Source organism: Aplidium turbinatum, chromosome 13, assembly GCF_918807975.1.
Source record: "Aplidium turbinatum chromosome 13, kaAplTurb1.1, whole genome shotgun sequence".
Taxonomy (NCBI): Eukaryota; Metazoa; Chordata; class Ascidiacea; order Aplousobranchia; family Polyclinidae; genus Aplidium; species Aplidium turbinatum.
In genome coordinates this window covers 17675713-17791672 of record NC_137484.1, presented here as the reverse complement: position 1 = coordinate 17791672, position 115960 = coordinate 17675713, and the positions used below count along the sequence as shown (strand labels likewise).

Sequence of the window (115960 nt, the reverse complement as noted above, 5' to 3'; positions counted from 1 at the left end):
TTCTTCGCGACGAAGTTCAGCTGGTTGAATGCCTGCAAGGACAGGGAGATTGTCCGATTCGCCACAGAAATTAGTGTAGCTTATCATATCAAAAAAGCAATGCATTTAACTGAAGTTGCTAGAACTGCAGTCAGGTGTGGAGCTGACACAAGCATTCAAATGTGATCCTCTACTTTTAAGGTGAAGTTCCACATGGAAAGTGTATCCTAACTTGATAGTTAATGTACTGAAAAATGCCTCTGTACTCTGTAGGTTATTTGGTTCAACGTAACTTATGTGTGTAAAGCATTTTTTAGTGAAACGGTTGGAATTAAAATCAAGTAGGCTACTATCATAACCGAATATCCTTTAAGACCACCCCTCGTTTTGGGAAACTTATCAAGTTAAAATCAACTTTTACATTAAATTGTTTAGTTTGTTGTTTTACTGTAGCCTACTTGTGTACTTTTATGACTTGTTTTCTTTTATTGCGGCCCTACACAAAATTTAGGGTTTGCATTGGGCCCCCGTGCTTAAATAGGTTTAAAACAACTGTTTTGAACTTACGAAACTCAGTCACATGCTTAGCAAAACGTTGTTGAAGAGCAATGATCTACAGTCAGTGTTGGGCGCGATAACTCATTTTTCAGTTAAGCGATAACGATAATCGATAAACGAAAAATGCCTAAAGCGATAACGATAAACGATAAATTATCGCCGATAATGTCCGATAACGATAATTTTTTTTTCTTGATTAGCGCTGCCCCACCCCATGCAGCACGAACTGTTTTCATCAACATGACGAAAAATCGAACATAATGTACTGTAAAGGGACAAAACTTTTTGTAAGTTATGCATGAATAGAATCGCAACAGCGGCAGTAGGTATCGAATCTTCAACCTCTTGATCCAGAATCAAACCACTGAGGTAACCGCCGTGCTTATAATTATACCTTCAGATACCAGTTGGATGCTTTTATCGATTGAGTTACACTGCCGCTTACGTGCAGTAGGCAAAATAATTAAATCAAATGAAAATACCATAAAAAATTCCAAACTTTGTATTTTGCTTTCTGCTTAAAGGGCTGTTTACAGCAAAGTCAGCAATAATTGAAAAAATTCCAATAAACGCAAAATGCTTAAAAATTTATCAGTAATCTTAAGCGTTATTGGTAGTAAAAATGTGCATACTGTGAAATCCATCAAGCTTGTCAAATTAGTCGTGTTTGTTCAAGAACAATAACATAATTATCGTAATTTACTGATAATTTCAGATAAATTTTTCTGTTTTCTTTGTGAACACCATCATTAAAGCAATGGCAGAACACTGTATTATTAGTGGGAATAAAAATATTTGATTGAGGGTTGGCTATGTCGCATAGGTAAATCGTCGTCGTATCCAGGCTTACGCCCGGTGGTTGAAGATTTAGATCAGTGATTCTTAACCTATGGGTAATTACCCACATGTGGGTAATTTCAGGATAGCAGGTGGGTAATCAGCTGAACCAGAATATTTAGAATTATAGATGTAACAAACAATGTCACAGCTGTAAGTGGTAAAGTTGCTTTATTACTTATGCTTTTTTTTGATGTTTTGAGTCCGTTCAAAACAACCAAACAAGCACAGGGATATTTTATCATTTTTAGAATTGTTTCGTTATAGTGATTTATTTTTCGCATCATTTCTGTTGCCGGTTTTATGTATTTCATTTTTGTGACATAAAAAATAGTAAGATTTTTCTTGTATAATCAGTTCATTTACAGTTGTTTTATGAGCAAGCTTGACGGCTGCGTAGCTGTTAGCTATATAAACTACTTCAAACAACTGCTAAGTGTACACTGTGCATTTAGAGTTAGTGTTGAGACGAGCGAGCTGCATACTTTTGAAGATGAAAGCTTTGGAAAATTCTGGGGAATGATGGGGAAAGCATATCCAAAAGTTGTGCAAAACCACTAACATTGTTGACTATGTTCCCTTCCACTTATCTCTGTGAATCAGCATTTTCAAGTGTTGTTGCTTTGAAGTCAAAATTACGAAACAAGCTGTTAGATCTGAAGTCAGATTTGCTTTGTGCAGTACCATATCCAAAATCGCACCCAATATTGCATCGATTGTACACAAAAAAAGCGCAAATGTCTCACTGAAACTATTGATGCCGTTCTTTACATTAAATGTTGTTTTTGTTGAATAACGCTGTTTTGTATTTTTAATATGGTAGAATAGATAAAATTAGATTTTGGGTAATGGGACTTTGATCTGGACAGAAATGGGTAATAAGGGAAAAAAGGTTAAGAACCCCTGATTTAGATTAAGTAGATGGGAAGGCAAGGAAGCCAATCTTCATGTCCACCTTCAGGCATGCCTTTAAATGTCCTGCCCTTTCGATTGCCGTTCCAGCGCTCTCACCACTCGGCTATGCAGCATAGGTAAATGAGAAAGGTTATACTGTATTTAGTATAATTTTACCACGCAACTCGATGCGCCTATTGTCATGCAAAAACTACTACAAGATGCAAAAAGTGTGATGTCGGTCTGCATGTCAAATGCTTCAAGCAATATCATATTCTGCAATGGTAGCCACTTTAACAAGTCGAAATTCTGCCACTGAAATTGACTACAATGCAACCGCCAACCAATCAGAACGTGTTATAAGAGGCTACCGTCCAATTGTGATCCTTCTAGCACTCATCCAGAGAGTTAATGCTTGTTTTGAACTTTATTTGGTAATTACAGAAGAAAAAGAGCAATAGCAGTGGTGAGAATCGAACATGCGTCAATGAAATGACTACTTTCTAGCCCTAACCCCTAAGCCAACCAGCTGACAAAAAATCCATCACCTAATTTGCTTTCTATGATCTTCTTTTCGCCATTTTTACGTCACTTAAACCGTAGCTTATGATTGGTTGGCGGTTGCATTCTAGTCAATTTCAGTGGCAGAATTTCGACTTGTTAAAGTGTCTACCTTCTGCAATGACTTGTTTCAGTGATGGTGGCGCGAAAGACCATGTGTCCGATGTAAAAGCGGCCTCGTATTGCGACACTTTCATAAACCACTTGCCAATTTCTTTCGCTTCGCTTCAAAGGAATCTGTACGCCTGTGCGCTTACATTTTAATTGTAAAATTCACTCGCGATTGCCGATTGCAGCAAAACAACAAGAGAATTGTTGCATGCATTTCATTGCAACTCTAAAAATTATTGTGTTATCAGGGCCGTCGCTGCAGGGGGCGTGCCCCTCCCATGACAACGACCTGTGCACACACACTTCAGGCACTGAGAAAGAACTGGTTTTAATTTTAGTTTCATGAACTAGGTGGCTAGTAAAAATATTACTTTTCATGTTCTTTCCACTTGTGTGTTGATCCGAAATAAAATTTATCGGCGATTAATTATCGGCGATAATCAAATATTGCCTTTGGCGATAACGATAAACGATAACTGAAAAAATAATTAAGCGATAAAAATTTATCGCCGATAATGCCCATCACTGTCTACAGTGGATTTTTCCTTTTTATGTTTAAAAAAGCTTCCCCAGTTGATCATTCAAGCTGGAGGTCCACTTTCTGCGTTTCATTTCAGAATCATTGAGAAAGCGAAGTTGAAGAGAATCGATATGGTACCTAATTTATCGGCTTAATATATTTGCAGCCTACAGTATCGCATGCAGGTGAAGTTTATTTCGACCCTTTGCGTAATTCATAAAAACAAAACACAAGCAAAATAAAGTATTTAACAAAGAACATTGTAAGGAAACGACTCGACGAAAACACGTTTCTCTTAGCAATATCTACGCTAATCCGACCAACCGCGTTTCTCCAAATTATGTTGGTTGACCATGGCTGTTCGATCGATGTCATAAAGGGGAAAATACACGAGTTGTTTAAACCCAGCCATCAAATTAGTACCATTTTGCGTTTATTCAACGTTTGTAGATGTGGAATCAATGAGAAAAAGGATTGATTTGCTGGCTGGGAAAATCATGACGCCACTTTCCTCACACCTTCCCATATCTAAACACACAGCTTGTAATTCATTTATGATGCTGCAGTGCATATTCAGTTAGAATCCACAGTAACCAACAAAAACAAAAGTATGTCGAAGACAGGCGTTTGTGATAACATAACTAGAACATTTGAAATTTTCAAGCGATGTAAATTTTCTAACTAGCCTACTTTATTTCAAAATATAGAGATGACAGGTCAGAGAATAAACGTCAAATTCTTTTAACAAAATGAGCTTATTCAATAAGCTCGAAAAAAGTAGGTTAGATGTAAAGACATTGATTGCACACTACCATGTCATTATATACTATGACTAATGCAGAATTTTACGTATCGGACAAGTTCTGTCGTTCGGCAAATTGAATTTGTATAGCTTTTGAAAGCGCATCCAAAAACCTCCCCAGTGATACGCTATGAGAAGTGTGTAAAAAACGAGCATGAGCAAGAAACGGTAACTTTCGTAAAGTTCTACCGCTGAGTCCCACACTTTCCTTTGCAATTTGCCACAACCACTGACTGGGGTTGTTTTTTCCGCATATTTCAGTAGAGTGACGAAAAACTGTAGGATCCCTGAGAAGTGGGTCCTTAGGCGCAATAATGCCGACTCTTTGTAATTCTTCTAAGCATGATCTAAAAATGGTGTAAATGGCCTCAGGAGCAGGTAAGCCAACATAAAACTTGATGTCTGCACGATCAACGAAAGCCAAGTCTATTTTTCCAGTGACATTTGACGTTGCAAGGATTAAAACATTTTTATATTTTTTTAACTGATCTATCTGCGTCAGCAACGCATTCACAACTCTAATCGCATCCGACGGCTCAGTCCCACTGGCAACTGCAGATCGAGCTGCAGTCAGACTTTCAACTTCATCTATAAGTAGACAGACCAAGTGGTGTTCATCTTCGACGAGTTCTTCCACCTGCATTGATAAGATGCATTAAAAAATTTGACAACGTTTTGTAACCGAACTAAGATGAGGCTGTGCTGCTAAAGCAATGTATGTAAAGTTATACGGAAATATGGAAAAGACAACAAGTGAAGCTCAAATTCACATGAAATAACATATAAGCAATTCATCATGTTACTTGTCTAAAAGTTTCACTAGCGGTGGTGTATTATACATTAAATTAACTTATAAGTACAGCATATGATATTTATAATAAATGCATTCCATAGCTAAGTCAACAAAAGACGACCAAAGAACTAATCATCAGCAGATGAACTCGTTTATAATTAGTCATATACCTTTCTAAACATTTTCATCACTAGTTTTCCACTTTCTGAGAACCACTTTGAAAATAAACTGTGACTGTTAACTTCTAATAAAGACGTCGAATAAAACCTGTCAGACAATCGGATTGACAACTTATGAGCCAATGCATGACAGAGAGAAGTTTTTCCAGTTCCGGGCGGACCGTGTAGCAAGATCACTCTGTTCCAGCAAATAATGTTTTCATTAATTCCTTTATCTGAAAACAGCAAGCCAGTTTTTGCGTAACTCAATAAATTCTCTTTAATTTCAGAATCATATATTAATGTTTCCCATATGTTGTCAGTATGCTCTGAAGGAAGGAGAAGATGGCTTGCAGCTGGTAAACTTTCCTGCTCATCATCGAGCATTTCGTCTTCGGGAGGCCCAGAATGCAGATGGAAGACATGACAACACAATTGCTCTTGCTTGATTTGCATTTGCTGCTGAAAGGACAAAGATCTTTCTTTACTGTCCCAGAGATGCAGGTGTTGAACATGCTCAGCAAGAAATGAATTGCTCTGCAGTGACTGGTTTAATGATGACTGAATATCGTACTGAAGAAGGAACTGTTGAACAGAGTGGACTAAATCGGGTTGTGCCACAGTGCTTGATGATTTTTGACATATTTCAACTACAATTTGATCACCCTCCTTAATGTCATCTAAGAAAGACATGCCTTAAAAAAATGATCTACAAATACACAACCGTTTAAATTTAGTTCAAGATCAAATCAACAAACAATTAATTAAATTCTCTCAGTTTTATAGCGATATTTTTTTTTGATATCACTACTGCAACTTCTACCTCACCAGTTGGTTGTGCAAATTGTGATCAACTTTAGCAGCAAAATTGTTGGAACACCTGGTCACTCTAATCAAAAAGAGCCTAAAATGAAGATACAGCACTAAAGTCATGTTCAGCAAACGTTTCGAAAAGACTGTATTCATTTTGAGTACTATTGAATGACAGCAATCTCAGGTGACACTAGTTTTAAATAAACTGCAGTTGATGGTCACACAAGCCAATCCACAAGCTTAATACGGCGACAAACTACAGTAACATGATAAAAGGTGAACAGTGAACACTGAACAGCCTCATTCAATTTTCTACATAATAAGTCAAGGTTTGCATTATTTCAACTTGAAATTTAGCATTGTCAATCATCATGAACCATTGTGATAACAAAACTGAAATAACAGAAAGTTGCAACTAAAAAAACACCGAAAAGGGTAACCAGTTAATATCTTCAGAAATTTGCAAAAATGAGTTATTTTACAAAAACAACATTAAACTATTACAGTCCCTTAACAAGATAGGTATGTTACATCATAACAGTTCAACAATCAAATAAATTACAATTTTGGTAAAAAGGTGATTTTCTTGAACCATAAACAAACAAACCTTAGCAACCACACGGCATTTAAGGGGACACTCCTGATGGAAATAATTTTTTGTCATCTTTTTTGTTATATTTTTTCGAAATAATTTTATTTTTTGTATTTAAATAACAGTAATTTCATCAGGATTCTAAGTATGGTAAAATTTTGAATCTATTCAATGTCTATGTGTGTCAAAACTTACACTTGATTAATGTGAGTAATGTAGCTTGTCTTTTAATGGGTGTTTTTCAAATGCTGTTTTCTTCAAAATTCATTTTTTGATTTTCCCAAATACAGTACCGGTATGCCTACTCATTTATTTCTTGTCAAAATAGCATGAAATTTTGCAGGCATAATCAATGTATCCTATGCTGGAGAAGTGATCCATGAGAGGAGTTTTGCTATTTCTCTGTAGTTTCACTTAAAATTGAAAAACAATTGCAAATATATCAAGTTTTTGTCGTACATAAATCAAAATTTATTTATTCCACATTATACACCTGTGGAAGAAAATCTCTCATTGTTATACGGGTGGAAGGCGACAATGCCAGCTCAAAACGTTAGGAATGATATAAGTTCTCTTTTAGACTTATTAAATTGTTTACCGGTGGGAAAAATAAAAAAATAAATGGAAAAACTTTTGCATTTTTTTTTCACAAAAACGTTTTTCATCTATTTAAGTGCCATATTTTGATTGCAATTTTCACATTCTTTCCAAAGATATATAATATGTAGAGTTAAGGACATTTTTCGACTAATTTATTAAGGGTGTTGCTGAAATTGATCAGGAGTGTCCCTTTAACATAATAATACAATAAAATGAAGATAAACTACAGTATAAATTACAAATGCTTTCGACCATGCACATGTTAGCCCTTAGGTATCAAACCAAATGACTTATCTTATATCATAGCCTACATAAATTTAGAATACGGTACATATCTGATCTGCATACTGTGAATCACAAAAAGAGATGCACAAGAATGAACCATTATACTTTCTGTTTTGCAGGTTCATTCTTGTGCATTTCAAATAAATATAACAATACAAATGTCAATCCTTGGTACTGGTAGAGTGGTAACGTAGGCTATCAATATGGTAGCCTACAAGCTTAAAACTTGAACAGTGGTATTTGACCTGTAGCAGCCAAATTTACTGAAAAACAATGAAACTGCTTAGCTAAGCTGTTGATGAACTTTCATGGCTATAAAGATTTCCTTTTACTTAAACCTAATTGATGGATTGAATCTTTCATCTGGGACTGATAAGGCTTCTTTGAGAGCTTAATCAAGAAACTTTTGCATACTTGCAGAGATTAAAATCAAAGTAATAACAAACTTCTTTGTGAAACACTGAGAAGGGAGTATAATGAAAAAATTGTACATGAATATGATGAAAACCAAAATTTCATCTACAAATCGTCTTAAGTCAAAAATCAAAATACAAGATTTTGTGATTTTTATGTTTCCCTCCAAATGATTTTTCTAGTGTTGCCAGATTACGTGATGTTCTCCAACCTAATGCTTTCCTTTGGGTAATCTCAGTTTCGATGTCGTTTCCTGGTGTTACTATTTTCCTAGAACTAGATATTTGTGTTGATCAATCTCCTTTATTTTTTTTATCTATCAATATACCCGTATACCAGGTCCTGAAGCAATTGCTGAGATTTGGAAGCATTATTACAACTCCTTGCTCAATTCCAGGAAAAACAACACTGAAAACAAATTTATTAACTCGTGTATTTCTTCTAGAAATCAGTATTAGGCTATAATCTTTCAATATTTGGTTGCAACTTGCAACGTAGATACAATTAGTATTTTTTGTCACTAAAGTTACTTTTTCTGGTTGGACCAATTAACAAAAGAAATGTAGAACCAAAATTTCATGCTAGTGGGGTTAATGTTTAAGAAGTTATAAAGTTACTAAAAGTAACTTTTTGTGTTTTTAGGTTACTTTTCATTTGTTAGGTCACTTTATTTTGCATATTTTTTTGGCTGATTTCCCTATTTATTTATCTTTTATTGCTACTGGAGAGATGATTTCACATTCTATGTAATGCCAAGATTTTCAATATATCTTCTCCTATGGGTTATGGTGGCCTACCGTACGGATTTTAGGTTTGCACGAGGCCATGCTTGTTCTTATCCCGTGTAGGGGAGACTGGGGTTAGTTGGAAAGCGGGGTTAGTTGAAAAATCAGCATTTTTGCAACTCCCGAAAACTTTTTAAAATATTTACTGCCACCATGTGATGTAGTTTGTCAAAACACACAATCCATGTTAGTTTCGATTTGCTGAGTCCAGGTATGCCTGCTTGAGCGAACATTTTTTATTTTTTTAGCTATGAAGTAAAATTTTTGGCTCTTTGGGAAACATCTTATGCGTCCATGGCGTTAAAGATAGACACACGTTTTTTGGTGTGTGTTAGCTGTAGTTGTTCCACAATACTGAGAAATAAATAAATTTTGGTCAAATGAACCATGCTGGAATATTTTAGGAAAATTGTTAGTCATGTCCTGATGGGGCTAGTTGGAAAATTGTAGATGGGGTTAGTTGGAAAATGTTTTGAATACTTTTGAATTTTTAAATTGTGCTTTTGAAAGTAGTATAAGCTCTAATATACTTGTTTTTAGCACATTGTAAGGTTTTAGTTTGAACTTTGAATAACTTGGAAAGTACAAAGGACATAGAGTAAATAAATTAAAAAAATTATTTTTTTTCAATGGCGCCCTTGAAAAAGGCTCATGGCCTACTAGAGTCCATGGTCTCCAGGATGAGAAACCCTGGTTTAAAGTAATTGGTTGTTGAATTTATTGCTTTTTTACTTGAAAGAAAGTAATTTATTTGCTTACAACGACATGTAAATGTTAACCTCATGACGTTTTCCAACTAACCCCATGATGTTTTCCAACTAACCCCAGACATGGGGTTAGTTGGAAAATCAATTGTATGTTTGTTTATTTTAAATTTCCATTGAAAGCTGAATTGACTCAATACTTATTTTTGGTTGTAAGATACAGGACACCATAGGTGATAATTTAAGCCGCTTCAAGTTGTCAGGTTATGCACCAGTTGTTTTAAATTTCACTTTAAAAGAAAAACTTTCCAACTAACCCCAGTCTCCCCTATTTCCGAAAACTAGTACGGTAAAGGAATTTTTTCTATGAAACAAATTGTGTTAACTATATTTAACCACTTGTTTTCCCTGCAACAGTTAAAGTGTTTGATTGACAGAAACTTCCTGCCATAGAATGTAAAACATTACATACCGGTGCAGGGCCTCTGAGAGAAATTTTCACTAGGGGTACGAAGAATCATTCCTGGCCCCCCTCTCACTCCGGGCCCCCTTTGTCTTGGACAAAACACGTGATGTTTGCTTAGGCGTATTGCTCACCATACAACATTTTACTGCAGAATTGGACATCTGTGCGCAATAATAGTATCAGGCTGCAATAAAACTATTATTGAGTGTTTTGTGTTGAGCATATCATGTGGTCTGTCTCTCGCCAATTTGTGCATCTTGCATTGAATTCGTGTGTCAGTTGTCGATGGTGCTGTTGAGAGGTGTCGCTTGTACAGCTTTAATGTAAAATTTTCAAATTCATTTATTTATTTCTCTTAGATGTAGGCTAGCCTATAGCCTATAATTTTTGATGAGGATACTATGTCGTGTCGAAAACGTTATATTTAGTAGTTTTTTCTTGTTTTTGTTGTGTGTTTAACAAAAAATGTTAAATCCGTTAACGTTACTGAGTGTTATATGCATCTGGTGGCTGGTATAGCCTAACAAGTCAAGCTCTCTACCAAGGCTCAAACATAACATCTTGTTAAAACATAATCAAATTATTCATCTGACCAATAACCTTTCTTCATTAACTTTTGCATTCGCCACATGCCTAGCAGAGGTGAACAAAGTCACTTTTTTTACTCCGGCTCCTCTCCTGCTCCGAAAGTATTGACTCCGGCTCTTGCTCCAACTCCGAAATTCATTTTGGGGTAAAATAAGCGTGAAACCACCTTTTTCAAATAATTTTTAAAAAAACACAAAAAAGCCCAAACACACCCGGGCTTTTAAAAAAAATCCCGGGTTTTTTTCAACCCTGCTTTTGCTATACTATGCCTCCCCCCCCCCCCCCCGGACAGGAGAATAGGCTAACCAACTTTTATGATATTTAGAGTGTTTTTAACAGAACATTTCTGCACGTAAAGCATTAAATCACCACGTTGGCCTTCTAATTTGCCCACAATGCATTCAATTACCTTTCCGGGCCCTTCTGCTACATTACGGGCTCATTACGGGCTACATTAAGGATTAAAGAATAACAACTTTTATGCTTGAATTTAGTCGTTTAGGATAATTTTAACCAAACAATTTGCGCGTAAACTATAAAATCACAACTTCGGGCCCCTCAACAATCACAGACCTGGGCCCTCAAGAGTACGCCGTACCCTCCGTACCCCCTTCTCATAGGCCTTGCCGGTATGTGTAATTCTATTTTGAGCACAAATTGAATCTAATTTAGATGCTTTTTTTATGTTGAATTGCTGCTATTTCTTTCGCTTTCTTGTTTTCGTTGAATAAAGTTACTTTTTGGTTACTTTTTCGAGTAAATAGACAGTGTGAACGTTGAGGTCGGAAATGCAAATAGTGAACACAGGGCATGTAGTGTCTTGAAAGTGATGATAAACTTTGCCATGCTCTGGTCGATTTTCAGAGCGTTTTTACGCGCATTCTAAGTAAACCACGAGTGATCTATAGCATCTTGGCCGCAAACTAAGAAATATTAAAAAGATGATTGAGCGAGCAAAGCAAGCGAAAAAACTTTTGCATTAATGTAGAAAAATTGTACGTAAACTAACCTGTCCAAGTGCACCCCTAAATCTGCTACTGCTTATATTAGGTTATACATTACTGTATAATGTAATCGAAAGCTAATAAAGTAAATCATACAAGGTGTATATAACAATTATACGAATAAACGACAGTGGCTTTAATTGATATTTACAAAACCCGATTTGAAACTATGTTGTAGCTATAGTAGTTACTAGTTTAGTTAGCCTGGTCTCATCGACGAAATTGTTGTAGCGTAGAAAATAGTTATATGATCTACTGCCTTAAAATTTCGTTGCGTTAGAATTAGAATCCAAATTATATTCTAAATCCTACATAGTGAAAGCACAAAATGCAGTTAACCAAACGCAGATTTCAAACTTTTCACAAATGATACCCATTAAACTTTATTGCCTTTTTCCTACACAATGCACCGTTTACTATCAAGCATAGTGAGATTTCGCGTCACAACCTATCGTATTTGCATAACTAGGCTTATGTTCACTGGCTCAAAATATTGCTGCCGAGGTAATCTCTCTATAATCTTTCGCTTTTTACTTTTTTAGCCAATTTTTCAAGAAATGTGAGGACTTTAGTAACTGTAAAACTGCTGATTGTTATATAAACAACATGCCGTAATCTTCATTTCATTACAATATGTTTTAGAATGTATTGGAAGAAAAGTCATGCCATTTCAATCAAGTCATATAATCCAATATAGTTTGACACAATCTGTGAATGATTTGCCTGTGGGTCGAATATGTCCACCCAATAAACATCGTCAACAAAATCTTTGTCAACTGAAGAAACACAAAACCATCATTTTTGGATATGGCCTATAAGACTTTGCCAAAAACCAACTTTTATTCGTTATTAGGCTACAGATTAATATTTCATATTGAAAATTTTATAATTTTTTACACTTTTTTGTAAACCAGTGTTATCCTACAATATATTTAGCCAAAAATAACAAACAAATTTATAAAAAATAAACATAACAACAACGTTGAAGAACTTAAATTGCAAAAAAGATTGATCAAGTTTCTGAAATTTAAATGATAGACCTAGTGCACACGGTTCAATTGCAATTAAAATTTGATTTGTGGTTAGAAATGGTGTAGGCTCAAGTGCTTGTAATATCAAATTTATGAAATAAACGTCCTGGTTGTTTCTTATATCTTGCACCAAAAAAATAACCTCAATTTCATAAATCATCGCTACAAAATACCGCAGCAGATCCCTATTGCACTATTAATTTAGCCCTCGACACTGTTCATTGAATTTTGTGAGCGACTTTAAGCTCAGGGCAGTGCCGGTCTTAGGGTATTTCAGGCCCTGTGCGAAATATGCTTTGCGGGCCCCAATGACAACGATCCAATTCAGTAGCATAGCTAGGTATTTTGAAATAGGAGGGTGTGGTTTGACCGTCGGCAGACGAAGCCTGACGGCGTGATCGACCCAACGGCAGGGGGTCTGGGGGACCTCCCCCAGAAAAATTTGAAAAATTACTTTGAATTTGGGGTATTCTGAGAGCATGTTCAAAATTTGGGTATGATTATTACTGTAAAATGGTGCTGTTCGGTGGCATAGCAAAAGGATAAGATCATGCATTCTTTGGCATTTTTTGGAAATAAAGTTATGTTGAGTCTAAATGCAACCTATTTCGTCCCCTGAAAAACTTGTACCCCGATTTCGTACCCTGAAGTTGGAGTAACAAAATCAAATTTCGACCTATTTCGTCCCCTGAAAAGATCGAGAGAAATTTAAAATGTTTGCGCCAACTCCGATCAGCAACTTCGGCTATGTTGTTTTTTTTTCTTGATCTTTCAGGGTACGAAATGTTCAGGGGACGAAATAGGTTGCACCCGTTGAGTCTCTATGTTTTCTTGTTGCTAATTCTTTTGTTGAATTCACGTGTTGAATTTTTCCATTGGAAATGACAACATTACTGAATTTTCTAAGTAAATTGCGGGCCCCCTAATTTGCGAGCCCTGTGCGATCGCACGGTTTGCACACCCCAAAGACCGGCACTGCTCAGGGCCACCTTTATCAATAACTAAAAACAAAAGCTAAACTCAAGATAGCACATTACTGAGCACTTTTGGTGAAATACAATTCTTGAAGCCGACAGGTATGATGAACTTATTTTCAAGAAAATTGCCCATGGAATGTTGAAGTTGAAACAAAAAGACCAATTATTTCAACACGATCACAATGAAATTGGGCAAAGTTATTCCAAAAATGGTTTAGCCGACTTTTTTTTCCATGTTGTCCGAGATTTTTCCAAATTGGCCAAAATTATTTTAAAAATGGTTTAGCCGACTTCTTTTTTTCTCCAAGTGGCCAAGGGAAAATCTCGAAGTAGGCCTAAACATTTCGCCATGACGCTTGTTACAGCGTCAGAAAGCTTTTTCTCCATTGTCTTACCACAAATTTTAATTTCATTCTGTTTGTGATGAAAAGTCGTAAGCATTTATCAATTGCTCGTCATCAGTTTGGCAGAGGTTAGATTTGTAACAGCAGTTGTAATATCTGTGGCACTTCAAACGCTTTCTCCCACCATCCACCCACTGAATGTATCCTGATAAAACGGTGCATACAAGTATGAGTACAACTACTGCTATTATGATTGTAAGAGGACCAATGTTCCAGTTATACAGCAATGGTTCATCAACTTCGGTATTTTCAGTAAAAACTTGTAGCTCTGCTGACAGTTCTACTTGAACTGGAGCTATTATCCCATCATTTGTGAGATTTCCAATGTTCTTCGTTGTTTCGTTGTACATGGAGGTCCCAGCTTGACTAACGTAAATCAGTGTCATAAGGGACGTAGTAGTTTATATGATCAATAGCTTTTCTATGGAACTGACAGAGTTGTTGGCATACAGCAATTGCACTTCGTCAACTGATAAAATATTTCAACACTGTTTGACAGCAAGTAGCGTTTTTACACTATATACGCACTAAGTAGCCTACTGTAAAACCTGAGAAGAAAAAATGATAGATATATCTCGAATTCATTGGCAAAGTAGCCAAACTAAAATTGCAACACTTCCATTCTGTAAATTTTCGAACTTTTTGGATTCGCAGCACCCTTGTTATATAAAGACAATCTAAGTAAGTGATACGTGTCACCTGTAGAGGAACCCATCGAAAATTTGAAACAATTAAATATTCTTTTGAGCAACCTACAACAGTGTTTCCTTAGATTTTATTTAATTAAAAAAAAAATTGACTAGGCCTATCTATCAGCAAAGACAGAACTGCTGACAATTTTGTCAAGTAAAGTCATATCACATATGACGCATTTACAATACAATATTACGATTTTGTCATTAAAGTTTTGTCAGTCCGAGAATAAAGATTCAAAACCTAACAAAACCAAACCCCTTCGATACACATGTTGGGTTCCATTTTTGATCCTTGCATTAACTTAATCACGCAATCTGTACACTTTTCAATAGATGCGAAGTCACTTACCACAATGAAACAATTTGTGCCTAACTCTGAACTGTCCTGATTGACAACTACCAGTAGCAGAGCCAAAGATTATATAACTTGACCACAAAACAGCTCACAAAGTTATGTAAAGCGCTTACTAATACGCTACAATATTAGTCAAGCGCGGTATCTCGATCTTTAAAAATAAGCCATTGACCTTCTCGAAACTTCTGTCATTGTGCAGGTAGTATCAAAAATTTGACTAGCTACTCAACGAAATCTAAAGATCGGAATGCTGATTTTTGTTATTTATGTAAAAGACAACTTGTAAAAGAGGAGGCTAATATTATTTCAGTTGTCTTCTTTCAACATTCTCTTGTGGTTAACTTAAACACAGTGCAGCATGATACTGGATTAGATAGTAAGAGTTTCTAGTTTGCCTGTGGGTATGAATAACCTTGTAATCTTTGTGAAAGCTGTCGGTAAGGCACACCATGTTGTAATCACCAGTTTAGCGGAAGTTTGATGCTATTTTTCTGACTTTAACGTAGTCTTTCGTTAAGCCTGCCATGCTTGTTTGCACACACTTTAAAACACAGCTTTCTGCTTCCAAAAGTCATTGTGACGTTTGACGTAATTTCCAATGATGACGATGTGCGTGCGTCACCTTTTCGAGCGGACAAAGCTTTGACATCCTGTAAATAGAACTGAAAACGTTAAAACAACTCAGCTTTTGATGAATTAGATTGGAACAAGTGTGAAATAAAAAGAATGCATGGATGAAAAGTTTGTAAAATTTTTGAAGTAGAACTCGGTTGTATGGAAATTGCTTCACAAAACACAAGAGTTCCAACATAATGGTACGCCATTTTAAGGTGACCAACAAACCAACTAGAACTTGCTTAATTGAGCATTGAGTCAGTCAATGTTGTCCTTTTACCAAGAAAAAAAGACACAGTGATTGCGTTCCTGTTTACTTATAATCTAAACTTTTAAAGACGACGACTGAGATTTGGACGATACGTCTTCAGATAAGGAAAACTGTTCTGTCTACCGGAAACGATGTTTTCCCAGGAAGCAAAATCTGTCACTTTTACATTGATTCAACGTTCATACGTTGAATCAATGTAAAAATGACGGATTTTCCGTCTTATTCAAATTTTGATCTATCGTTCTTCTCTTGCCTTCTCCAGCAATATTTGACAAATAAACGGATTGATTTACAATACATCATAATCTCGTCCGTCTTCGCTATGCATTAGTTTCTTTTCACAATAGGCTACCTCCAACGGCCAATTGATGTAACGGCAATGAGTGACACCAGTTGATAAATCTCAAACTAAAATTTTCTATGACTGAGCTCAACCTGAACTCAATGTAATTTAGCAACATCAGTCTGCTTTGAATAATTTGATGCTTCGTCGTAGGGCTTTTCAAAAGAACATTTCGGTTAAAATGAAACCAAATTTTTAACAATTACTTTGATTAGAAAGAAAATCAAGACAGAGAATTTGTGCTGGTCATTCGTCAGCTGAACTACAGTAATTCGCAAATCTTTTGCTTGGTATTCATAATGAAACGATATGGCCTTTCTTTCGAAATCAAATGAGATCAAGACAAAAAATTTTGCATTAAATGAAACGAAATATTTTCAACAGCCGCAGTTCCTCAGAAAGTGCAAATCATAAACCAGTGTTTCTGGAGAGTTTGATTACGACTCGATCGTAATGATTACTTCAACATTTGTTTTATTTGTAAATCTATTAAATGTGCAAATGAAAGTTTATATTAAAATAAAAACGCTTGCTAAGATTTGCTGGTAAATGCTATGACTGAATTTTTTTTATTAGTCTAATTCAAGAGTCTTCTTTTAGGGCATAGTGGACGAAAGGACAATCCCCTTCAACATTGATAAACACCTAGTAATCATTGGTCACAGCGGTAAACCATAATTCTTCGTGGGAAAATTGTAACATAAAGTTCCCGAATCCGTTCGTCTGTACGTAATGACCGAAAAATAAACACACCTTCGAAACGTCTATTCAAAGTGTATTTCTGTAAAATTAGCCCGAGGCTATCGAAATGGAGATGCAATGCCTACACCTCAAAACTGTCACTACGATACAGATTACTTGGATAAAAGACGGAGAGTTTGTCCAGCTAGCAAGCACCAAATAAACCAGTTAAATGTGCGACCGACTTCCAACAAACAACTTCAAGAATGAATCAGAAAAATTTGTGATAACTCAAAGGCACGAGAGCAGTTCGTGACGCAATATTTCATGTCCAAACAGGTCTCAAACTGAAACAGGTTTAAACCGGTCTGACACGAGTCTTACGGACGATGGTGCAATTTTGGCTCATGTTTTAGGAATTTCCATGACGTAATATTCAGTAGACCCGAACGGTTTCTACATGACGTTTGACCAGGCGAACAACCGTCTGTAACATAGCGGCCCCTAGTTATGACAGTCTGACATGGCATAACTAAAAAAGAATTGACGACAATTGTGAGCCAATGAATAAAAACACATGATACACAAATTGTTTGAATCACTCACGTTTAAGTTAATACGCAAATACAAAGGGCATGCAAAGAATGAACAGCAATAAGAATAAACACGACGATACATGAAATTGGTACCATAGGTAGTAGGTACACGCAAAAAATGACGCTATCTACAATGGTTGCGATAATAACCGACTGTTCTGGGCTCAGACAAGTGTCGGCCACCGCAGACAAAACCAGGCTCAAACCCTAACACTTAGGTGTTCTTTACGAGGGCGAGGCACGAAATATCCCTCAACACGTAGTCTACTTTCACTTTCCCCGTACTCTCATCATAGTTGCAGACAGCAACTTTAGCTCTACGAACCACAGGCTTCCCTTTCCTAATTTGTGGAACTACCTCATGCACCCTCCCAAGTTGATACTTCCCACGTTTACCAATGTCCTGGAGAGAACCTACCACTACAAGTTGACCAGGCTCCAAATTCTCGGCCATTTTTAGCCATTTTTTCCGGCCCTGAAGACCTGGCAAGTAAAAATCGATCCATTTACTCCAAAACTGATGAGAAAGTGACAAATTGAACCGATAATCCCTTCTTAATTGGTCACGATCATGTGGTTGCCCAACAGCACAGTATGGGTCTAAGTATGGGGTCAAAAGTGAGGCAGGGGTGATGACAGTAAAATCCCTAGGGTCGTCACTCAAAGGTACCAAAAGGCGTTCGTTCACGATCCAAACGGCACTGCTGGTGTACGTAAGCAGTTCAATAAAATTGGGTTTACGTACTGAAGAGTCCAAAATGTGAAAAAAGTATTTAATCACATCGGCCATGAAACCAAACCTTTCAAGCCGAAATCTAGCCAAGAGATCTGCCAGAGAGTTTAACAAATCAGGACACGAAAACATTACATCATTAACACAAGTTCCTCGAAATTCAGACTTGCCATCGTAAACAATGCGCTTTTTTAATTGTGACGTAACAAAGTATGGTAAATACCATTCAAATCCCTTGACATTTCCTGCTTCACCAGTACGCTCAATATAGCCATTTGATTTAAGATTTTTCATGGTGTCAGTAAGGAAATCACGAAGTTCAGGTTGTTTTAAAGCTTTCTTCCTTAAAGCAGCAACTCTATCTGACGCCAACACAAAATTGTTAGGTAGATCAATATCTTCCTTCAACGGAACAGGTATCTCAAATCGACCATCTTTCAACTCAATATTCGGTTCAACAAGTTCTCTAGCCAACTTATCATTGCGAGACAATTCACAGGTTTCATTTTGCAACGTCAAATCCTGAATGACTTTATTCAGGTCTGCTATTTCCATATCACGAGACTCAATTTTACGCTGAAAGCCAGAGATGACATCCGACTCTGAAGACGTCTGCACTCTGCACACTTTAGCAACGCTTTCCTCTAAGGGTGACTTACCACCACAAGCCAACCAACCGAGAGGAGTGAGTAAAGCATGCGGTTCACTACGATTTTCACCAACACGTTCTTCTTTTGCCCACATCAAATAAGCGTTGTCGTTGCCAATCAGTACATCTACAGTACTACAATCATTCAAATGAAACATATTCACGTCATGAAAATGACGGAAACCATTTAAATCTTGTTTATGCGGTAAAGTTTTAACATCATCAGCCCAAGCTGGGTTAACCACCGAAGTTATATCACAAAACAGTTCATCTGTCTCTAACGACTGGATGTTGAGTTTGACAAGGTCAGCACAAGTAGCTTTCTGACCAGCCAGGGTATCCATTTTAAACGACGCTTTATCGTACGGTTTAAGATCAAGTTCACACACCAAGTCACTCGAAACAAACGTCAACTGCGAACCAGGATCATGCTGACAATACACCAACTTCGATTTGCCAGTCATTGGATTCAAAACACGAGCAGCAGTAACGCGGTTAAAGGCTGCTTTAACATTTCCAATCTTAACATTACGCACAGGAACTCTGGCACGAGCATCATCTTTCCCAACCGAATCCAGAGAATCACGTGACGTCACATAAAAATCATGCAGAAGAAAATAGTGTTTCCTATCGTTGTTAGGCCCACACTTACGACAGTTATTTGCATGAACGCAATCCCTAACCATATGCTGGCGCAAACAATTCAAGCATTTGCCAGCTTTCACAATGACATCTCTCCGATCTTTAGGTGTCAAGCGCAAAAATTCTTTACAATTAGACAAAAAATGATATTCAACTTGACCACGTGACGAACAACAAATGCATGCCGGTAGGTTTTTACGTCTGGCTTTACCACCGCGCGGTGCGCCAACAACAGTCGAGTACTGCGAACTCCCTGACATCACATCATCATGGGGTTTTACGGACGTCTGCCTAACCGGACATGAAGGCAATTTTCCTTTGCCAAACTTTTTAAATTGCTGCGACTCACCAGAATCGCCCATTAGCATAATGCTAAAATCAGTCGACTTACGCGTTTCCTCCCGTACTACAAATTCAAACAAACTCTGAAAAGTAGGCTCATCAGTGCCACCATACTGATCACCTAAAAAGTCAAGATAACGCTGCTTAGCGTCAAACGGGAGTCGCTTAGCCAAATCCAAAACAAAACGTCCTTCCAATTTGTCACGCTGACCATAAGCTTGCGCGTAAAGCAAACACTGCGATAATTCATCTTTAAACTCTTTCAGATCACTGGAAGAGGTCGAAGTCAATTTGCTACCATAGCGATACTTTCTAATTTCCGGTTCTGCAAAAAGACCTCCACGAACCCCAAAACGCTGGGACAAGCGAGCTAACGACATTTCTATCCTGTCTTCCTCTGACAAGCCAGGGGTGTCAGAAACCAAATTAGCAATCGTTTGCGCAGCTGTCCTAACACAAGCTGCTTGTAACAAAGTCAAACAAGTCCCCTTAAAGGTCGAAGCTGCCATTAAGGCCGTAACACGATTTTTAAAGAAGATAAATGGCATATTATTACCATCGTAACCAATCAAGGCCGCCTTATCGAAAAACGTCCTACTATTTTGGTATTCAAAAAAGCAATCCTGCTGTTGAGAACTCGATTTAGCGGGAGAAGACAAGCTATATCCCTTAAGGGGCTGAGTGGGCTCAGTCACATGCACAGCCCGATCACGATCCTCACACACGTTAAAATCAGGAGACGCGATACGCCTCTCACAACCACCCAAATTACGTGTAGCTGGGCGATCCACAACTAGCGGCGCAGAAAACTTTGAAGGGGGCAAAGCATTACTGCTAATGGCGGCCCCGTGACCTGTACGCTCTGGGGGAGGAGTTCGGTTGTAATTCACAGACCTTGGCTCTACAGCATTTGGAAGACCCTTAGCCGCGGCCCCAAGACCTCCTGAAACAGCTGGAAAACGTGTGGATTGCCCTGGTCCACTCACAGGTTGAACGGGCGTTTGGAAAAGGTTATGTAAATTAAACTGCGATTGATGTTCATTTCTGGAATGCCTAGAAGAGCTCTTCTTAGAGCTACGCCGGGAGCCCGCCTCTGATCGATATTCAGCTAAAACTACCTCTTTTCGTTGTTCAGCCCTCAACTGAGCGTCTTTGAGTGCGAACTCAGCAGCTCTCGCTTCGGCTTTCGCGGCGGCCTCAGCTGCTCTCGCTTCGGCCTCAGCTTGTATCTGGAGCTCCTCCCGTTTTAACTGTAGGTTAATTTGTGTAACTATCCGTGACGAGCTCTCAGACATCCTAGTGCTTACGTTTGAGGCGCTATCCTCAGGATGTATGTCAGCATCCAACCTATCTGAGAACTCACTTTCTTTTTGTTCGAAGTTATGTTTTAAAGAGTTAAATTCGGGATCTACCCTATCACGAAGTTCTGCCAAGATTGCAGAGTTAAAGATTTTAGTCAAAAGAGCATGGAAATGCCGTAATTCCTCTTCTAAAGTAGATAACTTAGATCTAAAAATTAACAGTTCCTGCTTATCACTCAAAGAACCTAGGGCTACAGAAAGTTTCCCAATTTGAGTCAAAATTTCCCGTCTAAGATGCCGGGCCTCTCGAACTGACTTAGCCTCATCGTTAATGGGTCCCTCCCCAGAATGGCCTGCCCGACCGCAAAGAACATCATCAGGCTTAAACTCAGTCGAGTCTACGGCGGTCGAGTCCTTGTCGCCACCGAGTGTAGACATATTAAATGTTGGGGCTAAATTTAACAATTAAAAAAATTAAGTTACACAAACACACAAAATTATTAGGCTACAGTAGTTATAAAAAACTTAACTGCAAAGACCGTAAAAATACAAAAAAGAATTTAAATGCACGATACCGTAGCTGTACGAGTATGAAGTCCTAAAGTCCACAAAACTTGCTTGGATTCTTCCACTTGAATCTACAAGCACAGATGGATTGTCTTTTAATCTTCTTTCTTGCCAATGAATGTCAAAGTTATTTTTCTTCTGTACCAAACTGAGAAGAATTGTCTTTACTTTTCTTTGCTTCTGTAAGAGTGTAGACTACCAACCAACAAATCTTCTTTTATTATTTCTTGTACTTCTAATTAGTTCTTCTGCACTAGCTGACAACAAACACGTCGTTTATTTTTATGCCTTCAAGTGCTTCTTGGCCTACCAGCTAACAAATTCGTTTTTTATTTTTCTTGCTTTAATTTCTTCTTGACCTACCAACTGACAAGAACTCGTCTTTTATTTTTTTTGGTCACAGCGGTAAACCATAATTCTTCGTGGGAAAATTGTAACATAAAGTTCCCGAATCCGTTCGTCTGTACGTAATGACCGAAAAATAAACACACCTTCGAAACGTCTATTCAAAGTGTATTTCTGTAAAATTAGCCCGAGGCTATCGAAATGGAGATGCAATGCCTACACCTCAAAACTGTCACTACGATACAGATTACTTGGATAAAAGACGGAGAGTTTGTCCAGCTAGCAAGCACCAAATAAACCAGTTAAATGTGCGACCGACTTCCAACAAACAACTTCAAGAATGAATCAGAAAAATTTGTGATAACTCAAAGGCACGAGAGCAGTTCGTGACGCAATATTTCATGTCCAAACAGGTCTCAAACTGAAACAGGTTTAAACCGGTCTGACACGAGTCTTACGGACGATGGTGCAATTTTGGCTCATGTTTTAGGAATTTCCATGACGTAATATTCAGTAGACCCGAACGGTTTCTACATGACGTTTGACCAGGCGAACAACCGTCTGTAACAATCATTAACAAATTTACTAGTAGGCCTAGCCTATGCAACTGACATATCATTCACTGCTATGCATATTACACAAAGTTTGTCCAATTCAAGATTTTTTTGCAAACGAAATTCCTCGTTTCGTCATTCTGCTACTAAAAACATACTACAACAGACCAACGACACTGAACGTGACTGATTAACATGGCGATATCATGATATATATATACGTGATATACCTGATAGCATTAGCTAGTTAGATAAATTAAACTATGTTTATCGTACATTCCAAGCCATAATGAAAAAAAAAAAACTGAACTAAACGGTAATATGAGGACTATGTTGCATACCCATTACCCAAGGCATGGAAAGTCTTTATCAGCAAAAAACTGCATTTTAACTAGTTCTATTCCATGCGTCGATCTATTTTTCACAATGCGTGCAAGTAGCCGTTCCAGCCAGACAGATCTAGTCCTTTTTACATGTGCGTACGTTAAATCAATGTAAAAAAACTGGTTTTCTTGTTGGGAAACACAACTGATCCTCAACACCTTGCCCATTGACTCCCTTGTTATTTCTGACAAGGTTTCAGACATCACACTATTGCCCACTTGGAATTAGTGTGAGAACAGTCTGACAAACTTCATCACTTTACATTTACGTAACGTCTGACTTCATAAAGATCTCTACTGTAAAGCAAAGTAAATTTTGTGACTCATATTGACACAATTTGATATTTTGTTTATGTGTTTACACAAGGAAATCACACAAGTTTTTGGCAAATTATTCAGATATTTATCAAAACAGAAGATGTGCTGGTACGTGGAAAAACTCTTCGGCGTAATGGTGAACTGTAAAACACACTTAAGGTTTCCAGCAAATCATTGATAACAACTTTATCTTACAGAGCTTGGCTGTATTACAAAAAGAATACACTTTCCCAATTTGTATTAAACGATAAATATTTTTTGGCTAATATAATTCGGCTAGTAGCAAAACTAGTTTTAGGAGGAAAACTACAGCACACTGCATCACTGGAACCTATTGACTTTGTACCAAGCGTAGAGGCTACATTTCTGTCAAATGGGACGACTTCAACACTCTCAACACTCTCTAAATCTCTTAGCGCGACATTGCATGAACTGTGGGTGAAACAGGAAAGGATGCCATTAAAAGCGAGTTGTTATTATTCGTCCAAAGCGGGTTGTGTGACATAATTTATGGACTTTACGAAACCCGTTCTTTAAACTTGTCATGAGGACAGATGTTTCTAAACCTTTCAGTTCTTGCTATTCCAGTTTCGAAACGTAACGCAAAATATGATACATAGCCACAAAGTGAACTTGAAGTTTCAACGTGACTATTCACATGTCGTCGTAGCCTACCTTTAAATCAACGCTGACTTTATGAAAGCTTTGAAATGTTAATACAACTTTTCAACACGACGAAAACATTTAAATACTTAATTACAACAGGCATGAATTGGTCATATTCAAGTCTTTAATATTAAAAATTTCCTGTGTTGTTTTCTGTGCACAACAATATAATGGATTTAATATCAGAAAAATAACTTCAATCTGTCAGGAACTCATAGGTCTCAGCAGGGCCGTCGAGAGAATATTTTGGGCCAGGAACCAATGAGATGCTTGGGCCCCAAATCAAGACCTTTATGTTCCCGGGCACCTTGAAAAGGTTCTGGACCTCTAGAATTATCCCGGATCCAAAAACTACCTCCTGGCCTTCCTGTCAACGCTACTGAATCTTAATTTTGATTGACGAATGGTTGAAATTTAATTCAGATTTGAATCAACAACAAAACAACCTCTCTCCTATACAGGTTCCACATCGTACTGTACGAGCCTTGCGACGTGTACCTCTGCAACAATTTTTCACATTCATTGAAATGTTAACATTGCAATATTCAGGCCTACAGTAGCTTATATATAATTTAAGTGTAGACTCTTTATGAACATTCTCGCGTACGTCAGTATATTTACGGAGTGAAAATACTGGTTGTGGCGACTTAGCTATTTCAAAATATTTGGCATTTTGTATGAACCTGTACTGGTTAAATCCTGGCCGAAAAGCAAACTAAGCGCATAAGTTTTGTGTGTGTGTTATGAACCGTATATCTAGATTGAACGTTTGTACCTATGTAATATCAGCAAACAAAGCGATGCTTTTTTGCATTGATTCAACGTCTACATACGTTGAATCAATGTGAAACAGAGTTGCATTGGTGCCTGGGATCTTGATTGATAGCGCAAAAACGGATGACACTTTCCAGCTGTTACGTTTTCCCAGCCTCACTACGCTGGTTTGTGGCTTCTATGCTTCGCAGTTGAGTTTGTTGTGGACTTGTGGTAGGCAATGGAATCTCAAAAGCAAAAACCCAAAGAAACTTTTTTCAGATTTCTCTTCTCTACCTTATCCCAGCCAGAAAGTCTGTCATTTATAGAAGCACTACTACTGCTACTACAGTATCATAGCCGATGCGGCCTTTGATGAACTAGATGCTTAGTTCGTAAATTCTTCCAATGTTCCCTTTGTCGTGCAGTGTCCTAAAGTGTAATTGCATTAGTAACTAATAGAAGCACTAGTAACTAAAAACATGAGATACCAAATTCTAACTCAACCCATTGCAATCTTCGCTAAAAGCACTTCCTTGTCACTTATGTTTCCTTTAAAAATACAAATGGTCTCCCGTAATCTTTAAAAAGTTAGAAAAAAAACCTTACTCAAAGGCTTGCAAGCTGTGAGTTAAGTATTGGATCTTTCAAATGCAACATTAACGCTTTGCTTTCACTTTATGTTTAGCTTAAGCGACCGGTTTGGATGGGGCTCGAACCTTCGACGCCTCAAAGCCAATCTTTTTACCGAGTGCATACTGCATACTTATTGGTCACTTAGCTAACTTTATAGAAAAGTTTTAGGTGATTTTTGTTTGAAATGTAAACAATTAAATAGAATATTATATCGTTATGTAATTAATTGGTTAATCTAAAGTTAAGCGACAGCATTTAGTCTAATTCTCAAATAAAAATACTAATAACAATATGATTATTGTCCAACGAAATAATAATATTATTACAACAACTTCACAATAAGCTGTAAGTCAATAAAGCCGACGTAACGTGGGAAACCATATACTGTATTATGAAAATATTTATCATTTTTCAATGTTGCATGACATCAGTTCGATGTTCAGCAATTGAAATTATGCAATTGTAAACTTATTTAAGAAAATATCCAGCAGGTAACAATGTTGTATCCAACCATATTGTGACCAGTAAAGTCAAAACATGGATCATTGCTTTTGTTCATCGTTTTAAGTGATGAAAGGTTGTTTAGATCAATAAAGTGATACCCATTTAATTGAAAGGAGCATAGGACTTTAGAGCAGTTAGTGCGTAGCGTAGGTGCTTGCCTAAACACAATTTTTTTAAAGTTTGAAAGTTTAAATGGAAGGATTAAATTAAGTATTTAAATGGCATGGTTTTGGAGTTTGTGAATCTTTATTTTGATTGCATTTTACAGCAGAAAGGAAGTCAATAACAGGCCAAAAACAGATCAAATAATATAGGTCGAAGGTAAAAGTAGTACCATACTTGATTCATGTGTCGGGTATGAGAAGATAAGGTTCTTATTTTACTAATCTTTCGGCACTAAGGAGAGTAGGTGGCCAGGTTCCTTTCTTTCGGCTGCCTTTTCTTCAGCAATTATGCCCACCCAATTTATTACACCCTAGATAAAGGTAAGCTGTGTTTTCAACAACCAGGTTAAGCTAGGAGTCAAACCATGTTTGCATTATTGGAAAGCCAACTCGCTGCACCATCTCGCTTACGTTTTCATAGGCCTATCAAAAGCAATAAAATTGATTGGAAACAATAAAAAAGTGTCTCTAAAACTCACATACAACTTTTTTTTCCTTTAGGTTTTCCGGCTCACTTACGTTGTTGTATAAATACAATAAATTATATAATATTGAGAATAAAGGTTGGTTATTTTCACACAGTAGACAGAATGAAGAAAGAGGCGATTAAAGTTTACTGCAGAGTTAGGCCGGCTATCGGGCTTTCAAAAACTATGGAATATGAAATTGAAAATGAAACTGTCCGGAAAAATCAAAAAAACATAAAAATTTTTGTTCCTGATGAATATAGCTTGCGACACTCGCAAAATCAAAGTTCTTCGTACAGCTTCAGATTCAATGGAATTTTTGATCAAGATATTGAACAGGAAGAAGTTTTCCAAAAAGCGGCTACATCGGTGATAGACAACTGATTGAAGGGATACAATGGAACCATTTTTGCATATGGACAGACTGCAAGTGGTAAAACGTACACACTATCCGGAGAAAAGGACTTCGATGATGCAACAATAAAAACTCCACGGGAAAGCACAAGCCCAAATAGAAAAGCTGAAATATCTACTGAACAGAAAAATTTTGCGATCGTAAACGCATCTGCAGACATTGACCGACACAAATCGAAGCAATTAAAGACAAAAGATAGGCCTATTAATGACGTCGTTGTACCTGCAGCAAACAATGTAGCAACAACAGACCGAGCATTGAATCACATCCACACACCAACATTGCGACCCATCGGCAAGAGTTTAGGAATAATACCTCGGACAATATCTTACTTGGTGTCTTTTTTGTCAAAGTATGAAGCTGAAGCAGAAATGGCAGTTTCATATTATGAGGTATACAAAGAAAACGGCTACGATTTGTTGTTTAATTTGAGACATGAACAAAACTTGGCTAAACCAGATAAATTGCAGCAAATTAAAGCAATGACTGATGCAAATCACAATCTTCACTTGAAAAACTTGTCTCTCCATCGCGTGAGTACAGAAAAAGAAACTTTAGAATTGTTTGAATATGGAAATGCAACTAGACACGTTGCAGAAACCCGTCACAACGTTGCTTCTTCGCGGTCCCATTGTATTTTCACAATCTACTTGACACTAAAGCATCCCGAAACCGAAAAAATATTAACTTCAAAAATTCACCTCGTTGACTTGGCCGGATCCGAAAGAATGAGTAAGTCAAAGGAAACCAGTAAAAGAATCACGAACGAAGGGAAAAGCATAAATTTATCCTTGCATCATTTGCAACAAGTCATCGTTGCACTCAGCAAAAAGAAAAAGACTTCAGAAACCCACAAACACTATCACATTCCTTACAGAAATTCCACCATGACTTTAGTTTTGAGCGACAGTTTAGGAGGCAATTGTTGCACAAGCATGATTGCAACAATTAGTGCCGAAGAGAAAAACTTGGAAGAGTCAATATCAACGTGCAGGTTTGCTCAGAAAGTCGCCGCCGTGGCCAACAAAATTGTTGTAAATGAAATACAAGATTCAGATCTGATTATTTCTCGACTTCAAGAAGAATTAGAACAAATAAAGTGAGGCCTCTTTAAATTTTTTTGTAGCATGATTTTTTCCACGTGGTTTGTAATTTTATCCTTTTATTTCAATTTCGAGCTAAAGTAAACACTGTTTTTTTGATTTTCAGGTTTATAGCACCAACGTTTTGTATCTTGGAGTAAAGTAACTAATCATCAAAAAGCAAATATTAAAAAAGAATAGTCTTATGAAAAGTCTGTGTTTTATTTCAGAAAACAACTCGCGCTTGCTCTCAGCAGCAAAGTTTCGATTTCTGACTCCATCCTAACTGACGTCATGGTCACGAGGTTAGTTCAAATGATGCAAAACTATTTGAAAGACAATGATCCAAATGCTGTGTTGGACGTCGGATCAGATAAAATGGAACTGCAGTACTGCTTCAAAGAGATGAAACAGAGATTGATAAAGCAGACAGAAGCTAATAAAAAGCTTCGAGCTGCCCTGGTTGCAGAACAAAATAAAAAATCGAATATTTGTGTGATTTTGTAGATTTTACATACCGCAACGTCTAGATCAGTGATTTTTAACCTTTTTTTGTATTTTACCCTTTTACCAAACAAGATTACCAGATTTACCTTCAGGATATTCAATGATGATAATAATTATTCAAAAATAAAATTTACAAATTAATCGAGAATAAACAGGAAGCTGCAAAAGTTTACTTTCTAAACAGCAAAAGCGTGTAATGAATCAAGAAGCGGTGTAATCCACCAGGTAGCCTATCAGTGCTTTGAATATTCTTGCTCCTTTTTCTTCAACTGATTTGTGCGAATGAGGCTTCTCTGCATTATTTAGGCAATGTCAAATCTAAAACATGAAACCGACTTAATGTGTAACACTGTAACTTGAGATAGGCTAATTTGCACGTTATTTAGCCTACTATTTTGCCGGACTTTGACCAGGAATATTCAAAGCATTGATACCTGATTGTGGATTACACCGTTGCATTTGAAGAGCTGGTTGACAAAACAACAAGAGCAGCTGTTGCATTAAAATTAAATCCATGTTTTTGCTGTTAAGAAAGTAAACTTCAGTGGAACGGGCTTCAGGACAGCTAAACCTACTGTCATAAAAGATCTCAGGCACAAAACACACAGAAAAATATAATGCATTCATTCATGCGCCTTACAATCGAGTAAATAAGCTTTTACTATGAGGTGAACGGTTATAACTTTAACCCCAAGAACTAAACAAATTACCCTCAGGTTTAAATTTAGCATTTACCCCAGATTAAGAAATGCTGGTGTAGTCCAGGGGTCACCAACTGGCGGCCCGCGGCTGCATGCGGCTCGCCACGCTGTATCGCTGCGGCCCGCGAAAGGTATCAGCGTACAAGTATAACCAAAAATACTTTTCTTGAGGAGTTAAAGAGCACGAAGGCAAAAAATACTTTCCTGGAAGCATATTTTCGCTTTGCATTGCATACGATTCCACCGACCGACCAATCAGATTATAGTGCTAGGTGGGGGTTGCTTAAAGCTATTCCAATGCGATGTCCAGCCACACTGTCCCAGTGGTTGATTAAAATGTCTATTTTCGAATTTCGAAAATGTCTGTGAGCATAGGGTTGCTTATTTTAAGTTTGTAAATGTCCTGTAAACACTAGTGTGCGTTTCATCGTTAGTTTCACGAGCAGTGATCTCTTTATGCAAGTTTTTGTTGGCAAAATAGATCGGTGTGCCAACTCAATTTATAATAAATTGGCAAAAATATTATATATAAATTTAAAGACTTTTTCTGATTGTATTATGAAAATATTTAGCTTAGTTCTGCAGACTGTTTTTTTTTTTTTAAAGAAATAAGGAACGCTTCACGATTTTGCGTGTCATCCTTGCGCAGGGATCATGCAGATCTTCTCTGTATCGTTCCAATTTTAGTATTGCCGAAGCATGTATTGCCGAAGCATGTACTGCCGAAGCAAGTACTGCAAAATGTTGCAACAAATTCTTGCCACGCTGATAAGCATCGCAAGTGACAGTTGTCTATAATAAAAGAAAGACTTTTTATAGACTCTCACAAAAAGGATGAAAAACCAACTCATTGCTTTTTAAGAGGGAAGACTGTTCATGAATTACGATAGAATTACGATTTTTCGGTGATTTCCACAAGCGCTTGTTTCATGGTGCCTGGTTTCTTTCTCCTTGTTATTGGAGCCTATTTTTCTCTGATATGTTTGCCGGTCACTATTGTTGCCTATATTGCGATGTATCAAACATTTCCTTGTTTACTAAAATTGTTAATTGCAAGATATCTTTCGTGAAGCGAAGTGACAACACCACTCTTGCTTGGCGATGAATACTCTAATGAAACCGTTCGCCTCGCTATAAGTGCGCAAAACAAGTGGCCTCGTTTATTATGCATTGTTAAAAAAGTCAAAAGTGTTGTAAAAGGAGCTTGGTCTGGCAGTATAGGGTTGTTCGACTGATTTTGTTGCTGCGGTATTCTAAAATAAATATGAACAACATGTAACGCTGGATACTGGGTACGAAATGCGTTGTTTTCTAACATAGGCTAACTAAGAGTTAACCTACCTAAAATTTTATTAGTGCGGCCCGCCACAGCTCTCCTTAGTGCCAAAGTGGCCCGCATGCAAAAAAGGTTGGTGACCCCTGGTCTAGTCTAGATGAAGAATGCTGTTTTTATGAAGGAAGAAGATTCGGGCGTTTTTAAGTTTTTGATCTCAGAACATTAAACTGTACAGAATGTTGAAATATTGTAACCTTATTTATTGCTGTGGACTTGTGTTCACTTGTGTAGGCCTATACCAGGGGTGTCCAAGCTTTTCAGCAGGCGGGCCAAATTCGATTATGTGGAAGTGCCCGCGCGCCAACAATCTCTGATAATCTTGTTTTGTACAAAGAAAGGTGCATTATATTGTAATTGTGTTATTTATTGTCATTTTTGTACCACAAACCAATATGCAGATTTAATTGGTTGATATGTAAGCTAGGTTAGACCACATGGCCTATCACGGAATATAGCCTATCACTTAGGCCTAAGCTAAATAAGTCATCTGCTTTTCCATTATAAATTACACCCAGAAACTTTGTAAAACACAACTGTGTTAATGTGAAGGATAAAACTGACGTCTTGATTTCAATACACAGGTCAAGTCTGGTTCGGAGTAATATAGTGGTAGACAAGCGTTCAATGCCACGTAGTTGGCCGTCGTTCTGGTTTGATCTAAACTTTAGATTCTAAAGCGATTCTATAGTTCATAACCGAGAATGTCTGCTCATACTATGTTGAACTGAACAAGCTCAACATTTTGTGTGCAAACGTTTGCATTTTTGAAAATTTGTGTGTAGCAATAACTCCTTTTCAACTGCGGCAACATTCCGAAAGCGGACATTTAATTCGACTGTATCATAGCATCACTTATTGCTATGATCTTCAAGACAATGATAGTCGATTTCACAATTATGACGCAATAATGATTCCAACTTTCACCAGGCTTTTCTCCTGTCTGCAAGAAAATGGTTAGAATTTTTTAAATGCAAGTTGAATGGTATGATTTCTGTGGGTCCAAAATAACACATCGTGCAACAACGGGCGCGGTCATATTAAAACGTATCGCGGGCCGGATTTTGGACACCCCTGGCCAATAGTTTTAATATTTTATTGTATTGACTGTGAGCATTAAACGTTAGACCTAAACCAGCGTATTTTTATAGCTTTTGGTACTTTATGATATTAAGTTTGCTTTATTTTGATTTTGTTACTGGCGTAGTCTGTAGCGTTCAGAGGGAGGTTCGTGGGGTACTTTTAGACCCGAGCCCGGGAGAATTTTAGAGGCCCGGAACATTTTCAAGGGGCCCGAAAGCGTATTTTTTTAATATAGTTCATTTTTTAGAAGTGTCTTAATTTAGGGCCCCGAAGATCTCATTGGTCCCAAATTATCTTAACGCTCGCGGCGTAGACAATACAGTAGGCTATAGCAGAATCCTGTTAATACATCCACGGTTAATATAACCAACCGCTTATTACATCTAAACTTTAGATGTAATAAGCGGTGTAAACTTTTTGGAAAGAAATTATTCATTTATTCCTCATCATAAAAACTCTGGTTTATAAATTTTTCACTGTCTAACCTACCAATAGGGCAGTGCCCTAGCAAGGAAAACTGCCCTATATAAGTTATCAAGTGTCTACTGAGTGGCTGCCGTCCCACCAAAGTTGCCAGATTTTGAAGAGCAATATAATAATAAAAAAATACCAAACCAAAATACAACTGATTTTATATTTGAAAAATTCAAATTTGGTGACCTAGGAATTAAACACAAATTGCTCAACATGTGGTACTGTAGCACTACTTTATTTCTTACGCTGTATCCTTATTAACTAAAACGAAGGTAACTGCAGATTTACCTAAGTGGGCCTAGTCTCGTCTTTATTACACGTCTTTTATTACCTAGTCTCGTCTTTATTACATTTAGAACAAAGTAGGCTACCGTCAAAGTCTTTTCCTTTTCTGAAATTTTATTAATTGTCATACGATACGATACCGGTATGGCGATAAATGAATGACACAGGGTAAATTGGCTAAAATTAAAATCCCTTTTCTCTCAAATTGAAAATTTAACATTGTTCAAACAGTTGATACGGTAGGTATAAACATAAGTTAGTTTTTGCATGTACGTTTGTTTTTCAAATCTGTTCGGTGTAAACTTGGTGCGAATTATTTGTGTATTTTCTATGCATGTTGATTTTTTTCAATAAAAGAAATAAACTAACTGAACTAGTGTAGCCTAATATTTTTAGGCTCGGTAGCCTATATATTTTATTAGTAGCCTATCTAGCCTAGGTATGGCTCTTCAGAATTTGTCCACTCTGGGCAGACGATAGCCGCACGGTAGCCACGTATTCCCCACCACGTATGCTGTGAACCGTGAGCAAGTGTGTTGCTTGTTTTAGCCTACATTGCACAACGAAGAGACTGAAGCAGCATTGCTGAATAAATTCTGTATAGCACAATTAGGAATGGTGAAAAACGTTTCTTTTAGTCGTCGTTTTTTTAAACGTTTTATTTATATGTTTTTTTTTTGTTTTTGTTACTATTTCCAATTGTTTCAAAGATATTTTCAAGTAAAAACTGATTTCATTTATCCTAACAAACAACTGCAAAAGAAAGTGTTGAATTATATAGCTACTGAATAACTTCTGTAGTTTTGACTAAAGCAGCGTTTAGACTACATACGTTTTTCTTGCGTAAGTGCTCCGACAAAACGCATTGCTCGATCCATTACACACAAGTGAATGAGACTGTTCACATTACACATGTCCAGTATTTCGTGCAGTCGTACGTAGACAATCGCAAGCGCTCCAGCTGAGTGCAAGCTGAAGCTGACGCAACGGATCCTACCTAGGTAACGTATTTGCTATGTCAGCCTTAGGTAGTTTTAGTTGAAGTTTTGTTGCCGGGGAATTCTATTCACTGGGTGCCGCTGAATGGAAAGCAGTCCTGAATGCGTTGCTCAATCGCACACCTCGAGAATCGAACCAGGGTCGCCTGATCTTGAGCCGGGCGCGTAACCACTGAGCTAACGGGGCGGACATCTTCATCTACTTGTCCTCAGGTTCATTCTTGCAGAATACAGCATCTGGAATCTTCTTGAACAGAGCAATGACAGCCGAGACCTCATCGAAGAACTCATGCTTCATTGCCATTGGCGGATCAATTTGTTTCAATTTTTGGATCAATTTTGCACAATCGTAATAACAAAAATAGGCTGCAGTAGTTTTACTTAGAAGTTTTCACCAATAAAAGCTGTGCGCTGTAAGATTTGTTTCCTGTTATTTTGCCAACAGAAAATTTATTTTTACACTTCAGGTCATAGGCTACTTACTCAGTTACGGTAGCTATCAATATTCACGAAGCGAAAGTTTAATAAGAAGGAAGAAAACACAAAAATATTGCACGAAAAGACTTGATACATGCACCGAAAATACAAACGCTTTAAATGATAAACTTTATGACACAAGAACAGGGGCGCCGGAAGAGGGGGGCAGGAGGGGCAATGATGCCCTTTTAAGGTCATGTAAGCTACTGCACATTTTGCAATACGATATAACAATTTCAGCTATTAGCTTTTAGCCGAATTATAATCTTTCATTTCTGCCTCAAAACTATATTCACGACATAAAATTCTGCATCACAGTGGGTTAGCCTACATCATTATCACCTAGCATGATGCCCTTCTGTGCCATTGCTCTTTGTATAGGCTACCAGACACTTGTATTATTACTCGATGATGAGCTGATGCATAAACATTATCGCTGTATTGCTTAAAACTTAAAAAAAATTGCCCTTTTATCAACAAAAGTGCCCTTTTTTTAATCCTTCCCCCAGTCAAAAACTGTTCCGGCGCCCTTGCACAAGAAAGCTTCGCCAAGCCGCCCAAGCAGCTGCGTTTGAACAACAATTGCTCGTTAGCCTATTGCCTACAGGCGAAAATAATTGCAAACTTGCAATTTGGCAATTTAACAAAGAAAGATACCCTAGTTAGTATAGGTAGCCTACGCTCTTTGTATTTGCGTTGTTTGACGTTTTCATTGTAAAAAAAATTAATCGTTAAGAATCTATACAAACTGATGTTTATACATTATCACCAGATAAAGCTGAATGTCGTTTGGAACTCGGGGCCTACTTTTTGCTGGATGCACGATTTTGCTCTACCACAATTGGAGTACTGTTGACATCGTAGCAGACATGAGAATTTGCAGTGCATTAAATAGATTGATTGACTGTGGGAATCTTTATCCTCTCTGCTCGGACGGAAAAAACTTCTATGAAAGCTCAATCATGACTGTTTGAAATATTTTATCCACTAGATTTCGCTGAATGGAGAGTATTCCTTGAAGTGCGTTGTTCAAGCGCACATCCCCAGAGTCAAGGGCGCGGGAAGTTGGGGTGCTCAAGGGGCTTCAGCCCTCCCTAGAGCTAATTCAGCCCCCCCTGGAATTTTCTAAAATTGCTTCAGCCCCGCCTAGAAAATTCTGAAAATTTAAGGTAGCCTACATAACATATTTTCAGAAAATTATTCGAGCAATAATTGCTACGATAAATCGAGTTCCTGTTACGTGTGGTCGCGCTCATCATTCGCAATAAGAGTTGTCAATCACAGGAAGCTATAATACCTCGCAGTAGCGGTACCAGCCACCCTCCTTACTAGCACGGCGGTCCACCGTTTATTGGACATCATTCTGCAATATCCACTTTGCAGCATAAAACAGCAAGAGATCTGGTTGTTATAACGGAGTGCGGGCCAAACTTAAAGCATTATGCCCTGGATCAATGGCGTACGCAGGATTTTCTCAAGGTGGGGGGGCATTGGCAGTAGCGTAGCCAGGAATTTTGAAAGGGGGGATTTGACGACCGGCGAGCGAAGCCCGACGGCGTATTCTCCTAAGACGACACCCAGCGGCGGGGAGTCTGGGGGGCGTCCCCCAGAAAGTTTTGAAAAATTACTTTAAATTTGGTGCATTTTGAGAGCATTTTCAACAAAAATGTGGGTTTGAATATTCCTGTAAAATGGTGCTGTCAGGTGGCATAGCAAAAGGATAAGACCATGTTTTTTTCGGCATTTTTCGGAAATAAAGCTAAGTCTCTATTTTTTTGTTGTTGCTAATTCCTGGCTGAGATATTTGAATGTTTGGTATTGGCAAAACTCACTCTTTTAACACAGTTTTGTTTAAAATTAGACAAGTTTTTTTAGACTGTAAGCATCATTCCCAAGCATAAGGAAACTGAAAGCATCGTTCTCCATATCGTGATGTCACACAATGTAATTCAATTTATTTTTCATTGCTGGCGCGAACATGAAGAAAACGGCAAAGTAAACTCACGAATTTAGCACCAACAAAAGGGAAAGATGGCAAAACCAAAAGGTTTAAAATATGCACACGCGTGCCAAAGGAGGGGTTGTAACTTCCAAACCCCCCCTGGCTACGCCACTGGCCATTGATATTCCAGACGTCTTCATGATATCCCAGTATGGTTTTAGTTTAGACTTTATCCATTTCTTTCTCACTATAATAGGCTTACAGAACACTATACTACATTGGCATACCTGGGGTGGGGTAAGTGGATTGGGCCATGTATTTCGTATTGGATTAGTCTATACTAGAACAACATTGTTAATTGCTTTGACAGTGCAATCCAAAACATATTAAATGCCTTAATCTACGTCGTTAACTACTAAAACATTTTTAAGGGGAGGGGGGCATGGCCCAATGCCTCCCCCCTGCGTACGCTAGTGCCCTGGATCGTTATACATTCACTGCAGTAATCATGCTCTCGATTTAATTTTACAAGACGTTGTAAAGGAGGTGAGGCTTTTTGCAGATGCTTTAAACTTCGTTCACGGTGTTGCAGTTGTAATTCGTGAATCGATCGTCTAAATCAGCGTTTCTTAAAGCGGGCAAATCGCCCCCCTGGGGGCGATTTCGAGCACCAGGGCGACAAAAAAATCAAAGGGGGCGATCGGGGGGCGAAAATACTCGAAGGGGGCGAATTTATCAAACCACCAATAACAGTCCAACGCGCAAACAACAGTCCAACGCGCAAACCATTCACTGCAAATAGATGAATCCACCTTGACTGACAATGTATTGCTGCTGCTTGGATATGTGCGTTTTGTTCATAATATGAGAACAAGAAGAAATGATTTTTGCCCTCAGTCTTCCTACAGATATTCGGACATCAAGCATCTTTAATGCAGTAAAAAACTTCTACGAAGAGAAGAGGATTCCACTAAAGAATATTTTACAATGCGCAACTGATGGTGCTCCGGCAATGGTTGGAAAGCATCGAGGGTTCATTGCACTGATGAAAAGAGCAATTTCTGGACTTATTGCAATAAATTGTGTAATTCACCGTCAGCATTAGGTTGCCCGTAATCTCAGTCCTGAACGGCATAAATCACTGAATATTGTGATAAAATGCGTCAACAAGATAAAAGCGCATGCTCTCAACGACAGATTATTTCTTTCACTTTGTTGCCAAAATGATGAACAATTTGAACGTCTTTTATTGCATACCGCGGTAAGACGGCTTTCAAAAGGTGCTTGTTTGAGCCGCTTTTATGCCCTTTTTGTTTCAGTTATCGAATTCTTATCAAGCACTGACGCGACATTAGCTGAAGATGTGATAGGCCTACCCTTATTAGAAAATGACATCGCATATTTGGCGGACATTTTCAATGCCATAAAGTCATAAAGGAAGTAAACAAAAAGCTTCAGGCGGAAATGCTAACTCTCATCAAGTGCAAAAGCGTGATTACCCCATTCATTGCAAAGCTATCTTTATTCAAAAAAAATTTGGGTCAAAATGTCTTAACTCAGTTTCCCAATTTGAACGAGAGTGTTATTACAGAAGAACAAAGGCAAAAATACTGCTCACATTTAGACATGCTTCAAAAAGACACGAAACTTCGCTTTGCAGTTCTCGTGGACCTCCATGTTCCAAACTCTACAAACATTTTCTACCTAACCCACAGACATAGAAGTGGAACTTCAAGAGCAGTTCATCGATATGCAAACAGATGATGAGTCAAGAGTGAAATTCATAACTGATCGCTACGATTCGTTTTAGTGCCAGGTTGCTGGCAAATATATGAGCTTCTCTGGAAAGAAGCTAGAATGCGGATTTTATCGTTTTATATATGGCTGAAAAGGGGTTTTCGACTGTGACATTGATGCTTTCAAAGCAGAGAAATCGCTTGCTAGTTCATAAACGGGGTGATCTTGGACTCTATCTTACGAAGATGTCGTCAAAAATTTCAAAACTTTGTAAAAGTCGCCAAGCTCATCTATCTTATTGAACATTATCATGTTGCTGTCAATTTCGTTGATTAAATTCCCAAAACTAAATTTGTATATCACTTTTGACACTCTATTATCAATGTTTATTTTACTGGACAGAATTAGGGGGAGAAATTTTATTTCAACAACAAAAAAGGGGCGATAGACTAAAAAAGTTTGAGAAACACTGGTCTAAATGTAAATCTTTGTTCATGTCGCTTTTTGATTCCGATGAAGTTGCCTGCAATTTGCTGGGTTTGTTTCCTACTCGTTGACGCGTTCGTGCTTCTGCCCTCGCTCATGTTGTTAAGTGCTACCCTACCCTGTTTGGCTGTATTAATGTCTAACCCACATGACAGAAGATAGTGCAATGAAAGGAGACGCACGTGCAAAGATATTCAGTTTGGTAAAATAAGCACGCATGATGTGGCTTTATTTTGCGATTACCTGCAGCAATAAAGTTTTCCAGTTTGCAGAAGCCGTCGCAAAACAGCTCCAAAACAAAAAGATCTCTGCTTCTTAATCTTTGGATCATCACCATTTTCCGCAATCGGATCAAAAATCTTAGAAAAGATTAATCCGTTTCCATGCTTGTGGAAGCAGCGAACGTCTTTACGTCTGCCAATAACCTAAAGGCGCCAAAGATTCCCCAAGTGAGCAAAACTCTAGCAAGATTTCGAAACACAGAGGAATTGAATGGTTTGTCGTCTACGGGAGAAGGAGCGTGGAAACGGCAATACATCGAAGTCCTCGATTTTGTTCAAGCTGAGCTTGATCGAAGATTCGACCAGGTGGATCTGCTTACAGCAGCCAACAGAGAAGGCCCTCCTGAGCTGTGCAAATGGTGAGGAAAGATTTGATACTGAGATCAGTTTACCAGATGCCATCAAAAAAGATCGCCTAAACACGGAACTTACCTTGCTCAGCGATGTTGTAGGCCTAAGTGGAAAAACCGCAAATTCCGTTAAAAAAGTTGCTTGAGCAACGCACGTTAAGAACTGCTCTCCATTCCGCGGCATCTAATGGATGGAATAGTTCCCCGGCAACAAGACTTTAACAATCTGAAACTTCACTCTGTCAATCTCGGTGACCGGGCCTGCGTCAGTGATTCAAAGCCTCTACAAGTATGCGAAACTGCCTGGAATAAGCTCTGCAAGAAGCTTTCCCAGTCCGAGAATAAAGATTCAATCAATCAATCAATCAAAACTAAATCCTCGCAGACTAGATCTTTTCAAAGAAACGTGAAAGTTATGGAGCTCTGCTTTTGCCTCCCGGTTTCAACTGCATCATCAGAACGTTCTTTTTCTGCTCTATGGCGCCTGAAAACGTGGTTGAGAAGCTCAATGACACAAAAAAGACTTAGGCTACTCATCTTGTCGATCTCAAAGAACTCATGACACAGCTCATTGAGAAAAACCTGAACGAAAAGCAATATTAGAAAGCGTGTGAGAACTCATTTCCACAAACTCTCCTTTTCATATCACTTTCTAATTTGTTCGTTTTCCTTTTAATTTCCTGAACAGCTGCTTTTCTGGTTGCCGTTCTTCGTTTCTTAAAACTTACAATGTGTGTGTTTTTGGCGTCTTATTAGCCTACACACAGGAGGGGACCGATAATACCTAGCCTACTACCAGTTTTAAATGTTCCACCACATAAAGGGGTCTGGGGGGCGAAGCTCACAACACTACGGCAGTTTCAGCCACCCCCCCCCCCCCTAGAGAAAAATAGTTCCCGCGCCACTGTCCAGAGTCGAACAATTGCAATTTATTTTTGAAGTTTTTTTTTTGGGAAGCACGATTCACTGCGAGCAGGAGAGCTTGTAATGGATGATGATCGCTTCTTCTTCTTCTTCAGTTGAGAATGCATTCGGCAAAGACTTCAACGGGCGACTGCGGTTGAACAACGGTTCCTTGTTTTATAAGGAAGATTGCCTACTCCATTATTACTTAGCTCCAGAAATTATAAACATGAAGTTTGGCAATAATATAAAAAAAAGACATTCTCTTTGTATTTGCTACCTGGGATGTCTTTGTTATGAATATATATTGTTGAGAATTAAATCAAATATAGTTATTACTATCTGAAGCCTTTACAAATTGTTTCACCTAACGGATCATCAGAAGGTCTGAAAAAACATGCAAACAGTAAAAAATCGATAATTCTGAAAAGATATTAAATATTACAACTGTAATTTAATCTGCCAAAAAAAATCTCTAAACCTGTACTTCCTGAGAAGAATTAATATAAATTAATATAATAAATATAATAATTAATATATGTTGTTGAATTAATATATATTAATATATAATTAATATTAATATAAATTAATATAATAATTAATATATATTGTTGAGAATTAATACAAATTTGTAAAGTTTAATTTAACATTTAAAAGACCAGTAGCGGACGCTGAGCGTAGCAATTCGCTGATTCACAGCTGTTTGATACCTTTTATTTGAGCTGTTAATGTAACAGCAACACGAGCTACAGGTCTAATATAACAGTCGTTTGAGTACCAGGCCCAATGGCAAAATAGATCCAAGCAAGAACGAGAAAGTGAAAATTGGATTTGGCAACCTTGATGTCGAACAACGAAGTCGAAGATGAAAAACGAAGTAGGGTAGGCTAAGGCTACCAACTTATCATAGTGCTTATTGTCATGGATGGCTTCGTATTGAAGTTATTGTGAATAATCAGTGTTGCAGTCTTGCAAACGTATTAACCTGATTGCAAAATCACATGTTTGGCATAAATTTAGCAGAAAATTTGTGTAAACTATGAGTGACTTTGAAACTGGAGGCTATGCTTCCACTAAAACTTTCGCCATTGCCTAAATAATTTGATTGATGATGTCATGAAAACAATCCAAACTGTTTTAGCTGTAATTAGGTTTTGTATGAGTTATTAATTGATAAGCTAAGTGTTATTAATTAATTGAAGTACGGTTAAAGATTGTGAAATCAGCTCTCAATCATCTTTAACAAAGTGAAATTTTGAAAGAACTTATCAGGTTTGCGGACCAATACGTTTTGCAGATCTATTTTTGTATATTGGTTTCATGGTTTGCTTAAGCTGATAGTTTTTAACTGTCTTAATAAGGTGCATTGTTAAGAGAACATTAAGTTTTTAACAGTTTTTTGTAATTTGTAATACAAATTGCCGCAACTCACTCAGAGCTGATCTTGCTTACCTCATCAGCCATTGCTTTCATTCGTCGATTGGCGGATCATCATGTCATTGTTAAGATAATATATGTCACTTAAGTTACATACATAAATTACCTGGATAACTCTTAAGGTGCGCTTACTAATTCAAATAAAACTTGAAACAATGAGAGAAACAGTTTATTTTTCCACAAACTTTAAACACTCAATGAACAAAAATTACAGCGAAAACATAACACACTAAAGCAGCTGCACCTCACACTGAATGAAAGGTGTTCTAAGTTAGGTGCCCATAATGTTCTACATGAGTCATGACTTTCGACAGAGCATGGAAAAGGCATAGAACTCTAAACTTATAAGTCCACAAAGTTTAAAAGTGTTGGCATCAAAATCAGCACCAAGAATTTTCTAACTTTTTTAAAAAAATCTGTTGTCGGCAGTAGGTGCTTTTGTCTAAAGTTGTCGGGACTAGGAATGTAAATTTGGTTATGCGTCAAATCATCAAATCAAGTCAAAAACTTCCATTCAGGCAATAAAACTCCACAAAAATGTCGTGGGCTGTTAGATACAATTGCAGTAAGTTAATCTGAAGCCATATCTGGATTTTTTAAAAATAAAAATGACCGTAACACTGCGCTATTGCTATCGGTGATTTTGATGCTATTGGTTATAAACACTAATGGACCACCTCTTCATGTAAGTAGGTAATGTAATTGTGCCACAGTCATGGGATATTTACATCCAGGGTACTGAAGCTGTGGGAAGCTTAAGTGCTCAACTAAGCTTTGAAATTTCATCAAATTGAGTGAACTCAGACCTGTGCAAAAAACTCTTAAATGGCTGAGTCTCAAGGGCAAAATCATAACACATATGCGATTATGCAATATGCATCTGTGTCTTTCTGCATCAATTCATCTCACCCAACTTCAAACATATTTGTTGTAGTTCATCAGCATTTGCCACTTATTTCCTAATAATATTAGGTTTGAGTGTCACCATTCACATTCTTATCAGAGGCCTAATTTTACATATATAGCATGTTATTACTTATAACACAAGTAAGTTTTTTCAGGCTTTAGGACTCAGCAGTGAGAGAAGAAATATAAAGAAGCACGCTCAGCTTTAAGTTCCTGCTGGAGCTGTTTACCTTTCTAACGTATATACTTATAATATAGCAATGATTGTACATTTAGTGATGGGCACATTGCACTGCTACATCATAACTCAAAATATTGTTATTGTGTGGCAGGCCAGTGCTATATCACAATGAACCTGCTTTACAAATGAAAACAAGCAAAGGTTCTGTCAATCGGAGTTTGAGATCTGCAGTGCTGCCCACTAACATGTTTGTGTTACCCATCAGTTTTACCATCTTCAATAAAACTTATTGTTGCCTTCCTTTTATTAGCCAGATCTAAGTATTGTTAACTGCATGTATTATGCTGTTCAACAAGCAGTGATAACTTCGGGTTTTTATGGGCTAAAGAATGAACATGCAAAGAAATAAACCTACTCAATACTCATGTATTCATGATCAAGATGTATTGTAGCAGTTATGCTTTCAAATCAAGCTTTTACTTCATATAAATTCAAATGTGTAAATACAGATGCGTTGATTTTATACGCACACACTGCATTTTTTTAAGATAATTTCTGGTACTAATTCCGATATCAGTTGTTTAATGCCTTTCCAACTTCAGCTATTGCATCACTGTTTATGTTGTAATGCTAATTGAAACCTGATCCCATTCTGCACCTTATCAAACTTCGCTATATGATATTTTCCAAAACTCAAGTAATTTTCACTTTTATGTGGATATAAGAGACACAATGATAATGTATGGACTTGGTTCCATTGGGTCACAAATTCTGCTTTCATTTGCTTCTTTTTTTTCTATGCACTGCAAGGGATTTCAATTATGTTTTAGCTTTCACTTGTTGCTGGTCATTCTCATAAAATCGAATTATGAAATTTAGTGTGCTACATAAGTCATTTCATACACTGATATATTCTGAACAGTTTTAGTATGCAGTAGGCGTACACAAATTGGTATGAAATTGAGTACCATATTGATAGCTATTTCCCAACTTTCATGGATATGTTATAACTGGACAACTGTATTACATCCCTGTTTGCTATCCAAATTCTTGAAGCCTTTATAAACGTATACATACAACTACAGTACTACACAGTAGTATTACTGAAATGCAGTTGTCATGGTCTAGCTGAGTAAATTTCTCCCATGTACTATTGTACAATTCCCTTTATGATATATACAGTATGTTTGTTCAAAAAAAAATCTCATTCTCTGGAGTGCTATACATCACAAATTCTACTTGCGTCAATAGCAACTTATTGCCTTTAGTTCCATGTATGCTCCTAACACACATCACCCTTCTGTTAACTTTGCGTCAAATCATGTTTTTTTATTATTGACCATTGTTATTGACCACTTCTTGCTGATATACTGGTCATTTCAATACTGTTTTATTTCACGCTGTATAATACCTTAACCATGCTTGTTTGTTTTGATAAAAATATCACTATTTTTCCAACACATTACTCTTGTTAAATGCACAAAACGTGCTTGTCCAGTTCTGCATTCCTGTGGAAGGAAGTAACATTTATTTACTCACTTCCTCGAAGTCCAATTCATTTTCTGACCATCTCCCATCAACCCCACCTGCAATGTGTGGTCTGTTTGGTATCTCAAACTGTGTTTCTATTGTTTTGCTTTATTTTGAAAATGACTTTGTAATGTGTTGTTTGTCACATTTATTCAACAGATGGATCGATTTGGTCGTCCACGATTTAGAGGTGCTTCTGTACCCAAGCCTTACTCTACAAGGCCTTCTCATCCTCAAAACGAATCTGGTCTCCTTGGAGCTGCACCCTCCCATCCATCTGGTGGTGGGCAGTATGGCTCTTATCAAACCACTAATTCCCAAGAATGGCAATCTAACCGTTCTCCTGGATCTCTGTTAGGAGCTCCACCAAATGTTGTATCTGGCTATTCAGGAGGTGGTTCTTCGAGCAGTCGAGGGGCCACTTTCCCAGAGGAAAATGTGCCGATTCCTGCAGAAGTACGCAAGTTAATGCAAACTCTTGGTCTATCTCTAGCTGACGTTCAAAAGTTAAGCAAACTTCCTGAAAATGAACTTTCAGCAAGTAGATTAGCTCAAGTTATTGAAGATCTGAAGCATGGAAAGCAACCTCATAGCGGAGACTCTTCTAATCCAAATCGATCCACTTCTCACGTACGTGCAGGGCGCAGTTCTTTTGACAATGAACAAAGGGGTCTTTTGGGAAGCTATCCCGGGCAGCAAAGCAATAGACCCCAAAATCAGCAGCAATCTTTTTCTGATACTATTAGTCGTCATACACCTACTGGAATCAAAGTTACTGTTAAACCTGTACAACAACAATACAACAGGCGTGAAAGCCCACCTTCAAATTTAGGTTCTGGATTTGGTGCTCTGCGCCAATATGACCGCAGTGACCGAAAGGATGACTATCATGATAGGTTTTCATCAAATGGCGGTGGTAGTGGTTCAGCTGATCGTTATGACCAGCAGAGGAGTGATTCATTTTCCCAAAATAATCGAAGATTTAATAACAGAAACATAAACGAGCGCGAGGTAAGCTTGTCTCTTGCAATTTTTTTGCTGTATATCTTCAGACTATGATAGCTTTACTCGGGTAATATTTAAACTTCCAAAAGAAATACTTCTTTCCTTTTGTATATGCAGTGTCCAACTGCAGAAATGCCAAATTTTTGCCTTTGCTTCTGAGCCAATTTCCTCTATGAAATGCCAAACTAAAAGCCCTTTTCTCTTGAATCTAATTATTGAAAACTCTATCAGTGTTTGTTTCAATGATATGTACTGTATTATGTTTGTCTCCATTTTCTTAGGCCTACTTGCTTTTATCTTGCCAAAGTCGAGTGATGTCTCATTGAGATTGCCTGCCAGATTTTCGGCTGAAGAGTGTGATGGCTGATAATTTTAGAGAAAATTGGTAACCAACTAACCATTATAATTAGATCAAAAATAAACAAAAAAAGTAGAACTATTTTGTGACGTGACATGCGTTCCCTGTGTTTAACTCGTCGTGCATAATTCATATAATTCTTTAACATTGGCCTTCGTTTCAGTCGGAAGCTCGGCCAGATTTCAACAATGAAAGAAGAGCAAATCGCAATAACCAAGACCAACGGGTTTGTTTAATGCAGTATTTTCTTTTATATAAATTAATTGATAAAAAAAATTTGCTAATCGTTTGTGTTGAGCACTTTTCTGCATAAAGGTTGGTCTTCAGTTTATTGGCGAATCAACGTCTTTGTAAAAGAAATGTTAATATTAACTGCAAAACTTTATGAATTGAAACCCCAGTAAAAATCCCACTCAGTAAAAATTATTTTTCCGCGATGCAGACATCCAACGATACGGCTGTTATAACGCATATTAAGTTGCACTTCATGTCTGCTCAGATTCAAAGATGTTTTTAATTCTCCAATATTTTTTAATCATTCATTCAAACGTGCTGAAATTATGATCTATTTTATTTTTTTAATAAGCGGTTACAGTTTTGATGATAAAATTCTTCTGACATATGCTAATCATCTACGAATAACCGCTATTGTCATTTCACGATGCTTATTGTTTAGTGCCAACCATTATGATGTCATCACAAAAGTTTGTTATTATTGAGCATAACATCTCTCTCTTATGCCTCCGATAGAATCCCAACTCTCGCGGATCCTTTGGCAGGCCAGGAGCAACCAGGAATCAGAACAAGCCTGCTTCTTCTTTGCCTTCGCTGATGGACCTGAACCCTAAGCCTATAGGAGGGCTCCTGGGTATGATGCTTTTACAATTGCATGTTGATATTATTGTATTTGCTACGACTGTTTGGTGACTGTTATCACTTAATTAATTCATTCTTTTACCAAATTTAAAACTGGTAAGCTGTTTCTGATGAAATTACCAATAGCTTATGTTATTGATATGTATCTGTATTTCGTTTCAGCCAAGTATTTTTCTGATACTTGTTATGAAAAAACGCCGCTTATCTGCTCCGGGTGTAATGTATTGGGCGGGCATAGTCACTGAAAGAAAGGCGATCGAGAAAAAATAGCAGGCCACCCTACTCTAAGTATCTAAGGCCTGGTATAATGCAAACTTTATCTTCCCATTCCTCGACGTTTAGCGTCATTGTGGAGTGATCTTTACCTTTTTAGATGCATAATTGTAAACCAAAGCATTCATAATGATTTTTACCAACACTTTCCGTCCACATAACCAGTGTTTCCTTTCAGGGAATCCTGTACGGCCAAATGCTCAAGGATTGGAAAGTTTAGTTGCAGCAGTCGGGGGTAGCTCTGCTAGTTCGGCCGCATCACTTCTTACTCCATTAATGCTTGTAATTAATTAGCTCTGTTCTTTTGATTTTTGTTTAATTGATTTGTAAAACTTAATAGCAGATTTAAAAAAGTTACTTGTAAAATCCATCAGCGGTCATGTAGAGATGATAAAACATGCTTTAATTGCCTTTCACCGGTGCTCATTTATATCGCTGCTTGTTTTTTGCACACGAGTTAGTTTGATTGTAATTATCTATTTCATGCCAAACGCATTCAGAATCATCAGTTGCTTTTATTAAGACTTGACATTCATTTTTTTCTCACCAAGCCATCTAGACCATTGAACCACACTATTTTCAAACTTGCAGGCTACCCAGGCGGACCCATCTGTCCTAGAGGCCCAGATTCAAGCGATGAAAGCCATACAGGCGCATGCGATCAAGCTCAAGCAAGGACCTCACCTCGATTATCCAAGTTTGTTGCTTTTTTTGGTACTGTAAGCACAACACTGAATTGTTTTTATAAACGCAAGAATGTCACGTTTTAAAGTAATTTTTATACTACTATTGAATTGTTAAGGACAAATACAGGTAACTTGAATATTTGCTGATAGTAAAAAAAAGTGTTTGTTGAATCTCAGGGGGAAACAGAGAACGAAATCGACCGCCTCGCCGTCGCTCTCCCCCGCCATCTCGCGGTGCAGTCGTTGACAAACAACTTGCAGAGGAAGCGAAAAAAGAGGCGAGTATAATATGGCATGTACTAATTGACATGCTGAATTTAAAGGGCATTGATTGTTAAGTTGTAAGCACTGTATTTTTGAAATAAGAAAGCTTATTTCCAAGTACAGTATCAATTTTGGCAAATTCATACACTTGTTGCATCGCTGGAGGTTGAGCAGTCGAACAATTGAAAACTAGCAACACCATTTCAACACCCGTTGCTACAAGTGTGCGCATATCTTGATCAAAGCAGTAAAACACTTACTTGCTTTCACAACAAGGTTCGCCAATTGCGTGTAAACTTCAATCAAGGGAATACATGTGCAACTGAACGGGAAAGATGTAACTTGTAGTAAGTACGGGCTTCTGCCTGAGCAAAACTTAATTGTGATGCATTTACCTCTAAAAGCAAAAAAAAAATTGGAAAACTAGGCCCGAATGCAGCACAAAGGTAGCCTCGAGTTTCAATAGCTTGTTTGGAAAGCGTCGGTATGCAGTGTATTTGCATTTTTTTGTATTAACTTGTCGTTTTATGTCAATAAATGGTTTCAATACACAACAGGCCGAAGAGATGCGGGCTTCGCGGGGTCGTGTGCTTTATATCAAATACAAATCGCCACGCGTCCTGGAGAGTGACTTGAAGCAACTTGCTTCCGCGTTTGGCAAAGTGACGAACACTCTTCTCATCAAACCGAAGATACCGAACGGTCACTTTCAGGTGGGAGAATCGCTTGTGCAATATCCCCGCTTCAGCTGTTATCATCAACCCTCTGAGAAACTCAATGCTATTTTGCATTGATCCGACGTTTTCAAGTGTTGAATCAATGTAAAATAGCACTGATTTTCTGACTGGGATACGTTACTGACACTGATCTGAGTATTTAGTTCAGTGTGACATCACAGGTTGTCCTTAAAGTGTACAAATAATCGCATGAATGTTTTCGTGGAAGAATTGAAGCAATGAGCTGGTTTTCTGTTTCTGACTTGCAACTTTTTTGGCAGCGGTTTTTATGTGCTGCATGTTTTTAGGCGTGAAAATCTGAAACATTCTTGGATATTCGTTGTTTCCTCCGCATTGCTCAACGTCTTCAGTTGTTCTTTACGTTTTATTCCCACACAATATGCAACGTTTAATGATAGTCAACTCAAAAAGCAATTTTGAACGAAACATTAACCGTTTGATTTTAAATTCTGGCTAGAGCTGGTTTGAACAGGTTTCACGATCTCCACGCTTTCTGTGCAGGTGTTCATGGAACTGGAGCAGTGGGATTGTGCGGCCGCCATGTTGGAACATTACATGGCGAAAGCTCCGAACATCAAAGGCTGTCCCGTGGAAGTACGGCGCTCAAACTACGCCGAGCTTCGTCGTGATGTAAGTGCTGAGAGTTTGACGGAAAACAATCTTTTACCACAAGCACCACGGTACCTGTATCGGCCATTGTTTTGCACGAGACTTGGCCAAGTTTGCCATTTGAGCTTGTGTGATGCTTCGTTCAGAAACACGATGAAGCAGACAGCCAAAAAGGCTAATATGATTTTGAGTGCTAAATACGACTGCTATTTTGACTGCTAAATATGATTTTGACTGCCAGTGAGTGTTCATCAGAAATCTCGATACCAAAGCTGCGTGATGTGCGAGCTTTAACTCCAGATTGTGTAAGGTTCCAAATAATAATGCAAATAACTGAAAACACTTACTGAACCAAAACGACAAACAACATCAACGATTGGCTAAATTTCTAAACAGACTTTCAACTGAATGTTTCAATCGCGGTCTTTTTTAGTTACAGTTTTTATTTAAACTTTGACCCTACCGCAAAGCAATGCAATTGTTATCAAAAACCAGTCTCTGCGTTGGAATAAGTTATTGTAATTTTGAATGACTGGTTTTTAAACAGTACTGAGTGCAACTTTATTCCTGTATTGCAGCAAGTCCGTCCGAATAAGCGGCCGAGGTCAGTGTCTCCCGTCAGAGAGTAAGTTACTATAGAAACTGTGTATCACTTATGTAACACAATCAGGGATGCCCCCCCAAAAGATGGGTTTTTATTGCTATTACAACGTTTTAATGATATTGTATAACAAATTAAAGGACGTTTCATAAATGTTTGGCTGCATTCAGCTGCTATATTTTTAAGCAAACGCTATATTTTCAATCCCTAGGTCATTGTAGTAGGAGATGTAAATATGGTTCTAGTTTACTTGTGATAAGCTGTATTGCGTTGTGTGATAATCCATCGCTTTTTCGATGACTTCTGCCATGATTAAATGTACTTCTGTGCCAATTCCTTTCTGTAAATATGAGGTTTTAGCGACATTTTAGTGTCGTGGTACGTACAGAACCCCGTTGCCATGGTTACCATCTATTGTTACGGCACAAATTGTCGCTGCCGATTTGTAAACTTGACATAACTAGTAGGGCTTTTTCAAATGTTTTATTTTGACACCAACTTCTTTGTTTTGCTTTTGCTTCATTACGAAAGAGTAGCAACTTTTTTAAGTGGTGTATTCGAAACAAATTTGCAATTATTCAAACCGATTGGTGTTGAGCACAACCAGTCAACCATACTTTGAATTTGTTTCGTACAGTCCTATTGGTCAACATTCAAATATAGATGTGGCTATTAAATGAAGCTTTTCTAACGCCTGACTTTAAACCATTTCGCAGAGGATCCGCTCAGGTCTCAAACAAACGCGACAAGAAATCAGAAGACAAGCCGAACTTGTCAATCACAGCGAGCGACTCGGCTAGAAAAGTGGCTAACCCACAGGACATTGAGAACAGCGAAGACAAATCATTGGTATGACCATTACTGTTGACAGGTCCAGGGGGTACGTTTGGACCCGGGCCCTGAATTACTTCAGGGGGCCGGGACTTGAAGAAACCACCTCGTATTCTTTAGATGTAGTGCGGTTTTTTTAGAAGGGTCTTAGTAAGGGGCCCGAGGATTTCGTTGGTACCCGACCCAAATTATTCTCTCAACGACTCTGGGCTTGACTAAACAATTTTTACCATTAATGTCGTGAATGGCTCAAGGTTTGAGATAAAAAGCCCTTAACTTAACCCAGTGACTGTTTTACAGTTAAACGCTATACGCGAGTTTGTTGAGAGGGAAATACAAAACTAACGTCAGGGAAATGCAAAACTAACGTCAGGTCGACTGTTTTCACAAGACTTTGTTAGTTTTGTATTTCCCTCTCAACAAACTCGCGTATAGCGTTTAACTGTAAAACAGTCACTGGGTTAAGTTAAGGGCTTTTTATCTCAAACCTTGAGCCATTAACGACATTAATGGTAAAAATTGCCTTAAAGCGGGACAGGAGATTTAATGTACAACACGTTTTAGCACCAGTGATTAATAAATAGAATCTAATATATCACTGTTACGGACAGATCATAAGAATGTGTATCAATTTTTTTTGTTGCATCTAATTTCATTTTGCTTTTTTTGTCCTAGACTGACGCCCGTGAGATCCTCATTCGGTCACGGGAAGGAAAGAAAGGTCTGCAGGAGAAAGAAGGCAAAGACACTGATCTTCTGTTGGTTGAAGATGAAGCAGAGAAATCACTGGACACCGCTGAAACCGACAAAAACAAAGACGAAATCGGTGCCATTCTTCTTCCAGCTTCCAACTATTTTGAGTCTTATATTAAAAGATTTTCAAAGACGCCACGTAGATTCCACAGACGCGTTTGTACATTTCGTTTTTAAATTATTTCTATTTTAAGTGCAGGTGAATCGCATGCTTCTTCACGTGAGACGGAAAACAATTTCATATTCACCGGAATTTTATTTTGTTTTCTCTTCTTCAGTTGATCCCTTGGACGAAATAGCTGATGAATTGGCTCTTGATGAAGAATTCGATCTGATGCATGGTGTGAACTATGGCAGAGACAAGAAGAAAATTGAAAAAGTCGTTGAGGACACGGAGGTTAAAGAGGAGGAGAGGAAGAATGCCACAGTTGACTTGGAAAGAACAGATCTTGACCTGGATGATGTCAACGTAGATGAAAATCAAGAAGAAGAAAGAACCGCTGGAAAATCAACGGAAGATGTTGAAGCAGAGGAAAAAATGGAAGTGAAAGTTGAACATGAAGCGGAGGAAAACAATAGTCACTTTACAGAAGTTAAAAACGAAGATAATAATATGGAAGTTAAAGGTAAAATTGAGGAAAGTAAAGATCAAATTATGAAAGATGAAAACCAACCTCCAAGTTCTGTGGATGGATCAGTCAGTGATATATTCCTCCAAAGCGATGAAGGCAGTGGAAACAAGCATGCCAGCCTCACGCAGGATGAAGTAAGTCTCTGTGCGATGTAGGGTTGTGATACTTTACTTCAGATTGTACTTAATGTGAACATTACACAACTCAGATGCGGTCCATCTCTACGCAAAGATCATCAATCAACATCAACAGTATCATAGCCGATGCGGCCTTTGATGAATTAGGATGCTCAGTTCGTAAATTTTTCCAGTGTTCCCTTTGTCGCGCAGTGTCCCAAAGTGTTCTTGGTTGGCTGATTGATGTATTGAAATTGGATATAAATGTTGTTCGTTGTCTGCCACGAGCACGTTTCCCGAGAAGGCGGCCGCTTAGACAGAGATTTTCGAAATCTTCTTTTCTGATAATGTGACCGAGAAATTTGAGTTGCCTTTGAGTTATGTTGTTCAATAGTTCCTTATGTTGTTCAATAGTACGCAAAGATATGGAAGCGCTTATTTATGTAACTGCATCTCATTGCATTACTTCACCAATCTCTACAAACGGATTGTTACCATTAACAGACGTCGTCAACACAAGTACATATCATTTTCACAGGCCGCCATCACCGCTTTCAACAGCCTGCACTTCGATATTAGTTATTTGCTTCACAAGTAATTTTTATTACTCTACGTTAAAATTTTAATGTGGAGCGAATATTATGTTAAAACGAAAGTATAAGGTGGTTCTTGGACATTACCTGGACGCTTTAACTTAACGGAACTGATACATACGTTCATTTTCGATATTTACTTGGTAGCGGTTTACTGTTTTAAATTTCCTTTCCACATCTCTGGACACCTCGTATCTGTCATTAGCTCATATCAAATGACGACAAGCAAGACAGTCATGTGAAGTTGTTCAATTGGTGTATTTCCTTTTCAGCTCACATCAACTGATGTCACTTTGTCGCAAGAGTCATCTGATCCAACAGAAGATGAAGAAAACAAAGAACAGAGTAAACCTCTGGAAGAGAAGACAGACGCGGACAACGAGGAAGAGAATGAAGATGAAGTAATGTGCAATTTCTTGTGTTTTCTTCAAGTTTTTCCTCCTACTTGTAGAGCCTTAAATTGATGCTTCCTACTTTTCAAAAATTATATTGTGCTTGTCAAGTCTTCCCTGTTACATTGCTTCCAGATTGCTTATTTATTGATTGGTTGAGAGAATCTTGATCTTCGCATCGAATAAACATTTTTCGAAGCTTAATACAAACGGTTCCGCACACTTATCCAGGCTTTGAATCACTAACGCAGACTCGGTTTTTGATACTGACAGTGTGAAGTTTTCCGCTTGCGGGAAATGTTATTGCCTGTGAATTGTTTCATCCTCTAGGTGCCGCTAAATGGAGATTCTTGTCCTTGTGTTTTTTCAACTGCACCCACCAAGATTCGAATCAAGGTCGCTTGATCTTGCCTTTCAGAACAGAGTGTTTGTCCCTTGAACTACCGAGACACAATTTGTTGATTATTATAATTTCGTGATGCTAATCGCTCTATGCCTCATCTATCGTGGCCAGTTTGCTAACAATAGGAAAATATTTCAGACAGGCCACCCCCTCGACATGAGGATTTATTTATGGCCTGTATAAGTGTGTAATCAAAAATGGTTGATGATGATATATAGATTTCATGACAACTATGTTTCGATTTTTTTGTATATTAGTTCGTTGCTTCATAAACAAAGCGCTTTGCATATGTTTAAATGCACTGATTCATTCTGTCAATTATATTTTATCCTCAGGTCGATGACGTTCAGTCTATTATTGAAGATACTTTGAATGAAGTGATTGCTGCCAAAGATTACCTTGACGCTTTAACTAAAGTCACAAAAGCTGTAAGTGAACTTGTGACAGAGAATTTGTTGGAAACTATTTTTGTTAATGAAACCTTCTGGTAACCTGCTTCTTTTTATTTCAAACGGCCGCAAATGGTTTACAGTTTTTTAATTAAACTTCCCTGGAAAGACAACTGTTGTATCTTGCCTACGGTGCGACTATAATAAGTACAATGGAATACCGTACTGCAAAAGTTGTCAACCTGTTTATCGCGACGCCTTAGTGCGTCGTTTCAATTTTCCAAGGGCGTTGCACAATGATTCCGTTTTCTCGCTAAACTCAATTGAGGTAATAAAATGCTTTGCTACAGATACAGTATTGTTATCCCCTGACACGTGCGTTAGAACTCATTATTACGAGACTGTTTCAGTTGATTATGATCTAACAATCACATCACAATTGTTCCGGCGGGTCAATTGCCCTCTTGATTTGTAATTGTGATGACGTTGAATTTACGTTGTTTCTTTGCTCTCCGTGACGTGCCTGTCTGCAGACCCAGATGTTTCACTCTTCATTATCGCTTCTGGCGGGAGCCGTTGTGTTTGGAAAGACCGTTTACCTTGTGTTAAAATTCAGTATTGGCAAAACAAGCGAGAGATGATGCCAGGACACTTTTACGAGATGTGTAAGCTACTTTGAATTTGAGTTTAACCGTTTTGACGTTGATAAGTGTGTACAAAAAATCAGGTTTTTATCCCCACTTCAGACTCAAATTATAAATCAAAGATTGCAAGTTAGGGTTGTGACAGGAAGAAGGAGGGATTGTAGGCAAGCATTAAGCTCCTACTCTTGTCACCAACAATTCTAGCTCACTTCGTCGCGAGACTAATGAAAGTTGGAGACTCAAATAAATAAAAAAAATTGAAATCCTATTCGCTGGATCATGGGTACGTCGCCAGTCCAGCCGACATTTCCAAAGGCGTCGCAACGAAAACAATTTGAGAACTACCGCCGTTTAACAGTGCTCTTTTATTCTGTGCAGAGAGCAGCTCAAGCTTTAGCAAAAAAGATGAAAGTTTGCCTTGAAACTGCTGTGGCTCTCCTGAACCAATCGAAGTCAACTTGATCAGAAGTGTCGCAACTTTGCCTGGATTCATCGTTTTAGTTGCTCTTGGTGCAGTTTGTAGAATGAAGCCAATCTTGAACAACTTTGATTTTCATTTAATACTGCTTTTATCTTTGTGTGGTCCCAATTTTGATGCGTAAAGTTGGTGGTGGGCTCAAGCCACATAGACAAAAACCACTTTCATTGGTGATGATGTGTTTTTGGATTGGACGTGGAGAGTTGACTGCTTCTGTGTTGTTGAGTAATAAAGGTTGACATGGACAACAACTTTCTTGTACAGATCTTATAAAAATTGTGTGATAAACGAATTTTGTTTTGCTAATGTTTGCAAATTACTGTCACTGAAATAACTGAACTGTTTATCGTTAAATAAGAACTGTACGTTGTTTGCTGCCAGCAATGTCGTTTCTTTCTACACTGATAAAGAAAACAACGTGGAGCACACATGTGAACTTGTTAAGTGGTTATGTACTAAACTGCTTGGTATAGGATTTTAGTTACTTAGTATTATACAACAAAATCGGCTTTGCTTTTCTTCCCACGTTATAACTTACACAGTGTTGTATTGTGTGAAAGTGAGGTTTGCTTGTCAAACTGTTACGTATGCGGAAAGGCAATGTCGAGTTATGCCTAGCATCAAATCACCGTATACATTTTAATAAACTAAGAAGGTTACTTGTAATGTACACGCTTGGTCTTGTCGCTTTCGAGCAAAATCTTTGATGGAAAATAAAATAAAAACTTTACTGCAGTTAAAACCCAGATGTAAGCCTACACTGTATTTGTGTAGATCTAATATCGATCTAATTAGAAGATCTAATAACGTTCTAATATATAGATTTAATTAGAAGCCACCGTATTGCAATACCGCCTTCGCTGGACAGGGCATGTCATACGAATGAACCCAACGAAGATTCCACGAATAATGCTTTATAGTGAACTAGAGACAGGAAAGAGACCCCCCGGAAGACCAAAAATGAGATACAAAAATCAGCTGAAAGTCTCCCTCAACCATGCAAATATATATTGATCTGGATTCACAGGAACTACTTGCTAGTGACAGACCGCTTTGGAGAAAAAAAACTAGGGAAGGCACGGAAATTTTTGAAAAAAACAGGATACAAAAAGCCCAAGAAAAACGAAACACTAGAAAAGAAGAGCTAAAACTACCACGTCCCCCACCCTCCATACAATGTGACTTTTGCCCACATCTTTTCCATCATAGACTGGGCCTCCAAAGCCACATACACCATTCAAATTCATTTTGAAGACGAAACCAATGCTCGGATACGAGCTGGAGCCGACGACGAATATCGACTTCGCGCAATTCTCTGCACACAATTTGCATATTGTGTTGGAAACAATCAAGGTTAAATATTGTCTATTTTGTGGCTTGAGCATTTTAGAATGTGTTTGCTCATTGGTTTCTCCAATCACCGCCCTGGGTTGACTTGTCGAGAATTTCATAAAACCTTTCATCTTTATAATGGAACATGATCCGACTTCTCCCATTGTTTGACGAGCCGCAACAAGGTATACTCGTGAGAAAGTGTTCAAAAAGCCTGTCTCGTCGCTTTCTGCCCCACCCGCAGCGACGTTGGGTTGGGAGGTTGAGAAACTATTTCATATTACTCTGCGTTGTCGAAAGAAAAACTTGAAATATTCGCACCGGTTCCTTGAAAGCTTTTTTCCCTCAGTTTCGTTGAACTCAATATCTCGCGAATTTTCTTTGGCAACAGTATCTTTATAAAATACTACAAGAATAAAACCTATGGTTGATTACATTAGAATAAAAAATTGTCATTTCACCTGGCGTTTATAACTAAATAGCTTATAACACTTTTTCAGTTGTGCTAAAATATTCAATGTTTTTTTTCTGCAATCAGTCGACTCCAATAGACTCGAGAAGACTTGAGCTGTTTTCAACGAAGAATGATCCGAGTAGCAACAACAGCTATTGCACAATCTTTGTGATAAATTTCTACTATTATTCTGATATTTGTTGGTAGTATTTCATTGGTGTAAGCTGTTTACTATTCCACCAACGGCGGTAACTTGAGCGCATGACAATTGAAATTCAGATTTGTCATTGAAGAATCATGAAATTGAATCTTGTGCTGTCATCAAGATCTGATGTCGCCCATACAGTAAGTTACTGCAGTTAGGAGAAACCCTGGAATTTGATCGTCCGCTTCTGGTTTTGATTCTTACAGTACTAAAGCTGAAGAAACTAGCGGAGCTCGTCGAATGGGTAATTGTCGCGAAAGCAGCTATTGTCTTCCACTGAGTAATGTTATTCTAAGACGCGTGATACATTGTTTCAGGAGAGGCCATCTCAATCACGATGTTGTTCGTTTATTTAAGAAACAATGGTTGGCAAGTGATTCCGTTGACATCGATCAATAGGAAATATGCTTCACAAAGAAAAGGGGTCATGTTCGTTTACTTAAAGCACGAGCGACTACACCAGCAGCATTGTGTCCAACAGATCACTTTACCAGATGTTGCGATCACTTTCGAAACGTACGTTTCTGGTGTTTGCCTTAACCTCAGCTTTTGTTAACCTCCTCCGCCCTGGTTACTTCGGCCCGTGGCAGGTGACTATGACATAGGTGTACGAGCCGAGGGTGCAGGGGGTGCAATCGCACCCCCAATCTGTCGAGAATTTGGGCAAAATTTCATATTTGGGCAATGTTTTATACCTATTTACCCTCCTTAGTCTTCAAAAAGAGAATTTTCGAAAGATATAAATAATGCCAACCAACAAAGCTTGAAGTTGATATCTGAATTCTACACCGTGGAACAGGATTTCCTGGTATCGGAATAGCCTATTAACTTTTCACCAACTCACTCGCAACAGAGAAATCAAAACTGCTGTACAATGTACAAAATTCCTAATTAATGGATTAGATAAAAGTATGACCCACTTTGCAAAAGCTGTAAAAATTCTAGCAACAGTTCCTGCAACTTCATGTTCAGCTGAGAGGTCTTTTTCCGGATTACGACGACTGAAGACATATCTGAGATCAACAATGGGCCAAACACGACTGTCAAACTTAGCTTTGTTGCACTTGGAAAGACCAACAAAAAATAAAGTGGATGTCAATCGCATTGTAGATGTATTTGGACAGCGAAGTGGGCGAAACAAATACTTCTTTTAAATTTGTGTATAGGCCTACCACCAGTCTACCACTGCATTTAATCTAGGCCTACTAATCCAGCGTGGTCCAACTACTTTTGACTTACGGGCCACTTTACAAAAACGTGACAACTTGCGGGCCATTTCCAACAAAATGATAGTGAGTGCGTAATCGAAATTGTTAAACAATAGAAAATAGAAGTTTATTACAGATCTCTATCAGTGAGATCAGGCCTGGATTTAGGGGGGGAAGCAGAGGGTGCAGGTGCCCGGGGCCTCCCGACTATTGAAGGGCCCCCCTATGTGGAAACAATGTGATTTTGTGGAGTTTTTTTTCTTTCTGCCTATGAAGTTTCTGCAAAATACTGTGCAGTGCTGGATTAATGCTATACTGTAGACGTAGAGATAGCTTTTCGCGCCGTAAGCGCGAAAAATTTTTTTGCACGCGGGCCCCCGATCTAAAAGTGCCCCGGGCCCCCCATCAGCTAAATCCGGCCCTGAGTGAGATGCCTGTGGTCGAGGTTTCTCTGATACTATCGTTTCTACATCAATTTCAAATTCAATGTTAGTGGTAGCAAGTCGGAGACTATCTTCCAGTGTTTCGTCTATCATTCGATTTCTGTTTTTAGACTTGACTTGCTTCATTTTAGAAAATATACTTTCACACATGTATGTGCTTCCAAACATTGAGTGCATTTTTAATGCAAAATTTTTCAGTTTAGGAAATCTATCCTTGCAGACTAATTTCCAGAAGCACTCTGAGGTTTCATTTTTCCTTGACAACAAGAATTGGTTGCACTCAAGCTCGCAGAGTTCGAGCTGAAGTTTTGGTAGCTGTGTTTCCACATTAACATCCATAGGATTGTTATACAAATGGAGATTAGGTTTTAATCTATCAAAATCTTTAAATCTATTCTCAAATTCACAAGATAAATCCTTAATCTTTGGATGACGCGATGCACACAAATGGATGATGCGATGCGATGCAATGATGCTGTCGCAATTATTGGATAATGCCAAATTTCTGACTGTTGCGCAATAGCCAGTATTAGGGTTCCAATTTAAAAGATACATAACATGAAAACTGTGGAATATCTAAAGGAAACAAAAACGTCCGGAACACTAGGTACATATCAGCCTTCAAGAAGCCCAGTTGTACAGACCAGACCTGATAAGTTGAAACAGTAGGCTATAGGCCCTGCTGTCTACAACTTTGAATTAAATTTTTGACACTTTTTATCCAAATGCTATACTTGTTCTAATTGAAATTACTTTCTGTAACATAAATACAAATTAAATCAATACTGTGAAAGCTCGCGGGCCGCAAAAATTCTATCTGCGGGCCGCATGCGGCTTGCGGACTTGTAGTTGGACCACGCTGTAGTAATCAATACGTTTTAGTTTAGTTTTGCAGTTTTAGAGCCATGTACCGGTAGTATTGCATATTCTACTGGTTCGTTAGTGTAGTGTCAATTACTCCTTTCAATCGTCTTTTGATGAATTTGTTGTTTTGCAAATTTGCATAATGGCATCATACCAGTGGCTTTGTAGAAGTCTTGTCAGTTGATGCCTTACGCTGTTTTTTTCTTGAAGGCTATATTATTGGTTTTTCTTACTTGTGTACTTTTGTTTAGGCGCAGTTGATTATATTTGGGCAAGAATTCTTTCGCACCCCCAAAAAATATGCTTCCCGTACACCTATGGACTATGGCATGAAGTCTCTTACCAAAACAAACTCGGGAGTACAAGAGTTTCATGTTTTCAAAGATTTTTCAAAAAGCAGGAAGGCCTATTTGAAACATGCTCTCATAGTCTGCTTTTTTTTTACAACGTTTTGTATCTGCAGGGTGACGACTGTTCATAATTTGAAAACTCACTACCACCGATAGGCCTACAGATAAATTCCCTTTTTTTTTGTAAGTGTCCACTTAAACTTTCATTTAAATCGTCTCCCTCATTATAGGCTATAAACCATTGTCGTGTAGGCCTATATGAAATGATTGGAGCACCGTACATCGTGATATCGAGGTGTTTTTTGTTTTTTTAACAGGCCATCCAAGCTTACAATCGGTGGTTGAAAATTTATTTTAGTTGGACAAGAAGTAATGAAGACATATGTTGTCACAAATGACATAGTAGCCTAAGTTTGACTCTAAGGTTGAGTTTTTAGAATTACTCGACCTTTACAGAAATTGCAAACTTTCAGAAACTCTTACAGGCTACTTTTCCAGTAGGCTATTGTTTTAAGTTCGATAGCCTGAAAAACGAAAAGCAAAATAAATTTGCTATGAAACTGAAAAGCTCGGAATATCATAACTGATATCACGTTTTATACAGAATGATAAGCGGTTTCAAGCAGTGTGGTCCCACATTCGACATCACCATCCTAAGCCACGTCCGATTTGAAAACAAAACCAGTGCTCGGACAGGGGCTGTAGCCGACGATAAAGATACAGAATAGTAGGCTAAACGGTTTCAAGCAGTGTGGCCAGAGAGCACAAATTGAGAGCACTTGTGCTCGGACATTTTTTATTGCAAACATGTTGAAATTAAAAACAGGAATACAGTGACTGTTTATGCCGAAGGACGTAAACATAGCTAATATGGGCCCAGTGACTACGGTTTTGTACAAATGGACTATCATCCCAGACAGCAACATCCGCCATCTATAGGCCTACATTGATTCAACGTCTGCAGACATTAATGTAAAAATGACGGATTTGGCTGTCTGACATGTTTTGACAGGCAAATAAGATATTGCCCAATTTCACGTTTGGCAATTTTTTGCCATCGTTGCGATGATAAACGAAATGTTTTTAAATTTGTACTGAAAGTATCATAAAAACAAAATTAGAATCTTCTTCCTATCCAGAATAAGAAATAAGTTTAAGCAAACATCACAGCCAATTATTATAATTTTTACTCTTAATTGCTCCAATCGTTTGAAACTACAGCATGTGCTGTGAGAAACCAAGCTCACAAAGGCTATATAAATTTTTTTGGCAGTATCCACAAAGATACAAGTAGCCTACCACCTGACAGTTCACAAACATTTTTATGTAAAAAAAGTGAATGACCGGAATGAATACGAGTGAATAAAATGCTCTACGAGTCTACTTGTATCCTCAAGAGTCAAGAACATAAAAAGAAAACAACGTTTTACTTCTGTCTCCTTTTTTCTCTCGTTGCTTTCGCAACGACAACAATTGAAAGTTTAGTTCTTTCAAGATATGGTCAAGCGTATTGAAAGAAATGGCCACATAGTTTCTAGCTTTACGTCTGACAACGTTGAAATAGTGTATTTGCAGTGTTTTTGTTGGTATACAAGAAAAGATGCATGCTAGTTAGACAAGAAAAACTAAATATGCAAGTTGAAAGCATGAAGCTAAGGTAGATAGCTATGCAAGTATCGTTTATAGGCTACTGCTGTTGTTATAAATACTTAATAAATTAATTAATCTTCAAAAATATGCGCTCACTCTATGTTGTGTAAGTAAAAAAAAGTTAATAAATTGCCTACTCACTTAACTGGACAGACAACAGTCACAACACCACGTAACTATCAGTCAACTGCAAAAAAATATATTAACCCCAGTTTAACAGATGACTTTCATTTTTGTTTAAATGTTATTGGAAATTCAAACCGGCTATGTAGCATTATGAAAATAAATAGCTCATATACTTCTTTATAAAGTTTTTATATCATAAAGTAATTTTTAAATAAAAATATTGTTTCAAATTACTGATAGTCCAAATTTTGAGCCAAATTGAAAATGTGTCTTGCAACTCAGGCCTATAGGAAAAAAAAAATTTGCTTTGAAACGGCTGTGATACTACATTATATCAAATCAAATCGTGGATGGAGCATAGTTTTGGTTACTGAATTTAGAAAGTTAAAATAAATTGGAAGTTTAAAACTTTTTTAAAAGTGTTTTGTTGTCGATTTGGCTTCTATCAAGGAGTAGCTGTTTTCAAAATGGCGTCTTCATTTGAACAGCCAAACGATGGTGAGATTGACATGTACACGATCGAATCGTTAAACGAAAGCCAAAACGACGGCACAGAAAGATCAGCCGTCCGGTCAAATCGACAAAACAATTCCGATGTCATAACTTTGCCTGAAAGTTTGGATTCTCAAAAAAGTTCAAGATCTTTTCATGTTGTCAAAGAGGCTTATGTGCATGAAGCGATGGTAAATAGCGGCAAACAAAATGATGCAACAGACGTGGGACACCAAAATGTGTTCGAGGTTGTTGCTGGTAAAGTCCGAAACTTTTTTAATTTCGGAAGGGGAGGCTGGAGAACTCCTCGAATATCGCCCGAAATGGGATCGAAATTTTTGAATCCAGAAACTACAGATTCGCGCTTATCAAAAAACATGACTGTCGGAAACACGATGATGCTTAAGACCTTCAAAGGTGAAAAGTCGTACGAAATGGACCGGACTTGTAGCTTGCAGTCTTCCCAGCTCAATGACTCTCCTCAGACATTGGAGTACTCTCAGCAGGCTGACTCAAGGGGATTGGATACGAATATCAACTACATTTCTTACGAGGCGGACATTTATTCCGTAAACGCTGCTGGGAATCCAATTCCTATAACCATAGAAGAAAGTAAAGCAGACCCACAATATGACAGCTCATCCGCCGGTAATTATATCTTTTGATATTTTTTATACATTGCTAATCTGTTGGTATTGCTCGTAGTATTTTCCTTTGAATCTTTTGGTGTGGGTTAATGGAAAACGGAAAAAGTGCCTTTGAAATGTTTCTGTGCAAAAATCGCCATGTGTGCTCATTAACAAAAATTAGGCTGCAGCTAATAAAGCAAACTAACCAACAACATAATTTTTAAATAGGAAACAACAAAAAATAAACCAATGATAGAATTAATAATTATTTCTATCATTTTTAGAGGATAGTTTTGAAGAAGTTGGAGGTTTCAACTCGAAAACGCAATTACGGCCTTCAATGAAAAAACGCGGAATAAAGGAAATATTTGTTGCAATGTGGAGAAAGACGTACAAGCCTGACTGTGTGTTTATGTATTACTGGCTCATGTTTATAAGCATCTGTTTCTTATACAATGTTTGGATTATTCCGTTAAGAGCAGCGTTTACAGGTTAGTTTATAATTGTAGGATTTACGATTTATGACTTAAAAGGTCCATAGCATTGTTAGGCTCCTTTTTGGATTTTGTTGTTTAATCAATAAACCATTAAATTTTGAAAGCTATTGCTAATCAAATGAAAGTCTAGTTGTCTTTCAGTTAAAGATTGCATTTAAAAATTAATGCAGTGACGAAACGTGCTGCGAATTTTTGTACTTGGGATCGGACGCAAAAAATGCCTTCTCATTTCTGGTCAAGAAAAATAACATTTTGCGTGAAAGAAAATAAAACTCACTTAAAAGATACACAAGTAGATTTTTGCTTTTTTGGTCAAGTAGCCTAGCCTACAAAATTAATAAATAACCGGTCAAATCATACAAACAAAACTTTTGTTGAAAATTTTGCTGCGGTGCTGACTTTGAAATGGTTGTCTCTTTAAAGGTCATACTAAAATTTAATTACAAGCGAATCTTCCATGGTTAATGTGTTTTTGCAAAACTTACACAGTACAAACTAAGCCTAACTTCTAAAGCATAATTTTGATCTTTGATGAAAGTTTTCAAAAATATGTTCAATTAATGTCTGAAAGTGTGCTTTTCACAGCAAATAAAGTTGAGGTAAAATCATCAGTCTCATTGCCATTATGCCACTCTGAAGTGTTGCTTTTTACAGAGTAGCCTAGCATGCACAAATTTCAGATAAAAATTAAAATTCAGAACTCTTCAGTTTTCTATTGGGTAAAACTTGTAATCTCGAAGATGTGATTTCCAAAATTCATAAACTAACATTTTTGCAGATATTCAAGGAACGTGGCAAAATGTATGGTTTGCCTTCGATGCCATATGTGACTTCTTCTATTTAGTTGACATCTTTATTAAGTTTCGGACTCGTTTTACTAGAGAAGGAATTTCTATAAAGTCAAGGAGGCAATTGAACAGAAAGCACAGGAGAGAATGGACTCTTCTTCTTGATTTTATTTCAATTTTTCCCACCGATCTCTTTTTTATTGAATCCATTAATCCTTTTTACAGACTAAATCGGCTTGCAAAATTTTATAGAGTTGTAAGTAATGTTTGTTTTTTGATTTTAAAGTTGATATGGTTTTGATAAAAATACCTAATTTTTTTAAAAATATTTTCTAAATATAGTTTTTTTGACAATCTTGTTTTGTTTTTTCTAAAGTAAAAACCAAAATACGAGCACTAATCCTGTAGACATAAAAACCATTTATTACACCTGATACCTTAGTTAGTGTGATCTGACATAAGCTATCTCCTTCCACTCAACTATTTTTTTTTATTCATATTTTTTCTATTCAGTATTCTTGCTATCGCATGGTGGAGCTAAAGACGCAATGGCCAAATACCTTGCGAGTGATCAATCTCATGCACGCAATAGTCGTCATCATACATTACAATGCTTGTATTTATTACGCTGCTTGTCTACAGCATGGATACGGTAAGATTTTTTAGTTGTTACAGACGAACAAAATTCATTACATGTAATTCCAAGATATGATAGGACAGGCGTTAAATCAATGTAAAAATCGACTGATTTGCTATCTGGGATGTATCATGCAATAGCAATTAATTCCATAAGTTTTGCAACAAGATTTTTTTGCCAACACAACATGTTTAAATGACTTGTATTACGTGGCAATCTCAATAAAGTTAATTTTTCAAATGGGTATGTTTAAGTTAATGCTTTGTGCGTGTGCAAACATCAATGGTATTATCTTCTGTATGATATTGTGGTGTAGCCTATATTAAAACCAATCTAAAAAAAATGCTTGAATAAAAATCTTTTAAGGAAATGCTTCCTTGTTGTTTTTGAAAACAACGTTATATTTGTGTTGCATTGCTTTAAGGTTCCACATTATCAAGTTGGGCGTTTCCTGACCCTTCCTTGTATCCCGATTATGCCACTCGGACACGGCAATACACCTATTCATTTTATTGGTCTTTGCAAGCACTAATATTGATAGGAGACCGCGCACTGCCGGAAGCCGATTGGCAGTAAGTTAATAGGCTATACAAACAACCACATTAAGATCATCATCATCATTAAGTTCCTTCCTCTCGTCGAGGGTTGGAGGCAATGAGGCGCCAAGTTTCTCAGTTGTGAGATTTTTCTACTGCAGTTTTGTAATTGAGTCCTGACCAGTCTTCAATATCATTAGTCCAAATTCTTGGTGGTCTGTCCCTATTTCGTTTGCCGTTCATTTTTCCTTCTAGTAGCCAAAATATTTCAATTTTCTTGATTTAATTGTTTGTAGAATGTCGATGTTGGTTTGTATTCTAGAGATAGAAATTAAGATCTAAAGTGGCTATTATTGCGAAGTTTTCACCTCAGCACATAGTTCTTAGCGTAAGCTTTTGCGCTATGTTTGTGTGATTAGAATCGCGATCTTTGGTTGTCACTACAGCTACTGCCCTTAACATAAGTTGAAATATTTTTCTTTTACAGATTTGTTTACACGATATATATGAGCATCTTTGGAGTATTTTTAACAGCTTTTATCTTCGGTAAGTAAGTTTGGCATAAAAGGTATTGATAAAAACAATTGACAATGTGTAAAGAACAACCTGCAGCTGAGATTTATAAACATAAAAAATCAAGCAATTTAATTGATTAATGATTTTGTCGTAAAAAATGAGCGTAGTTATAGACCCGCAAAAACGCAACGCAAACCAAACTTAAACTCCGCCGAAGATTTAGACAATTTTAAAACTACAAGTCTAGAAGATCAAGATCAAGATCAAACTACTTGTATAGCCTGGTGTAGACAAATGACGTTCTTCCTAGATGTCGTCACAACGTCGAGTGGTTATTGTATCAGCGAGTATTGTATGTCACTCACTGTAACAATGAGTTTGATGTTAACCGTGAAGACTACAGTGTGCAGCCTACCACACTATATACAGTACACAGTCCACAGTAGGCTATACATGAATTTAGGCAGTCGACTTAGAAAGTAATGAAGTGGAAAGCAGCAGTCGTCCCGACCTCGCAGCTTTTTATATGTAGGCTACGACTCGTATTTATTTTGGAAAGTGCACATTGACAAGGTCTTCATGTGACTTTCTTCAGGTTACGCTGCGATGCTGTTGTTGGGGGACAACTTAAGTAAAATGAAATTTGAAAATTCAATGGAGGCGACAAGGAAATTCATGGAAAGGCGAAAACTTCCGAAAGAACTTCGTCAGCGCGTTGAACATTTCTACGATTACATGTGGAACAAGTAAATAATTGACACATTAAAAATGCACAATGTATGATTTTTAACGTATTTAATATTAAGATAATATGTAGAATAGCCGAAATTTCTTTGTTCACTTAGCCTACTTGTGGCGTTTTCAGATCGGAGTTCAGTCACTTGGATGAAAATAGGATGCTACGTCATCTCCCTCTGTCAATCAAACAAGAAATTGCTTTTCACGGAAACTTTCGAGCTTTGAAGCAGGTAGAGTAGAGTTTCACTTTACCATAAAGATCATATTCTTGTTTTGTCACTCTAAAGGTTTCATGACTTCTGCTTTTTTATTGTAGGCTACATATCGTCTTCTTCGTGATGGTAAAAACTAAAAACAAACTAAAATGTGTTCAAATATAGCAAAAAGATGAAAAAAGTTTATCTTTTGAAACATATGCTTAGCATGTGTTTAGTTTTTACATTTCAAACTCTTTATTTTATGATCAGAGTAACCAGTCGTTTTAATCATTTTGCTCCTAAGTTCAACCCTTTTTCCAACTTTTTGCTTCTTTAACTATATCCATTTGTTCACGTTCAGCTTCCCCAGCTTTCCAAATGTGACTCAAATTTGCTTCGAAGCCTTGTTTACAAGATCAAAAGAAGAACTTACCTTCCGGGACAGGTTGTCTACAGAAGTGGTGATGCTGGGACTGAAATGTACATCGTTGGTGAAGGAGTTCTCCAGATAGTCAGGTAAACAGTCAGTGACTATTTATGATGGCCGAGTTATTACTATCGCATCCACTTTTGAAATACCGTAATTAAATGTAAAATATTGTAGAAAGGGGCGTTCTTCGTGGCATTCAGCACAAGGTGTGTCGCTGTCAATTGTTGCTACAATCGGCTGCCGAAAAGCAAATGTAAACTATGTTAGCACAAAACAAGCATAAACCTAAACAGACTTTGTGAATCTCAGGCATTAGCCAATAGTCTGGCTGGTAGCTTATTTTGAAAATTATTCTTAAAAAACCAACACTTGCTGAATTGTACACAGGGAAAGAGATGGAAACATATCTACAGCAAAAGCGGGTGATGTGTTTGGTGAGATGAACATCTTTAATTTGAGGAAAAATCACAAACGATCCGCTGACGTTGTATCTTGTGGCTATACGGAGCTCTTTGTCCTCACTGCGAATGACGTCAACGAAACGCTGACGCAATACCCACACGTCAGGGTAAGTAATCATAATTATACAAAACAAAGAGTGAAATTGCTTTTGATAAAGGAATTATATTGTAATGCGAGATAAACCAAATCAGTGTATTTACTAGATCATATTCAAAGTCTGCTGTAAGTAGCCTACCGCACAAATTTTGTCAACAGTTTTGTATAAAAAGTAAACTTCGAGATTACATTAGCTTTGAAAATAATAACCGATTTCAAAAAGCCTTAAAACCGTACGTCATGCTATGATATTTCAAAGTCACTTTGCAAAAACACATTGATTTCTTTTTGTTTCAGAATTTGATTGTGCAACAAGCCAAACGCGAGCGAGCGATCATTCGACGTAAAATGTCATCCAACTTTTATAAAAGACATGGTCAGCATCAAAATCATCCTCAACCTACAAAGCTTGAAAGTAACGAAAACTTGCAATCTGCATCTAATAGTAATGGAAGTAGCAAAGAAAACTCAACTGCCAAAAGAACAGTTCGGGAACCTAGGTACTGCAACGCTTAGTGTTACCGTAGGCCGCACTGTAATTAGAAGGCTCTGTGCTGTATAAGCTTTTACCGAGATTCTTTGACAAATAGGCTTTATCTCACTACAACATTTTGAAAATAAAAACGGCTGCTGGTTCTTTTTTTTTTAATTTTTCTTGATTAATTCCAAAAAAAATCTCTAACTTCTGAAATCAAACATGGTTGCTACTCTTCTTAGGAGAGTAGCAAAAGTAGCTTTTATAAAAGTTGAAATCTCAGGAGGGTAGCAACTGCTTAGTTTGCTCTGCTTCCTGCTTGGCATTGAGCACTCTTTTTGTAAGGTTAATAACATTTATAGCTTAATTCCTAAATCAGTATATCTCTACCAAATTGTTATGAACAGACTTTGGCAAAAAAAACATATAGTAAATTTCTTTGTTACCCTCTTCGAATTGATACTTTTTTCAGCCAAGGTACCAGCAATTGCAACAGTACGAGCTTCGTAAACTTCAGTTTTCGTGATGATAGTCCGGATAGTGGAATGCCTTCTTCTCCGTTTAGAAGAAAACTATCGGAGAGCGAATTTAAAGGGATCTCTGGCGTACCTGCAGGAGGCGTAGAAATGATAATGCGACCAGACATTGCGGAAAAATTAACAGAAGTGTATCACAAAAATCTAAAATCTCTGCAGAAATCTTTGGATGACGTCTGGGTGCGTATAGTTAATATATAATAAAATTCATTTTTTTGCAGTTTCATTGTTTGTCAAATATTCTAAAACGGATTTAATATTTTTATAGCTTACTGAAGTATCTAGCCTGAAACAACAGCTTGCTGATACGGAAAAAGAGCGCGATAATAGAGCAAGAGAAGTGATCCAGATGCGTAGACGAGCAAGTAAAGACAAAAAGATCAAACCATCAATAATAGGACGAAGTGTAACTCCAGCTATCGCAGAAGAGAAGACTCAAGAGTTTTCCAAGAGCGACATATCAGACATCGATGAAAGCCCACAAAAAGCGCAGCTGCCCACTGCACTAAAAGCTAACGATACTAAGACACTGCAAAGTCAAGTCAAAGCAAGACCGGGTACAAATTCACAAAGAAAACGGGCCTTTCTTCCAAAGTCATGAGTTGATTGTGCGATACCAACTAAAACCCAAGCTGATAAAACCAACACAGCATTGAATGTGCGCAATGAGGAAAGATTCATTAACAAGCTGTTATGCTACAGAATATTGCGTGAATATTGTTAGAAAATTGTAGTAACATTGCTATATGCAACGCAAGAACTACAACAAACTGAAAGAGATTTTTTATAGATGATGCAGTAGCCTACTCTATATTCACTATAGAAAAGAGTCATTTCTGGAAGAAAGAAAAACAGTCTTGATCACTTCGATTTGATACTTTTGATTGTTTTAGTTACAATGCGTTACTTTTACGTTAATCCGTTACAATGTTGTGACATACAATTGCGGCAGCTATGTGCAAAATGCTTTTGTTTTTTATGCCAAATTAAATAAGGAAATATTTATTTTTTAAATTAAAAAACACTTTTGAAGCTGAATCCTGACAGTTTTGTATAATTCAGTATACAGTAGACTGTGATGGTTGAATCAGTTGACGGTGCAGGCCAACGTTTTCACGTGTAGTTAAAATACCGTTCCCCTGTAAATCATCCCATGTACTAAAGGAGCCACGAAATGCAGTGGAGCTGTCTTTGACGTCTTTTGACTGTCTTGCTCAATTGGATGCCTTGAAAGTTAACTGACCTTGCTTTCTCTGACATTTCTTTATTTTATTTAATTATGTTATATTTTGTGTGAAATAAAGTATGCTAAACCCGCTAAAGTTACTATGTTTTATTTCTCTATTTCTTTATTTACGATTGATAACAGCGCATCGATTTACAAACCAAGCTTTGAAAAGACTCGTCGTCTGTGTTTCATCAGCGTGGTGTGGAGATCTGTTGTTATCACTTATCTGGGATGTGAAGCTGTTTACCTTCACTGATTGCATAGCTAATTATAGCAAAGATAAGCTACCGATATATTACATGCGCTATTTTCTGCCATAAATAGTATCGATTTATTTTTGTGAACACTTGAAGTGAAGCCTCTTTTTCAGCATAGAGCAGTTGTTAGAGATGACAGAGCTTACTGCAAGCAGTGGGAAATACGGGAAATATGGTTGGATTATATGGGAAATATGATCCTCTTGTCTTGGTAATAACTGATAGCGAACAAAGAATTATGACTAGAACAGATAATGCCTAGAGAAAGGCTAGAAATGTATTGAAAGGAAACCTTGTAGAGTACAGTGTTTAGTAGTTTCATTATGCAGAATTGTTTCGCCGCACAAGTAATCACGAACAAACTTAATTAAATGCAGTCAGTTTCCAGCATTTACACACCAACTTCGAAACTGTACCACAGTCCACAATGCAAATTACTTACTGTATAAATAACCAGGGTGGTTATTTTGCATTGACATGGATATATTTTTCTACAATGGACTTGTACTTTTCGCATAGATGAAATTCTTTTCTTGAAAAAGCGGCTTTGTGGTCGTATCTTATAAAACGTTACTTGAAAAAGAACGAGTATACAGTACAGCATGATGCCTCCAGGCATTTAATCGTAGTCTGGATCATCTTCTTATTTAGTAATAATCTGAACAATTATTATCCTGCTATAAATAATAATAGCTCGTGGGCGAGCTGTAACAACATTATAATAGCAGACCCATAGAATACCAAACAGACAGGTCACTGAAACATTATACAGTGAGGCTTACAAGTTTCAAATAGTTTGAAAATTCATTGAGGCTGTTCACCAGGCATTTAGTTAAATAACATGATGCGTTCTACTGGTGCATTAAACTAAACTATCACAAGATGTATGACAAATTGGGATGGACGACAAATGGCTCCTCGTGCCCCATCCTGTGAGTATCACCTGCTTTCAACCAGATGAGAAACGAAATTTGTCAACAAAGAGCCTCCACCCGGACGGCACAGCTGCAAGGGGCAATTGATAAGTTCAGACGCCCCACCATTCTGCAGCTCAACATAGAAGGCTACACAACAAGCAAGACCAAAGTTGTGGAGCAGCTTGCCCATACCAACCGGGCACTCGTCATCCTCCTCCAGGAGACCCACTGCACTTCTGCAGATAGGCTAGCTATTCCCAACTACACGCTAGCCGGGTCTACCTTAAGCAGGAAGCACGGCATTGCCACGTTTGTGCATGAGAGCCTGAAGTGGACGTTTGTCGACCAATCTCCAACTGATGCCGAGATTGAGTGGGTGTGCATATGTATCTCAGACTACAACATCGTCAACATCTACAAGCCCCCACCCTCGCGAATGTTGCCATCATCCCTTCCAACGTTCCCCTCCCCCAGTCTCTACGCTGGCGACTTCAACTGCCAGCACATCGACTGGGGCTACAACAACACAAGCAGCGACGGAGAATTGCTGGCTGACTGGGCCTCTACAAACCATCTTGCCCTCCTATTCAATCCAAAGGAACCAGCCAGTTTTCACTCCGGCCGCTGGGGAACAGGGACAAACCCTGACTTGGCCTTCACGAGTGTCGACAGCTCTCTTCCAGACAGACGTGTGCTTGAGAAGTTCCCGCGGTCCCAACACCGGCCGTCCCTCATCATCGCCCCAAAACTTGTGGCTCCTGTCCGGAGTTCATCGGTGAAGCGATGGAACTTCAAAAAAGCCGATTGGAATCAATACAGCCTCCTGACCAATGAGTCTGCTGCAAAGTTACCACCGACTGAAACATGCAACGCAGACGAGGCATACCAGGACTTCTGCAATGCCATAATAACTGCGGCAAAGGCCACAATACCACGTGGCCATCGAACCAGCTATAAACCATGCTGGGACTCTGAGTGTGAAGCTCTCTACCGCTCATACCTAGCCGCCACAAGTGGTGCTGCTTCTAACACCGCCGCCACCAGACTACTTGAGCGGCTGGACACAAAGAAGCTTGAGCGGTGGAACGAAGCTGTCCAAACCATCGACTTCTCACACTCAAGCCGCAAAGCATGGAGCATCATCAACAACCTCACTGGGCGCTCAGCGAACTCCCCTCGTCAGTGCCCCGTTTCTGCTAATGCCATCGCTTCCCAGCTAGTGCAGAACGGGGTGTACAAGACAAAGGACCGCAAGGCATCCCGCCTTGTTGCCAAGGAAGTATCTGCCCTATGGCGAGTGGAAACACCACCAGAAGAAACAATCTCTGGAGACTTCACTCCAGAGGAATTCGCCACCGCCCTCCGCCTAGTGAAACCACACAAGTCTCCAGGGCCCGATAAGATCTGCCCTGAGCTTGTGCTCCATGCTGGCCATGCCCTAAAGTCCTGGTTACGTAGATTCCTCTCTTCCTGCCTGCACCACCTCACAATCCCAAAAATCTGGAGAAGAGCTTTAGTAGTTGCGATCCCTAAGCCTCACAAGCCACCAGAGGACCCAAGGAGTTATCGTCCGATATCCCTCCTCTGTGTTCCTTTCAAGATCCTCGAAAGACTGATCTATGCCCGCGTCAACCCAATCATTGACCCGCTCCTTCCAAAAGAGCAAGCTGGGTTTCGGCGCGGAAAATCCACTGTAGATCAGGTCACACTGTTGACCCAAGACATCGAGGACTGCTTTGAGGCAAAAAAGAAGGCCGGCGCTGTCTTTCTAGATCTCACAGCTGCCTACGATACTGTATGGCATCGCGGCCTTACTTGCAAGCTGCTTCGCCTGCTTCCTGATCGACATATGGTCCATATGATTATGGAACTTGTCAGGAATCGAAGCTTCACCCTCACCACCGGCAACCCACGGCGAAGCAGACTGAGACGCCTGAAAAACGGCGTCCCACAGGGATTGGTCCTGGCTCCACTTCTTTTCAACATCTACACCCACGACCTGCCAACCACGGTCTCCGCAAAATACGCTTATGCGGACGACCTGGCAATTCTCCACTCCACAAAGTCGTGGGAAAGTCTAGAAGACACCTTGAGCCAGGACATGCAAACCATCTCAGCTTATCTCCAGAACTGGCGACTGAAACTCAGCGAAACCAAAACTGTGGCGGCAGCTTTCCACCTACACAATCGGGAGGCTGATCGTGAGCTACATGTCCACAACAACGAAAAACCTCTGTCCTTCTGCCCCGAGCCAAGGTATCTTGGGGTGACACTAGACAGATCGCTCACATACCGCCACCATTTGGTGTCACTGCGCAAGAAACTGACATCCCGCGCTGCATTACTGAAGCGCCTGGCAGGCTCTAGCTGGGGGGCGAGGGCTGACACTTTGCGAATAGCAGCCTTAGCCCTTGTCTACTCTTCAGCAGAGTACTGTGCACCTGTCTGGTGCCGCAGTGCTCACTGCCACAACATCGACACTGCCATAAACAGTGCCCTGCGCACAGTGACCGGATGCCTGCGTCCCACACCATTGGACAATCTCCCCATTCTCGCTGGCATCCAACCTGCTGAGCTTCGTCGCGAAGAAGCCACTCTGTCCCTCGGTCGACGGGCACTGGAGCCTAATCATCTTCTCCACCACAAGATCTCTGCCTTCCCAAACGGGCACCCCCGCCGACTGAAATCAAGACACCCATTCGTGCCAGCCGCTCGGCTTCTGATTAACGAAGCTGATGAACAAGACATCTCTGCGGCTACTTGGGCGGACCATAAATGGAATTCTGAATGGAGGTCAAGCACCACCAGACTCCATTCATTCATCCGCGACGCCGACACACGCCCCATCGGCCTGACACTACAGAGACAGGCATGGGTGCGCCTCAACCGTCTCCGTACGGGCGTCGGGCTTTTCCGCTCAACCATGCACCAATGGGGAATGGCTTCTTCCTCCTCCTGTGAATGTGGTGCCGAGGAACAGACCGCAGACCACATCATCAATGACTGTACCATCTTCAAGCCACCTAACGGAGTGGAAGGTCTGCGCGTCATGGATGATGAAACTAAAGACTGGCTGCTCTCTAGCAGCCTTCCAGTGTAGTCCGGGAACATCGTGAATCTGGGGTGGTAAAAGGATAGACCCTCGGCCCCAGAAGCTCAGACGACGACGACGACGACGACAAGATGTATAAAGTGGCCATCTGCTTTTATCCCTACGTTTTGTCAATCAGACACGACTGACTTCTTCAGGCAGCTAGATTAGATAGTGACTACCTGTCTAGCATGTCAAAACACAGGACCATGTTGCTGAAATGAACTAAACAGGCAAAATGAAAATGTAACTTCCAGACAAAAAATCATCCTTTTTAAGTTGATTGATTGATTGAATCTTTATCCTCGGACTGGGAAAGCTTCTTGCAGAGCTTAATCCTGGCAGTTTCGCATACTTGTAGAAGCTTTGAACCACTGAGGCACTGACGCAGGCCCGGTCACCGAGATTGACACAGTAAAGTTTCCGATTGTTGAAGTCTTGTTGCCGGGAATTATTTCATCCATTAGATGCCTCTGAATGGAGAGCAGTCCTTAACGTGCGTTGCTCAAGCGCACACGCACAAGTTCAAAGTTTGTGCGCTATAGCCTAATTGTTTGTCTAGAACAGAGGCGTACAACTTACGGCCCGCAGGCCAGAGCACGGCCCGCGGTACCCATTTACGTGGCCCGCACATTCTTCATCAAGTAGCCCATTATTTTTAAAATTTTTTCACTGTTAGATCGGAGGATGTTGTTATTTGTAACGTCATCATTAGCATTATTACATCATTAGCATTATTGTTGCGTCATTAGTAAGCGTTGCAGAAAACCGCCTTGTTCTTTTGGTAATGATTCAGTAACATAAATTTTACGTACTTTATGGGTGCAGTGTGGTGAATATATTAATATTTATTCTACAAAAAGCTTAGCATAGTAAAAATGTCTACAAGTAAGAAAAGGAAGGTTGATTATGAAAGGCGGAAATTCAACAATGAGTGGTGTATAAATTACTTCGTTGTTCAACACAATCAAGATGTTGTTTGCCTGATTTGTCAAAACACTATAGCAGTAATGAAAGAGTACAACATCAAGCGACACTACTGTGCAAAACACTCTGCTAATTATGATGGCATTGTGGGTCAATTACGGTTGACAAAATGCAGCAGTTGAAAAAGTCTTTGAGCAAACAGCAAGAGGTATTTCACGGTTACAAGAAAGACATTGAGCTTGTTACAAAACTGAGCTTCAAGATATCTGAAACTAAATGTGTAACTTGATTGTGTGTACTTTTCCATTAAATAAATTGTTCATATAAATTCATGTGTTATTCGATAGACTGGCCCTCAGCATCATTATAATTGTACGTTGTGGCCAGGGCCGGATTTAGACCATGAGAGGCCCTAGGCTATTCCATTTATGAGGCCCCTCCCTATTTTGAGCTCTGAATTTCTCTCTAAACAACATCACGTCATTGCTTAATGTTAAAAATATGAGTGCATTAAACTCTTCGTTCTTTTCATTTTCTACATTCATGGGTGTAAATTTTTAATTAATAGAATAAAAATTTAGTTTAGGCAGTTTTGCTTTTAATTTTAATTTCTTTGATCAAACAACCGTTACAATAATTGTAAAGTTTATTTACGAGGACATAAGAAATAGTTACAGCCATCAAATAGACTAAGACTAGGCTACCAAATTTTTTTTCTAGCTTTGGTCAAAGCAAAATCATGCAAAAGTTCATCAAAATTTATCTGTTTAAGTTTGCCACTCTCAATGCTCAGTGCGGACAACCTTTCTTGAGACATTGTCGATCTCAATTTATTTTTGATGCTTTTGAGCCTTGAGAAAGATCTCTCTCCTGATCAGTTTGATTGATTGAATCTTTATCTTCGGACTAGGAAAGCTTCTTGCAGAGCTTAATCCTGGCAGTTTCGCATACTTGTAGAGGCTTTGAATCACTGACGCAGGCCCGGTCACCGAGATTGACAGAGTGAAGTTTCCGATTGTTGAAGTCTTGTTGCCGGGGAATTATTCCATCCATTAGATACCGCTGAATGGAGAGCAGTCCTTAACGTGCGTTGCTCAAGCGCACACCCCGAGAGTCGAACCAGCGCCGCTTGATCTTGAAGCTTCTTCGTTCCAGAAGTGACGCGCTAACCAATTGAGCTATCGGTTTAGTGACCATTAAGCTGAGAAACAGTCTTAATATTGCTTCCACGTTAGGAAAGGCAATGTTAATTTTTTCCTTGCACATAATTTCATAAAGATCTCCATGAGACAAGGAAATAAATTGCTCTTCTGTACCGGAAAGCCCTTGGTTTTGTGTTTGTCTCAGGTACAAATGAAAATGTAGAAGTTCATCAGCAAGTTTCGGGTCAACATCTTCCGGATACGCTTCCTTTAAATGTTCTACGCCTCGTACAATTTCCACCTTAGTTGCTTTCAGATTAGCAAGAAAGAGGAACATTTCTGCATTGTCACTGTACTGTACACATTAGCTCTTCTTCTTAAATTGGCTTCAAGCACGTCGAGCATAGGGATAAAGGAATTTATTTCAAACCTTTCCTTTGAAGAGAGTTCACTTAAAGCGTCAGGTGCATTTCTTTGTCTCCTAGTGACAGCTCTGTATAGTTAATATTCGGCAAGGTTGCTTTTGCTTGCTGATCAAACTCATCTCTAATTCCGCTTAGAAAGTCTGTCAAACCAATTGTGTATAGAATTTTTACTCTGAAAAGCTTGATATATATACACTTTAGGTAGGGTTTAAACTTGTCAAGTTTTTAAAAGAATTACAACTTCGAAACAGAATTTCGAGGCCCCTGGACGTTGAGGCCCTAGGCTTCAGCCTGCCTAGCCTATTGGTAAATCCGGCCCTGGTTGTGGCCCATTGCGATAAACAGTTGCACGCCCCTGGTCTAGAAGTAGAATTTCCATTTTGCATGTTTAGTTGATTTCAGCAACATGGTCCTGTGTTTTGCCATGCTAGACAGATAGTCACTACCTGGTCTAGCTGCCTGAAGAAGTCAGTCGTGTGTGACTGACGAAACGTTGCAATAAAAGAAGATTGTCACTTTATACATCTTGTGATTGATTGATTGCTTGAATCTTTATCCTCGGACTGGGAAAGCTTCTTGCAGAGCTTAATCCTGGCAGTTTCGCATAGTTGTAGAGGCTTCGGATCACTGACGCAGGCCCGGTGGCGAAAAATTTTTTTCCACGAGATTTCTGTCTCATTTACATATTTTGGTAAAAGTTTGTATTAAAACCGTGTGAATGCAACATTTTCTCGTTGGCACGGTTGGCTCAGTGGCTTCATACCCTGCCTAGTGATCGTGAGAACGAGGGTTCGACGCCCGTCAAAGTCAAACTTTTTTTTTTCTTTACATTAATTTTTGCGGTGCACAAGAGCTTTTCAAAAAAAGTAGGGTTAGGGAAAGCTTATATTTTATTATCATTGTAGAATTTCATTAGCAAATAGTTATTTCGCAATCTGAATCAACAATCTCTCAAAACACTTTCGGAAAATCTTACTTTTAGAGTGACTAAAATCAATGAGACAGAAATCTCGTGGGAAAAAAATTTCGCGGCCCGGTCACCGAGATTGACAGAGTGAAGTTTCCGATTGTTGAAGTCTTGTTGCCGGGGAACTATTCCATCCATTAAATGCCTCTGAATGGAGAGCAGTCCTTAACGTGCGTTGCTCAAGCGCACACCCCGAGAGTCGAACCAGCGCCGCTTGATCTTGAAGTATCTTCGTTCCAGAAGTGACGCGCTAACCAATTGAGCTATCGGGGCGGACTGTTTGATAGTTTAGCTTAAGTTGCATCAGTAGAGCCGGCCTCGGTAGAGCGCATCATGTTATTTGAAATAGTTTGTTGTAGTTTAAAGCTTACTTCGACAATGATGATAGATGAACAATAAATGAGTTATTTGTTTTACAAATTGGGTAATGGGCTGCACCTGTAGGCTGTAGCTATAGCTTACGCAATACGTATTGCAAGACTAAAGATATTTTTTTCAACTTTCTTGCTTTTATGATTAGCCTGACATGCCATGTTCCGTCATAATGATCGAAAACCTACTGCAGTTTTAGCATCATTGAAAACGATTGGAATGTGCGTGGACTTCAGCTGATCCATGTTTAATCGTCAATTGTGGCTTGTCACACTTTAGCTAGAGGCGTAGTGTGTGATTAAAATCTTAGATGAAAGCACTGAGAAATAATGTAAGAAAGATTTACGGTAGGCCTATGTGTGAGTTCTGCTTAACGTTTAGGCCTACAGCTTAACTAGAAATGAACATTCACACCTTTCAGCATTCAGTTTTCATCTCCATTTTGCTTTATTTGAGCACTCGAGTAGTTGACAAATTTGGGTAACTGTTAAAATGTTGGCTATTGCACATCGAGAAGAAAGGGATTGATTTTGTTTTAAAAAGTGAACAGAATTGTTAAGCTTCGAGCAGTCGAGTGTAGTGGCAGTCGAGTGTAGCAGGATTGACAGTGATGGACTCGTGTTTCGCCCATGAGTCTGGGCTTACCAGTATCGCACCACTAATTCATGCCACAGTGTTCTCGACAGCTGTGAGCAAGTAGTCACTGAGCTTGTGTTGAATGCCCGGTAGATTGTTCTTTTTACAAAGAAATAACTTTTTCTGTTGAACTTCATTTTCGCATGGCCAGTCATGCCTGAAACCTATCATCATGAAGCCCAACATTTTTATGTTCCATTTTAAACATCATTTTGCGCATTGTCGTCAAGAGCAAGACCGTTTTGTCATTAAGTTTTTGTGCAAGAACGATATTATTAGATCGTCCCGCAGGGTTGCTTTAAAAAAGAAAAACAAATAAAATTCAAAAAGTTGTGCGTTGAAAGAAGTTTAGCAAAGGGTAGGGAGATTACAATACAAGCTTCCTAAATTTGAAAGTCTCCTTAAACAACCTTGAGGGACGATCCAATAATATCGTTCTTGCACAAAAACTTAATGACAAACGGTGTGCTAAGTGTGTGCTAAGAAGAGGAATGTTGCTAAAACAAAAACATGCAACAACAAATTTATAGTGCTAAAAATTTAATGAAGCTGTCCACCAGGCATTTAGTTTAGTAACATGATGCGAAACTGTTCTACTGGTGCGAATTAAACTATCACAAAAATAAGTATAAGATGATAATAATCTGCTTTTATTCCGACGTTTGCTGGTAGGCCTACACATCTTTATTACTTGTACTTCAGTCACAAAACAAACAATCGACAAAACAGTTTTAACTTACAGGAAGAAGTAGACGAAACGAAGTATATGGTGGTACAGATGGCGGTAGGCCTGCAATAAGGTTTGATAAGGTTTAACCTAACTTTAAGCGGAATTTGATCGCGAAACATCAGACTTACACTCGAATTGGTACATGTGCGGTGGCTCCTCACAAAAGCATTTTGAAGACTTATTTTCAACGTCACTTGTTCAATTGTTGGACGTTGTATCCTATTTGACATGCTTCATGCCAGGGCATTAGGTAAGTGAAGGTAATCTATGCTAAAGATATAACGTACTGTATATGTGCTTGAATTTATGGCTTGTTCTATTAATTACACTTCGGGCAAACTATTCTTAATCATTTTTGTTTTGTTAAATCACAATCAACACCAAATTTAAGTTTTATGTCGCCTGAGGCAGTGGTTCTTGACGGGTCGGCTTAGTTTTGAATCTTTATTCTCGGACTGACAAAGCCTTGATAAGTTATTTCTGGTATAGTTTCGCATTGGCCTACTTATAGAGGCTTTTGACGCAAGGCCGGTTACCGAGATTGACGGAGTGAAGTTTTCGATTGTTGAAGTGTTGTTGCTGGGGAATTGTTTCATCTACTACTTGCCGCTAAATGGAGAGCAGTCTAGAAATGCGTTGCTCAAGCGCACTTCCCGAGAGTCGAACCAGCGCCGCGTAGCCTTGAGTCAAGCGCTTAACCACAAAGCTAATGGGGCGGACACTGCGCGAACGGTCCTTGTGAAAAATCTGGATTTTCGGAACAAATACCAACTACTCTACCAGCTCAGTGACCGAGTGGTTTCCCCTTCGGCTCTGGTGCTGGTAGATTTGAGGTCGTTTCCAGGTCGGGTCAAACCGAAGATTTTAAAAAGTGTGCCGATTGTGTTCTTTCTTGCTTAACGCAAGTGAGAATAAGTTGGGTAATAATGTGATGACATCTTAAACTAGATACAGAATTAAAAATGAGCGCTGTCGCTAAAAGACCTTACCTGTTGCAGAGTGACAATAAATATAATCATAGCATTATTATTACTATCTATTCTTTTATCCATGTAGCCTACCTCCTTCTTTGTATGTTGCAAAGACGAGGGGTTCCTAAGACAATATTTTTTGGAGTAGGTGTCCCAAGATTTGAAAAGTTAAATATCACTCCCTTAAGTTATTGAAAATAAAAAGAACTTTCATAAATTTTATGTCCAGCTCTGTTCTTTGTTTTAACTGTAGCCTAAGCTACACTCTGCTGCGCAGCTAGCTAGTCTATCTTGTATCCCAGACTTTCTAAAATCATACATAGACACGAGCAAGAAAACAATATTTTAAGAAGTAGTTGTGGCCCCGTTTTCATCACAGAAACCGTTGTTGTGTGTAGGTCAATGTATTTTGAAGTTTGGACATATATACACCACGGCGTTTTTTTTAATTTTTTGGGGAAATTTCTAAAGAGTGGGGTAGCCTACTATGCTCAGCAAATCTGGCACTAGGTGGAAGAATACAAGCAAAATTTTACAAAAATACAAAGAAAGTGTTGAAAAAGTATGTTAAAATTTTAAGTCTGAAACTCCACCATCCTGGTTATGCTGTTAGCCTTAAAGTTAATGTTAAAGTATTATTAATTAAGTTAATGTATTATTTTTCATATATTTTGAAATAGCTACGGCTGCGTACGCGGAAGTTAGTTTCGGTATGACTCGCACAAAACAAATATCACGTGACAAAAATGTTGTTCCGCATGACGTAGCCTACTTGAAATGCGACCGTGTACATAAACTTTACAAAAACTGTGACTGGTTGCAATCACCTCGAGCAATGTTGGTGGCTACACATAGCCGTAGAGAGCAGCACTGAGATCCCTTCAACACAAAACACGACATCTCTAGAAAAAACAACACACTTTGAGAATGAAATAAAACTATCGAAATAATAATACTCAAATAAATCCAATACTGCAGGCTCCTCCAAAATTTATCGAGAAAAAAAGTCAGTTATTCAAAAATCAGAGGTTGTCTCTAAAAAGTTGATTGGATGCAAACACGTTATAGTAAAATAATATGAAGCGTATTCTTATATTTTCCGGGCCCCTAGAATGGTAACAGGCCCCCTTAAATTATTCCTGTTTCTGGTTCAAAAACATTCCTCTCAACTTCTGTAGCCTACCACCTGTCATATGCTACTAGCTGTAGAATACAGTAACTCTTCCTGTGTGGTTCACTGGTCCAGATGACTTATATGATAGGTTTGTGGTTTACCATGAAATCTGTGTTGGCTACGCATTTGCATAGCCAAATTACATTGATTGCGAAGCAAATTTATAACCAAATCAAATTCTATTTCTATAAATATCCATTTTCAATGAGTTCCAAACCATAAATGAGCTGGTTGTCCTTAAATTAGGTAAAATCTTTACTGATGGCCACTGTGGTTATAGCCTACAGGCCCTACTCTAATAAGCATTTTGGTCATCATCCATATCATTCAGAACGCATTCTTCTATGTCCAACTTACAGCTGTATGCGTTGGCTACATGTGTTGAATCATCAAGCCACTCACTCATGCCATAGATCGTATCAACAGTACTTCAACACGCATTAGTCTACTTGTACACTTAGGGTTACCAATTGTTTTGTTTGGTTTATCATTATGAAAGCAGCTTGATACACAAGTAACATTACATCAGTGTTATAGGTCGGCCAAGAGACACACATTTTTTTATGTATTAGAGAAAGAGAGAGGTTATGTTTAATATTTTAGAAAGCAAAATTTGATAATTATTCTGATTTAAAGCTGAATGCAAAGCCAGCTACTCAAACCTTGCTAAGAACGGAAATAACTAAACAACTAATTTATTATTTAAGTTACTTTAGATTTAGTATGAACACAGTTCAGTTCAGTTTGTTTTTATTTCTGACCATCACAACGAAAAAAACAATAGCCTATATGCCAAACATAGCAGAAGTCTAGAAACACGTTACACATCAAGAGCCTACGTGAAGGTTAAACTGCAGTCAAAAAATAATACAGTAGAATTTGCCTATAGTGACTTTGGCTATAGTGACACTTCGCCTATAGTGACACCTGTTGCAAAGTCCCGTTTGCATACGCAACAGTTGAGTAGAATTCGGCTATAGTGACACTTCGGTTATGGTGACACTTTTTCCGCGGTCCCTTCAGGTGTCACTATAGGCGAATTCTACTGTATAAAACAATGAAAATGCAGACATCCATCAGACCATCAACACGTAAACTACGTACGGCAGCTTAAGCTTCATTCTGTTTTTAAAAATCTGGGAAGTGTCCATACGATGTTCATTCATGTTCATTTACCGACGTTGTTACAAATCTCTCAATTCTCTTATGATAGCATTAATGTCCTCAGACGCTTTCTATAAAACGACATATTTTAAGCACTACAATGATATGTTGCACATGTCATCCAAGTGACTCCTTACGTCTTGTTTTTTTGTGTTTTGGCTTTAATATGGACAAACTTGTCTGATACAAATAAATAAATAAATTTACCAGTGTACGAACTTCGTGCGATTGAATTACAAGTTAAATAATTGTTTGCTTACGTAGTAAGTTAATAATTAAGTTGTTACAAGTTACCACAGAACTTGACAAAAACGTCACCGCAACAGATGATTAGCAATCCAATAAGAACAATTGCACAGCAATAAAAGGCTTCCACAAGCTTTTTGAATCTCGCAGCTTGAAATATTAGGTTATCTTGTCGACAAAACCCCAGGACAAAACGTATTTTAATTGAGTTCATGCAACGTGCAATAAGCGGGGGTCCATTGTTTCCCTGAGCCGAAAAGTAACTCTCCTACAAATTAAATAACATGATAAGCGTTATTCTGGTGCAAACTAAACTGAACTATCACAAGATGTATGAGGTGATTACCACTGTACTTTTAATGTGTGTAAAAGACGTCATAAACCAGCTTTAGTCACTCAGTTGGCTTAAATCGAATAGACATTTCCAAACGTTTACAAAACGGCAAAATTGACATTCTTAAAGTAACCATATCCACGCACACAGTTTGAAGCAAGCCATACAAAGCCGCTTGCGTTATCATACATAGACTTTTGTCTCCAACCAGACTTCGATGGCATGTGGATCAGTCACACGCATGAGACAATCAACCGCAGCAAATGGTGTTGCAAAGAAAGGTTCTCGCCAGAACAAATTATTCAATGCAAACAACACCTAGAAGTGAAAGTCGGAAAGGGTTATCAGTCACGCAGCGAGCAACAAAGTTTGTAGATGAATCTTTAGCTTAGCATTCACTCTAAATGTGTATAGTACAGTGCATAGCCTACAAAGCAGAAAAAACGTGACTTAATTTCGCAGTTATGTTGAATTAAAGTGTTAACAAGTTACTAACAGCTTTCTTATTCTTTAGGTAGCCTACACTGTTTTCAAAGTGCCAGCATTCTTTCTGATTATGAGTAAGCGTGATAAGAGTTGACTTTAAAGTGCAAACAAGACTATGTTGCTTGTAGAATTTCCGGTAGCATGGAGCTTTAGATTAGATTTAGTTTTATGGCCTATAAGTTTGTGCCATGTCTCTTAGTGTAGCTACGCAGTCATCCACAAGCCATCTCATCTCTTCCCAGCGCAATTATTAAAACGGCAGTAATAACCACAAACTAAATAGATGCATGCCCAGCTGTCACATATCGCTATTTCAACATCACTTTAACGTATGACGATAGGTAGACATACAAAACTACCCCAGCTAACAAAAGTTGACTTTACTTTTATTGAACGCCATTAGACGTCATTCATCATTAGACGTTGAAAGAACGTCGAATTTTGCTAGCACAGAAGGACCTAGACAGCAAAATCCATCAATTTTACATTGATTCAACGTCTGTTGATTTTAACAAATTGTATACACGCAAAAAACACACAAGCGAGTAAAATATTCTTCTCTAACGTTGTCAACACGTAACTGTGTCGTCATCATGAATAGCCTGATAATAATAACATCAACCATAATTGTTCGTTTGAATAAAATATGTTAAAACCGTTGATGTCAATAAAGTTTTGTATGAACTCTCTCCCCAAGCTCAAATGACAGGAAATAGACGACGTGAAAAAACAGCAATTGTTATCACGTCATTCCGGTTTCACAATGAACCTACCTTGATTGGATATAGTAGCCGTTTTTTAAATTTTGTGGCTTCCGCATTTAACTAACCCTGTACCAGAAAGTTAAATATAAAGCACATCGGTTAAGTGAAACAAAGTATACAACATTAAATGTAGTTTTGAACTCTTGTGCACTGTTGCTAAGTTTGAATTGCACAATGCACATCAGATACAAGTTGCCTACTGGGCGTTTGCAACACTTTGTTGGAGTTGTGGAAAGGCTATGTCAAGCAGCAAGCGTTATTGACATAAGCCTACTATGCAAGAGCCAAGAAGGTTAAGTAATTGAAGCTTAATAACCTTGTGATTATAAAGGTCGTTCATAAGTAAGCAATAGAAAGGTGTGGGTTGCTAGGAGTTAGGACCATAGGAAAGAAAATAAGCTAGTTTCTATCTGAATTAAAAATTAATTTACCGAACACACCTTGGTGTGTATTGCGATACCACACACTACAAAACTGAAACGCTTTTGACATAAAAAATCGTCCCCAAAATATAATGCAGGTTAATGTGCTGTTAGTCTAGCTAGGTTTATATAGTATGGTTTTGATGTAGGCTGCAGATAGCGAAGTCGTTAAGAAAACTAGTACTAGCGAAGACAAAAGAGAGAGGGGTGTTGAGAGAGAGGTGTCCCTTAAACGACAAAAGAGAGAGTGGTGTCCCTCATTGGAGGTGACTCCACAACAATTTGATCAAGCTTTGAACAGCCGTCTTTGAATGTGCAATGCATTTTTCTAAATTTGAACACGTGTGAGTATTTTCACAGTTGGTTTCAGGACCTGCTGCGATTTGAGCTGGCCTTGTTCAGTCGTTCTCAATAACTTGAAAAGAATGGGCGTTGATTAAAGTTGAATTTGAGGTTAAACGTTCTAACTGACCTGCAGTAACGAGGAGTGTCGAGCGACGACTTCAATGAAGCGCCAAATGGCGTCGTCTAATTTTCAGGGAAATGACTTCCTTAGCATTGTGTACAGTAAAAGCCTAAGATTTACTTTAGGCTACCGCTCGTAGTTTTAATTTAGTGTTAATATTATGGTACTAAGTTAGAAATTGTGGTAAATTATGATACCATTTCTTTCTGCTGTTTATCTCCCTCCCCAACGTTAGTAGTCAGCCCTCTTCTCATAGAGTGGAATGTGTCACAATCTATTTCAGCGGTTGGGGGTTTGATGCGTGAGGAAAACAACTTTTTAAGAAATTTGATTTTTTTTTTACTTTAGTAAATAGTTTTAGCTAAAAAAAGTGTTCATCAAACATCAATTATTTTCAATCAACAAATTTAGTTTTTTGTGAGGGTATTTGCGTGAGCTCAATTATTGGATTTTTATATGGATATATAAAAGATTAGGGTTATAAAGGTTTTAAAAGGGTTATAAAAGGTTTGAAGTTATGTAGCTATTTTATGCATTATTTTTTGAATTATGCAATTCAATCTTATAAAGCTGTTATCGATTATCTGTCTGTGGTATTCAAAAAGTATCTCTCTACCAAAGCTATATTATAAAAGGTTAGGTTATAAAAGGTTAGAGAAGCAATTTTTATTTGTACCCTGTTGCCATTCTGTTTGAGGTTTTACTGTCCAGAAAAAAAATGAAACGTCTGGTTAAAACAATGCCGTGTGTTATTATGACAAACTAAAAGGTAAATCGCGGCTAAAGATAGTTTGGTGTGCTGCAGTTGGGTAGCGTCTGAGAGGCACGGGAGCAGGGCCGGATTTAGACCATGAGAGGCCCTAGGCTATTCCATTTGTGAGGCCCCTCCCTATTTCTGAGCTCAAAATTTCTCTTTAAACAACATCACATTGCTTAATGTTAAAAATATGAGTGTTCTTTTAATTTTCCACATTCATGGGTGCAAACTTTTAATTAAAAGAATAAGAATTTAGTTAATTCAGTTTTGCTTTTAATTTTAATTTCTTTGATCAAACAACCGTTACAATAATTGTAAAGTTTAAATTTTAGAATGTGGTAATCTCAACAGGCAGCACATCATTTTTGCCAAAGTTTTAAACCTTGGTTCTTGGTTGTCCATTTCCATTTTCAGTTTTAGCCAAAACTCTGTGGGCTAAGGTTATCACTATCATGGAGAGCATTGCACGCTTGAGGCAAAGCTCCCTATTCTTCTTGCAAATCATATAAATCTTCTTCTCCAGGGCCTCCCCCAGAAAATTTAAAAAAATTATTTTGATTCTGGGGCATTCTGAGAGTAGGGTATTTTCAACAAAAATGTGGGTATGAATATTCCTGTAAAATGGTGCTGTCCGGTGGCATAGCAAAAGGATAAGATCATGGTTGCAACCCCCAAAACCCCCCTTGGCTACGCCACTCTACGGTACTTTAACATGGAAGCTTCCAGCAGAATGCGCGTAATAATTGCCTTTATTATGCTGCAAAGGACGTAATAATGACTGTTTACAACGTGGTTGAAACCAGTTGTGTACTGTATAGAATTTTCTACTCTCAAAAGCTGGATTACTTTAGGTAGGGTTTAAACTTGTCAAGTTTTTAAGAGAATTACAAACTTCGAAACCGAATTTCGAGGCCCCTGGACGTTGAGGCCCTAGGCTTCAGCCTGCCTAGCCTATTGGTAAATCCGGCCCTGCACGGGAGACAAGCGTCTTCCCAAATCATTTTGAAGTTGTAAGCTAATACATGTTTAATGAACATCAACATTTTTGTGATGAAGGTCGGTTGAAAAATGTGTGGTTGAAATAAAGTTACAAAGTATCAGCAATAGAGGGTCACACGTCACTTAAATTGGGCAACTCATACATTTGAAAATTGCTTGTTTTCAAAACTCGAATGCAAATAAAAAAAAAAAAAGGCAATGACTTTTCAAGAATACGTCAGTAATGACAAATGAGTTTGTGTTTTAAAAACATTGTTAGTAATCAAGCATTTACAAACGTGTCGTCTGTCAAACATGCATTTGTTGGCTTTGCAAAACATTGCAGTACTGCACGAAGTTGCCTGGCAATGTAATAATTTGCATACTATATGATACTGGAGGAATATTTTTGTCTGAGAAATCTCTATAACTTCTTTTAGGTCACTGTTCAATTCAAACTGATAATCCAAATGCAAGTTTATCCCAATCTGATCGCCAGTAGCGTTAACAGGAGGGTCCAGAGGGTACCTTTGGTCCCGAGCGCGGAATGATTTTAGGGGATCTTAACTTTTTTATGGGGCTAGAAAACTTGAAAAACCACCTTGTATTTTTGGGATATAGTGCTTTTTTTTCTGGACATGTCTTGATTTGGGGCCGGAAGATTTTATTGATACCGGGCTCAAATTATCTTCTCAAAGGCCATGCTGATCGCTGTAAATTGAATAAGGCCAGCTACAGTGCAATTAGCAATGAGTGTAAAAATTTTGATTTTTGCATTAATGAATGGATGCTTTTGTGCGTGCTTAGTTGTTTATTATTTCTATTTTTGACAAAATAAGGCCAAGAGAAGTAGTTGTTGGTCAGTTACCTGCGGCAGTGCTCCTTAACCGCTGTGCCGCGAGCCGGTACTAGATGTGGTGGGGCGGAGGGTAATTATATAATGAAAACCTTTTTTTATTTTAGCTTGATATAACTTTCTCTGTAACTCTTGAAATCATCAATAGCCTACATAATAAAAATACTTTTTGAAACTTTAAGATGATGACTGACGGCTTACAAGAGATTGATCTGGAACACTTTGCAGAAAAGGACGACCTGGTCAAACTATTACAGGGTAAAATTGTGTTTTTATTAATCTAGTGTTTGTCGATGGAAAGTTTACGAGTGAAGAGTATAGGTTTACAACAATCTTAATTTTTACCAGAAAATCTTATTCAGATTTTTAGAATTTGATACAAATGTCCTTCAATCCAATTTTCAGTAAGAACAACTTCTTAAGAAGTGTCAATAAAATTTGAGATTCGAAAAGAAGAATGTACAGTAGACGTTACGTTACGTTAGATATGTTACACTCGCTTTAATGAATTATTACTGTAAATTGCAGAACTGCATAACCGAAAAGGCGTTCTCGAACAAGCCTTGGCTTTATGGAAGGAAAAGCATAGTGACATTATTAATTGGGAAAGAGACTTTGATCTCTCAAGTCTCCAACTGCCATTTGTCAAAGAAGCAACGGAAATGAGATTTAGTAGTGATGACTGTTCAGAAACATTATCCGATAAAATAACTCCATCAGAGAGTCAATTAAGAAGACGACGACAAAGAAGAGAAAGTGCGGATTTAGTGGAAAAAGATGATAACAACTTATTGAGCCAAGAAAACAGAAACAACTCTTGGTGTTATGATCAATATATGGTCCCCGATTCTATGAAAGACACTGAAGACACTTATGATGGTTCCTATTTTGAAGTGACTCCCCTGAGTGGTGCGGAAAACAAACACGAGGAACAAAAATCGTAAGTGTGGTTGTAGCCTATTCCATTCTGATTTTTTTGTTATTGCAACTGTAGACCATTTTGTGGTCAATAAATAGGTGCAGTTTTGGTTGGTTTTGAATCTTTATCCTCGGACTGACAAGCCCTTTGATAGGTTATTTCTGGTAGTTTCGCATACTTGTAGAAGTTTTTGACGCAGGGCCGGTTACCGAGATTGTCAAAGTTTTTCTACTGTTAAATTTGTCTTATGTGACAACGTTTTTTCTTGGTAATGATTTGCCTTCACTTTTCTTGCAGATCAATGCAGGCACTTCTTCAAAGACTGAAAGAAACTAAAGAGAGAGTTTCTGTAAAGTGTGACCAATTTGATAAAACTATAAGCGACATAAGTAATGCTGTGAGTGAGAGTTTGTCTTTACGGGAGCGTATTGGCATGACTCACAGATCTATGACGCTGATCGAAATGAAGCAAGAAAAAGTGATGAGAGAAGCTTTATATGAAAATGGTGAGTATTAATGTGATATTTTGTCTGCAACATAAGCTATAGCTTACAACAGATCACCAATGCCTTATGCTTGCACTGAATATCAAATAATGCAGCCTATTAATGTGTGCTGGTGCTCGAAGATAAATATGAAGATACTTTTTTCCTAACTTCTTTGCTATTTTCTAAACTGAACTGTAAGTTACCACTAATCTCTTCTAATTAGCAAACTCTGTGTCCAAAAGAATGAGTTTGTTATGTAAACAATAATTGACAACATTGTTGCAGTGACGGCAAAATGTACGATTCGTCGCCTACAAGAGGAAGTCATCCAACTCCGAATTCGTGAAGCTCAACACCAGAGCGACATCCAGCGGTTAATGTCAGAAAATAATCGATTGAAGCTTCGCGTGATGGAAACGAAAGCTCGAGCATCTTTTGTCAAAAAGCCGCCACAAGCTATCCCAGAAAGCTGCCAAAAAGAAGCTGTAGGAGTAGGACTAAAAGATTGTAGCGTTTCTCCAATTGCGGCAGGACTGCATGAAATCAACACTCTTAAAAAGCCTGTATGCGAGGGTGCTGTTCAAAGGGGATGTTTATCACTATACAAAGAGCAAACCTTCGAAAAAAGCGGCTGTACATCAAGAAATTCAACATACTCCGACGTAAACTATGAAAAAAAGTGTCCTTTGTGCAATCGTGTACCAAATGAAGCAGACCACGATTTGTGGAGAGTGGAAAAAGCAACTCGTACTGTGGGCACATCCACGGCGGACATAGAAAATATCATAGCCCCTCGAACATCAGTTGTAGTTATGGGCATGATCTTACCAATACCATTATTTCTTGCTTGTTTACTGCGTACCATAGAAGAGAGTATGGCTATGATTGGGCGCATATGCTTTGCTGAACTTCCACCATTTGATCCAAGTTTTCCAGAGCTACAAGGAGACGTCATGGACGCTCTTAGCCAAATGTACGACAGAGTCAAACAAAACATTCGTTGAAAACTATTCCAATTTTAGTGTGACATTTCTTAATTTATTGCAAAATGTAGTGAAAAGCTGAATGCAGTTTCGCGGCCGGAAGATTTTGGCATCATATGACGTGGATTAACTTTAAACAAGTCACAAATTGTAGCCTACGCTTAGAATTAATTAATTATTATCGGCGCTATACATACGGCCCAGGTGGTAACTTATAATAGAAAATTATTCATTTTTCTGTTTAGGGAACGTTCAAATATTACGTAACGCCTTCGAGGGGGAGGGGGGGGTTTATGCAAAGCGTTACGTTAGCGTCACATCGGGGGGGGAGGGGGTTCAAGCAAAACGTTACGTAACGCTTTCGAGTACAGAATGGTAGTTTTTTATGCTGAATTCGTAGTGAAAAAGCGTTACATGGGGGAGGGGGGGATTGAAAAATGCGTTACGTTGGCGTTACATGGGGGAGGGGGGGGTCAAAAATTTGGCAAAAAAAGCGTTACGTAATATTTGAACGTTCCCTTACTGCAAGTGCTCTTAAGTGTTTAAGCCATTGCATTAGTTAACATTATTTTTGTAACTGTGTTGCACGAAGGTTTGTGAGTCAATCTGGGGTGCCAGATATTGGCAATCATTTTCTAATCAAGTATAGGCCTAATGACGTTAACAGCCCGCTGTCTGGTATTCTTGGACTCAACGAGGTTGTTGTGGTAAAACTTGCTAATGTTAGTCCTCAAGCTTTAACATCGGCTTTGGAAACACATTTCCTGAAAGATTGCGTTGTTATATGAAAAACGATTACAGTAGGCTACTTGCACTTGATGATGTAGTGTCTGTGTATTTACATAATCTGTATTGGAATCATCGAAAAAGTTGAAGAACCGTCAACTTGGGTTTCACCTGCAATGATCGTGCCCAAGCAAAATGGAGACATTCGTTTGTGTGTCGATATGCGCCAAGCTAACAAAGCTGTCAGAAGAGAACGTCACCCGATGCCTACCATTGAAGAAGTGCTGCATGACATGAACCAAAGCAAGGTATTCACTAAACTAGATGTCAAATGGGCGTATCACCAAATTGAATTACAACCTAGTTCTAGAAATATTACTACATTTGTGACGCATGAAGGATTATATCGATACAAGAGACTGATGTTTGGAGTTAGTTGTGCTCCGGAGATGTACCAACGAGTAATGCAACAAACGCTACAAGGTTGTACAGGAGTCAAGAATATTCTTGATGACATTATCGTGTACGGGTCGACTCAAGAGGAGCATGACCGAAGACTCGAGAAGGTACTTGAAAGAATTCGAGATAGTGGGTTCACGCTGAACAAAGAAAAGTGCGAATTCAACAAAGACAAACTTGTATTTATGGGACATGTGCTGTCGTCTAAAGGAATTGACCCGGAAGAGGCAAAAGTTGAAGCTGTTAAGGAAGCAAGAGCACCAGAAAACGCTGCTGAAGTAAGAAGTTTTTTAGGACTGGTGAATTATAATGCTAGATTTATACCTGATTTAGCCACGGTGTCGGAACCGCTTCGTATGTTAACTCGTAAAAGTGTTGATTTTCATTGGGGTAAAGCTCAACAGCAATCTTTTGAAAAGCTAAAATCTTTATTGTGCAATTGTGTAACTTTGGGTTATTATGACAAACATGCTAAAACTCAAGTAATTGCTGATGCTAGTCCTTATGGTTTAGCTGGAGTGCTGGTGCAAAACCAAAATGGAAAAAATTATGTTATTAGTTATGCTAGCCGTACTTTAACTGAAATTGAACGTAAATATTCGCAAACTGAAAAAGAAGCTTTAGCTATTGTGTGGGCATGCGAAAGATTTCACGTTTATTTGTATGGGAGCAGTTTTGATTTATTAACAGATCATAAACCGTTAAAATTCATTTTCACTCCCCGCTCCAAGCCGAATGCTAGAATGGAACGCTGGATTTTAAGATTAATGCCTTATCAATATGAAGTGAAGTATATCCCAGGGAGGCAAAACATTGCCGATTGCTTATCTCGCTTATTTTCTTCAAAAGCGCTGTGCAAACACGTTGATGACACGCATGAGTATGTGAAATTTGTAGCAAAAGAAGCGACGCCTATTGCCATGAGCACACGTGACATCGAGCGTGCAACAAACGCTGATTTTGAGTTGCGCAATGTCATGGATTGCATTCTTTCGAACGACTGGTGTGAACTTGAATGTAAATCTTATCTAACAGTTCGAAGTGAATTAGCTGTCATTGGCCGTCTTCTATTACGCGGTACACGTATTGTGATTCCAAAAACATTGAGACAACATGTTCTTACGTTAGCTCACGAGGGCCATCCTGGTATCGTTGTCATGAAGAGACGTCTTCGTACTAAAGTATGGTGGCCTGGCATAGACAAAGATGTCGATCGTTTTTGTAAAAATTGTTTTGGGTGTCAACTTGTTTCAAAACCTGTATCCCCTGAACCCATGAAACGTACCGAATTGCCGGAAGGACCCTGGCAAGATCTTGCTATTGATTTAATGGGACCTCTGCCTTCTGGTGATTATGTTTTTGTTGTGATCGATTATTTTAGTCGTTACTTTGAAATTGATGTTATGAAAACAGTTACTAGTGAAAAAGTGATTGGAAGTTTAAAGAAAATGTTTGCAACGCATGGTTTACCTTGTTCAATAACTTCTGATAATGGTCCGCAATTTATTAGCAACGAATTTCATTCATTTTTGAGCGAATGTGGAATATTGCATCGTAGAGTAACTCCATTGTGGCCTCAAGCCAACGGAGAAGTTGAAATTCAAAATCGCTCATTGCTTAAACGCATTAAAATTGCACAAGCTGAAGGTAAAAACTGGAAAAATGAATTGTATTCGTATTTACTTATGTATCGCTCTACACCACACTCAACGACTGGAGTTAGTCCAGCCGAATTGTTGTTCAAACGAAAATTGCGTACTAAGTTACCATGCATTGATCGTTCTTATGACCATGATTCTAAATCTGTTCGTGACAGAGATTCAGAAATGAAGGAAAAGGGAAAGTTATATGCTGATCTTAGACGTGGTGCAGTTCAAGCTGATATTAAACCTGGTGACACTGTACTATTGAAACAACATGGACGTGATAAACTTTCTACTACCTTTCGTAAAGATCCGTTTATTGTCACAGAGAAACATGGTAATTGTGTGATTGTTGAAAATGATGACGCAAAGTATAAAAGAAACGTAACCCATGTTAAGAAATTTCATGATTCAAACAATGACCTAACCACTGATGTGTCTTCGAGACATAATGTCTCGACTGAGGCTTTCTCTGATTCAACTGATGTAATACCTGAACAAAATGTTTCGCCTGATAACCTTACTGACGCTGTTATTCTAACCAGGCCGCACCGCAACATCAAACCACCGCAACGGTTTAAAGACTTTGTTATGTAATTTACTGTGTTGTGTTTAGCCAGAACTGTTATGTTTAATTCTTGATCTGTTGACTACATTTCGAAATAGTGTTTGATTCTGAAAAGGAAAGAGATGTAGTGTCTGTGTATTTACATAATCTGTATTGGAAACCCGTAACGTGCTAGTATATAAATGACTCGTGTCTCGCTGTTTGGATTCTTTGTTCCGCCACGCAAATACAAGTGCTATGTTAAATCTGAACTATCAAGTTGTGTAAAGCAGGCTAGGCAGACACAACAGATGACAATGAAAAATATTTTTTTTTTAAATAGGCGATGTTAAGATGGAAATTGTATTAAGATTCAAGATACATGTGGATATTTTTGCAGATTTCTGGTGAGTAAAAATTGGTAGCCACTTTAACAAGTCGAAATTCTGCCATTGCGAATGACTACAAATCTACAATGCAACCGCCAACCAATCAGAACATGTTATAAGAGGCTATCGTCCAATTGTGACCCTTCTTGCACTCATCCAGAGAGTTAATGCTTGTTTTGAACTTTATTTGGTAATTACAGAAGAAAAAGAGCAATAGCAGTGGTGGGAATCGAACTCGCGTCAATGAAATGACTACTTTCTAGCCCTAAACCAACCAGCTGACAAAAAATCCATCACTTAGTTTGCTTTCTATCATCTTCTTTTCGCCATTTTTTACGTCACTTAAACCGTAACTATGATTGGTTGGCGGTTTCATTCTAGTCAAGTTTAGTGGCAGAATTTCGACTTGTTAAAGTGGCTACCATAAAAATTACTGCAACTGGTCTGGTTTTGAATCTTTATACTCGAACTGACAAAGCCTTGATAGGCTATTCCTGCTGGTAGTTTCACATACTTGTAGAGGCTTTTGACGCAGGGTCGGTTATCGAAATTGACAGAGTGAAGCTTTCCGATTGTTGAAGCGTTAATGCCGGAGAATTATTCTATTCGTTAGGTGACGCTGAATGGAGAGCAGCCCTTAAAATGCGTTGCTTAATGGCACACCCTGCGAGTCGAGCCAGCGCCGCTTGATTTTGAAGCTTCTTCGTTCTCGAAGTCACGCGCTAACCAACTGAGCTATAGGGGCGGATAAATACCGATTTTTATCGTTTATAGTAAAAGCGTGTGAAAATGTGCTATTACCCCACCAAGTATCTGCATATCTCGGCTGGCTCCTTAAAATTCTCTGCTTAAATGGTTTGGTTTTGAATATTTATCCTGGGACTGACAAAGCCTTGATAGTTTCGCGTACTTCAAAAGGCTCTTGATGACGGGCCGGTTACCGAGATTGACGAAGCGAAGTTGTTGTTGCAGGGGAATTATTCCATTCACTAGACGCCGCTGAATGGAGAGCAGTCCTGAAAGTGCATAGAAATTATTTATATCTTTCGGGTGACATTAGATTGTGTACCGGCAAATTTCACTTACGCAGCGGAAGCGAAAAACGGTTGTAGCACTCGCCTAGTTTTAAGGCTTAAGCAACTAACTGTAATTCTATTTCTCCTTCCTAATTCAGCGGATATCACCAAGGCTTTATTTAAGTGAGGTTTCCATCCACAAACTCTGGTTTGAATCAGATAAATAACAAATTTTGCCTTGGCATCTGAGACTTCAAGCGACTTCTGAAGTCACCGTAGAGGCTTGTGTCAGAGGGAAGAAAAGTACGAAGTGAAACTTGAACATACGATTGGGCGCGCGGAATTTATCTTTGTGCTGATGTCAGAAATATAAAAATCAAACTGTTGTAATGATGATTTTAACAAATACCCATGTGCGAATAAAAACGACAACCCCGGTGGTGATGGAGGTTCAAACGAAGGTTCAAACGAAATGTTGAAATTGAGTGGCTAGGAATTTTTTCGTAGTCTTGAAAAATGTTTCAAAAACCACAAACTTTAATAGTCAACTCCGTATTGAAAACTGACGTTTAATAAACGAAAGTGGAATCTATAAAAGGCGAGTAAGCATGATAGCTGTTGTGGAGTTTTCAGTTCGACTGTGAACATAGGAAAGAATCTAGAAGCTGTAAAGTAGCAGTGTTTCATCAGTAATGAGTGAAGTAGTCCTCGGCCAAGTTGACGTACTGCTATATCCTATCCACTGCTTCCAGCATGAGAATGGAATTTCCTCTGACAACCTAGATAAAATATCAAACAATAAATGCTATTCATACTATAGAAAGTGATCAATGCCGAGCAGAGCGATGTAGTAGCCTACTGAGTTTAGAAGCAACGTGTGATTCAACCCAGTCAGCAAACCAGCCTTTCTACACATTTTATAAACGTTAAATTATCAAAAAAGGGCTGATCTGAGAACGCGGGAAAACATAGAACGCACAAATGTCGAAAGTTGGTTCAACATACCACCATTCCAATATCCTCCTCAGTGCCATCTTTTCGACGACCGACTCCTTCATCGACGACTAAATTCATAAATGGGTCAAATCCACGCAAAATTCCTCTGATACTTCGACCTCCATTTAATTTCACTGCAGAAGATTTTGAAGTGTTGTCAATATACTTTTTCAGTTACCTCGATAATTTTGATTCACGCAATCAGCAGAAGTTTCTCGCTGACAAACACGCGAAAAACCAACTCAAAGGGGTGAAAACAGAAATCTATTGTTGTATTTTCAAATCTACATACTGTGCTACAAATGTGTTATACATGTGAATCTGTAAGAAAACATACATAAAGCAACTTATAAACTCTGTATCGGCTCTGACTTAAGTTTGACAAACAAAAAATAAATCAGTAAAAGTTATACATATGTTGAGTTCAATCAGTCCTGACAATTTTGTAGTGTTGGTCTGCCATACTAGCTCAGTGGTTACACTCCGCACTGAAGATCAAGCGGCAACTGGTTCGACTCTGGGGGTGTGCGCTTGAGAAAAACATTTCAAAACTGCTCTCCATCCAGCAGCACTTAGTGGATGAAAAAATTCCTGGACAACACTTCAACACAAACGGAAACTTCACTCTGTCAATCTCGATGATGGGCTGGAGTCAGTGGTCCAAAGCCTCTACAAGTATGCGACACTGCCAGGATTAAGCTCTCAAAGAAGCTTTCCCAGTCTTAGAATAAAGATCAAATCAATCATTCGCTCACTCACATCAACAGCAGGTGCAAAAAGGATGGTTGAGTGCTGTTTTTGCTTTTAAAAATCACTATAGAGAAACACTACTTTCTAAATAGCAATTCCGCAGGAAAACTTAAATTTGAGAGCAGTGCTTCTTGTATTTTTACTTTAACATGCAAATAAATTTATGTGACACACGATAAACGCTCAAAGTCAAAAACTGCATGAAGCAACATAAACTGACCCAAAATCATGAAAAAATTTACTTGCCACGAAATAAAGTTCTTAAAGATTTTAAAAACATCAAGATTTAACTAAATAAAAACTTAATAACAGACCAAACTGCAAACTGAATTGCAAAAAGATTCATAGGATTGGCTAAACGTTCTATTCGAACAGACACGTTTCGAAGATCCCAATAGGGGTGAGACAGGCTATCAAGGTTTTAGGTGACTAGTAACTACACTTTATAGAACTGGATATGTTAAAAGCACCATCAACATAGTCACTTCTTACTATTATTTTACATTTTACTTACAATCGAGCTTCTTATCCATAAACCTAAAACAAAATAACAGATATCAGTTGATTTAAAGCAGTGGTTCCCAACCTGGGGTTTGCGGACCCCTTGGGGGTCCGTGAGAAGGCATTTGGGGGTTCGTGATTACCTTGATGAATTTTGGAAAAAAAAAACTTTGTTCTATATGCACGGATGGAGCACCAGCTATGCTCGGGAACAAATCCGGATTTGCTGCTTTAGTAAAAAACGAAGCTCCTCGCGTGGTTGTTACCCAATGCTTCTTGCACAGGTACACCTTAGCAGCAAAAACTTTACTAGCAAGTTTCAAAGAAATTCTGACAAATTGCGTGAAAGTCGTTAATTTCATCAAAAGCAGAGCTGTAAACCACCGTACTTTTAAAGCGTTCTGTTCAGAAGTAGGGTCAGATTACGGTGTAATTTTGTATCATTCTTCATTTTGTATCATTCTTGGTCACTTCGCAGCTTCCCGTTGTGAATTACTTACTTCAACGATGCAGTGTATATACATTTGTTATTTTTCTTTGTTTCAATTGTGTTCGTTAAGCATGCTGCATCATTTAATGATTTTGCTGTTATGATATTGCACAACAAAATAAACCAATCAATCAATTAATTCTGAGGTACGGTACGTTGGTTAGCGATGACGATCACAGTAAAGATGACCTAATTGATTTGAGATCAAAAAGAGTTAGTACGCATTGAATTTCATTCAAAAACTGTGGAAGAATTTTGGTGCTCACAACTGCAAACCTACCCATTCTTGGCAAAGCAAGCGATTATTGTTTTGTTACCATTCATAACCACTTCTGCAAGGCAGGATTCGCAGCTCTTGTTACAATAAAAACAACATCAAAATCGCCTGGACAGTGGACATTGAAGATGACATGTGTGTGGCATTGTCAAAAACTCAACTGCAGTTCAGTTGTTTAGTTCAGGAAAGGCAACAACAACCATCTCATTAAATTTGCTTACGTTGAAAAAGTTTCGGCATGTCACTTTGGATCACCTTAATATTGCTGACATTTCTTGAACAATCCATTCATTTTCTTATTTGAGCAACTGTTTAACCTGATGTTTGCCGCAGGAGTCACAACGGCAATGCAATATGACACCGTACAGTAGTTGAGTAGCATAATTATTACAATAGTCAATAGCACTGTGATTGAACTGACTCGTGTGAAAATAAATTCTTTGCAAAAGTCAATAGTGTGTTAATTGAGTTTCAGGCAAAATTTTTAGGTATGGGTCCGCAGAATTAATAATTTGTCTAAAGGGGTCCGTGACAACAAAAAGGTTGGGAACCACTGATTTAAAGTATAGCACCACATATATACCATGCAAAATCATGACCAACTTGATTAACACTTAACTATTTTACAGCTGACATAAAATGTGCTCATTGAACAGTGATAAGGTTTGAAATGGCCCGTTTCAGATAATCCGATTCGGACAAACCCTATTCCAGAGAAAACCGATTCGGAGAATCTGTATATACGGATCATTTAGGTAGACGGTTTTTGTGTTTAGCTTTCCATACCCATGCAAAAGGTTAGGCAATTAACTTCACCTATACAGTCCTCGAATTTAGCGGCGGCACACGGCAATTGCCGTGGTAAATGCCGCCGCAAACGTCATAATGGCCATTCTGCTACGGCAATAAAAATGCCGTCGCAAAATGAGCATTTAATTCGGACAAAAATTGTTCAAAATTTCTTCGTGTTTGATTTACTCGTAGCGTGAGTTTAATCAGCAGAAACATCGCACCAAGACCTCACCTCGGACTATTTTACTTGCTGTGAACACTCACGCAGTCTACAAAATTACCATATTTTTACTTGCAAAAACGTTGACGAGGCCAAACGGTAAAAGTTGAAACTGCCTCGGCAATTGCTGTGAACGTTTATTACAAAAAAATTGTACCAAAACATGTAAAACGAGAAGAGAAAAAAATAATCGAATAGTCTATCACGAACGCACGGTTTGATTTGTTGTGATTTAATAATACCAAAAGTAGTGATAAAGCGAGCAACGCGATACGCACGCTGTTATGGTAATTCACGTTATAACTCATTGGGGGGGAAAAGTAAGTTAATTTTGGGTTGATTCAACGTTCGAGTCAGCACAAATCGATTTAATTTTCCCGGCGAGTAGAGTTATATCGCGTAACAACAATGCCCAATAAGAAATTTACGTTTGTTTTACATTAATTCGACATCTAGCGACGTTAAATTATCATGAAATAACGTTAATTGCTCAATCAGGTACCGATAACAAATCAATAGCTCCCTGCGAGAAGATTGCCTCGATTTACGTATACAGTAGGCTACACTCATAGGCGCCGACTTTTATTTTTGCACGTGGTGGCGGATAGCACAATATGGCAACCTAAAAACTTTCAAACTGCATGTTTCTGTGTGATTTTTACTAAGCGTGTTTCGTAGATGCAATTGTCTTTTCACACCTGATTTGTAGCTCGATAATTTACAAAGCAACATTAAAACAAAGCACAGGAGGTATGTCGTGAATTTTATTGTTACGTTGCTGCTCTGACACTTAACATTTGGCAAAAGTATTTTTGTGAACAGCAGCTCTGTCAATCCAACTGTTAATCAACAGCTCTGTTAATCCAAGTTCATTCTGTTAATCCTAGTTAATCAGCTCTGTCAATCCAACAAGTTGTAACCGTGAAGCTTCAGTTTGATAAACATTTAAAATTAGGACGTGGTTCAATCGCTGTTGCGTCATGGTAGATCGCAAGTAGGTTAAAAAATTTCAAAAAAGATTTTTGAGGGAGGCAATGAAAAGATCGTATTTTATTGATTAATAAATCCCACTGTAAACCTAACAAATGTAACAATGACTTATGACAAGTAACAAATAAAACGATCGCAACAACAACAAGGAAAAAACTCGTAGCCACGTGTTGCGTAATCCTCACGTAACTTGCTTGATGTTACGCGAGTATCATGCTTGTGACAAAAACAATCCTTTTCTTCGCAATACTGTATTGGTTCACCTCTTGCTTTACGTTGACTTGAAGCGAAAACCAATGATCAAAAAAAAGTTTAAACGTCCGTTCAAATTACATTTATTTGCAGTAAGTAATGTAACCTAAACGGGGTGGCTTCCACCCCGCCACAGCGGTTACGGGGTGGCGTGGCCACCCCGTAACCCCGTAAGTCGGCGCCAGTGGCTACACTAACATAATTTCGGCACAAATAGGATACTGCGAGCAACACAAAGTCTGTTGGATAAAGAACTAGTCTCGTCCTGTTGCTCAACACAACAAACAGTGTACCAGCCTCATTTTTATAATCAAATATCGATTTTGCTTTTAAAGCATCTTCAGTTTGATACTGTCAAGAGCAAAATAATAATAAAAAATTCGTCAAAGGTTAAAAGTTTAGATATTATTATTTATTATTATTTTGAATTTTTTATTATTACTTTGCTCGTGACAGTATCAAACTGAAGATGCTTTAAAAGCGAAATCGATATTTGATTACAAAAATGAGGCTGGTACACTGTTTGTTGTGTTGAGCAACAGGACGAGACTAATGATAAGAGACAGTCAACCGCTTCAAGTGGACAGTTTGCTGGGTGGTTCACTAAAAACAGAAAAGTTTTATTAGTCAATTGGATAAAGAACTAGTCAGAATCGGAATCATCGGATGATGAGGTTGTCGCGTCGTCACTGGAATACTTGAAGACGCAAAACTGCCCGTTCATGAACGCACGATGCCATATGATCGGAAGCATTACTTTCCTTTACTGCCGAAGAACCATTTATCCAATTTTGTACCACTTTTTATATTTGCAACGACACCGGTCAAAAATAAGCATTCGATGAAAGAATAACTTCTGCGTAACAATTAAGCCAGTATTTATAAGGTTGCAAACTTTTTACAGTTCACGAGAGCATTGTCAGCGCATAAAATAGCGTGCGTGATGCTCTGGGCTACCGCCGTGTTACACACGATGAAGAAGAAGCGCATAAAATTTCGTTTGATTAAAGCATACAGCAATTGCCGCCGCAATCCAAGGTTTGTTGATTTGGCGACGGCAATGTTTTTGCCGTCGTAGATGGAAGCTAATTTCGAGGGCTGCCTATAACACTATAAATTTGAGAAATACTCTCAAATACTTGACCCGTTGTGCTGCGTAATCTTCAGTTATCAGTTTCTGTTCGAGCTAGTTAAGCAAGTTTTTTCAAATATTTAGATTTGTCCATATTTTTGTTGTGATAGTGTAGTATTCTTTAGTATTTCTTTTAAAAATATTTTTCTTATAGGCTTGAAAAGGGCTGCATGACTAGCCGAAAATGTTAGCTTATATTTTCAGGGTTAGGTGAGGGTTTTGGATGGGGTTAAAAAATAGTAAAGCAAAAGTAAAAAATTGAAGACATAAAACAGCTACTTGACCCTATATTTTTGGTCGATTCCAATCTAATGATGTCATGAAATTTTTGACCAGGGCAAAGACTTATACACCAACTACACCATGATACTTAGCCTATACCCCAGCTCTGTCATGATTGGCATAGTAAGTTGATACAGAAAGCGATGAAATTACAAGGTTATAAAAGGTAAAGTTTTGTATTTGTTAAGCTTTGGTAGAGAGTTTGTCTTGTTGAACCATAGGCATACAAAGCCCAGCAATGTGAGCAAGTTTAACATCTTCAAGTTTATTGCATTTATAGAAAACCATAGTTTTATGTTTCTGTAAATGTAGGCTAATAAACTTGAATATGTTAAATTTTTCTTTATTGTTGAAGAATCAGCCAAAAAATATGCAACTTCATGCTCAAGTGGCTGGGAGATTACAACCTCAAAGGCTGTAGCTTCCATATATCGAAATCATAGCCACTGTGTTTTATGCCAAGTACAATTACTATTTAAAGACAGGCTTACCCTATATTCTTGCATCACAATAGAATAGCCTAAAAACTACTTGCAAATTTTAACTTACTTCTTTAACTCTGGAGGATGTGCTTTGCTCATTTTGAAGGTTGAATACTAAACAATCGGATTACCAATATAATACCTTTCGCTCAAAACTTAATTTAAGTGGTTTTGCCCAAGCCGGCAAGCCCCAAAGAAATAAAAATATCGTGGTATAGTTTTGGTGCGTCAATCGCCAGAGCTTCCCAAGCAGGTTTTTTTTTTATCAATAAAAACTTTAAAAAAATATATTGGTCGTTGATTTAATCAATTCAAGTCAAAATAATTTGTTTCAATAGCGTAACATATTACCAAACAAGCAGAGTAAATGAAAAGTAAAAATAATGCATTGCAATTTTTGGCACAATTAAGACGGTAGCGAAAGATCATATGCGGTCATCTACTGACTAGTCAGCCACCACTCTATAACAATAATAAATCTACCTACTCATTCATACACACATGTGTGCAGAGGCAAGCACACTATTTCAGCAGCCTAAATAAAAAAAGTTTAGCCACTGACACAGAAAGAAAAAAAACGACTGCTGTTGGCTTGAATCTTCATCTTCAGATTGAGAAAACCGAGGATAAGGCCAGCAAATAAGTTTCAGCCAACGCCCTATCTGTGATTGTGTGCTAGAATAGCCTACAGCGTTCTCCGAAGTTTTACTAAAATATATAAGGGGAGAAAAACTTATAGGCTACCATCAAATCTAAATTTTTTTTTTTTATGGAAAGCAAACTTAAATAAGATGAATTGGTAGCCTACTGCTTTAACATGACAAATATTAAGAAGAACGATAACATTGAGAAAAGTAGTTCTTTGCATTAAGCACTTTAAGGTGTGCATATATCAATGTAAGAGTTGGTCTTTCACATTTTTTTAAAGCGATGGAACGATAAACCTTTTATGTCGTGTGAAATGTCACTCCACACTAGAAATGGATTTTTTTTGCCAAAGGTTTTTGCAAACCTGGGTAGAAAAAAAATCCGTTTTTAGCCTTATGTCTAGGCTACCATAGTGATGTAGGCTACGACTGTAGCCTACGTCATCAAGCTCAACAAAGTAACCAGATTTACATTGAATAGCTTACATCATGCATAAAATGCACCAGACAAATTAACCAGATTTACATTACTTAACATTTACATTGAATGTAGCCGATCATGCATAAAATGCACTGAACAAAGTTAATTAGGCCTAGTTGTTCTTCTGAAATACACATATGCTATGAAAATTAGTCTTCAAACTATAGCCTAGTAAGAACACATAAATTATAACGTTTGCGTAATCTGACACAAGTCCATGTTGAAAAATATCGATCTTTACAAATCACTGCTTCATAGTTTAATTTAATACAAACTCTATGCGAAGCAACAGACAGAAAAATTTACCGCAATGTCAAGCACACTCACCTAGAGCCGAACCAGCGCCGATTGATCTTAAGTATTGCACGTAACCACAAGGCGAGATTTCGTCCTCACCCCTCGTCTTTCAGCAAACACAATATAGAATGGAGTAGCATATTCCTTCAAGCATAGGAACGCTGTAGTGGTGTTTACTCAGGACAGAGATTGGTTTCAAAACCTTGGAATTTTTCTGTGTAATTTAGTTGGCTCAGGAGCTTCTGAACATGTTTCAGAGTCTCCTCCTGCTCAGCACATTGTAGTGGAGCAAGTGACAATTTAGCTAGCAACCTTTTAGCAAGTGGTGGAAATTGGTGAATGATGAACCTAAGCAAGCAAAACCTGACCAAACTGATACTTGGCATGTAACAATTAAGTCAACAAATTTCGTTTAGCAAGCGATGGCTAAGCAATAATTCGGATGCGAGATGAAGATTTTATTTGCTGACTTGGGCATTAGCCAGTGTTGGGCGCGATAACTCATTTTTCAGTTAAGCGATAACGATAATCGAAAAATGCCTAAAGTGATAACGATAAATCAAAAAAAAAGTTAAGCGATAACGAAAAATGATAAAATTATCGCCGATAATGATAATTTTTTTTCTTCTTGATTAGCGCTGCCCCATCCCATGTAGCACGAACTGTTTTCATCAACATCACGAAAAATCGAACATAATTATACAGTAAAGCGTAAAGGGACAAAATTTTTTGTAAGTTATGCATGAATAGAATCGCAACAGCGGCAGTGGGTATCGAACCTTCAACCTCTGGATCCAAAATCAAGCCACTGAGGTAACCGCCGTGCTTATAATTATACCTTCATATACCAGTTGGATGCTTTTATCAATTGAGTTAAACTGCCGCTTACGTACAGTGGGCAAAATAAATGGTAGGCACTTAACAAGCAGATTTCTAATAATCCACGCGCGTATCCAATCCAACCACGAACCAATGAGATGCTACGTTATCTGTACGTTATCTGCTATTGTGACCATTCCAGCATTCAGCCAGAGAATTAATACTGTAATTACTTTGAACTTTGTTTGGTAATTACAGAAGAAAAAGGAGCTATAGCAGAGGTGGGAATCAAACCCACGTCATTGTAATGACTACTACCGCCCTAACCCAATGCGCCAAGCCAACCGATGGCAAAGCGATGATTTAATTTAGCTAGAATTTGCGTTTTTCCTTTATTCTTCCCAAACGCAATCTTGATGACGTCATGAAAAGCGTAGCTTCTGATTGGTTCGTGCTGGATTGGATATCTGCATTTTAAAGTGCCTACCAAAATAAATAAATCAAATAAAAATACCATAAAAATATCCAAACTTTGGATTTTGCTTTCTGCTTAGGCTAAAGAGCTGTTTACAGCAAAGTCGCCTGTGCGCTTTCATTTTATTTGTAAAATTCACTCGCGATTGCCGATTGCAGCAAAACAACAAAAGAATTATTGCATGCATTTCATTGCATAGCAATTTGCAACTCTAAAAATTGTTGTGTTGTCAGGGCCGTCGCTGCAGGGAGGCGTGCCCCCTCCCCTGACAACAACCTGTGCACACACACTTCAGGCACAGTAGAAGAACTGGTTTCAATTTTAGTTTCATTAACTAGGTGGCTAGTAAAAATATTACTTTTCATGTTCTTTCCTCTTGTGTGTTGATCCGAAATAAAATTTATCGGCGATAGGCTAATCAAATATTGCCTTTGGCGATAACGATAACTGAAAAACTAATTGAGCGATAACGATAGGCGATAAAAATTTATCGCCGGTAAATTATCGCCGATAATGCCCATCACTGGCAGTAGCTGAAATGTAGCCTACTTGCCGCGTTGTCGCATGCTGAGTGGTCCGACTACCTAAGTTTCACCCACCTGATATATCAACAGTGTTGGGCGCGATAACTCATTTTTCAGTTAAGCGATAACGATTATTATCGATAAACGAAAAGTGCCTAAAGCGATAACGATAAACGATAAATCAAAAAAAAGTTAAGCGATAACGATAAACGATAAATTATCGCCGATAATGTCCGATAACGATAATTTTTTTTTCTTGATTAGCGCTGCCCCATCCCATGCAGCACGAACTGTTTTCATTAACATGACGAAAAATCGAAGATAATATAGCCTACTGTAAACAGACAAAACTTTTTGTAAGTTATGCATGAATAGAATCGCAACAGCGGCAGTGGGTATCGAATCTTCAACCTCTGGATCCAGAATCAAACCACTGAGGTAACCGCCGTGCTTATAATTATACCTTCAGATACCAGTTGAACATAACCTTGGCAGTTCAATGGTAATATTGGATAGATCCTCCCTTGAATTCATAAAAAAAATTCCTCCAAACCAAACGAAATTTATATCGGAACAATAATATCAGATTTTTCAATGTTAAAATTAGCCATTTAATGCCAAAAACTCTCTGATAAATTTCCTGAGCTTCCGATCCTCAGATTCCACTGAGTGAGTTTGCAGCGCTTACCCAGTTCTCTGGCTGAATTTTGAATGATTTTTTATTCAAATTTACTAGGCTATTATTTGTTACGTTTTTGTCTCTGTGGCCTCTCCTTATAAACCGATTTCTTATTATGTTGATTAGTTATTTGTTTACTCTGATTTGCAAAATTACCATTCAGCATTCATAGGCTAATATTGTTGCCACATGAAAACTTATGGCGTTTATTATGTAACCGGCTTTTTTATGACTTGTTTGTTAGGTTAACATTTTGGTGCTCTCTCACTACTTTTTTCCCTCTGGCGAGAGCACTGAACTATAGGCTTACTGTAGGGGAGAGTGGGGTTAGTTGGAAGGCGGGGTTAGTTGAAAAATGATCATTTTTTTAACTCCCGATAACTTTTTTAAATATTTACTGCCAACATGTGAAGTAGTTTATAAAAACACATAATCCATGTTAGTTTCGATTTGTTGAGTCAAGGTATACCTGTTTGGCTGACAATTTTCTATTTTCTTACTTTCGAAGTAAAATTTTTGGAAATTAAAAAACATCTTATGCGTCGATATCGTTAAAGATAGGCAAAAGTTTTTTGGTGTGTGTCAGCTGTAGGTGTTCAACAACACTAAGACATAAACAAATTTTAGTCCAATGCGCCATGCTTGAATATTTTAGGAAAATAGTTTGTCATATGCTAATGGGGCTAGTTGGAAAATAGTGGGTGGGGTTAGTTGGAAAATGGTTTGATAACGGTATGACTATGTAGTACGATACGAGTATATCGTCGTGGTATGATAATAAGTAGTATAAGCTCCAATGTATTTGTTTTAAGCAGACATACATTGTTAAATTTTAATTTGAATAACTTGGAAAGTGTTATATATACGGCATCACAAGTTTTAACAATGCGTTTATTAAAAAATGGTTTTACGATGATTAGGTGTACAATTCATTGCATTTGATTTTATAGCAGGTAAACATATTTGCTTACAACCCCATGTAAATGTTTGTTGGTTAAAACAAGAGTATCCAGTTCATTAGTGGGCATTAAACTGACGTTTTTCAACTAACCCCAGGCATGGGGTTAGTTGAAAAATCAATTGTATGTTTGTTTATTTTAAATTTTTATTAAAAGCTGAATTGACTCAATACTTATTTTTGGTTGTATGATAGAGGACACCATAGATCATAATTTAAGCCACTTCACGTTGTCAGGTTATGCACCAATTGTTTTAAATTTCACTTAAAAAAAAAATCTTTCCAACTAGCCCCACTCTCCCCTATTGTTCTTGCATCTTTTCTCGACGGTCATACATAGCCTATCTACTTCATACTCACTGCATGGCTAATTTTCTTTAACTTTAAACAGGAACAACTTTTAAATTGCCACGCCCCCAGGGCCGTTGACAGGATTTCTCGGGCCCAGTACCAATTTATTTTCGGGCCCCCTTCATCGACAATGTCATGGTTGTGTACAAACTTTCATTGATGTCGTTTAAGTATGGCCATTTAACCAATCTTCCGCAATCTTAAAATTTCTTGAACCGCAAAACTTACCGGTACTATCTTTATCTAGCATTCTAGCGGTTGCTTTTTTGAACTTTTATTTGTCACATGGCGCTAGAGTATTACTTCCCGGTTCTATTGATGCTTCTCTGGTCATTCTAGGGCAAGGCGATCTCTATAACAGGCCTGGACACCATACGCCCCCAGTCAAAAACTGGAGGCGGATGGTATAAATACACATTTCCTCAATAAGACTACATATTTTTGGAGTCAAGATGTTTTCTGCTAAGCATGGGTCAATAGCAACTATTTGGGGGTGATGCAGGTTGCTTATGACATCATAATGATATCATAGAAGATTATAATATTTTGTTTAATTGATGCATTTATATAATATATACTTTGTAAATGAATGTGCCTTGTTTGTTGGCAGCACAAGAAAAACAGAAAATAACACAAAACCTTAAAACTATTGTAACTTAGCTTATTGCATTCCACATAGAACAGGATCAACCAAATTTTTCAGTACACAAGTACAGGTCTATTAATTAATGCAACAAACTTCGTACCCCAAACACCCAACATAATTATATAATTCAAAGAAAATGAAGGGGTGTACCAGCAAACATCTATAGGATTGGCCCATGATACAAGAGAAGGATCCCCAGAGGATACAAACTGATATGAATAAATCAACAAGTGAATAAAAAAATAACAGTTAACCTCTCAAGTACATGTAGCTCCACACAGAGTGAAATTTACATGCCTTTTGACTCTTTTTTATTTCTTTAAAAGTATTATTGACTCAAAAAGAATGTCTAAAAAGACATTACGAAAAGTAACTACGGACAAAGGCCAGTGTTTCGATCTTCCGATCTCTTCGGCGTAGTAAAGTGAAAGTTGTCTTGAACTTGAAGCGTTGGTTGAGATGATGATTTGAAACTTGAGTGATTGTTGTGAGACAATGAGCCTGGATTTAAGTTTTAACTTTGGACCTCAGCGAAACGTAGTTTTACAGCCTATTAGAAAGTGTGATTTTTTTAAAAGAATTTGTGCTAAGAAATGGCAGGAAACTGTTAAAAATAAAAACTAGAAAAAAAGACAAGAATTTGCAACTGAGCTAGGACAAAACAATCATCTGAGATGGATCTAAAATACAAGAAATTAGATTCTAGCGGCACATATAAGTATTAAAATTCAAAGAAAATGAAGGGGTGTACCAGCAAACATCTATAGGATTGGCCCATGATACAAGAGAAGGATCCCCAGAGGATACAAACTGATATGAATAAATCAACAAGTGAATAAAAAAATAACAGTTAACCTCTCAAGTACATGTAGCTCCACACAGAGTGAAATTTACATGCCTTTTGACTCTTTTTTATTTCTTTAAAAGTATTATTGACTCAAAAAGAATGTCTAAAAAGACATTACGAAAAGTTAACTACGGACAAAGGCCAGTGTTTCGATCTTCCGATCTCTTCAGCGTAGTAAAGTGAAAGTTGTCTTGAACTTGAAGCGTTGGTTGAGATGATGATTTGAAACTTGAGTGATTGTTGTGAGACAATGACAGGGTTGTCAGACAGCTTTTGAGAAAAAGAGCCAAACAATGTCGAAAAAAGGGCCAAACTGGGTAAAAAAGAGCCAAATTGTTCAATAATGTTAATAACGTTGCTAATAAAATATAATAATTAACGTTAACAACGTCAATAACGTTACAACATTACAACAACACAGTCTGCAATCTACATTCTACAAGAACAATTCCAAATCTTCATCTTCTACAGTGTTTCCACTCGAAGCTTTGGCATTGGCATAAACATTGTCAGCTAAACACTGTCTAAAAAATCGTAATAACACTTTTCAGTCTCAATTTCAGAAACACATTTATTTAAATAGCTAGTTTAATAGTATGTATCAACTGGTTCCAAAAAGAGCCAAATATTGAAAACAAAGGGCCAAGGGGCCAAACAATTTTTTTTGGGGCCAACTACCTCTAAAAAGGGCCAAATTTCACAAATTTGGCCCCAAAAGGGCCAATCTGGCAAGCCTGGACAATGAGCCTGGATTTAAGTTTTAACTTTGGACCTCAGCGAAACGTAGTTTTACAGCCTATTAGAAAGTGTGATTTTTTTAAAAGAATTTGTGCTAAGAAATGGCAGGAAACTGTTAAAAATAAAAACTAGAAAAAAAGACAAGAATTTGCAACTGAGCTAGGACAAAACAATCATCTGAGATGGATCTAAAATACAAGAAATTAGATTCTAGCGGCACATATAAGTATTAAAATTCAAAGAAAATGAAGGGGTGTACCAGCAAACATCTATAGGATTGGCCCATGATACTTCAAGTTCAAGACAACTTTCACTTTACTACGCTGAAGAGATCGGAAGATCGAAACACTGGCCTTTGTCCGTAGTTACTTTTCGTAATGTCTTTTTAGACATTCTTTTTGAGTCAATAATACTTTTAAAGAAATAAAAAAGAGTCAAAAGGCATGTAAATTTCACTCTGTGTGGAGCTACATGTACTTGAGAGGTTAACTGTTATTTTTTTATTCACTTGTTGATTTATTCATATCAGTTTGTATCCTCTGGGGATCCTTCTCTTGTATCATGGGCCAATCCTATAGATGTTTGCTGGTACACCCCTTCATTTTCTTTGAATTTTAATACTTATATGTGCCGCTAGAATCTAATTTCTTGTATTTTAGATCCATCTCAGATGATTGTTTTGTCCTAGCTCAGTTGCAAATTCTTGTCTTTTTTTCTAGTTTTTATTTTTAACAGTTTCCTGCCATTTCTTAGCACAAATTCTTTTAAAAAAATTACACTTTCTAATAGGCTGTAAAACTACGTTTCGCTGAGGTCCAAAGTTAAAACTTAAATCCAGGCTCATTGTCTCACAACAATCACTCAAGTTTCAAATCATCATCTCAACCAACGCTTCAAGACAACTTTCACTTTACTACGCTGAAGAGGTCGGAAGATCGAAACACTGGCCTTTGTCCGTAGTTACTTTTCGTAATGTCTTTTTAGACATTCTTTTTGAGTCAATAATACTTTTAAAGAAATAAAAAAGAGTCAAAAGGCATGTAAATTTCACTCTGTGTGGAGCTACATGTACTTGAGAGGTTAACTGTTATTTTTTTATTCACTTGATAATTATATAACATTGCTTAATGCTTATTAACACATACTTGATATGCAGTTTCTGCATTTTACTAACTAAACTTGTACATTTGATATAGGCTACAATTCTCAAGGGAATCACTTAAATACAGTAGGTTGTGACAATATTGTTTAATGTTTATACATGTTGGCCTTGTTGTTGTGATTGAACAATGATTTATGATATGCATTCAATTGGGTCCACACATATTAGGGGGTTGCTGTGTTACCAAATACGAGGCCAACAATAGAAGTTATGTGTTTTTAAAATCACAAGTTTTCAGAATCAACAGTTTGTTAGTAGCGTATCTCAATACTGTAGGGGAGATATTGGGACCTATCGGACAAAATTGACCTAACTCCTATTATTTTTAATTTTCAAAGCGGTGTTGAATGTTCTTATGTGTTTTTGTTTACGTACATTTATAACGAACTCATACTGACCCACAGACAGCGGTTCCCAATAATAATAGTAATTTTATTTACATATGAAAAAGATGACTCAAATGTCCGAAGGGTCCCCACCGGTGGGGATCTTTCGGACACAGGGTGGGGACCTTCCGGACATAAAAAAAATGAAGTAAAATATCATGAAATAATGTTTTTACAGCTTTAACAATTGCCGATGTTACAAAAACTGTGAAGATTGGCTATATAAAAATCGTCTTCAGAACACGATTTTATTTACAACCCATACAAAGCAAGATCAGCCCCAAACCTAAAAACTTCACGTACGTAGTCGTTTCGTAGTGGCAACTGGGATGGTTTGGGAAACACTTAAACAATGTTATTCAGCTTAACTGATGCTGCATCTACTTCTTCAGGAAAGTGAAAACTGTCTTTGATCTTCTGTGATCGTTTCACAAAATTTACCTCGAAACCACCATCTTCATCAGGCCCGGCACAGATTTTTCCGATAAAATTTCTATGTTTTCCCTCTGATGAAAAATCTTTAATGACAGCAAAATCTCCAACTTCCACCTTGTGCTCTATAGAAGTTGGACCACCTGAGATTTCACTTATTCCACTTAAGATAGAATCATCGTCACTTACAGTGTCCGATGATAAGTGTACAAATATATCACTTTTGCTGGTGGAAGAAACAGCTCTTTTTGGGCGTTTCACCGGCAGCTTGTTGCGACGTGAAAGAATAATTTCTTTTTCATGGAGTATCTGTAATTATTGCATTCTTGCATCTATTTTTATTGGAGCGTTTGGAACAGTGGAGACCTTTCGGAGAGTGTCTCTTTATCATGTCCGAAAGGTCCCCTGACCTCCATTTTGACCAAACTTACAAAATTTTCTGAAGTGAGAAAGGCGTTTTTATCTAAACTCTATTCCTTCTGTAACCATTAGACAAACTTAACCAAACAGCATAAATAAAGTTACAAGAATATTTAAAAAATGTCTCAAAACTCTAAAAGTATCTGGTTCACTATTTTTACTTTGAAGCATGAAAATCACTTTTCTGTTTACAAATTTACACCTCTTGCTTAATGTTTACAAAAACATGCCGTCTGATAAAGAATGAAATCTCGGATCCATAGAAGAAAAAGAGCGCGTCACGGTCACGTGGTATCAAAAATATGCCGCTGTCCGATTGGTCCCCTTGTCCGAAAGGTCCCACATCTCCCCTACATATATTATGATTAGGCTACTGCAACTTTAGCAGTTTCTGAGATGGTTCTTGGCATGACAATGGAGTCATTGCTTTCCATAACTTATTGAGCAAATTATTGGACAAGGTATAGTACAATGTAATGAAGTCATATTCATAAAAACCACTTACATATGTACCGTACTGAAAAATTGTGCTAAGTGACTTTTGGCAAACATTTAATTTTACAACCAAAAATAAGCCATAGCAAAAACCTTTACTACTTACAATCTGATCTTACAACATCTCTGACTGGAACCCTTTGAGGACCATTAATTTTCCCCAAAAAAATATTTATGTAGAATTTGTTTGTTTACTCTTCAAATGTCATATAAACAACACCTACGCAAAAAAAAATTAAAAAAGGATGTCTATCCTAAAATTAAGCATAGATATCCAATGCTACGCTAGGGCATCAGCAGTGGTAAATTTTTATAGTTAACTGGGGGGTAATCGGCCTAATTTCATGGGACACATGTGTCCCAGCGGTCCTCAAAGGGTTAAGCACAAATTAGCTCCTAACCCTTTCATATTGACAATCTTCCAAAACTGAAGAAACATTTTTATAAACTTATTTTTGTGTTTTGTCAACCAAGGTTTGTTTGAAATTGTTTCAAAATGTTTGAAAAAAATACCTATTGACTTGGTTTCGATCACAGATTGTATCACCACTATGTGAACAGCACTGCTCAAGTTTATCGATAATAATGATGATTTGATCATATTGAAAGTCTGCTATTAAATGATGAACTGGTATCATTTTTAGAGATGTACCGATATATCGGCATCAGTGATATCGGCCATTTTTTTAGTATCTGTATCGGCAAAATTTGGCCAAAATTATTGGTATCGGTACCGTAGGCTACATCTCTAATCATTTTTAATAAGAATTTGGGTCCGCCAATAAATGCGGTACTTAATCATAACTGCTAGAACAGTGGTTGCTAATTGTTTAGAATTATACTGAGCTTTCCAAAAATCTCTCTTCCGTGGTAAGACATAGGGGAGAGTGGGGGAAGTTGGGCCGTTTTTCACATTTTTTAATGTAGATCACTCAACTCTAATTCGATTGTAGAACGCTATGCATCATTATGATTTTGATCCTTCGAGTAATTTTTTCTGAATTTTGAATTTATTCTAAGTCTTTCAGGCAAAAAGGTATTAAGGTTTAAAAAACGATCACTTTTCGGCCCAATGTACCCTCACCCCTGGGGTATATTGGGCCGTGCATGGGGCACGTTGGGACGGTGTGCAGAACAATAAAGACATAACCATACTAAATCAGTGTTAACTGCAAATGATGAATTAATATCATAAATAGACACTTTCCCGAAAGGACACTTTCCTAACAGGACACTTGCCCGAAAATAAAGTGTATTTTATGCAATGTTCTTTCAGGGAAGTGCAATTGCTGGTAAGGGTCCTTTCGGGCAAGTATCATTTTGGACAAGTGTCCTTTTGGGTAAGTGTCCTTTCGGGCAAGCGTCTTTCGGATAATTGTGTACAGGTTCCCATAATTACAACAAAACATTTTTAAACAAACAATGCAGAAATAGGTCGAAAATTAATGTTTTTCAAAGTGGCCCAACTTACCCCAACAGCAGCCATATTGTTTTGTACAACTTGCCAGACTGACCTGTGAAAGATTCGACAAAATTGAGTAGCCTACCATAAACTGACACTTATCTCCTGGCGATATAAATATATACGAGCCACTAGTATAGCACTTTCAGTTACAGTTCTGCATGCTTACGTTTTAAGTAGATAATTTTTCAAAAAAACACTAAAAACTAAACTTTCTTACTTCACTCATAAACGGTGGCTGCAATCAACTTCACCTCACCATTGTATGATCTGAGAACGAAACGGCATCACATGACGCCATCACGTGACATGCAGTGATTGTGTATCGCAAGATATATGGGTGGCCCAACGTGCCCCACCGGCCCAACTTCCCCCACTCTCCTCTACTAGGCTTGACATAGGCCTGTATTTCATTTATCAAAAGAAATACCGTAGCCTACTTGTTTCTGGCGACTCTGCAATGTACGGTATCTAAAATAGATTTTAAGTTAAAACCTTGCATATTATTAACTTTTGATGAAATTCTAGTAAGAGCGCTCTCTCTTCACTATCCTTGGGTAAGTGATACATTAAAATTTGTTTATTTCCATCGTAACCAGATCTGCATCTAGATACACAACACTTTCTGCCCATTATCAATTATCACATTAGGGCTAGCGGTGTCTCTAAACTACAAAACATAGGTAGGCCTATATATACGTTATTTTCAAAAGCACACAATTTAGACTAGGCTACGTAGTTAGCTTGGATTCAATTTTAACTCATGTACTAAACATATCTAACACACTAGCCTGCTGGCTGGTGGCCTCTGCAGCCTTACTGCCAGGCTAATCTAGTTTCACACATAAAAACCTCAAATTCTTTGAAAAAACTGCAGTGCCTAGTTTAAATTGAATGTTATTAAGCATATTTAGCTCCCTGAATAACAATGCACTCGCAAAAATCAAAAGCTCTTTGAGTGATAGCTAAAAACCTCGCTTGAACCATCCACCTCCAGTTTTCAACTGGAGGCGCGCGGTGTCCAGGCCTGTTATAGAAATCGTCTTGTTCTAGGGTCACCAGAAGAGAAGTTACAGCACTGCAGACAGTCAGAAAGTTTTTAATTTGATTTGGGAAAGGTTTTGGGCCTAGGTCAAACATTTGCTGATTGCTGCAATCTGAAAAGCGGTTTTGGTCTAACTTTTAGTGCAGAAATAGGGATAGCCATCTTCTCACCTGTGCCATTTCAGTTTTTGCGTTTTAACAAATATTAGCCTGCATATTTTAAAATTCGTGTTTCGGGTAATAGCCTATTCGTGGTTATTGGATGGATGGATGGTCATTTTATTTTTGTTTGGATGCGAAACGCCGAAACATACATAAAACAAAAACTGACAGTGTGCATCCAATGAGAGAGTGCGAAAGACCGTAGCCCTGAAGGCGTAGGAGGTCGTCGAGTCTGTACTCTCTCATTCAAATAGTTATACCATAGATGTCTTACATATGTAAGATATCTATGGTTATACGAAAGAAAGTATTGCGTTTTTAAGTATTGTAGCAAATTGACACAAAAAAGAAGAAGGAAGAACAGAAGAAAAAAGAAACAAATACAGATACTACAAAAAATAATATTTGTAGCCTATTTGTTTTTTTTTTTCTTCTGTTCTTCCTTCCTTCTTCTTTTTTGTGTCAATTTGCTACAATAATTAAAAAATTAACACAAAAAAGAAGAAGGAAGGAAGAACAGAAGAAAAAAAACAAATACAGATATTATAGTGAAAGCACTAGACTAGACTAAATTCTTGTTTTACTATAGCTTGCTAGACTAGATTCTTATTTTACTGTTTGGTGGCTGTAGTGGCTATTTTACCACCAGAAAGCTGAAGTAGGCCTGGTACCCAGAAGAGGGCCCGGTACTTTACCATCTGACGGCTGAAATGACTGTTTTAACCGCTAATGGCAATTCCTTTAAATATGATTGTATTAAGATCTTGATAATGTTTGAAGTCGCGGAAAATTTTTAAATCCGGGCCCCTTAAATATTCCGGGCCCGGGTCCAAAAGTACCACCTAGACCCCCCTGCACGCCCCTAATCTAAGCCTATGCAATAAAATCCCACTCTCCAGAGTCTTGATCTTGAAAAGTGCGGTAAAATGCACGATGCTGTAGAGTTCTCTTTCTGCTGCAATGCTTACTTGAAAGCGGCCTCGTATTGCGACACTTTCACAAACCACTTGCCAATTTCTTTCGCTTCAAAGGAAGCTTTTCCGCCTGTGCGCTTACATTTTAATTGTAAAATTCACTCGCGATTGCCGATTGCAGCAAAACAACAAAAGAATTGTTGCATGCATTTGATTGCATTGCAATTTGCAACTCTAAAAATAATTGGGTTGTCAAGGCCTTCGCTGCAGGGGGGCATGCCCCCTCTCCTGACAACGACCTGTGCACACACACTTCAGGCAGTGGCATAGCTAGGGAATGTGCCGCCCGGGGCGGATTCAGATTTTGCCGCCCCTTCAAGAAAAAGCATGTGAAAATGAAATGCGTTTTTTTATCAGATTATAATCCAAATCAAAAATCGTAGTCTGAAAGTGCCGCCCCCAGACGTGCTGCCAGGGGCAGTCCAACACCCCCGCCCCCTAGCTACACCACT

The 115960-nt window shown here is 38.0% G+C and overlaps 6 protein-coding genes and 1 non-coding gene across 7 annotated transcripts; 4 read left to right on the top strand and 3 right to left on the bottom strand.

The window, feature by feature from the left end:
- Nucleotides 1–3647: 3647 nt before the first annotated feature.
- Nucleotides 3648–5913, bottom strand: LOC145782141 (pachytene checkpoint protein 2 homolog). The gene is made up of 2 exons (XM_082593896.1): nt 5226–5913; nt 3648–4899 (listed from the first exon to the last, which is right to left on the bottom strand). The coding sequence occupies exons 1-2, from the start codon at nt 5904–5906 to the stop codon at nt 4306–4308; spliced, it is 1275 nt and encodes a 424-aa protein (XP_082450022.1). The 5' UTR covers nt 5907–5913; the 3' UTR covers nt 3648–4305.
- A 20666-nt stretch (nt 5914–26579) lies between these two features.
- On the top strand, nt 26580–28460 carry LOC145782347 (kinesin-like protein KIF6). Its single transcript, XM_082594132.1, has 3 exons — nt 26580–26825; nt 26880–27970; nt 28184–28460. Exons 1-3 carry the CDS (start codon nt 26580–26582, stop codon nt 28458–28460), a joined length of 1614 nt encoding a protein of 537 aa, XP_082450258.1.
- A 1305-nt stretch (nt 28461–29765) lies between these two features.
- On the bottom strand, nt 29766–29872 carry LOC145782657 (U6 spliceosomal RNA). Its single transcript, XR_014290880.1, has one exon. It is a non-coding gene; the product is annotated as a U6 spliceosomal RNA (small nuclear RNA).
- Nucleotides 29873–40651: 10779 nt separating this feature from the next.
- Nucleotides 40652–54939, top strand: LOC145782358 (uncharacterized). The gene is made up of 16 exons (XM_082594143.1): nt 40652–40782; nt 43724–44575; nt 45091–45153; nt 45678–45795; nt 46255–46358; nt 46668–46773; nt 46940–47040; nt 47584–47739; nt 48265–48393; nt 48951–48997; nt 49690–49822; nt 50480–50630; nt 50836–51323; nt 52171–52299; nt 53029–53121; nt 54105–54939. Exons 2-16 carry the CDS (start codon nt 43724–43726, stop codon nt 54186–54188), a joined length of 2754 nt encoding a protein of 917 aa, XP_082450269.1. The 5' UTR covers nt 40652–40782; the 3' UTR covers nt 54189–54939.
- Nucleotides 54940–61303: 6364 nt separating this feature from the next.
- Nucleotides 61304–69401, top strand: LOC145782346 (uncharacterized). Its single transcript, XM_082594131.1, has 13 exons — nt 61304–61976; nt 62242–62448; nt 63233–63498; nt 63756–63894; nt 64304–64451; nt 64903–64961; nt 65527–65677; nt 65797–65899; nt 66228–66382; nt 66684–66864; nt 67152–67354; nt 67802–68045; nt 68134–69401. Exons 1-13 carry the CDS (start codon nt 61304–61306, stop codon nt 68464–68466), a joined length of 2862 nt encoding a protein of 953 aa, XP_082450257.1. The 3' UTR covers nt 68467–69401.
- A 17959-nt stretch (nt 69402–87360) lies between these two features.
- On the top strand, nt 87361–89598 carry LOC145782345 (uncharacterized). The gene is made up of 4 exons (XM_082594130.1): nt 87361–87433; nt 87704–88115; nt 88392–88600; nt 88868–89598. Exons 1-4 carry the CDS (start codon nt 87361–87363, stop codon nt 89584–89586), a joined length of 1413 nt encoding a protein of 470 aa, XP_082450256.1. The 3' UTR covers nt 89587–89598.
- Nucleotides 89599–94715: 5117 nt separating this feature from the next.
- LOC145782028 (small nuclear ribonucleoprotein G-like) lies at nt 94716–101719 on the bottom strand. The gene is made up of 4 exons (XM_082593756.1): nt 101577–101719; nt 96606–96628; nt 95351–95475; nt 94716–95124 (listed from the first exon to the last, which is right to left on the bottom strand). Exons 1-4 carry the CDS (start codon nt 101606–101608, stop codon nt 95074–95076), a joined length of 231 nt encoding a protein of 76 aa, XP_082449882.1. The 5' UTR covers nt 101609–101719; the 3' UTR covers nt 94716–95073.
- Nucleotides 101720–115960: the final 14241 nt, after the last annotated feature.

Excerpts from the sequence above, each read along its gene's own strand:
- LOC145782347 (XM_082594132.1), top strand. The coding sequence starts at position 26,580 with ATGAAGAAAGAGGCGATTAAAGTTTACTGCAGAGTTAGGCCGGCTATC. Across the intron at positions 26,826-26,879 it reads TCCAAAAAGCGGCTACATCG|ACTGCAAGTGGTAAAACGTA; the intron begins GTGATAGACAAC and ends GCATATGGACAG. Across the intron at positions 27,971-28,183 it reads GAAGAATTAGAACAAATAAA|AAAACAACTCGCGCTTGCTC; the intron begins GTGAGGCCTCTT and ends GTTTTATTTCAG.
- LOC145782345 (XM_082594130.1), top strand. The coding sequence starts at position 87,361 with ATGACTGACGGCTTACAAGAGATTGATCTGGAACACTTTGCAGAAAAG. Across the intron at positions 87,434-87,703 it reads CCTGGTCAAACTATTACAGG|AACTGCATAACCGAAAAGGC; the intron begins GTAAAATTGTGT and ends TGTAAATTGCAG. Across the intron at positions 88,116-88,391 it reads AAACACGAGGAACAAAAATC|ATCAATGCAGGCACTTCTTC; the intron begins GTAAGTGTGGTT and ends CTTTTCTTGCAG.
- LOC145782028 (XM_082593756.1), bottom strand. The coding sequence starts at position 101,608 with ATGAGCAAAGCACATCCTCCAGAGTTAAAGAA. Across the intron at positions 96,629-101,576 it reads CATCCTCCAGAGTTAAAGAA|GTTTATGGATAAGAAGCTCG; the intron begins GTAAGTTAAAAT and ends ATTTTGTTTTAG. Across the intron at positions 95,125-95,350 it reads AGGAGGATATTGGAATGGTG|GTTGTCAGAGGAAATTCCAT; the intron begins GTATGTTGAACC and ends TATTTTATCTAG.
- LOC145782358 (XM_082594143.1), top strand. The coding sequence starts at position 43,724 with ATGGATCGATTTGGTCGTCCACGATTTAGAGGTGCTTCTGTACCCAAG. Across the intron at positions 45,154-45,677 it reads GCAATAACCAAGACCAACGG|AATCCCAACTCTCGCGGATC; the intron begins GTTTGTTTAATG and ends TGCCTCCGATAG. Across the intron at positions 49,823-50,479 it reads ACAGCGAAGACAAATCATTG|ACTGACGCCCGTGAGATCCT; the intron begins GTATGACCATTA and ends TTTTTGTCCTAG.
- LOC145782346 (XM_082594131.1), top strand. The coding sequence starts at position 61,304 with ATGGCGTCTTCATTTGAACAGCCAAACGATGGTGAGATTGACATGTAC. Across the intron at positions 64,452-64,902 it reads CTGCCGGAAGCCGATTGGCA|ATTTGTTTACACGATATATA; the intron begins GTAAGTTAATAG and ends TTTCTTTTACAG. Across the intron at positions 66,383-66,683 it reads GGAGTTCTCCAGATAGTCAG|GGAAAGAGATGGAAACATAT; the intron begins GTAAACAGTCAG and ends AATTGTACACAG.
- LOC145782141 (XM_082593896.1), bottom strand. The coding sequence starts at position 5,906 with ATGTCTTTCTTAGATGACATTAAGGAGGGTGATCAAATTGTAGTTGAA. Across the intron at positions 4,900-5,225 it reads TGATGAAAATGTTTAGAAAG|GTGGAAGAACTCGTCGAAGA; the intron begins GTATATGACTAA and ends TTATCAATGCAG.